Source organism: Saccostrea echinata, unplaced genomic scaffold, assembly GCF_033153115.1.
Source record: "Saccostrea echinata isolate AGI-Se365-2 ecotype Australia unplaced genomic scaffold, CSIRO_AGI_Sech_v1 ptg000059l, whole genome shotgun sequence".
In the NCBI taxonomy this organism is placed as follows: Eukaryota; Metazoa; Mollusca; class Bivalvia; order Ostreida; family Ostreidae; genus Saccostrea; species Saccostrea echinata.
This window is the reverse complement of record NW_026889808.1, coordinates 700,722-844,900: the sequence shown is the minus strand read 5'-3', so window position 1 is coordinate 844,900 and position 144,179 is coordinate 700,722. Positions and strand designations below refer to the sequence as shown.

The window sequence follows — 144,179 nt, the reverse complement described above, 5'->3', positions numbered from 1 at the left end:
ATGTCTCCAAGAGTCTTGTTTTGGTCTATTGACAATTTGTATCATTTACAGAATTTATCAGATTCATCAGTGTTTGTTATGTTCAGCTTTTACATTGATTTAATTATCAACATTAAGACAAATTAATTCCTTCTGTGTGTGAAGTGGGTGATTTGACTACGTGCTGCATTAATTCTCTGATGATTGTGTTTTTTGTTATGGTGGGGGGGGGGGGTGTTATGTGTGTGTGTAGGAATACTTTGTTTTTCTTGATGTAGTTCATCGAATTATTTTAAAAATATATATTAAAATATGAAGTTTTCATCACCCTTGTTTTAGACTGCATTGCAGAAAAATTGGACATTTTCAACTGAATAATCATTAGAGGAATATTTAGTTTGGTTTAAAAAAAACAAGTTGGTTGTAAATCTTTTTTACTACAAAATAAGAATGTTTTTAAGAAAGATTTTTGTCTGTAGGTTGATAGTTCATACTACTATCCCTTCAACGGACCCATGATTTTTGCTCATATTCTCTAATTGCCATGTGCATTTCGTAATCAACACTAAATTATTTGTATTTTTTTTTCTAAGGTTTAGTTCAGTTTATGTGTCTCCAGTAGATTTGTCATGGTCTAATTAAAGTAAGATATGATGATGGGATTTCTAGACAGGCGTAGTATCGTAGAATTACGAGCGAGATCTTGCGTGGCATTTATTTTTATTTGGTAACATATCAACAGACATATGTGGGTTTGAAAAAGGAACGTACTACAAATTCCTGATGAGTCGGGTGTGAATAGATGAAGGTAACATTGCAAGAGGTACATTCCTCCAATGTGGTGTTTGTTATTCTGTTTTTAAAAAAGCATTCAATCAATAGGAAGGATCTCTTACAGTTTCTACTTTGAGTACGTCATAAAATGGACTTAAAATGTGAAGATTGATAATGTTTTATTTTGACATTGTTTATACGTTCTTACCTTTTCATGCTTTGCACTCTTGCACGGGGTAAGTATAACACCTTCTCAACATTTATTTAGTGATGTCATTAATTAATAATTAGAAGAATATACCTAAAAATTGTAAACCTTTTTAAGTGATCTGTTATCATATTTAACTATTTAATATCACACTTACTGAATTCATCTACTTAATGTATATCATTCCTGACATAAGTTATATCAAGGATTTTCTGAGAAGTATATTTTAAATAACTAATCTACTTATAGAATGACTCAAAAGCGCGAAGAAAACTGGGGGTCAGTGTGCGTCTTACGGAGCAATGATACAATTAACTTGACCTTTTTGCACTAAAATTGTAACATTAAGGTTAATCACTTTAACCTTTATCATATTTCATTAGACGTACTCATTGCATTATATATAATCTTATTTTATGTAAAATCCTTTGAATAATATTTATCATTGAAAAAAAATCCTTCAAATTAATGCGCGTAAATTATTGTGTGACCTTTTTGCACTAAAAATCAGATATTTGCTGTGTTAAAAATCTAAGTAGACAATAAAATACTTTCTTGTATCAAGCCAAGCTTTTTATGACTCAGGTTAAAATAAAATGTAATTTTATCTTGACTCTTTCATTTCTTGGCAGAGTCTATTGAGTAAATGTGACTGTAAACTTTGTTCTAAAAATATTAATTGAAACCTATATCTGTTTAATATTCTTGGCATATAATATCGAAAATAATTCTCTGAGTAAAAAGGTTTAGGGCTAAAGCTCAAAGACATTTAATTTAACCTGTATGTAGATTTGAATATTTTTTTTTTCTAAATATTCTCCCACCACAAGAAATAGCCCCCCCCCCCAAATAAATCTTGTTTCCTCAAGATTTTTTGAGCAGTTTTATGCCCTGTTCACACGGAGAGTTTAATTCGAATTAAACGTAAGTTACTGCGAATTAAATTTGAACCGCGTTCATACGAAGAATTTAATGCGAATTAGTTTAATTCGAATTAATTTACTGCGCATTAAATTACTTTGCATTAGCTCCGTGTGAACGCTAAGCGAAGCTAATTCGAATTAAATTTTGATGCATGCGTAAGGACAGCATTAAGTCACAGGCCACATGTCGATGGTCAGATATAGGTACTTTTGCTAGTTTTGAGTGGAAAACAAAGGAAAACTATGATGATCGCTAAAATGTGTACAGTCACTATGACATTATGTCAAATCAGTGGTCAAATGTATCTGCTCGACACAATGTGACGTGATTCGCAAAAATGACGTTATAATAGCCTTACTGAATAGCCTTATTGTAGAAATAAAAATTTAATTCGCATTAGTTTACTTCGCATTAGCTGTCGTGTGAACGCAATTTAATTCGCATTAGTTTACTTCACATTAATTTACTGCGAATTAAACTCTCCGTGTGAACAGGGTATTAAATTGAATAATGTATGATTTACATTGTGTAATTCAATTATGTTATAAAAAATAATTGAATAAATAGATTTGAAGCGTGAGGTTCTGCTCAAACATTTCGCAGAAGCTGACACGTGAAATGCCTTAAACAGAAACTATGGTGAGCTAATATTTGTTCTATTTTACAATCTAGAATTCAAGAAGGACTTGTCTCCTGCGATGTATGAAAATGTACTCAAAAATAGACCATGAACATTTCTAGATTGTCCAAGCATGACAAGACAATCAAAGACAGATAAGAATCAAACGAACATTAGAATACAGTATCATGGGAGCATGCCTCACAAAACCACGGTGTTCTCAATGTTTGGAAGACTCGGATTTCTATTGCCACACCTGTGATAAAAATTTCTGTGTCTCGTGTAAGGAGAAACATGTGATAGACATAGACACTAAACACCACGATGTAGCGATTGGCTGTTTAAAGTATGGCGATCGTATGATACCAGAGTCATGTGAGAGGCACCCAGATAGGATATATAAATACTGGTGCCTGTCTTGTCAGTGTCCAATCTGTGTCATATGTAATGGTCACCGGAGTCATGAAAAAATTGATTTGGTAAAAACCTTCAAGACTTGCATACAACAACAAAGAGACAGAATTATTCGCATTAGAAGAGAGATTCTACCATACAATCGTGCTCTCCTGGCACAAATTAAATCTGATTTTAAAAGTTGTATTACAAAAATATGCAACCTCCAGTTGGATATGAATTCCAGGGTCCAGAACCTGAAAGATCAAATAGAAACATATACAGTTCTTAAGAATATAAGTAGCTCAAATCCCTATTTTGTCTTGAAGTTACAGCAAAGAAGAAATGTGACATACATACATAAATATATACAAAGATATGAAGAGTCAGAAAACAGACCAGTACAATTCCTCTTTTTCTTAAAACTAGTCCCCGTCCCCAAGATAAAGGACATTCCCGCTACTTTAGCGATATCTCTTACTGCGGAAACGAACATGGAGGATATTGCAGTGCTGTTTGGAAAAATTAAGATCAAAGAAACAGGGAAAAGAAAGGTAGGAAATGAAGATCTGTTTAAAGCGATGTCTGCTGCCGTGTTACAGAAATCGATTAACGTGACCGATGTGAGAGGTGGTATTAGTCATATTTCCTGTGTCATGCCAGACCGAGCCTGGGTCAATGATAATAACAATCTTATCTTGACCAATAGAACAGGCGAAGCTCTTTCTCTACTGACAGATATATCAAGTCCGTATGGCATACACACAGTGACAAGACACGGTGATTTAATGTATATAGATAGAAATTCTAACCTTATCCAACTGTCTACAAAGAACAAAGCAATGACTTCATTGATAGAAAAAAAAGAGCCATGGACTCCACGTTGTGTTTTCTGCTCCCCTTCAAATGGAGATTTTCTTGTAGGAGCGATTTGGTACGACAAAAGCGAACAGAGATATACAGAGGCTAATATAACCCGATACAACAGCAAAGGACAACAACTCCAAATCATCCAGCACAACAACAAGGGTGAGAACCTGTATAGCGATCCTATATACATCACGGAAAACAGGAATGGAGATGTTATTGTATCTGACATGTTCCGTCGTACAGTAGTTGTGACAGACTGTGAAGGAGGATATCGCTTCTCCTACAGAGGGTCACCATCAAATTCAGGATTCTTTGTACCGAATGGAATCTGTACAGATGCGCTGTCAAACATTCTAGTGTGTGATGGATACTCGAAAACCGTACAAATGATTGACAAAGATGGTTGCTTTCTGTCACTGCTACTGACAGAACAAAATGGGATAAACAGACCCGGAGGGCTATGCTATGATGATAAAACTCACCTTCTTTGGGTCGGGTCGTGGTGGGACAACACAGTGTGTGTATATAGATACATACAGTCAAAGGATTTCCTAATTAGCAGTTTTGATTAATCAATTAAATACTTTCTATATAAATAACTACTAGTATTCACAAAAGTAACTGTTAATGAAGATTATTAATAATATATAGTTTTTTTTTTTTTTACATTTGTCACTCCTTTACACCTCATATGATATCGTTTCCATATCCACGGTTTCGACGTTACAATGGTTTTTGCGTGAATTTGATCAAGTCAAATATTGTGGATTTACATTTATAAGTGTAAAACATGAAATAGCTATGTGTAAACATGAGATAAAAAAAGCTGTCCCATAGTTTTTAGTTAGACACGATTTTACGATTTTATCCAACTCATGTGTGTTTTAATCCCCTCACCAAGGCTGAAAGATAAAAAAAACACAACTCGTTGGATAAAAAAATCATGTCCAACCGCAAACCAATGAAGATAATATATAGATCACCTGCATATCGTGTTTACGTCTCCCAATTAAAAACGTTTTGATGTTATTGATTTTGGTAAAATTTTGTAATTTCATTTTATTTTTGACCCCAAAACCCACTCGACCGTCATGGTAGCTTAGTCGTGATCGGAAGGTGTTGGATAAAGCCCCGGTCGCGACAGACTTTACACAGGGAAAAGTGGCTCGCATGAACTTCATATAAAATTCGCAAGAATATCATGCAAATTCTTCGGATGAGAAGGAGATGAAAAGGACCACGTATGATATTCGCACGAAAATATCATGCAATTTTCACATGAAATTCACATGAATATCATGCGAAAAGAAAATCGCACGAAATCCATGTGAAAAAAAGAACCCAGGTTTCATATGAATATCATGCGAAGACAAGCATATTTTTTGTACCCCAGATATTAATATCAAGCTATTATCTATGAGTGCACCAAACCTAATCCATTAATTCTATCCTTCTTCCTTGGAAACAGAATTTTTTCTTCTTGCAAATGAAGTTTTCTTGAAAAATTCTCTTTTTCTTACTTAGTCAGTTAATCCAGACACAAGTAATGCACAATTACACAAAAAGTAACTTTGAATTTGAAAGAATCAAAACTTGTTTTCTGGACTCCTTCACTAAATAAAGACATCTGTGACATCAATTTCTACATTGAAAACTAATACAATTGATCTTTTTCTATCTTCTTTATTGAGGTTCTTATCACATAAGATTTCTTTATCTTGAGGATTCTGTTGAGATGGTGTTGCCGTTATAGCTGGAAATACAAAAGTAAACAATCTCAGGTTATTGAAATTCATAATGGACAATATTTTTTTTTAATTAACTATAACTACCTAGGCCCTTAAGTAGGATTGATACCTCTTGGTCATAATCACCTGTATGCCAAGTATGTTCTCCAGATACTACTCCAATAAAAAGTTGCATTTTCTGAGATACTTCTATCAACTCTATGACCTTGACCTTGTCTTATGACCTCTGTTCTGGAAATGGCATATCTTATGATCATTATCAACCATTAGGGCAGTATGATCTTTGGGAGTTACTTTTTTCAATATACAATTATATTATGGCCAATAATTTAAACTTCAATTCCTGTTACCTCTACATTGCTTAAATGACCAACAGGCAGGGTTGTTTCACTGCCTCTAGTCATAATTAAGCAACCTTAAAAACATATCTAGTTCAAATTACCTTATGTTAGTCTTGGGATATACCTTTGAGTCACAGGCGAGTTTTGTCTCAGGTATGTCTACTGTGTTTCCATTATAGAGTTGTGAATGAAAATAATTTAATACATTTGTACCCTTTTGACCTTGAACATATCTAAAATGCCCTTGGTACTGGGTCAAGACTCATCTCTGGACACAAGCTACCTTTCTATCAGTTATGAGCCTAAGATTGTTTTCTTGGTTACAAAGTCATGTTCAAATAAGAATTTAATTCTCTTATTCCTCTTTTTAAAAGTTTGACAAATCAGTCTGTAAATTCCTGTTACCAGTTAGTTCATATATAATTACAAAGTGTAGGGAAAAAACAAGATGTGTTTGTGAAACACTGATGCCCCCGTATGGCAGCTTATGGCGAAGGTTAAACTTTATCATATGCAAGTCAAACTGCAAAGTCGAGAGATCAAAAATGCCCAAGCACCAACCATTCAAAAGTTATGGTCAAGGTTAATGTTTTCTAAAAGTGGGCCAAACTCCAAAGTCAAGGTCGAAGGGTCAAAATTAATGGTATTCAGGGGGAAAACCTTGTCATAAGAAATATACATGCAGAATATAAAAGCCCTAGCACCAACAGTTCAGAAGTTATGGTCAAGGTTAAAGTTTTTCAAAAGTAGGTCAAACTCAAAGGGCAAGGTCAAAATTGTTGATATCCAAAGGAAGGTCTTGTCACAAGGAATACACCTGTGAAATTTGAAAGCCCTAGTACTAACTATTCAAAAGTTATGGCCAAGGTTAAAGTTTTTTAAAAGTGGGTCAAAAGTTATGGCCAAGGTTAAAGTTTTTTAAAAGTGGGTCAAACTCTAAGGTCAAGGTCAAAAAGTCAAAAATATTTACACCCAAGGAAAGGTCTTGTCAGGATAAATACACATGTGAAATCTGAAAGTCCTAGCACCAACTGTTCAAAAGTTATGGCCAAGGTTAAAGTTGGGTAATTTTTTACAAAAATGGGTCAAACTCCAAGGTCAAGGTCAAATATGTTGGTACCAAAAGGAAGGTCTAGTCAATTAATACACATGTGAAATATGGAGGGACGGGGCAAAAACTTATATACCCACGACTCTTCGATTACCAGGGCATTATTATAAAGTGGTTTAAAAGATAATTTCCAGACAAAACATGTCTACAGACAGACAAACAGACATGGTGATTCCAGGACACCCTTACAACTTCTTTGTAGGAGCTAGTATATAACTTCATTGTAGGGGCAAAAAAGTTTTAGCTTTTACCAATAATATATGGCCCAGTGATCTTGACTTTTGAGATAATTCAATGTTTTACTACTCCCACATCACTGTTTTCATTATCCCTAAATGCTCTCCCATTGGAAAATGGTTAGTCTGTACATTTCTGTTAAAACTTGAATTTCCTTAATCAGAGACTTAAACAAAACATGAGTTGTGCTAACTGGCCAAGTTTGCAACAGTTAAAATTGGCATTTAGGTGTGATTCTAGAGAATGTAATACGTACGTCTGGAAAGTGCAAAAGTTTACAACAACAGACAGACAAGTTTTGACAGTAAAAAGCTTACTAAAGCTTCTGGCTTAAATGGAATAATTAAATTAAATATGTTCAGTTAATGTCAAATTTAAATTGTCGAGAAAAAAAAAATCATACATGTATTTACTTACATGTACATATATGTACCATTGACAAATCTGTTTGTATGTATCTTCTGAGGATATAGGTACTCTGGTATTTGAAGCTGTTATGACATGCTAACTGCATGTGCCTACAGTGAAAATTTAAAAAAATGTCAGATACTGTCAATTCAATAGCATTTGGTTAATTATCTCCTTAGTACTACTGCATTTTTATGCATTTATTCTATAAATTAGCAGAATATATTTAAGAATTAGATAAGCAGAAATAACCTGAATGCTTATGGTTCTGCTAGTCCGATTCAAATAATTGACAGGAAAAAAAATCCTGCTTTTCTGCAGCCTTATCCTGCTTTTCTGCAATTATATTTTTGCTTTTCTATGTTGATCTTCTATTATGGCCCCACCCTACCCCAAAGGGGACATGGTTAGAACAAATTTGAATATACCTAACCTTACCTGAGGATGCTTCTGAATTTATATGGCTAATCATGGATTTGCAATTCTTTGGAAGAAGATTTTTAATGATTTCTCCTATGTATTCTCATTTTAAACTTTGATCACCAATTATGGCCCCTCTCTACCCCTAAGGGGACATGATTTGAACAACCTTGAATGTAAACTATCAAGGATGCTTCCATATAAATATGTCTAATCACTGCTTAACTGTTCTTGAGAAGAAGATTTTTCACATGTATGCCTAACATAAAAATTTGATCACCCATTTAGGCCCTCCCAACCCCCAGGGGTAATGAATTGAACAAACTTTAATCTATACTACCTGACAATGCTTTCATATAAGTATGACCAATCATGGCTTTGCTGTTCTTGAGAAGGAGATTTTTAAAGATTTTTTCTATATATATATATATTTCTATGTAAAAATTTGTTCACTCATTGTGATCCCACCCTAGCCCCGGGGGTCATGGTTTGAACAAACTTGAATCTACACTACTTAAGGATGCTTCTTCATAAAAATCACCAATCATGGCTTAACTGTTCCTGAAAAAAAGAAATTTTAAAGATTTTTTTTGTTTTCCTATGTAAATCTTTGATCACCCACTGTGGCCCCACCCTATCCCAAGGGGTCATGATTTGAACAAACTTAAATCTACATTATGTAAGAAAGCTTTCACATAAGTTTCATCTTTCTGACCCAGTGGTTCTTGAGAAGAAGATTTTTAAATATCCACACCCAATTTTTACTATTTACTATATCTTACTTATCTCCCCTTGGAAAGAGGGTATGGTCCTTCATTTGAACAAATTTGAAACCCCTTTACCATAAAGAATACTCTGTATTAAGTTTGGTTGAAATTGGCACAGTGGTGGAGAAGAAGATGAAAATGTGAAATGTTTATGACAACAATGACAGATGACGGACAAATTTTGATCAGAGAAGCTCCCTTGAGCCTTTGGCTCAGGTGAGCTTAAAACCAATCATGGAAAAGCAGCATGGAGTAGTCGCAGAAAAGCAGACAGGTTGCAAAAATAAGATGGGGGGAAAAGTATGTCAGCCACTTGATCACAAATAACAACATTATTTATATATATTGATGTATACCTTTGCAATAAATATTTTATTCTAGATTTTTTTTTACCTGTTTGCATGTAACATATATGTATAATCTTTGAGAAGCTATCAGTGTGGTATAGTGGGGGACCATCTGCTCATTTTCTAGCAAATACCTGCAAGTTAAGAATACAACATTTTAGTAAATATTTCTCAAACATGTCATTAGTAAACACAAAATAGAATATACAGTACAACTCATTTATAGGGAAGTTACTAGGACTTGCTTTCTTATAACTAAGCTTCTTTATATATCTGCATGTATTTTGGAATGCATAAAAGTTTAATTCCTAAAACAACTGAGATAAATTTACCTCTTTTTATGAGAACTGAGTTCTGTTGTATTTTCAATTAAAAATGCATAGATATGTTTACAGTGGCATTAGTGCTCCTAAATAAATACTTTTTATCTCTAGCTCAATCAAAAACCAATTGATTTATTAGCTTTATTACATTACTGCTTTTATTAATATTGCAAACAGAGCGTCAAACTTCAAACTCGATGAATTATAAACATTTTTTTATATCTATCCCCATTTATAATTAACCTCCTATAGTGTTTTTAAAACACTGAATGTATCACAGCACACCCCAATGCCTGCCCTGGTGGCAAAAAGATCAAAGAAAACATTATTCTTTTCACTCTTTAAGTCTTGACCTTTTGGTTAAGTGATTATAGTGGATTGTACAACATAGGAAGAAAAAAAAAGACCCCACAAAGGGACACAACTCATTTACTATTTGCAAACTAGTGAACATGAACTACAATGTATCTAAACAGATGTGCCCCCACTGTGCATGTCATTAGTACATTGTAGTAATTATATAAATATCATGGTTCTATACAGAGAGAGCGAGTAACTTCTTTGTGATTATACATGTACATTTACAAATAAATGTTTTGACTGGTGGTGATGGGTGAATGTGAGGTGTAAAGGAGAGTTTGGAGAGGAAGAAATAGGGAAGGTCGGAGTCAGACAGAGGAAGATAAATGAAGTTCAAAATAGTAGAGTTGAAGGGATGGGAGCTACGAGAAGGATAAATTAAAGACCCATCCCACTTTTTTCCAGGCTTATGTATCTATTTTTAGAACAAAATGATTGACTTACAGTCTGATTAAAAAAAAATTAGGTATATCCTAATATACATGTATAACTTTACAGTGCTGTAGATGTCTATATAATTGCTTGGTGAGGTTTACACCAGACCCAGGTGCAACAGGCAAAGAGTGCCTGTGCCAGGTCCATCTTATTTCAACATATCTATTTATTAAGGTCAAGATCTAGTAAATGAATGATGCCTTCAGATTTCTCACATTTGAGAAACAAGTTCTTTCAATGATCCTTTACAAATATAGCTTGGCAAAATAAGGTGTATCGGGGCATAATTTTTATGTAAACTCAACGAAAAAAGATACTTTAAACTGTTATTTTCAATGAAAAATGAAAGAAGTCAGGCATAAATAAGGGAGTTTTTTCCTTCTCAGAAAAAGAAAATGTATCAATATTGCCTACAGTCTCTCAGAAAACAGTTTTTCATATCTTCCTGACCTCTTCTTTAAAATGATCTTAATTTGAATATAGGTATCGGGGTTAATTTTGACATGATTTCAAATTGAAATCCATGAAAATGTTTCATTTTCTACATAATTCTATAATAGCCGTAAAGTACGGGAAAAATTAAGTTTAAATCAATTATGACGTCATAATGGATATAGCACCAAAAAGACAGTCTAAACTCATTTACTAGATCTTGACCTTAAGCTGTCAGCATACATGTATATTGCCAATAAATTATATTACATTCATCTGGTGATAAAGGAGATGATAAAAATATGACAAACTTACAGAAAATATGCATGTGAATTTACTCTGCTCTTTCTTGTCTGCTTTCTCAGCCGCATCATGACGTAATATGTGACGTACGGCATTCCATAAAAAAAAAACTACTTTTGGTTTCGTAAAATAAGTGTATACCCCGTAGTCATCAGAGTTCCGACTTCGACGCGGAAATAGATTTTCAAAATAAAGATTTAAAGAACAAAAATTATAGTTATTTAGATACTGACTGGCCGAATTAGCCAGATTCTACTTGCACTTCCTGTTACAGAAAAAAAACAGAGTGTACCCTCCTGTGGCTTGTTCCAGAGTTTTCTTTGGGATTTATGTGCTCTAATCCCTTGAAACGAAGGTAAATATGTATGTACTGTTAATTGTTTGTCATATTTTGTGTTTAAAATGTAGATTCTTATTGTTATTCATTTTGCAACGAAAATTTTCAGAGTAAATTCGGATCTGTTTTCATTTCAGGTTCAACAGTTCAACGTAACAAGGCCAGGTGAATCGAATGGTTCCGTTTCATCGAAGTCATAATGAAGTTATGCATTTTTTATGCTAAGCGACATTTATTTCAAGGCTTTACTAAGTTTTGAGTAAGTAATTAACATTAAAAGTGATTTTTAATTGTGTATATTGTTCTGACATGTGCAGAGACTTGTAAACTCGACTTTTACAGTGTATCACACAAAATATTTTAGGACGCAGGTCCCACAAAAGATCCAATTTTCTTGTGGATTAATCTCACAAATGTGAGGGTTATGAATGAAGAAAATTCCTTGTAATAATTAAACTGTTGCATTTGATATATTCTAATTATTTTATGCAGATTAAAAATATCCATCTTTTCAGCATTATAATGTCTGTAAAACTCATAAATCCAATTGGAATATCATAACTAAAATGGACTATTATATCTAATTTGGACAATAGGTTCCAACAACCTTATACAGTAATTTCCCTTTATTTCAAAGTAAAGTATTAGAGATCAATTGTATCTGGCTTTGGGTTGATGTTTATGACAAATCTCTGTGGACCTAACAATTAAATTTTATTTTATTTTTTTTTATTTCAAAGCGGCATTTTTATCAATTGAAGCGATTAATTTGGCCGGTAGCTGGTTCTTAGGGAAATCACTACTTATATAGAGAGTTGCATGGTCAATAACATGTTCTGATGTCTGACATATGCCTCTATTGTGCAGTTATTAATGTACAAAACACAGGGTCTTCTGTTTTGCTGAAAACATGAAATACCAGTGCAGTTTAACATAAACAAGTTGACAAAACATGGACCTTTCAGGTGATAACATGGAATTTATCGTATGTAATGACAGATCCTATTCAGTAATTATAGGAGTTAGCCCCTTTGACTGAAACAATTGGAATATCAGTATGGGTAGTAATATAATAAAAAATTTTATGATTTAATTTCTTTGTAGGAAATGCTTGTCAGGACAAAAGACTGAAAAAGACTGAAAAACTGCCTTTAAACACAGCCATCATTAATGTAAATGGATTCATAAGGAGCATCCAAACAATATGATATTAGGATCATCAGAGACTGGCAATTTTTTACCACTCACTGTGATAGATGCATCTAAATAAACATTGAAATGTTAAATTTTTTTGTTCATTGCTTTTCCTCATATGGTATTAATATTGCATAATATTCTTGTGAATATTGCACGATTTTCACACGAAAAACGGACAAAGTGGAATTCGCATGAATATCATGTGAAATTTTAGTCGCATGAAAATCGCATGAAATTCGCATGTGGGACTTTTCGCATTATTTTTGTATGATTTTCGCATTAATTTCATGCGAAATGGCAAACGCATGAAAATCATGCGAGCCACTTTTCCCTGTGTAGTCGATACAATATAGGTAGCAATTGCTTCTTCGCCGAGCTCTCAACACTTTGAAATGAAAGTTGCGATCTTTCGGACGAGACCTTAAAAATCGAGGTCACGTGTCAAGGTAGGCGTTGGCACGATAAAGATTTTTCAATGCTTAATGTACCTAAATTCCGGGTAAAGGCCTAAAATTGAAGCCCTTCAGCAGTATATACTGACGTCTTTATATGAGGGAAAAATTCTCGAATGGGACGTAAAACAACAACAATCAATCAATAAATTGATGAGACACACTCTGATTCTGTTTTCCTTTCACAATGACACATGCATTACAACACTGGTAAAGGCATTCTATAAATATATTTATGTGTCCACTACATGTAAAGAAGAATATATATATATATATATATATATATATATATATATATATATATATATATATATATATATATATATATATATATATATATATATATATATATATATATATATATATGCATTGTTATGCATTTCTGATTTATGATCAGCTTAGCCCAACCACACAACCTTAATCCCAATACAGAAATCTTAGATTTTAAAATGTATGGAGAAGCGGCTCATTGCTTAGAATAATTATGCGAACATTGTTTCTGCTAAATATTATGGAGAATAATTCTCCAAGCACAACTCATGTTCAATTTGCGATCTATTTAGCCCTTATAATTATATATATACATTGTTTCCATGACGTATTTGATTGAAGAGGGTTGTTAAACTCTCACATCTAGATTCCAGTTCAGAACCTCCCCTGTATCAGAGCTTCAGATAACTTTTAAGGTAAAAATTTTCTCGCATCGAATTTGTTCATATATACTTTCATTAAGTTTTTCTTTTATTTTGAAATATTTATTTTTATGAATGTAATACATTGATTCCTCTATGCAATTAAAGTTTGTGGATCAAAAGGCTTGTTCAACTTAAAAAGTTTCTTATCATAAAATCGAAAATTAGCTGTTTTGAAGCTCTGCTCTTACGATCCTTATTTGAACCACTGCTGGATTCAATTCCATCCCATTCTGAGACAATCAGAACAATCATTTCATTTTGTTGAACTGCATGTGATAAAGCTTTTATTTTCCGGTTTGACCATTAAATATTAACAGGGAAACTATAAACTAAAAAGATTTATAAAATTTCTAATGAGTTCAATAGGTCCTAATTCAATTGAAGTTGCCTTTAAATTTAAGAGTCTCAAACCGGAGTATTTTATTCCCTACAATACGTTAATGTCACCATTTTGATTCGAAGATGAGCCATTGTGTTTAGACCACTGATTGGGTAATGTATCCATATTTTTAAATAAAAAATAGTCAAACTTTCTATGAAAATTATTTAAGATTCTAAAGAAAAAAAGCTGATTTTCTTATTTTGATACGTGCTTACAGAAAGGGAGATAAGTATATCTATATGATGATTTCCATGTGTATGTATTATTCTTAAATACAAAAATATCAGAATTTTCTTGAACTTGTGGAAATTAAGGAATCTAATAAGATATTTGGAATGTTCCACAAGTACCTAAAGAGTAACTGTTTTTATTTTGTTTTCAGACAGATAAATGAAAGATTGAGAAATTTCCTTTGTATTCGTTTTTTGAATGGCAGTATTATACATTATTGTCTAGGTTCGAGGGCCAGAAACCATTTTGTCAAACCGAAGAACCAAACGGTTTGTCTAAGGCCGTTAGGCAATAGTTTGGACCGGGGTTCGGAGAAATCCTTTTCCATTCGGGGGAGGGAGGGTGGCTATATGCGGACTCCGGACAGTGGCTTGGGACGATGGGAAAATGTTTATTATACCTATAACAATCAGTTTAATACACATCTTTGGATGACTTTGGTTTAGTATTTGCTTTGTTCCTGTTTAAGTAAAAATTTAATGCGGTGTAAATTTTATATACCTGCAATGCGGTATAAACTCAGCCACTGTCGGACACCAATGAATGGAAATTAGACACAACCTGTTGACTCGTATCTTAGCTTTAATGCAAAATTAAAAATGTCATAAGATTTCAGCATCTCACCAGCTACTTCAACAAAATAGATTTTGGACTGCTCAACAAAAAAAGGAAACTTATTTAAGGACTGGTTTATATAGGACTTAATTTTTAATAATTTCTTTATTAAAAATACAGTTTAAATTCCGTACAAAAACATTTAGTTAGGAAAATAGAAACATTTTTGTGTCAGAAGGTTTTCTAAAACAAAGTTTTCAATTTCCTTTTTCAAAGAATATACAATGCAATCAAGTTGTAAATTTTGAATTTACCAGGTAAATGCATAATATCATGTTGTAAATTTTGCATTTACCTCTCTCTGGTAAATGAAAAAATTACAAAGTGATAGTACTGAAAAATATGGAACCAAAGATTTCGATACAGTGTAAACGTACAGTTATTTTGTACGTCGAGATAATTTTGGTTGATCCTGAATTACTTTTTAGATTAAAAAATTTTGGAGTCTATTGTGAAAAACGGAGAAATGTATTGTAAAAATCGAAAGAAAAATAGCCCAAATTTAACTTATATTTAACAAAATTCTTGAAATAGCATTAAAGTTACATCATAGACCCCCCTTTTAAGTAAGCATTGAGATATATCGAGCAAAAATATAAATGATAGTAACTATTGTAAATTGATAAAACGTCGTCAATATATCTAGATGTTGAGTTGAAACAGATTTTTCTTCTTCTAATGGAGAGGGAGAGGTTTTTTTCTTAAATAAATTCTGAATCTAAGAATATATATATATGAAAAAAAAACAACAAAAAACAGGTCGGTCAATGAATGTGCACAATCACAGTCAAGCGATTTTTTTTGTTTATTGTTTGTTGAAAGTCATGGTCTCTTAAGAATACACAGCGATTGTCAACGAGTAACTCAGCATCTTTTTAGTATCAATTTCAGAGTAAAGTCAGAACTGTTTAAGAGACCACCTGAAATCAACGAACACTCTCGACCACAGGCAAGTTTTAATTCCTCTGTATTTATCCTTTATACATGTATTTGAACTGGAATAAACGGCAAATCGTGGAAGCGGCGCGTGGCTACTCAAATCTTTACACAAAATTATTAACACTGTTAAATGCAGCTCTTTCGTCCAATACCGGCGGCTGTTCTATCACTTGAAATTGTTTAATCAACTGTGATGATTATTAACTTTTTGTTATTGGCTTGGATAATTAAAAACTTCGATCCTACGGTCTACCCTAATCATATAAAACAGAATTAAACAAATAAGATACAATTAGATTTGTTTTCAAAACAAAGTGTCTTACAGTAGAATTACAATGTCAATTTAAGAAAGGAAATTAGTCAGACACACATATAAGTAATGTTTACTTTGTATCTTGCCAATTACAAGAGTTTGTTAAGCTCCAAGTTCTCTCTGATGATTGTATGTGATTTTTAAACTGACATCTGTCCACGGAAACAAGCGCAAAACCGTAATGGAATAATTTGAGAAAGATTAAAATTGTTGCTTCTATGTAGTAATAATTTAATTTTGTTTGTATTCTAGCCTCTGATTGGTAAATATCCAAAAAGGAACACAAATTATTTCTGTATAACCTGGTTTGGTATTGGGGCACACCCCCCTGACAACCAGCTGAATCGTCTGTATCCATGCAATCCTCTCATTCCCAGTCCTCGGGATTCATGGAAAATTCCAGATTTAATAAATGTACCTTTAGCTTCAAACAGTACCTCGGATCTTACCACATGTAAACAAAAAACATGGCTGCTAGGACTACGTATCAGTTTTTACCTCCCCTTGCTTCCCATCACTTCCGTTACTAGGGGTTGTATTATTGAGCGGCAAATTTGAACTAATAAAAAGCAACGAAATTTTACACCCACAGTTGTTTAATGATTTTAGAATTAAATTATAAGGAATGACTCTAATTCTTGGCCAAATTATTCGAGTATAACCTGGTTTGGGTCAGTTTACGCTGTTTTATAATCCGCTTCGCGGATTATAAAGCGTAAACTGACCCAAACCAGGTTATACTCGAATAATTTGGCCAAGAATTAGAGTCATTCCTAAAATAAACGTGATAAATGCATATGATTTAATATGCTTTCACATGATAAGCTGTTAGTAAGACTTGTCTTATTTTATTCTGTGATTTTTGTTAAATTTAACTTCAATGATATTTGGTTAGTATATTGATAGGATTGATTGACTTTTTCAAGGGACAAAGGGAAGTTAGAGGCCATCTGACTTAATTGACCACTTTTAAACTTCCCTAAGACGGCCCTTTAAAACATGTCGACTATACTTGTATGTAATTTTGTAGAGGAAAAAAAAACACAAGATTGGAAAATTTACATTTTTAGTGAGGAAGTAGTTGTCTATGATGCTAAAAATCCTGCACTTTAATCTAATATGACGAATGGTTATATAAAGCGTTTTTGATGCTATTGATGTTTGAACATTTTAGCAGTTTGGTTAGGATTAAGGATATGGACTTGGTTGAACATTTATCGGACCCTGCAACATATCTCTGAATGTAAGATTTTTTAGAATCCAGTACTGATGAAATAGGTGATCGATCTAAAAAAAAAACTTCAAACAATATAAATCTGTAAACAGGTCAAAGAACACGGACACCTGAAAATCTCTAGATATGGGATCAGGTGTCTAGGGGGAAGTAAGGTTGCCCTGACAATCGGTCACACCCGCCTGTGAGCCCTTTGTATTGATAAGGTAGACGGACTCAGTTTAGTATTAAAACAAGGTCCTAACCTACAAGCCACGTGACAGAATTTAGTATTCACAAGGTTACCTGAGGTAAGAAATTAAATGCTAAATTATAATATTCAAATGTAAGAAAAAGCAGTGTTTTCGTTTTTTTTTTTAACAATGAGTCCATGTTTGTTCACTAATCTCCTTTTAACTCAACTTTATTAATGCAAATATACAACTATTGTTAAACGGAGAACAATGGACAAACATGCGCTGACTATCATAAAATTTGAGGGCGTCTTCATTATTGTACGGAGATACAGGAAATCGTGATGACCCCGTCTATGAAAACACATTCGAACTTCATCAATGCATACTTTTATTTTATGTTCTTTCGTAAATTACAGATCTACAAAGTTGAAGATAGGATGTTGACCATTCCTTCAATTGAAAGAAAAATGCTCGTTTTGAAAGTTTATTTTTTCGCAAATGTGGCATATCATCCTTAACTCCTGATGTATTTTCATTCAAGTGAACACGTAGCAAAATTTACACACGTATAGTAATAATGAAATTGTCTATCTATACATATAGCATTATCGATTTCAATAAAAGTGAAAAATTTTTTTATATTAAAAAGAATATTTATTTTCTGTTGTTAATTAAGTCAATTGTTCAGTGGCATTAAAACACGTAACTACAATGTTCTTAGTGCATGAAAATAACATAAAGTTAAAGAGCATATAGTAAGCCTATACAAGTATCTGCTAAAACTTTGGAATTGCTAGCTTTATTCTGATTTGCATACATTTTGAGAGTGCATGTGAACGCATCTAAAATATTACCTTTGCAAACCAAGAGTAAACTTTACATACATGTAAAATTTACAACTGTTATTAAAAAAGCGTGTGTGATCTAGACATAAATTGCAGGAGCGGAGAAGATTTTCAAAACATTATTGCATTTTCAATATATATGACCAAAACATCCCCTCCTTAACACCAGAATTCCTAACCCAAGGGCCAGGAATTTCACACTTTTTGATAGAAGCACTCTTGCTGATCATATCAATGCGCTTACTTTTAGTAGTTTATCGGCTAAATATAAAGGGAAGAGAAGAACTGATGTAATTTCATTATGTAATTATTAGAGCCCCGCCTTAATCCCTCATCAAGGAGTATTGAATTTAATAATTTTGGTAGAGCGTTCAGTGCCTACATAATAGGATATAAGGAACAGACGTTCACGTATTGCATGACTCCTTCCTCACAGTGCAAGTGTGAAGCATTAGTACAGGCTTCGCGGGGGATCAGGGGATTCAGGTGTCAAACGAAATTCTGTAGAGAGACATATCTTTGCACTTGCTGATCGAATTCGTGCTCCCAGGTACTAAATACGGAGTACCCAGTTTCCTCTAAGACCGAACTCCTTCTTAAGGTTTCCTCATTTAATTTCTTATAAGTGAAGTTAGTACAGTGAGTTTCTGTCTTCAGATTGGAATAGGAAGTAGGGCTTCGATGGCAATAGCACCCGTAAAATTTGTACAAAGTGTGGGTGGCCTTCTGTTATCTATCTACATTGCATGTATAAGTTCCGATCTATGGCAAAAATAATACTCCATAATTTCTTTTACAGCACCACCTTCGTGATGTGACAAATATACCGAGAATGGACCCTCAGAACAGTGGCCAAGGCATCCTCCTCTGTGAACTGTGTCAAACAGCTGCATTACAGAGTCATTGTGAACTTTGTCAGATTAGCCTGTGTAAGGCTTGTGTAGGGAATCATCTCTCAGACTCATCCCAAAGACACAAGGTTATACCATATAAACATCAAACTTCTTATCCTTCCTACCCAAAATGTCTAAACCACACACAGAAACATTGTGACCTTCACTGTGAGGAGTGTGACATTCCTGTCTGTTCAACATGCATCTTCTCTAGTGTACACAAAGGACATAATATAACTGACGCTCAGAAAAAGCTAAGGTTGAAAACAAAAGATTTAGAAAAAGATCTCAGAGAACTAGAGAAAGAAATTTATCCTGCATATGAAGAAATTGTATCAGATATAAAGTCTGAAAAAGAAACCTTGGAAGAACACTACGAGAAACTGACATCAGCTGTCACCAAACAAGGAGAAGACTGGCATGGAGAAATAAACATCATTGTCAACAAACAAAAATCTGAAATTGATGCTATGAAAACTAAACATCTGGCTGCTATTAATAAACAGGAAACTGAAATCAAGGAGAAACTTTCTGAACTAAGACAGAGTATTCTTGAACTGAAGAAAATACTGGACTCCAATGATGTCTCTTTAACCTGTTCATACAAATCTAGGACTTCTGAGTTCAAAATTACACCTCCTAAAGTCAATGTCCCGTTACTTACTTTCTCTCCTCGTCCGATAAACATAGAAAGGTTGAATCAAATGTTTGGTTCTCTGTCAGCATTATCCACTACATCAGATGAAGATGGTTACACATTGGATACATCAGAAGATATATTATATCCTCCCTCCGGTAAACCACTTCTTGATAGACCAGAACTCCTCACTACCATAGAGACGAGGCTTAGAAACATGCTATACAGTGTTACCTGCCTCAATGATGAAGAAATTTGGATATGTGGAGATGAAAATATCATTAATCTCTACAACCTCCAGAGTAAACTATTGAAGTCAATCCAAACCAAATCAGGGAAAAGACCAAATGACATAGCAGTGACAAGAAGTGGACATCTTGTTTACACTGATTCTGGTACAAGAACTGTAAATATAGTGGAGAATGATCAGATACAAGACGTAATCAGACTACAGGAGTGGATACCTTACAATCTCTGTTCTACCTCATCTGGTGATCTCTTGGTTTCCATGAACAATGATGGTTATACACAATCAAAAATTGTCCGTTACTCTGGCTCCACGGAGAAACAAACTATTCAGTTTGACAATAAAGGTCATCCTCTGTATTCATTCAGTGAATGTAAATACATCAGTGAGAATAGGAATCTAGATATTTGCACGGCTGACTATGGACTATGCGCTGTAGTCGTAGTTAATCTGGATGGACAACTCCGGTTTAGATACATTGGTCATGCCTCTTTATTCACGGGACCATTTGATCTAGTTGGCATTGCAACAGACAGCCAGAGTCAGATCCTGATATCAGACGGTAACAACAAATGTATCCACATCCTAGATGAGGACGGAAAATTCCTCTGTTACATTGATAACATTTACTTAGCTTATCCGTGTGGTTTATGTGTAGACGCTGGAGACAACCTCTTTGTTGTCGAATTAGCCACTAGCAAAGTGAAAAAAATCAAATACATGTAGGAGATCCTTTAACCATATAGTAAATTTCTGTAACCATGTTTATACAAGTATAACACAACAGCCAGGATTTATGTTATACCTGGTAATTTATATTTTGTACTTCAGGACTATTCCATCAAAAAATCTACCCGAAACCCTTATGGCAAAATCTCTTTCTATCCATGGCGGTTTCTATGAATAAATCGATTCTATGGTGGATTAATTCAATGAATAATTAGTCTATCCATGGCACTACTTTAGAAATATCTTCTAACTCCCTTTTAAATTGAAATATCAGTAAGTTTTCTGTTATTAAAACATAAACATGTATCATCAAAACATTGTTAGTAGTCACAAAAATCGAAAATCGGACCAGTAATAAAAAGATCAGGGGGTTTAGAGTCCGACTCACTTTTATCCTGTCTTTGAAATAAAAAAAAAAAAAACACTATTTATTTTTGTTTTTTATTGAATAGTAGATAAAAGAAGGGCACCGCAAAACCGAGCATCCCTTGTTTGTTTTGAACATATTTTATTGAATGAATCGAACCCGTTCACGGTAGCTCTGTCGGTAGAGCGCTCGCTCCGTGAACGGGAGGTCGTGAGTTCGAATCTCGGCCGCGACTGACCTAAGTCGATAAAAAAGGGTAGCAACTGTTCCTTCGCCATGCGCTCGGCACTTTGAAGTGAAAGTTGCGGGTCCTTCGGATGAGACCTTAAAAACCGAGGCCTCGTGTCAGGAAAGGCTTTGGCACGATAAAGAGCCCTCACTGCTTAACGGCCCTGAGTGCCGAGTAAAGGTCAAAATTTGAAGCCCTTCACCGGTATATGGTGACGTCTCTATATGAGTGAGGAATTATCGAATGGGACGTAAAACAACATACAATCAATCAATCAAATGTTATGAATCAAAAGGATTGGAAAAACAACTTACTGGTTCCTATCCTTGTATATAACAGTGTGTCATGCAAAATAAGGCATAAAATATAAATTTTACAAGTGATATAAGCGAAAATTCTGTTCAATAATATAGCAATTTAAAATCTACAAATTTCATCAATGAATTTGTGAACAACATCCCTTCGCATATCAATAAATTAAGGCAGCATTCGACATCGGTCTCGATGCAAATTATGTCACTTTCGTTAAGCACACAAGGAAAAACTTCCGTTACACACACAAGGACAATCTTACCCACAAACTTACCCACCCACACATACATGCGCTTTTCTATATCCCCTCAAACTGCTAATTATAAAATTAGTGAGAAAAAATCAATAATACATTGTTCTATCCCAGGTCCCTGTATAAACTCTGCATAATTGCTTTTTCAAGGAGGAAAAAACTTATATTTGGTATCCCGTGGAGTAGGGTAGATGTTCTACTGAAATTATCCTTAAACTTAATTTTCAAACATTTTCAATTGAAATAAATGGTTTAAAGGAATCAGTTTCCTACAAAAAAAGTTTATATCATATACACTATTTTTACCTTTATCAGTCATGGAATTTATTAAAAAAATTATTTTGAAAACAACACACTCCAAAAATGTTGAGATCACCTTTACGATGTCGATTAAGGACATTTGTCAAATTTAAAGCATGCTATGAGATACGAGGCGAAAAGTTTCTTACCTTAATAAATTACCTGTGATGTCTTCAGCCCAAAGACAAAAACACCAGATTTTTTGCCCTGGGGGAATTTCATTTGCAACTCAGAGGGAGAATATGTAACATAGGAGATCAGAATAAAAATCTGGGCCCCCTGAACTTTAGCTACGAGTCCTGCCTACCGAACTATTATTCTGCTGGACTTTTACATTTTAAACAGTTCCCAGAAAACTGCTCATCTTTGTTATGGAGAAGAAAGCTGCAAAAATAGGAATTTGTTAATTTTCAGTTATTATGTCTATATTTTACCAAAAATAATCAATGTGAAAATTTGTAGCTTGCAATTATACCAATGGTCAAAGTTAAAATATCTTCTTCATTTAAATTAAATGTGACGAATTGTGATGTAAAAAAAAATCACTCATAATATATTTGTAGCATTATAGTATTATAGTTGTTTACTACTGGACATTTTTGATTGGGTGAACTACCACAGTTATAAGCGACTATGGATAAAAAGTGCGGAAACCATGTTGTGCAAAAGAGAAAAAACAACGAAAAAATAAAACTGACATAATCTAATCAACCGAATTAGATACTTCAGATACCGCATTTCAATTTTTTAATGGTTCAAAATAAAAAGCATTTCATAAAAGTATCATGTTAAAAGATTTTCATCACTTTTGGCTTGCTGTAGGTTGTTTATTGTAAAAACCGGGTTAAAATAATTTGAAATATAAATTCCAACCTATCTCTGTTGTTGATATCTGGAAACAATAAAAGAAATCTTTATGAATTTACAATCATCTCTCCTCGCATTTTTCACTGTTTGTCTCCGTGCTGTACTTTTGCATCTAAATCTTGTGTCTTTCTGGCCGCTCTGTTGAAAAAACAAATTGTTAAAATCAAAATAATGTCAATGTTTTTACTATTTCTGCTAGATATAAAGGAAAATAATTTCCTAGGAATAATTATTTTTTTAATTTGTGATCTGTTTAGCTCTTATGATAATTATATAGATTGTTTCCTCGGAATAAAAGTTTGAAGAGGATTGTTAAAATCTCTCATTGAGATTCCAATTCAGATCCTTCCCTGTATGAAAGCCTGAAATAACTTTAAGGTAAAGTTTCCTCCAATCGAATGTGTTCATTAATAATTTCATTATTTGTATCTTTAATTCGAAATATGTTTTTGTGATTGTAACATATTGATTCCTCTGCGCAATTGAAAATATCAAAAATTAATTTTTATACATTATTAATCAGAGACCGTAAAAATCATCCATATTTAAGCTTTGCTCTTACGATTCTAATCTTGACCACTGCTGATTTAATTTTATCCCAATTTGAGACATGGACTTTAACTTCATAATCTTCTTGGACATCTACCTCACACCAATCTATTAACAACTGGCAGTCAAAACCATTAATAATCATTTTATTTTGTTTAATTGTGCTAAGAGTTTATTTTCCGCACGATCAGTAAACGTTAACTTTAAAAAAAAACTACTTATTTTTTATGAGTTTAATAAATCCTCACTGAGTTAACGTTGGTCTTAGATTAAAGAGTCTCAAACCGGAACATTTCGTTTTCAATACAAAACGTTTATGTCACAAAACTTTGATTGAAAGATAAACCTTTATATTGAGAGCTTCGTGATCGGGAGGCTCGGGTTCGATTCTCGTTCGCCGCGCCGAGTCAAACCTAAGACTTAAACATAGGTATTGACTGTTCCTTCGCCATGCGCCCTGTACTAGAAGTGAAAGTCACGGGTCTTTGGATGAGACCTCAAAAACCGAGGTTCCTTGTCACGGTAGGCGTTGGTATGATAAAGAACCCTCACTGCTCAATGGCCCTGAGTGCCGTGTAGAGGTCTAAATTTGAAGCCCTTCACCGGTATATGGTGACGTCTCTATATGAGTGAAAAATTCTCGAATGGGATGCAAAACAACATGGAATCAATCAGTCAATAAATCGATTCATTTAAAAAAAAAATATTTAAGAAATGAAGTTTTCATCGCACATGTCATTGCAGAAATACTGGACATTTTCAACTGAATAATTATAAGAAGATTATTTAGTTGGATTAATAAAATAAAAATTTGGTTGCAAATCTTTTTGCTTCAAAAAATTAACTTTTTTTAAGGAAAGGGTTTTGTTTTAGGTTCATAGTTTTTACTACTATTTCTTAAACAGACCCTTGTTATTTGCTCAGATTCTCTAATTGCTATGTATACTTCGTAATCAACTCTCGACTATTTGTACATAATATTTTCTTAAGGTTTGGTTTAATTAATGTGTCTTCAGTAAATTTATAATGGCCTAATTAAAGTAAAGTATGATGATGGGTTTTCTAGACAGGCGTAGTATCGTAGTATTGCGTGCACTTGCATTACTTTTATTTTGATTCGTTAACATACCAACAGATATATGTCTGTTTGAGAAAGGAACGTACTACAAATGCCTAAAGAGTCAGGTGTGAATAGATGAAGGTAACATTACAAGAGGAACATTCCTCCGATGTGGTGTTTGTTAATCTGTTTCAAAAATGCATTCAATGAATGGGAAGTACCTCTCACAGTTTCTACTTTAAGTTCGTCATAAAATGAACTCAAAATTGACAGTTCATACTGTTTTGGGGGACATTATTAAAACTTCCTTATCTTTTCATGCGTTTCACGATTATATTGAGTAAGTACAACACCTTTTCAGCTTTCAGCGATTATTAAGTGAAGTAAATTAATTAATTAATATATATATATATATATATATATATATATATATATATATATATATATATATATATATATATATATATATATATATATATATATATATATATATATATATATATATATATATATATATATATCCACCTAGGCTATGTTTAGGGTTATATTAAATCATTGACATCACCGAATAAAGAAAGGTATTATTTCGGTTGCTAATTAAGATATAAAAGAGAAACAATGAAGCACTTGATTAATATACACTTATAAAATGATTAATTGATTGATTTCCATATGTTTTAGCATTTACTGTGTATGAGTGCTATTGTGTTTGAAAATATATTGTGTAAATATCTATCGTTACACATTTAATTATTCTGTGAAATATGGAGTTAACGAACAGTATTTAAGCTCATAGTCAATTTAAACGATACAAATGGGGAGCAGAGCAAACACAGACCTCCAAAAATCATCTGGGGTGGGATCAGGTGCCATGGAGTAGTGAGCATTCTCTGTCGACCGGTCACACCCGACGTGTGCACCTTGTCATGATCGGGAAAAAACGGTTAAATCCGTAGAGACAGTTCAGTGTGTAAATAATGGCCTAAGAATTAGTATGAAAAACGTCAGTCAGCATTTGACTGAATGATTGGTTGTATTTGCTGACAAGGTCATTGTATCGACCATAAAACTTGCAAAATGATGACTTCAAACGAGACTTTTGATATCCTTGTTTCATCAACTTCTTTGTCAAAAGCTTTCCTCGTTTTAGAAATTGTTCATACGTAGAGCATGCTCTTGCTTATCGAATCAACTGGGAGACAAAAACCCTATATGCAGGTGATAAGGGTATATTGCTATATAAGTAAGGGAAGTTGACGATTGAAAAATTGAAGTCATCACGTTTATAATAAAGCTTTGTTGTTATATTACCATTACAGTCTTTTTCTAGTAAAACATCCAAATATGAAACAGATGTGTCAGACTCCGTGGTATCTTTTATTTCAAGCTCACTGAGATATATCGAGTTGATATATGAATGAAAGTAACTATTGTTAATTGATAATACGTCGTCGATATATCTGAATGTCGAGTTGAAGGCCACAGCAAGTGTTTTCATTATCAGGTAGAAGTTTTTGAATAAATTCTGCTTCATATGAATACAAAAATAGGTCTACTAATAAGGAGGCGCAATATGTATCCATGTAAGTATCATATTAACTGAATACATCTACTTCAACAGAAACTTTGGTGAGCTAAAATTTGTTCTATTTTCAATTCTACAATTCAAAAAGGTTCTGTCTCCTGAGATGCATGAAAATGTGCCCAGAAATAGAGCTTGAACATTTTTATTTCTAGATTTACCACAGATGACAAGACAATCAAAGAGGGTAATTTAGAAGGAAGAGAATAAGACGCTCATTAGAATATAGCATCATGGGAGCATGCCTCACAACACAACGGTGTTCTCAATGTTTGGAAGACTCGGAATTCTATTGCCACACCTGTGATAAAAACTTCTGTATTCCTTGTAAGGAGGGACATGTGATAAACCTAGACACCAAACACCACGATGTTGCAATTGGCTGTTTAAGGTATGGCGACCGTATGATACCAGAGTCATGTGAGGAGAATCCAGGCAGGAAATATAAATATTGGTGCCAGACATGTCGGCGCCCGGTCTGTGTCAAGTGTAAAAATCACCGGAATCATGAAAAAAGGGATTTGGTGAATACCTTCAAGACATTTATACAACAGAACAGAGAAAGAATTATTCTCATTAGAAGTGAGATTCTTTCTTACAATCGTGCTATCCTGGCACAGATCAAATCTGACTTTAAAAGTTGTAATACAAAAATATACAGACTCCAATTGGAGATGAATTCCAAAGTAAAGAACCTGAAAAGTCAAATAGAAACGTGTACAGTTCTTAAGGATATAAGTGGCTCAAATCTCTATTTTGACTCGCAGTTACAGCAAAGAAGAAATGTCACATACATACATAAATATATACAAAGATATGAAAAGTCAGAAAACAGACCAGTTCAATTCCTCTTTTTCCTAAAGAAAGTCCCTGTTCCCAAGATAAAGAGTATTCCCGGTACTTTAAAACTCTCTCTTACTGAGGAAATAATCATGGAGGACCTTTCAGAGTTGCTTGGAAAAATTCACATCAAAGAGACAGGAGAAAGAAAAGTAGGAAATGAGGAGCTGTTGAGAGTGATGTCTACCGCCGTATTACAGAAATTATTTACCGTGACTGATTTGAGAGGTGCTGCAAGTCACATTTCCTGTGTCATGCCAGACCGGGCCTGGGTCAATGATAATAAAAATCTTATCTTGACCAATAGAACAGGCGGAGCCCTTTCTCGTCTGACAGACATATCCAGTCCGTATGGCATACACACAGTGACAAGAAACGGTGATTTAATTTATATAGATAAAAATTCTGATCTAGTTGTACTGTCTGCAAAGAACAAAACAAAATCTCCATTAATAAAGATTAAAGACCCATGGACGCCGCGCTGTGTCTTCTCTTCCTCATCTAATGGAGATCTACTTGTTGCTACAATTTGTTATCATAAAAGAAAACGTAGGTATACAGAGGCCAACATAACCCGATACAACAGTGATGGACAACAGCTCCACGTCATTCAGCGTAACAACACGGGCGAGAATCTGTATACCGATCCCATATACATCACTGAAAACCGGAATGGAGATGTTATTGTATCTGATATGTTCCGCCGTATGGTAGTCGTAACAGACTGTGGAGGAAGATATCGCTTCTCCTACAGAGGGTCCCCATCAATTCAAGGATTCTTAGTACCATTTGGAATCTGTGCAGATGCGCTATCAAACATCCTAGTGTGTGATGGATACTCGAAAACCGTACAAATGATTGACAAAGACGGTTACTTTCTGTCACTGCTACTGACACAACAAAATGAGATAAACAGACCAGGAGGGTTATGCTATGATGATAAAACTCACCTTCTCTGGGTCGGGTCGTGGTGGGACAACACAGTCTCTGTATACAGATACATACAGTCGAAAGATTTTCTCATAGGTGGTTCTGATTAATCAATTAAATACTTTTTATCTAACTTTTGTGTGTTTTAATCCCCTTCCCAAAGTGAAATATACGGGGATAACGAACAGTATTCAAGCTCAAAAGTCCATTCGAACAATACAGATCAGGAGCAGAGCAAACATAGGCCTCTAAAACATCAGAGGTGGGATCAGGTGCCAATGAGGAGTGAGCATCCCCTGCTGGACACACCCGCCGTGTGCTCCTTTTCATGATCGGGAAATAACGGAAAAATCCGTCGACAATTCAGTGTGTAAATAATGATCTAAAAACTAGTATGAAAAAGTCAGTCAGCATTTGACTTAATGAAAAATTGTTTTTGCTGACAAGGTCATTGTATCGACCATTATAGAACTTACGAAATGATGACTTTAAACGAGACTGTTGATATTCATGTTTAATCAACTTATTCCTCATTAGCTTGCCACGTTTAAGAATTGTAATACAAGCGTATGCTGTATATCTTACTAAGCGTCTTCCATATTAATTCTTGCACCAACTCAGAGACTCTTGAATTGTCATCTCAAATAATATAGGATATAATGTATAAGAACATGTCTGTGACGTTATCTTTATTATAGTTAAAAGGAAAAAGATTAAAATGGGATGAAAATATTTCTGTGTTCATTATCTTCCCTTTTACTTTTGAATTCTTTTGAAGAGGACTGCTGGTTCTTCGCTCTGATTCGTATGAGGTTGTCTACCAGTTGTAATCACACTACAACAGGATCTTCATCACCTCCGATTTTTTGCATGTATTTCTTGTAAAACCCGTGGGTTACACACACTGCAAATATAAATTCCTACTCATCTCCCTTGGTGATATTCGAATAGCAATTAAGAAAACTCTATAAATTTACAATCATCTCTCCAAGCAGTCATCTCTCTTTTGCATATGAATCCTTTGTCTTTCGAGTCGCTCTGTGTCTTTTAAAAAACTGTAAAACTTAAAAAGCATGTCAGTGTAGTTAAAAGCAGATTATTTTCATTTTCATTTACTTTACCTTTTAGTAACAAATGAAGAAGGGAATCAATGCTCATAAATGTAAACATAATAACTTGAAGAAAGCCATGGTTTGTGTTTTTCTCATTAGATACCTAATAAGTATAATAATTTCTGAATCCTCGTGATAACCCTGCTGGAAACTTTCCGGTTGGAGATGTCCTGTTTTGTGAAAACGCATTTTCTGCAGTACTGAACGTGAATATCTCATACAGCACGAGTGATGTTTTCTCAGTGTTTTTTAAATTTCAGGTATTTTTTGCGAAAGAGAATATGCAGTTCTCGATCTGTGGAATTTGGTGTCCAATTATTTTCCCCCTAGATGCAAAATATTTGCTCTGAGTCCTAGGTACATGTAGGATTCTTAAAATCTAATATCTCTAATATTCTCTAATATATCAGAAAACAATACTATCTTTGGTGGCGTGCTCAATCTAGCTCAGATCCATTAGTTTTATCCCTAGCAATGACTGTAAACCTTTTATATTTCGGTGTTCAACAAATAATTATACCCGAAAAGTTCGAATTAGCCTGGTGAGATCCAGGAGACAACATTGATGAATCAGGTATATTATTAACGGAAGCATTGCGAACAAAAAAGTTACGCTATGTTTAAGATTTCATTACATTAAAAAATCCATGGAAATGTATCTTGCCTTGTCATCGCTAGAACGCCTTCAGAGATCTTAAATCAGTAATTCGCTATGACATATATTTTGCAGCTATGTAATCAACTTTTTTTCTGGACAAACATGCTTGTATGGGAAAATATATTTTCTGGTGTCATACTAAATTCACATGTTCAATGACATAGATGTACCAGCATGACTTATAAACCGACAAATCAGTCAAGCGAGTTGAATTCCATTTTGCTTACTATGAATACTATAGGTAGTTTACTTATAATATACTTATAATAAATATGATCTACCATATCTTGGAAAAATCAATGATACCTTATATACATAAAAAACAGTATGTCCTTTTTCATCTACTATAGTTTCATTTTCACATTTACAAACAATTGTTTAATAATTCAGAATTCTAGTTTCTTGAATTTAAATCTCAATAGCATGTGCTAGAGGACACGGTGGATATGTACAACAAAATTAATCTACAAAACTGAATTTACAATGAAGTATAAACTTGAGGATCGTATAAATAAATACATCTACTTAAGCTTCTAAATAAGAAGTGATTCATCCAAAATGCCTAATATAAGTATATAAATACAGTTTCCCATTTAAGGAAAAAAGGGACTGGCTTTCTTACACCCTTCCATTTTACAAATGTATCCGTTGAAAACTAGATAAAATATCTCAAAAAGAGTCGAAAAGGTTATAATGTTGGTAACATGTAATGTTTAATAGCATACATAAATAGAAAAAATCTTTGTCGATCACAATAAATTTGGAAAGGAGGGATGACCACAATGCCTGGGACTTTGTCAAGAATATCGATACCCGAGATAACTCTTACAGGGTATTTCATTCACATGATCTCAAAAACTCTCGAGTCAAGCCCAGGAAGTAGATTGTCGGTATCCATGTATTCTAGTTTGGGAGGTCATCTTAGATTTACAGGTGAGACCCTATAACAACTTAAGGTATGGCACTCGTGAAAATAGTTATATCAAGGATTTTTTGAGAAGTATATTTTACATAAGTACTCATATAGAATGATTCAAAATCGCAAAGAAAATTAGGGGGTCAGTGTGCATCTTACTGAGCAAAGGTACAATTATAATTTAATTTGACCTTTTTGCACTTTAATTGTAACACTTATGTTAATCACTTTAATCTTAATCATATTTTACCAGATGTAATAATGGCAATAGATGTAATCTAAACATATATTATCTAAATATTTTCTTGTATCAAACTTTTTATGACTTTTGTGCTGATTGGTTTGAGATACCGTGTAGTTTAAAATAATGAAAGAAAAAAAATTGGGTCAGTGATGTGAATTTTGAGATATTGGTCAAAACATGCGAGTTTCGGATAAAAATAATATGAATTTTATCTTGACTTCTTTAATATATTTTCATTTCTTGGCAAAGTCTGTTGAGTGAATGTGTAAATTTGTTCTAAAAATATACATTGAAAGCTATATTTAATATTCCTAGCATATAATAACGGAAAGTATTCTCTGAATAAAAATATGTGGGGCGAAAGTTCTAAGATATTTATTGTAACAAATGTGTAAATTTGAAGAATTTTCTAATTATCTTTCCACCATAAAAAAAATAGTATCCCATAAATCTTGTTTCTTTATGACGTTGTGAGCAGTTTTTAAATCAAATATTGTATAATTTGCTTTGTTTAATTCAAATATGTTATAAAAATTGAATTTTAATGAATAAATTCCAAGTTAGAGATTTTGACCAAACTTTTCTTAAAAGCTGACGAGTGACATACCTTAAAGTTTTATCTATATTGCTGTGGACGTACCTGAAGTTCCTGGTGTATAATTTCAATAATTCGCGACATGCCTATAATTTGCCTTGAAAAGCCGTGGGTCAGAAAGAAGTCTCAAGAACTTAGCTCTATTCTTAATATTCACTAAAATTTTAAGTTTAATTGAGGATAATTTGGGGTTTTAAGGACATATATCTTTAAGTTTTTAAAATAAGCTAGTTCATGTGGATGTTACCTTTCTTCCTCAATGACTTTAACACAATTAGACATAAGGGATAGTCTGTCTGCATGAAATAATTAATCCCAAAAACTTCAAAAAGTTGTCCTTTTTGCAAAACAAAATTACAAACATATCTATGAATCAACATAGATCAGTACAGAGTGTTCTATAACATATGATACCAGTCGAATTGACCAAAAAGAAGGGTATATTGTCCACACATCTTTAACAGAGTCAGTGGTTATTTACCATGTGTAATGTAACAATTAATGCAACCAATAAAAAATGAATTTTATTCTAGTTTGTATAAAAATTTAAATGTTTTTTTTTTCCCATTTTTGATGAAATATAAACCACTTTAATCTAAAAATTGATTTTGAAAAATTCCACTTTCAATTTTGAACTTACTTGTGCTTGCAGTACATGTATTTTACGTTACAAATCACTGGAATAAAATCTTTCTTAAGATATAATAATAGTGCGCCATAAAATCTTTTACAGCATCACCTTTATCATGTGACAGAGAAACCTGTCATGGAACCCCTGGACAGAGCTCAGACACTCCTCATCTGTGACCTGTGTCAAAGAGTTATTGTGAACTTTGTAAGATTAACCTATGTAGGGTCTGTGTAGGAGAGCATCTCTCAGATTCATCCCAAAGACACAATATTGTACCATACAAACACAGAACAACTTCTGTTCCTAACTACCCAAAATGTCCAAACCACAGTCGAATATATTGTGAACTTTACTGTGAGAAATGTGACATTCCTGTCTGTTCTACTTGCATCTCCTCTGGTAAACGCAAAGGACATGATTTATTAGAAGTTCTGCAAAAACTTAGTTTGAAAAGAAAAGATTTAGAAAAAGACCTGAAAAAATTTGTGAATGGTATTTATCCTGCATATGAAGAAATTGCATCAGATATAAAGTCTGAAAAACATAACTTGGAAATACACTACAAGAAACTGAGAACAGCTGTCACCAAACAAGGTGAAGACTGGCACAGAGAAATTAAAATCATTGTCCACAAACAAAAACCTGAAATCGATGAGATGAAAGCTAAACATCTGGCAGTCATAAATAAACAGGAAAATGAAATCAAGCGGAAAATTTCAGAACTAAGACGGAGTATTCTTAATATGATAAAAATACTGCATTCAAATGATGTCTCCCTAACTTCTACAAACAAATCCAAGAATGCTGAATTCAGAAGTTTATCTCCTAAACTCAATTTTTTCATTACCAAGTTTCTCTCCTCATAAGACCACTCAAAAACAGCTCCATCAAATGTTTGGTTCTCTGTCAGATTTATCCTTTACAATAGAGGAACATGATTATACAATGGAAACACCAGAAATTGTATCCTGTTCTCCCTCAGTCATAGAACTGCGTGATGAACCAGAGATCATTATTACCAAAGACACTGGGTATAATCTATACAATGTTACCTGTGTCAGTGATAAAGAAATATGGACATGCGGAGTTACCAAAATCATCAAACTCTACAACCTCCAAGGCAAACTGCTGAAGTCAATACAAACCAAATCAGGGAACTTTCCAAAGGACATAGCTGCGACAAGGAGTGAAGATCTAGTTTATACTGACTCTGATACAAGAACTGTAAACAAAGTGAAGGATGAACAGATACAGGAAGTGATAACACTACGAGGGTGGAAACCTCTCTATGTCTGTAGTACCTCCTCTGGTGACTTCCTGGTTACCATGAACAGTGATGATAGAGAACAATCAAAAGTCCGTTGCTCTGGATCCACAGAGACACAAACCATTCAATTTGATAGTAAAGGTAAACCTCTTATTCTTCTGGTGAAGATAAACACATAAGTGAGAAAAGGAACCTGGATATCTGTGTGGCTGATTTTGGAGCCAATGCAGTAGTGGTTGTTAATCAGGTACTAAAACTGCGATTTAGATACGGTGGTCATCCGTCTAATACCAATCGATCATTCTATCCAGTCGGCATTACAACAGACAGCCAGAGTCAGATCCTATCAGCTGACTGCAACAACTACTGTATCCACATCCTAGATCAGGACGAACAGCTCCTCAGTTACATTGATAACTGTGATTTTAACCATCCAGTGGGTTTATGTGTGGACACCAGAGACAACCTCTATGTGGCTGAGTTTTTAAGTCGTAAATTGAAGAAAATCAGATACATGAAGGAAATCCATGCAGTCAATTAGTATTACCATATTTGAAACAACTACAATATAATAGGCAGAATTTATATTATACCAGTAATTCTCTTTGTAAAATGATATAAACAATTCATGTATAAATTAACTTGAATTTTTCATGTGAAACAAATTGTAAAAAACAATTAACTCTGTAGATACCAAGGGACGAGGGACTCAAGAGTGGTTAACAACACTAGATGTAACAGGAAGGGAGAGTATGTGACGAAGCAGACCGGAATTCAAACCTGGGCCTTCTGAACGTAGGTCATGTCTCTTCCAACTGAGCTAACTTTCCTCCAGCGATCTACCCTGCCTGACTGCCACATATGCTATAGTTTTCTCATGAAACTGTTCAAAGCTTAGTTGTTTTTGAAGAAGAAAGTTTCAAATGAAAGTAATTTTTTTTTTTACTTTTTTTCACTGTGTCCATATTTTATTGGAAATAATCAAATTTCAAAATAGGTTGTTTGCAATTATACCGACTTGAACATATCTGTATTTTAATCTAAATGTGACACATTGTGATGTACAAAAACAACTCATTGATTATATCATTATAGTATTACTTTTATCTACTATTTTACAATACGACTTTTTTTTTAAATTATGTAGTCTTTATACTTGGAACCAATATGGAAATTAAGGGAGCCGAAGGGGGTTTTATTGTGTGAAAACTAATAAAGAAAACTCTTTAATTTTATACCATGTGTACCTTACATTGACTTCAGTATACATGCCAAGTTTAGTGAAAATATACCGTCTGGTTATTTTTCGGGGACCATCTCAAAACACAGGTACATTTACTACAGGATTATGTTGGAAAATACTATTTTTTCGCACTTCGGAGCAAATTATACAAATGCTACGATAGAACTTTTGCTCAAATTATATCATTTGATTAGCAATACTATATTGTACATTTTATGCAAAAAACACAAAATTCTACCGTCTGGTTTCCAGAGGGGGGATCTCTAAATGTCAAAATTCATGATATTTTCCTGTTTTTATGGAGTACAGCAAAACATGATAGATACCACAGATTTATATTAAAAAAATTATAAAAATGATTGCCAGATTCTCAATTTCCTATGTGTAAAATTTCAAAAGCATCTATTTTTTTACTTTTTATTTTATGACATAATTAATGATTCCCCCTTAAAGAACTTCGGTTATTCAAAATGTAAAAAACACACTATTACGACGTCTATCTATCCATCATTTAAAAAATCGTTTTAAAAAAAATCACTTATTTAAAAACGTAATTAGATTTTTTAACCTGAGATTTCCTAATTTTGTTAATTTTAATAAATTATGTAAAAATAGTTGCTTTAAAATAGTAAGTACACTTTATTTTACTAAGCTGCGCGAAGTATTGCGCAATGAAAACCCCAGTCGGCCCCCTTAAATGCAACATATGTGATACTAAATAAACCTTTAAGCTATACATGTACATGCTATTACAGTTATATAGGTTTATCAATGGAATATCAATAACAATAGAATTATGTTTGATCAAAGTATAGTTTTACAAAATGAATTCATCAATAGACTTGCATGTTAAAAAAATGAAAACGGACTATACAGTATAAATTTAACCTGTATTAATATCTACGATTTTGTTTAAAAATTACACTTTCTAAAAGCATACTCTCTTCAAAAGGTTGTCATTCATTGTTTAAAATTAAGGTTGAAATATCATTACCTACCAAATGTGCCCTCTTGATAAATTGATGATACATGTAAGAAATAAATCATTTTCAGCCGAAAATCACCTTTTACACTATGGTAAAATGTGAAGATAACTAACAGTCGATCTCTAAAAAAACTAAAAACAAAAGCAAATCTGTGAAAAGGGCAGAAGAGGGCATAAAACACGGACTCCTGGAAATTCCATAGGTGGGATCAGATGCCTAGGATCTAGTAAGCATCCCCCGTTGACCGCCCTCCGTGAGCCCTATCAATTGATCAAGGATACATTGCATAGTCAAAACTAGTATAAAAACAAGGCCTTACATTTAGTACGAAACAAGTCAGCCAAAATACGACATAATGATATGTTTTATTTGCTAACAAGGTCATTATAGCGACCATAGAATTTGTGAAATGCTGATTTTAAAGGAGGTTGTTAAAATTTCTGTAACATCAGGTTATCTGTCCATAGCTTGCCTCAGTTTTAAAAATTAATTGTACTCAGAGCAAGCTCTAGAGTAGCAAATAAGTTGGGAGACATAAACACCAAAAGCAGTGATAGTGGAATATTACTATATAAATAAGGAAAGTTGACGATGGAAAAGCTGAAATCATCTCGTTTGTAATACAATTTGGTTGTTAGTTGGCCCTCATCGTCTATAGTAAGGAAAACATCCAAATATAAAGGAAATGTTGAAGACTCTGTGGTGTCTTTTATTTCAAGTTCACTGGGATATATCGAGTCGACATATGAATGAAAATAACCATTGTTAATTCATAAAACATCGTCGATACCAGTATATCTGAATGTCGAACTGAAGGTCACATCAAGTGATTTCCTCTTCTCATATAGAAGGTTTTAAATAAATTCTGCTTTATAAGAATATAAAAAACAGGACAGCTAATAAAGGAGCATAATTATTACCAATAGAAATTTCAACAGCTTGTTGGAAGACCTAGTCTCCGAAGACTGCATATACGTTGTCAATGAGGAACTCCTGCATCCTTTTAATATCAACTTCATAGTACTTGTGTGTACAATCAGAGTGGTTTTTAACGAAGTAATTTTGCTGTTGACCAATCACAAGATGTGCAAGTTTCTGAGTTCCGTTTTTATTGAAGAAGCAGATGTCTATGATACCAAAAAGTCTAGATTTTAATTTATCTTGAGGCATTGTTGTATAAAGTGCAGAAAGTCGTAAGTTTTGATGTTATAGACTTTTGAAAAATATGATGGTTTTAAATTTTCTTAAAGTTCTTTAGAGTTTTTGAGGATCAACATCTGATTTTCAAGAATATGCTGTAGCACAGTACGTCTGAAGTTTCCCCTTTGCAGCAGTTAATAATTTTGTAAGGAGTCTGTTTGACGATCAGAACTTCTCAAAAAATATTGCGGATAGAAATGCTAGTTTTCTTAATGTCATATCTGTTACGTGTAACCTTCTAACCCTAACCCTAACCCTGACGTCTAACCCTAACCCGGTTACGTGTAACCTTCGATAAGTTTATTCCTGAAATCAAACAAAACATTTTCTAAATAATATGTATTTAGAACAGTTTTTACAATAACCCTGCTTTTGTCTTGTTGACATGCATTAAACTTTAAACTTTAAAACTTTAAAAGTATCAAGAATATCAATACCCTAAATAAATCACATGATCTGAAAGTAAGGATTTTCAAAATCCCTGAACACTTACTTGAGAAGGCCATCTTGAATTTACAGGTAAGTCTTCTAACAATTGGAACTCAATAGTGCCTAGCTATCGACCACCTGGGACAAAATAGGTCCAAGATAGTTCAGACAATTATGGGAAAGAACTCATCATGGGTATCCAGGCACTTGGAAACATGAATGAGAATAGAGAGCTGTTCACAGATTTTTGAGCATTCAATGACCTTGTGATAGGAGGAAGTGTCTACCAGCACAAAAACATCCACAAAGAGACTTGGATCTCCCCTGATGGAAAAACCAAGAACCAGATAGACTTCATTACTATCTCAAGGAAGTGGAGACGCAGCCTCCTTGATACAAGATCAAGAAGAGGGGCTGATGTAGCTTCAGACCACCACCTAGTACAAGACACTATTAAAGTCAAGTTGAAAGCCTTCAAGGACAACTGTGACCACACATCAAGTTTAACACCCAGAGACTTCAGGAAAAAAGGCACAAGAGACACCTTTAGCATCACACTGAAAAACAGATTTGAGGTCCTTAACAACGTCTGTCAAGTAACACCACTAGAAGAACACTGGAACTCCATCAAAGACAACTGGAAAGACACATGCGAAGAGATCCTAGGGAAAAGAGAAAAGCAAGACAAGGAATGGCTTTCAGGAGACACATGGAAACTGGTTGAAGAAAGAAAACTTCTCAAACAGCAGATTATGAGCTGTGAGGAGGAACAAAAGAAACAAGAATTAAAAGACAGACACACTATCCTAAACAATGAAGTAAAGAAAAGTGCAAGGAGAGATTAAAGACACTTCTATAATAAGCTAGCTACAGAAGCTGAGGAAGCGGAAGAGAAAAGAGACTTCAGTACCATGTACAAAATCACAAGAACCCTGGCTGGGAAGAGACCACCACAGACCAAGCCAGTAAAAGACAAGGAAGGCAACGCTATAACAAAGGATGAAGACCAGAGAAAACGCTGGGAAGAACACTTCAGAGAACTCCTAAATCGCCCAACACCAGAAACAACACCAAACATACCACCAGCAGACTCTGAACTAGCAGTGATCACCGCCCCTCCCACAAGGGCTGAGACCATCAAGGCTCTGAAGAAACTAAAGAGTGGGAAAGCAGCTGGGCCTGATGGAATTCCTCCAGAAGCCCTTAAGGCAGACATAAAGACTTCAGCAGATATGTTACTACCTCTCCTGCAGAAGATCTGGTCAGAGGGGAAGGTACCAGCTGATTGGAAAAAAGGACATTTAGTGAAGCTACCCAAGAAAGGAGACCTGGGACAATGCAAGAACTGGCGTGGCATCATGCTCCTCTCTCTCCCAAGCAAGATCCTGACAAGAATAATACTGGAAAGACTCAAAGATACTATAGCAGAACGACTTCGTCCAGAACAGGCAGGCTTTAGAAAGGACAAGTCCTGTACAGACCAGATCGCCACTCTAAGTATAATAATCGAACAGTCACTAGAGTGGCAGTCAACACTGTATCTGAACTTCATCGACTTTGAAAAGGCCTTAGATAGTGTTGATAGAAAAGTCATCTGGAAACTACTCCAGCATTATGGAACGCCTCCTACCTTTATCAACCTCATACAACAATTGTATGACGAGGCTACATGCCAAGTCATCCACAATGGAAAGCTCACAGAAGCGTTTGAGGTACAGACAGGGGTTAGACAAGGCTGTCTACTGTCACCAATGATTTTTCTAGTGGTAGTGGACTGGATCATGCGGGAAACAACTAGAGATAGCAAGACAGGAGTCCAGTGGACTTTAACTCAGTGTTTGGAAGACCTCGACTTTGCAGACGATCTATGCCTTATGTCCCAGAAATATGAGCATATGCAACTCAAGACAAATAGGCTTGCAAAGGAAGCAGCAAAGACAGGTCTACAGGTGAACATCGACAAGAAAGAGGCAATGCGGCTCCACAACAAACAGCAAACACCAATTACGCTTGGAGAGCACAACCTGAAAGATGTAGTTTTCTTTACATACTTAGGCAGCATTGTCACAATCACTGGTGGAACAGATGAAGACATAAAAGCAAGAATTAATCAAGCGAGACACGTCTTCAGCACCCTCAAGCCTGTGTGGAAATCAACAGCACTGTCCACACCCATAAAACTTCGCATCTATAACACCAATGTCAAGTCTGTGCTCCTCTACGGGTCTGAAACATGGAGAGTCACCAACACCACCTCCAACAAACTACAAACCTTCGCAAACAGATGTCTGCGCCACACACTAAACATCAGATGGCCAGAAAATATAAACAACAAGAACCTGTGGGAAACAACAAACCAAGACCCAATCACTAAACAAATAGCCCGTAGAAAGTGGCGGTGGATTGGACATACCCTCCGAAAACCATCGGGAGACATTACGCGCCACTCACTCATGTGGACCCCCCGAGGCAAACGGTGAGTTGGGCGTCCCAGGACAACTTGGCGAAGGTCATGTGAAGAGGAAATCAGACAGTGTGGACATAGCTGGAAACAATTGAAAAAGGCTGCTCAAAACAGAGTGCGATGGAGGACTGTTGCCGAAGCCCTATGTTCCACCAGGAATCAAAAGGAACCATGATGATGATTGCCCCACCCTTCAGGGACCATGAAATGCACAAATTTTGTCCCCCTTCACCAATAGATGCTATGTGCCAAAATTGGTTGAAATTGATTGAGCTGTTTCAGAGAAGAAGCTGAAAATGTTCACGTTAACGCACGACGCACGCCGACGGACGAAAACGGAAAGCAATAGGTCAAAAATAAATGAGGTCAGCACTATAAATCAGGGTCAGTCGGGAAAGCGAAAACAAACATTTTTTCTAAACATATATGATCAAACAATTTCAGTTGAAGTAATATTTTAAAGAAATTAAGTCTGTAGTTTCCTAAAAAGTTTATACCACAACAATATATACTAGACTAAGTACACTGTATGTCTTTTTCAGTCAGAGAATTAATTAAAACAAATTATTTTGAAAAATTACACACATTACGATGAAAAACAGTGTGGGGATGACTCTTGCAATGTCAGAATTGAGACATTTAACATGAAGTTAAGATTAATGCATGAGATACGACGGAAAAACGTTTATCTTAAAAACAACTTGTTTAAGTTCAAAAATTTAAAAATGTCTTCAAACCAATGCCAATCCAGATTCTTTAGCCCCTAACAGGACTTTTATTTGCAAGTCAGAGTGTGGTCAACATCACCAAAGTAAGGGATATTACAAGATGGAGCAGACCTGGATTTAAATCTGGGCGCAATGAACTTAAAGTACCTGCTCTACCGAGGTATTTCACCACTGGCAATCAACCCTGCCTGCTTGTTACATTTGGTACAGTTCTCACAAGAAACTGTTTTCAGTTGTTAGAAGAAAGCTGCAGATGACAGCAATTTATTGTTTTTCTGTCATAGTGTCCATATTTTACATGTAGCCAAATGTCAAAATTATACCCATCATTAATGGTGAAACTTAAAAATTTCTCTCTCTCTTTTTAATTTATATGTGTCATATTGTGGTGTACAAAAACTCTCAATGATATTGTATCAGAATTTGTAATGTTATATTTGTCTACTACATTACTATACAATTGTTTTCAACAATTCAGTATTTACCATACATGGAATCAACATGAATCTTGTTCAAGAAATTGCATATAGATATCAAATAAATCATTTGTAACATGTGTGATACAAGAATAAACCTTTGAGCTATAAAAGTTTTACAGTCTATTTACAGATTATCATCAACAACAGAACATTGTCTGGTTTAAGCAAGGTTTTAAAACATCAATTATGATTTACATTTTTTTTGACATGCCACAGTTATCTGACTGTGATGAAACATATGAATTTTAAAATAAAATCTAAAAACAAAATTTACTTTCTAAAAAAACACAGAATGGACCCACTAACTCAAAAACTAAACAAAATAGTTCTCCTGTGAAAATTCCCTGGACTAATTTTCTTTCATATGGCTTTATTTTACAAATGGAATGATTTGTATTTTAGTCCTTCTTAGGTTTGGCATTCCAGTAATATAAAATCTGAGCAAATATAAGGCCATTGAAGACTGTTGATACAATAAAGGTGACGATAATGAGCGTGTCCCCAGTCTCCTGGATGGACGTAAAGACTCGGGCCAGCGACCCCGCAAACAACAGGAAGACCGTCACCACAGACAGCTGACCCGTCCCGCCATTCCGGAAATTAGTCACAGCCTGCAGCATCTGTAAGGAGAATGTCATTAAATCAATACATAACACAACTGTTTGACTTAAGGATCACTGACCTGTTGATAAGGGAGATAACTCTATCTGGGATAAATGATTATTATTCCTTAAATGAAATTGTCCAGTTAAAATATCATATCTGTCAACATATTTGCAAAATACTTTTGTCAAAATTTCTTAATTACCAATTAGATTTCTTTTGAAATACCATAAGTATTGAAGGAAAATTATTTATGAGTGAACGGAGGGACAATTAATCCTAAACAAAGGTAATAAGAGATTACAGAGCTCACCTCAACGAATGTTGTCTTTAAGTAAGGCAAAGTCCCACACTAAACTAATAACCTTGGAGTGTGCATCCCTAGATGCAACACTTATGCAATTTTGGTCTGATAGGGCTTGCAGTTACTTGGGAATAGACTTATCTGAAAACTGAAAACTTAGAACTAGTCACTCATCCAGAAAATGTAAGTCAAATCCAGCATCCAAAGCAAGTTTGAGATTGTTCATCCCTTGATGCAAAATCCTAGCAAGTCTGGTTCAGATAGGGCTTATAGTTACTTGGAAATGAGATCTGCTCCAAAAACTTTAACCTGGTTACTCATCCAGAAAATGTAGGTCAGATCATCCAAAGCAAGTCCAGTAGTGTAAATCCTTAGATGTATCATCCATGCAAGTTTGGTCAATATAGGGTTTATACATACTTGGAAATGACATCTGCTCCAAAAACTTTAACCTGGTCACTCATCCGGAAAATGTAGGTCAGATCCAGGATCTGAAGCAAGTCCAGTAGTGTGCATCCCTAGATGTATCATCCATGCAAGTTTAGTCAATATAGGGCTTATAGTTACTTGGAAATGAGATCTGCTCCAAAAACTTTAACCTGGTCACTCATCCTGAAAATGTAGGTCAGATCCAGCATCCAAAGCAAGTCCAGTAGTGTGCATCCTTAGATGTATCATCCATGCAAGTTTGGTCAATATAGGGCTTATAGTTACTTGGAAATGAGATCTGCTCCAAAAACTTTAACCAGGTCACTCATCCGGAAAATTTAGGTCAGATCCAGGATCCGAAGCAAGTCCAATAGTGTGCATCCTTAGATGTACATGTATCATCCATGCAAGTTTGGTCAATATAGGGCTTATAGTTACTTGGAAATGAGATCTACTCCAAAAACTTTAACCTAGTCACTCATCCAGAAAATGTAGGTCATATCCAGCATCTGAAGCAAGTCCAGTAGTGTGAAACCTTAGATGTATCATCCATGCAAGTTTGTTCAATATAGGGTTTATACATACTTGGAAATGACATCTGCTCCAAAAACTTTAACCTGGTCACTCATCCAGAAAATAAAGGTCAGATTCAGCATCCAAAGCAAGTTCAGTAGTGTGCATCCTTAGATGTATCATCCATGCAAGTTTGGTCAATATAGGGCTTATAGTTACTTGGAAATGAGACCTGCTCCAAAAACTTTAACCTGCTCCAAAAACATTAACCTGGTCATTCTTTAGCTGAAATTGCAGCATCTGAAACCTTGACTGGTACAATGAAGCACACTAGAAGCATCCTCCATGCATCTCTGACTAATATAGGCCATAGAAGTACTTGAAAAGAAAACTGCTCCAAAAACCTTAACCTGGGATGCCTAAGCTGACACCGACGCCAAGGGTATTACATAAGCTACCCCAACTTCGTTGAGGTGAGCTAAAAATGAAGATGTACCTCAGAAATCACTCTGTTACAAAAAAAGAAATGGTCAAATTACCAAAAAAAAAATGAAAAAAAAAAAAATTGATTTTATCTTTTTAGAGTCATTATAAAGCTAAAAGAAAGGGACTCTATTTTAATGTACTTACAAACTTTAAATGTACTTACAAACTTACCTTGCTTAGTATAACTATTGGTATATTTATACTCTGTAAAGCCCCTAATATTGGCAGTGGACACAGCCCTGACAGCAGATAAGCCATGATTCCTATATAGGAGGCTCCAAACAGGAAAGCCCCCGCAGCATTACTACCCAGGAAGAGGATCAGAAAGGCAATAGTACTGGTCTGTATTGTCAGGAACAGACCCTCACCATAAGCACTGAAAAATTGAGATAGAGACATTAACAAGCAAAGGCTTTCTCCATGCATAGGCCACGAAGCTAACCTCAGCTTTTTAACACAAATACAAAATTTTATATCAACAGCAGGCAGAGACAAAAAGAAGTTTCTTATTAATGTTACTTTAGATTTCTTATTTTATGCAAACACTTAATTTCTGGAATGGAACTTGTCAAATGGTGAGAACATTTTAATATGTGTTTATAAGTTATCTAAAAATAAAAGCCAATACTTTTCACAAAATGATGCAATAATAAATCATCCTGATAATTAGGAACTTACAGTAATGATTTTATGACATACGCACAGCCTATATTTCTCACCTAAACAAATGCTAAATTGAAAGCTCTTAAATAAATAATAATTGTTGAGCTTGAGACAGGCTCGTAATTCATTCACACATTAGCTTATATCAAATGTCTGGAGAGTTTGAGACAGACTCACAGTCTATTCACACTTAAATGAGAATCTTAAATAGCTAGAGTTTGAGACAGACTCAAAGTCTTTTCAAACTTGAATGGGAAGCTTAAATGGAATAGCTAGCGAGTTTGAGACAGACTCACAGTCTTTTCACACCTGAATGGGAAGCTTAAATGGCTGGTGAGTTTAAGACAGACTCACAGTCTATTCACACCTAAATGAGAATCTTAAATGGCTAGTGAGTTTGAGAAGACTCACAGTCTATTCACACTTAAATAAGAATCTTTAATGGCTGGTTAGTTTGAGACAGACTCACAGTCTATTCACACCTGAATGGGAAGCTCATGGCAAATGCATATGTTGTTGTGGCTGATATGGCAAAGAGTTCACACAGGACTGCGGCCAGACTGATTCCCTCCCCGCTCCCCGCCTTCAGAATCTTCACAATCTGGGGAAGTTTCACTGAAAGTAATTAAGAAATATATTTAAAAACACTGCATACCAAGGACAAATTTTCAAAAACTTTGTAGACATAAAAATTTACGTATACCATTTTTTGTTTTTTTTTTAATTATAAAAAAAAATAATTTTGTTTATTATAATCATGCAGGTATGTTGAATACAAAAACAATTTAATACATTTGTAGATGTTCCCTGATATTCATGATAATTGCCCATTAACTGTTATAATAGCAAGGTGCAACATCCGGCCTATTGCTGGTAGGTAGACTAGCCTTAAACAATTTTTACAAAATGGTTCATGCATATCGCTCAGCATGTGGATATGATGCAATCAACTGTTTGGAGCTAAAAACAATACATACACCTCCTGAATTTTGCTGCGTCCATTGGGATGCACATTGATTGAAATTATGTGTCCCTAGACAAATTAGTATGTGATTTCCAAGGACACATAAAATTTATCTCTGGACTGGATGGTTATATACATACCCATAACAGCTCCTAAGATAATACTGTATCCCAAGGCTTATACATACCCATAACAGCTCCTAAGATAATACTGTATCCCAAGGCTTTGCTAAGTACTATGTTGAAACACTGAGCTGAAAAAAGAAAGAAAACTATTATTACATATTAAAATGCACTCTTATGCATAAACATGTGCTTTAAATATTGACAAGATATTCTTTTACATCATCCAATATTAGGAAAAAGTACATGTATCCTAAGTCCCATCTTTGAGATTCGATACCTTTGACCTAATTTTTGAAGCCTTTGACAGGTCCAGCACAATCTCTTGATTTAGCTATATAGCTTGAAAAAGCTTTGTAACTTTATTAAGCTATTCAAAATAGCTTGATAAAGCTATTTATGAGCAGTTTTTCAGAAAAATGTTTTTAAGAAATAGACAAAAAGTCACAAGTATTTGACTATTCATATACAGGAAACTCTCGATACCTCAAAGTCTGCGGGACCGAGGAAAAACTTCGAGAGATCAAGAGTTTGAGTTTTCAAGAGTACGGAATTTTCCGGGTTTGTTGACAGGTTTTAAAATTAGTCTTACCAGATGTAATGATTTTCATGCAGTGCTAACCTTTTACATGTGGTTTTTATAAAACAATGATATTTTTTCGTAATTTAGATGAATATTTCATTAAACTGAGTAAAGCAACAATGTATATTGTCATTTCATGTATATTTATTTAATCTTTATAATACGGACATCATACTACGCATTCATTACATGAAAATGATATTTTACAGCATTGTACATAGCATTGACTATTCCAAACATGACCATTGAATGCAGTTCTGCAAGTATTTGTCCAATAGCAGTCGTCATATTGACATTAAGGCTGTTTCTGCTTTTTTCATATTTTGTTTAACTTTGGTACCGACTCGAAATTAAAATTAAATTAGTGTTTCGTCTTTTAATCAATTACTACTTTTCACTGACACTGCGTCTCTAAATTATCGCAAGACAGTCGATGATAATTATTTTAATAGCATATAGGCAAAATATGATTAATTATAAATCAGTTATCACCTTGCAGCATGTGTCACCTGAATAAACATCCCGTTCCTCGACCTGCGTCTTCTGCCTGGGGCCATTTAAATGTCCTGGTAAAGGTGCTAATTATATAACCCTGTGTACAGTCACATAGCCGCTTCGAGGTATCGAGAGTAAATTCTAATAGAATATGCATAGCGGGACTGCATTTTGACTTCGAGGGATCAAGGGTTTCGAGAGATCAAGAGTTTGAGAAATCAAGAGTAAATTCGCTTAGTTATATAGGGGGAAAATTCGGGACTGGAGACTCACTTCAAGCGATCAAGAACTTCGAGAGATCGAAGTTCGAGCCATCAAGAGTTACCAGTATATACTATGGGCTATCAAAACAACAACCGAAATCAAAGATAGTTCTAACATTGCAGCATTTGAATACTTTTAAGCAAAAGATGAATTTCCATTGTTTGAGTGACTGTACACCACCTTGTGTGCGTTGAGGCGTGGATAAGTATGATTGCTTCTCATTGTACTGAATTATTATCAATCAATTATCTTGTTGACCATAATTGGCCTCTTTTATAATTTCAATGAAGAAGTAACTGTATCAATTGCTTTATATAGCCCCAAAAATTTTAGAACTATGAGTGCAAAGTCTCTTATTAATAAGGAGATGCAATTTATTAAGTAATTTTTACATGCAATATTTTCAGAAGAGTTCAAGGTTGAATATCATCACTGCACCAAGTTGCGACTTTTTGTGCATGCTGAGAAAATAACACATTTACGAGAAACGTGTGATAAAATAGCTAAATCAAGCTATTCTGAATAGCTTAATAAAGCTATATAGCAAAATCAAGCTACATAGCTAAATCAAGCTATATAGCTAAATCAAGAGATTGTGCCGGACCTGTTTGATCTCATTAACTGTTTGATCATGTACTAAAGGAAAGAGTACTTTTAAGAAACAAGTTAAGAGTTTTATCTTACAAAACGGCATTTTAGAACATGAAAGTGATATGTTTCAGCATTAACTTATAAAACATATTGTATTATTTTATTGATCCTATATGTTGTCATACTTAAATTAAATTTAACGTTTAAGCAATGCAGTGCTAAAATTATAGTGCCAAAAATTGTTATAGTGCTTTAATGATGAAACATTGTATTTTTATCTTATTTAGGGTAGGACCCCATTGGAAATAAGCTCTCCAGCTTTAATGGGTTATCCTGGTATCAACTAGTCACTATCTAAAATATGGTTTCCTGAATATCTTTTTATAAATCTATTTAAAATTTATGGATTCTCAAATATTGTCTTTCAAATGATTATGTATATTTATGTGTATTTGTTTTATGTATGATGACATATGATAACAAATAAATGATGATGATGATTAAGATCAGTTTAAAAAATCTATGCAATATATCTGGACTGAGGGATCTTTATTTAATATCACACAATTTTGAACTCTGACAGTGTTAATGTCCATCAGTCGATTGTTTGTATACTCATAAGAAATGGCTCGAGGAAATTCGAGTAAAGAGGACTTTGATCACAGTTGTTTTTTTTTTCTTTTGTGACTAAACCAAGAATAATTTCGTTTAAATCTGTTTAGAATAAAATAAAAGTCGTACCGTGAAAGAAATTAAATTTCACAAAATACTCATCATAGCATGGTTGTGGGAAAATGATGTGCAAATAGTTTTCCAAACCGGTGGTGGTGTTGTCACCCGCCATGTTTATTTCTGTGAACTGGTACTCAATGTTGACAAAAGGCCACCAGTTTAATGCGTTTGCTAATCCTTTCAGATTTGTTTCGTGATGTTGGATTTTCTTCTTTATAAAGGTGTTTACAGAGTGTTTCTTTTTTTTCTGGGAAAGAAAAGACAAATTCCAAGTAGATTTAACTCCTTTTGTTTCATTCAAAATCATAGCGTGTGCATCTAGCAGAATATGAATATAGAGGATATTCAATGTTTTGTAGTTGGATATGGAATTTATTTCACGAGTGGAGTGGAACAGGATTTTTTTTTTATATATGAAAACTGTTGAGTTAAATTTTTCTTGTTTTTATTGGAATATTCTTTAAAAAGCTGTTGTCCATGACGTCAGTAAGTATCTTTGAGAAATGGTTTTATCAGGGACCTATATACTAATAGTATATAGGTCTCTGATGGTTTTATAAAGTGTAGAAAATTCTCATGTTTACTTAATTTCGATAAATAAGGACCAAAATCTATAAGTATTTTATTTAATATTCAACAAGTTCGGTAAAACAGGCCTAGGGATGAGGGAAAAAACTTTAAACAAGAATAGCTAGTATAATGTACAATACATCTTTTCAACTTTCATACGTTTTGATGTTGGTAACATTTTATAATTTCAATTTCCTGAATGTTATTTTGAGTTCACTTCTTGAATTATAACTCGTTGCCGCGAGGATCGAGTTCAGATAGAGGCTTAATTTGTAGTTCTACATTAATTGGAGTCTGCAGTGTATCTTTGTGGGGATTTCTTTGAAGTTTTTTTTTTTTTTTTAATTTAGTATATATAGATTAGGATATACCGTAAATCAAATTCACTTCCATTGACTGGAATGTTAAAAGTATATAACTAAAAACTGATTTAAAAAAAATCATCATTAAAACACACCAATCAGAGGTGTCCCTTCCGTGCTTTCATCACAAAACAAACTCACAAAAGACTATACCAAATGTTTTTATATATTTATACGTTTTTCATACACAAGCAATACAAATAAAATGTATTTAAGTAATACATAACTGACAAGGGAGGTATTAATATTTGAGTGATTTTACTAAAGAGCAAAATGATTTTTCATCGGTGAACCCTAAGTACCATTCACTCTAGAATTACGGATACGCAGTCAGTATATTTTCATTTAATATCATAATATACACGGTCGTGTTTACTTAATATATCATTATCATGTTCAGATAATTTTGATTTAGAGCAGAATAAAAATTCTGTCACAATTTCCCCCAAAATTTTAATAAATATTGCCCTTTAAAGAACCTCTTGATTCCCTAGAGGGGACTTAATCAATCAGTTTTTAGTGCAAAAGTTTCATTAAGTCCCAGAATGCCCTCCATAAACCCAAATCCCACACAGAATCAATAACGTTCTTCCGATATTACAGTATCTTCTCTCTCCTTGTAAGTTGGCGGGGGAGACATCGGGGGGACGGTCTCGTCGTATCCAGGTGGGGGGCATCCGTGCTGTTTGGGAAATGTTTCTGTGTCAATGTCACCATGACGAAAGTCTCCATGAAGGTGACTGGGAGAGACAGGAGAGTTGAACGGTTCACTTCCGGTTTGATATGGATGCATATCACCCATAACCTCTAATTCGTATCCAAACTCGTCTGTAAGAAAAAAAAAGATTTCCATCGTCAACTTTGTTTCCCTTATGTATGCAGTAGTGTACTAGCTATTGCCTGCAAAGGGTGCTTATGTCTCTTAACTAATTCGATAAAGAGCAATTTCTGAGTACAATCAATTTTCAAATCAATGAAGGATTGTGACCAAACAAGTTAATATTACAAAGATTTCAACAAAATCGTTTTAAAAAGCATATCACAATTTATGTGGTCTTTAAAATGACCTTGTTTGAAAATACAAACGTACAACACATCGATGGGTCGTATTTTAACAAATATTTTCCCATGGCACCAATTTTTTTTTACACTAATTTGGCAACAGATTGCGAGTTGCAATCCCAAAGAGGGACACGGAAACTGGTCCTTCGAATGAGAGTGTTAAAAAAAAACTCATTGCTCACTGACCATAATTGCCATGCAAGTACGGAAGTTGATGACGTCCCAACAAGAAAATATTTCATATAAAAGATATATAAAATAATGTAAAGTTTAGCTCAAGTTTTACTCAAAATCAAGCATTCCATTCAGTTAAGTTAAAAAAAGACTAAAAATTAACTGAAAGTTGACTGAATTGCAGAGCTCTACCATTCAGTCAACTTTCCAAACCTTTCATTAAATATACATTGGACTGGATGGCGTGGTTTAGTTTCATCCTATGTTAGGATATGCATGCACTGACATGTGTCAAGTTCAGTTCATGTATTTATTACAGCTTAGTATATATAGACTCGCGTCTTAGCTTTCGCGCATATTTGATAATGTACCGTAAATCACTTTTTATTCGCGAGAACTTTATTTTCGCGTAATTACGCGAGACAGTGTGCTCGCGAAAATATCGCGTATATTAGTATTCCTTAAGATTATATACAGTAGTAACCACAATTCGTGAAAATTTTGTCTCGCCAATAAAAAGTACATGTCTACCTCGCGAAAAAAAGGTGTTGCAAAAATTTAGTGATCTACAGTGAATTAACATCTCTTCTATGTACATGTACTTATATTTCAGTTCCGGAGATACAGTTTCAAAAGCACAATAGATGTATATTTACACTTATGTCAGATTTTAGAAGCAATACAAATATTTTTTCAGTTTTCCTGCAAGCATCTTCATTATTTCAAGGCTTTGTCGGATAATCCTTGGCATTCTGGAGCTAGTTTCCAAACACAATAGTACAATTTCGCCACATAATCACGAGCATATATCTTTTTCTTCCCTCTTCGGCATAAAACGCACATTAAATATATTTCTGCAAACATATACCTATTTCGGGTTCTACATCGACAAGCTGTTTTGATTTCTTGTTGCTTTGCCAACATATGAACATCATCACGGATACAATGAGAAAGAAGACCAGAGCCCCCACCACACCGCCTACGATGGCGCCCGTGCTGTCAAAGAGAAGCAATACAAGGTCATACACAAGTCTGTACTTTTTACTTTGAGATATAAATCAAGTTTATATTGTAAAACACAGAGTAAAACAGAAAAGCTTAAGGGCGTTAAAACCAGATTGATTTCAATCATTACACAGACTTACTTATCCGCGGAGCAGCACTTCCGACTTCGTTCAGATCCACAACAACCGACAGAGCAATACTCGTAGTAAAACAGAGAGCTGTTGGAGGAATAGAACGTCTTACAAGTGATTGTCAGGGCCCCTGTAATAGGAGAAAATAAAAAGAATTATAAGAAAAGGAACAGTGATAATGCCAAAAAGATATTCCGATATATATATATATATATATATATATATATATATATATATATATATATATATATATATATATATATATATATATATATATATATATATATATACCTCGCTCCAGGGAAAGCACTGCATGAGCGCAGAGGCCTATTCCTAACTCTTAAAGATCACACATAACACAAACAAAATTTTGATGCACGAATTGATAAATATTTTTTGACTGATTTTGAATAGAAATGACATAAATAACAAATCCCTAAAATACAACATGTATAAAGAAATCGGAAGTTTTCTTTGGTGCTTAGATATATGCTACTTTGTGTTGTTTTCTGTGTAATTCTATATATACTAAATTTTGCACATAATTGATTTAAACATTATAACAAAATCTCAGACTTTACCCGGCAATTATTATTCAGGTAACCTATTTCAATATAAATCTATGAGCAATATCACTGATTTCTGAAACAAAAGTTTGTGTTATTTATCCTTAAGAACAAATATCAGAGATTATTCAGAGAATGTCAATGATCATGGCACTTTGAGTTACATGTACATTTAATGGTGGATCGATCCTGGGACAATCAGAGTTTTGTCCCCTTCGCTAGTACATGTATAATAGAAGAGTATTACGACTTTAGTGAATGTGGGAATTAACAGATTTTATCAATGTTTATTCAACGTACACTGAATACATATATATCTGTCGGAGGAGACTTTTCTTATTTTCCAAACTTTTTTATTCCGTCACATTGTGATGTCATAGGTACAAATATAGTTGGGATAAAACTATATTTAAGTTTTTAAAAAAAAATGTGATAAAAAGAATTTCCTAAGTTTGTAATTGTATCCTAAAAGACTTGGGGAGAGAAAACACACAACTAGTTGTATACATGTGTATGAAATGTTAAAATAACGGAGAGTAATCATGCACAAAGTCCACTGGTACAATACATACTAGGCGCAGAGCAAACATGGACCTCTAAAATATAAAATTCATTTGATGATTCTCTACATATTGAATCACTGAAGATTTAAAATCAGTTAGTGGATTTATTCAAAATGATATAAAATGTTAATCCTAAATGTAAAGGAGTATATAGTGAATTATGAAACCATATGAAGAGAATTATAAAGCAGAAATACCTCTGGGCTTTTGATGTTGTTCTAAAAAGGCATATACATGTACCGCAACTTTAGACAGACATATATGTGTGCAAAGTGCTTACCTTCAAAGTAAGCCAGTAGAAAAATCAGTTGTACCAGACAGAATCTACATGGCCACAGCCCCATTATCGGTGTATAAGCCTTGCGTCCCTATAAATTAGTGTTCCTACTTGTAATATGCTTTAGAAGGGTAAAAATATTCGGCTGGCAATTTTATTATTTTCATTTAAGTTACAAATTTTCTGTTTTCTTTTTGGATTTATTTAAATGTCAGAGTTTTCGTGTGTTCAACTTTTTAAGTCTCTGGTCACACTGGATCGTCGGTACATTTAACAACAAACTGTGGGATAAGAACACCCTTCTTATTAATATAAAGAGAAAAACGACTGTAATATATCAGTAGCATCAAGCTCCAACAAGAAACGACTGCATTATGTCCAAGGGCTCCTAAAGAGTAGGCAATTTTGCTTAAAAGGACTGAGTATCATATTTTGGTGAATTACTTGAAAAGTCGAATTTCTCTTTTTAACAATGATGTATCGCATTGTGTTTAGGACCGGTGATTATTAAAAAAAAATCCTGATAAAGTTAAATAACTTTTTAGTTTTAGTTTAATTCTGTATGTGCTGGTTTCAATCCAAGGCCTAATATCCTACATCTACATCTCTTGATCTTTAGAAATCCTGGCTAGCAGTTGGTCTTTGTTGCCGATGATGATTAATTCGGACCAATTTTAGCTGTAATTATATTTTAGCGCCATTCGTGCTGCTTCTTGCTCACTAATTTATGTGATTTATAACCAACACAACTCGTTATTTAAAAGACTATAATGCCCTAATTTATGATTGCGCTGCTCAGTGGAAGATGACGATTGTGCTAAAAGTTGAGTGCACGTGCACTAGTTAATTAGTTGTTTAATTTATCATTTGCTACAACTTTTTTGTCTTTCAAATAGATTTTTTTTACATTCTTGAATCCGCCGGTCCTTTTTATCCCAAATCAATTTCTGAGTTTTCTTTTCCCTTATTTTCTTTTGATAAGAATGTTATACAGTTGAAAATAATAATAAATACAAAGACGTGTCATTACTTATAACTTTATTATATTATAAAGGGCACTAAAATAAATGATACGTGTACGAAGGACATGTGGGCGGAGCTCGGTACATGTATGGGTACTGTATGGGCATATAATATATACATATGCATGTATTCGTGATTAAAACATAGTCTAAATAAATTCATTTTATTAGTTTTTAAATTTCTTCTGTTAAGAAGAATTCAGGAAAACATATAACAAGCAATAAGAAAGGTTAAAAAGATTTTTAAAATATGTACGTATGCTATCTAATTTGTCGGATTACAAAGGTGTTTTCTGTCGGGTTGCCGTGTATCAGAGATTTCGTGGACTTTGGTGCCAGAGTCACGCCGATTCTCTCCCCTTTCTCTAACCACCTGGAGAGCACTAAGATTTCGCTATGTCCTGCCCATCCCTTCTTCTGCCTCATTCGGTTACAGCCTAAGGTAATTCCTGATGACGTCACAATGCAGCTGTAAATCATGACATCGCCCATGCCTGCCTTAAGATGCGTCTCAATGCTCAGTGTCGAGTGAAGGTCGTAAAAACCACTTTTGGGGATTATAAAAAATCCACTGGAGTACGTTAGTCCTCCCTTGGTGTATGTCTGGTTTTTGTAATTTTTCCATCTTAGAAACTCGTGTCCATCTACGGTGATATGAAAAGTATATGTCCGTTGATTTAATTGTTTCCAATAAAAAAAAAATACCCAATGCTTTTAAATACCTAATTTAATAAAAATTTAATAGCTATAATAAAACTCTTCGAAGTGAAGTACAAATGAATTGCCATTTAAATCATAAACCGATTAATTCAAATACCCCATAAAGATTTTAAAAAAAATTAATATCAGTGTCTTTTAATATCTAAGCTGTTTAAAAACGTATCGAGGAAATCCCCCGCTAACACCCAAATATCGCTACGTGTATATTTTTAGAAACTTCTTATACAACTAAGATATACCAAGTAAGTATTACACAGGTTAACTATTGTAACATATAAAACTCATACATGCATCTCAGAAAAATCATCAACAAATACGTAACTCACTTATCTCAGAAAAAAATAGCTAACTTCAGCCGTGCGTAACTCATATATCTCAGAAAAAATGCTAACAAGTAGAGGCCTACGTGACTTACAATGAAACTGTGTTCTTCGCATGACTGCATGGCATGCATTTTTTACTCTTTTACGGGATAGGGTCACATTTTTTTTTTAAAGGTCTACTACATTGTACGAATAATCTATTTTTCAAACCGCAAAATCAATCGATGTATGCATATATATTTAATTAATAGATAAAATAATTTATTTTTTAATCATAATAAGAAAGATTGATCTTAATTCCTATAGCCTACTGACCTGATAACGAAGTCGTGTCTAGAACCATGTACGCCACAGGAAAATTCCCGTGAAACGATTCGTTCCGAGAATATGCTGGAGTGTTGTGTGGCTATGAAAAGATATAAACATGATAAATATAGTTACAATATCACGTTTATAAACTATCCCTTTCCGTAATCTGTATAAACAATGAATTCTTAATCTGCAAAAACTTCAATTCTCAGTTCTTAGATTAGGAGAAAATTGCGGAAGGGTCTCCATCTATAACGAAATGGAAGATATTTATGGAATTGAACTAGTGTTTAAAAATTGATAACTTTAATTAAGTCATTATTTTTTCCATTCAAATTAATATATACATTATTTATAGAAAACTCACCAATTTCCAGTGATCTTCCAGAGATGTCTTAAAAACATTTCGGACATAGACGAGAACTCCCACAAAAGCAAGAAACGTCACCATGGATACTGCTGCTGACATAATAGACACAATGATGGACTTTCGGCATCTTCTTCGTTTTGTTTTTAATTGTTCTGGAACTGTTTCCTTTGATATTTCGTCTGTTGATAATGCTAATTCCTCGTCAACTAAGAGGGTCATGTTTGGTTGTACTGTAGAGTCTCAGCACAATTGTTTACAACATGCAGTAGTTATAACCAAATATTGTTCTATTTTTAAATTTAAAAAAAAATTCAGTAGCGGTAAGAGCCAATCATTTTCAAAACTTATTTTTGGTTTGCTGAAATTCCCAAACAATTCCATATCTATAAATAAGCACACATACTTGGGGTCTCTCAAAGTTTCGTGTATATATGAATTCGCATCAATTGTTGTCTTTTCAACGAATTTTATTTAAAAGTTTGTTTTGTTGCAAAGGTTATCAATGACAACAAAATTTATTTTTGAATAAAATTTGTGGAAAGAAATTTTTTTTCTGCGAAAGTTTTTCTTAATTCCAAACATCTTAAATTGTAATATTTGCCATATTGAAAAAGACAAAGGATCAAACAGTTTGCATTTTGCGCATGCATTGTAGTCGCGCTCAGCATGTTGGTAATTCAGTTTTAAAAATGTTACGAATTAGTTGATATTCATTATCATTAGACTTCAAAACATAATTATATATAACAATTGTTGCTTTATTTCCGTTTTTCTGGTGAGATTTAATGTACTAAATTTAGCACTGAATTTTCAGATCTAGAATTACTTTTTGCTTTGGTTTCACTGAGAGTATTATCATGCCAAATTTCAAGTATTTTCTCTTTCGAAATGTTCGGAAATTTACAGAGCGAAAACTTTAATGAATATTGTTTATGAACCTCCACATATTTATAAGCACTTTTTTCTTACTAAGAAATTATCCTGTGGGGTATATTTTTTATTACAGAGACATGCAGGGAGGTAATATATAGGGAGTCGGGGGGGGGGGGGGAGGCTGCCACTCCACTTTTTCTCGATATAGTCTTTTACTGCGTATTTAATCTGAAAATGTACATTGAAAGGCCGGTTGCCTTCACCCCCACCCACCCAACCCCATCCCCGTTTTTTTTTTTTTTTTTTTTGCCGTAAAGCAAAAATCTCTCAAATTGTTTTTGTCGGAAAAGTTGTAGCCTAGCGGCCCCCACGCCATCTCCACCCTACCCCACCCCCTCGGATTTTTCTAGTTTGGATTTTTATTTTTTTTTTAAATATACTTTTAGCATTACTTTTATTTTTGCTTGGAAAGGGTTTTTCATAAAAGTACCCGCCTCCCTCCCCCCCCCCCCCCCCCCCCGCCCTCCCTTTCAAAAACTATGCAACCCCTTGCCTGGTCAACATATAGATTAAAAATTATATTCTACTGAACTATAGATGTCTACATACATAAATTCTGTAATTGAAATACTTTGACGTCTAAGCAGTTTAATTTCTGGCTTTTTTCGGTCGTGTTTCTCTCTCTCTCTTCTTTAAAAGAGAAACAAGAAACGTACGAGTTATCATAAATTAATGACATTTGGTCACATGACACATGTTCTCAGTCAAAATGGCGGACAGGGAAAAAGGACTATTAGTGTTCCAATTTTACATATTGATTTTTATAGGTAAAATTTCGTGTTTTACGATAATTATTTAATGATGCTGTTAAGAACTATTCTTGGTATGTTTTGAAGAAAAATTTTGTCGATAGAATACTTTCTCGGACAAAAATTTTGAGATGAAGATCGCATTCTTTGGTTGTCACGATCGCATCACCTGACCCGGTCCTTATTAAGTATATCAGCATTGCTAGGTTGTAAAGACCTATGATTATGGTTAAGTTTAAAATAAATTCCTGATATTGTATTGCTGTTTTCCTGAATGTTGCGCTGTGCGAATAATGTGTAGATTTAGATTTGTTTTACCATGTGTACATGTACTTGTTTACAATAACAGATTATTTTTTTTTTCCTGGTTTATTTTAGGAGTGTGCTGTGGACAGGAGTTAGTGGTCACACATGCCCCGAGTTATGTTACATTCCAGGAACAGAAGGAACCGCTATCAACCAGCAATGTTCCTAATGTCATCACACATACGCTTGGTGTTCAAACAGATGGGGTATTGAAGAAAATGTCACATAATTAATGCCATCAGTGCTTTTCACCCTTATTTCAAAAGCAATCTTTTTCATCCACTGCGGGAAGAATTTTACATGATATTTCAAAATCAGTTTGAAAAATATGTTTTCTGGGTAAATTAAGAACACATTTCTCAGGGGAAACTGCTTCTACTTGGCTGTAAATATGGGTCATAAAAAGCTTGAATATAGTCAATTCAAACAGATATGGGATATATACAAGAACGAAATATGAAAATTCCTCAAGTGCAAGATACATATGAAAAATTATGAAAAATTACATTATTCATATCTTTTGATTTTTTAGGTCACCTGAGTCACTCAGGTGACCTATTGCTATCCGTTCTCGTCCGTCGGCGTATGTCATGCGTTAACATTTGAACATTTTTAGCTTCTTCTCTGAAACCGCTGAACCAATTTCAACCAAATTTGGAATATAGCATCTATGGGTGAAGGAGAACAAAAATTGTGAATTTCATGGTCCCTGCCCCCCTGGGGCCTGAGGGGTGGGGCTAAAACCACCAAAAATAATGCAATCTTTAAAAATCTTCTTCTTTACTCCTGGACATCAAGCAGTCAAACTGTTGGCATCATTGTAATAAGCATTGAGCCCTCTACCAAAATTGTGAAATTCATGGCCCCAGGGTCAGGGGTTCTGGCCCCAGGGTGGGGCTATATAGATCATATAGTGAAAGTGCATTATTTCTTTGAAAATCTTCTTCTCTGCTCCTGGGTATTAAATAAGGTAATTAAGTACATAGTTATGAAGAGCAAGAGTGCCTCTTCCAAAATTGTGAAATTCATGGCCCCAAGGTCAGGGGTTCTGGTGTAAGGGCGGGGCTCTATAGATTATATAGTGAAAATGCATTTCTTCTTTGAAAATCTTCTTCTCTGCTCCTGGGTATTAAATAAAGTAACTAAGTACATAGTTATGATGAGCAAGAGTGCCTCTTCCAAAATTGTGAAATTCATGGCCCCAGGGTCAGGGGTTCTGGCCCCAGGGTGGGGCTATATAGATCATATAGTGAAAGTGCATTATTTCTTTGAAAATCTTCTTCTCTGCTCCTGGGTATTAAATAAAGTAACTAAGTACATAGTTATGATGAGCAAGAGTGCCTCTTCCTGAATTGTGAAATTCATGGCCCCAGGGTCAGGGGTTCTGGTGTTAGGGCGGGGCTCTATTGATTATATAGTGAAAATGCATTTCTTCTTTGAAAATCTTCTTCTCTGCTCCTGGGTATCAAATAAAGTAACTAAGTACATAGTTATGATGAGCAAGAGTGCCTCTTCCAAAATTGTGAAATTCATGGCCCCAGGGTCAGGGGTTCTGGCCCCAGGGTGGGGCTATATAGATCATATAGTGAAAGTGCATTATTTCTTTGAAAATCTTCTTCTCTGCTCCTGGGTATTAAATAAGGTAACTAAGTACATAGTTATGATGAGCAAGAGTGCCTCTTCCTGAATTGTGAAATTCATGGCCCCAGGGTCAGGGGTTCTGGTGTTAGGGCGGGGCTCTATTGATTATATAGTGAAAATGCATTAATTCTTTGAAAATCTTCTTCTCTGCTCCTGGGTATTAAATAAAGTAACTAAGTACATAGTTATAATGAGCAAGAGTGCCTCTTTCAAAATTGTGAAATTCATGGCCCCAGGGCCAGGGGTTCTGGTGTTAGGGCAGGGCTCTATAGATTATATAGTGAAAAAGCATTAATTCTTTGAAAATCTTCTTCTCTGCCCCTGGGTATTTAGTAAAGTAACTAAGTACATAGTTATGATGAGCAAGAGTGCCTCTTCCAAAATTGTGAATGTCATGGCCCCAGGGTCAGGGGTTCTGGTGTTAGGGCGGGGCTCTATCAACTATCTAGTGAAAATGCATTAATTCTTTGAAAATCTTCTCTGCTCCTGGGTATTAAATTAAGTAACTAAGTACATAGTTATGATGAGCAAGAGAGCCTCTTCCCACATTGTGAATTTCATGGCCCCAGGGTCAGGGGTTCTGGTGTTAGGGCGGGGCTCTATCGACTATATAGTGAAAATGCATTAATTCTTTGAAAATCTTCTCCTCTGCTCCTGGGCATTAAGGTGATAAACTAAGTAATAGTTATGATGAGGAGGTGGGCCCCTTCCAGAATTGTGAAAGCCATGGCCCCTGGGTCACGGGTTCTGGTGTTAGGGCAGGGCTCTATTGATTATATAGTGAAAATGCATTTCTTCTTTGAAAATCTTCTTCTCTGCTCCTGGGTATTATTTAAACAAATTAAGTGCATGGTTATGATGCATAAGGATGCCTTTTCAAAAATTGTGAATTTCATGGCCCCAGGGTCAGGGGTTCTGGTGTTAGGGTGGGGCTCTATTGATTATATAGTGAAAATGCATTGATTCTTTGAAAATCTTCTTCTCTGCTACTGGAGATTTTTTAAACAAACTAAGTGCATGGTTATGATGCATAAGGATGCCTTTTTAAAAATTGTGAATTTCATGGCCCCAGGGTCAGGGGTTCCGGTGTTAGGGCGAGGCTCTATTGATTATATAGTGAAAATGCATTGATTCTATGAAAATCTTCTTCTTTGTTACTGGAGATTATTTAAACAAACTAAGTGCATGATTATGATAGGCAAGGATGCCTCTTCCAAAATTTTTAAATACATGGCCTCAGTTTTTGGGGTTCTTGAGGAGGGGGTAGGGGGGCTCTATTGATTATATAGTGAAAATGCATATTCTATTAATTAATCATTAACTAATCCTGTATGCTCCTTAGTGTTGAGCTGATAAATAAATTGCTTAGCTATAATGAAGATGGGAGCTTCGAACAGAATTTTTAAATCTTGTGGTCCTAGGGTCAGGGGTTCTGGCATAACGAGGAAGGGGGGGGGGCTTTTGATAATATAGTGGAAAAGTGTTAATTCTTTGAAGTCCATAGTTATGATGATGAGGGTAACTCTTCCAAATTTGTAAATTTCTTGACCTTTGGTCTTGGGTTCTGGTGATAGGGTAAGGCTTTGTTGAATCTGTAGTGAAAATGCATTGTACCTGTGAAATTCTTCTCTGCTTCTAGGTATATCGAAAGCAAACTGAGTAAAAGTTTAAATGATATAAGTAAGCGTATTTCTACCAGATTTTTGAACATCTGGACCATTTGTCTAAGCATTCTGGTCCTGGACAGGGCTCTATTAATTTGTATTCTACTGAGAGAAGTTATTCCCCTTTTCCATTCACCTTTGATAATTAATCACTGTAAATAATGTATTTGAAAGATTAATAGAATAAGATAATTATGCAAGAATGTTTATCGTATAATTCAAAAAGTACTTTCTTAGTTTTAATAATCAGGCAGACCTGTAAGTAATAGATAAATAAAAATGAGACAAAAATAACTTATCTAATTAAAAGTTCTTCAAAGACCATAAGAGAGGTCAATGCTAGAGGTCTTAATATGGGTTTAAAAATAGTACAGAAGCACTAATAGTTTGTTAATAGTCTGCATGGTGATAATATTAAGTGGGGGACAGATTAGAACTTAAGTTATGAGTTGATACTGAATACTAGACTAATTATTTTGTTGATCCTGATCTTCCTACTTCTCTTGCTTTTGGGCAACAAAGCTTCATCTGTCAGTGTATTTAACTTCTAAATTGTTGTATTATACTCAGGTGACCGTTAAGGACCTTGGGCCTCTTGTTTATTTTTATTTTAATTCAGCACAATCCATGCCTTCTAATTAGTGAAGTTAAAATGCTATTTTCTGACAGCCTGCAGATGGCTTGTGTACACTTTATCATTCTTGACTATTTATATTCTTTAAATTAGGATGTCAACTGGAATGGGCTTGCACAGAATTCCTTCTTCAAAAGACCTAAGGCTAATGTACTAGTTTCAATTCTTGGACACAATGACTTAAAGAATAAGCCACTAACTGTCAAAAACATGGCCCGCTTTCCTGTAAAAACAGTAAGTATTTGGTGAAAAATGAAGTTAACTTACACAGTCATCTGATGTTAATTCTTATGTAATGCTTTGGTTGTACCTTGCTACATGAAAGCCTTTCCTTTACTAAGATATACGATACAATGATGTCTTGACCGTCACCAATAAAAGTTCTTCCTTTAATTGTAGGATATTCCTATGGTGGACATTGCCTCTCTGATGAACACACTTCAGGGTGTTTTCTTTGATCAGAGCCCATTGTTACTTGATGCAGGCATGGATAACAATGTAAATATTTAAAGCTGTTTACTCTGCGTTTATGATAATGTGGTAATTTTGAGTATGGTCTATCATTCAAGTACATACTCCTAGAAGAGCATACAGTCTTAATGAATTTAGATTCCATTGAAATATGGTAATTTTATTTATTATAATTTGTAGCTGTATTCAAATACATACCTCTAGAATACAATAGTACATAGACATAACAGATTTCAGAATCCATTAAAATGACGTGGACATTTTACAGTGGATTCATATATTTATTGAATATAAATTAAATATAATTCATCCGCAGTTTCACCTTTCATTGTCTATTATAAAACATACATATGCATGCAAACTTCAAGAATTTTCTGTACATATTTCTTTTGAAGTTTATGGTTCAATAATTGATTCAGAAGTACATTTTTCTTTTAGTTTTTTGATGTCCACTCTGACTTTGATGTTTTCCATAAACTTCCTGATACATTGAGGAAGATGTCTGACCGGCTGTTGGACTCGGACTCCGTGCTACAGAGACATTCCGTGGGGTCCCTGAACTCCAGTAAACCTAGTGACCTCAAACTGATGGGGGAATTACAGCTGATACAGGATGTAATTAACACGGTAAAGGAATAAATGTATTATAATAAAACTTATTTAATCAATTTAATTAATGCAGAAATAAAAATAAAAATTACATCCCATATACTGTAGACTGGCAAATAATCACAATGGTTTTAATTTCACTATGTTCGCGATTCATCATTTTTCCACGAAATTAAAGCCATCGTGAATGCTATCATTAGTTTTTTTAAAACATTTAAATGCCTATACAAAATTTAAATTTAAATTAATTTCTTGCAGCGTGAAATTAAAACCATCGCGGCTGGTACTCTTTGAGAAATTGTGAAATTTTAACACCGTGGAATTAAAACGACTTACAGTACTTGACAGTTGACTAGCCTTTACTAGGCTAAATTCTGTTTGATAAGTAATTTGTAACATAAATTTATGCTAGATTTTTTTTCATCTTTTTAAGGAATTGGAGAAATGCTTTAGTTGTATAGTTCAAGTAACAATTTTTGTTAAATTTGTGGGTTTTTCCCACAGTAATGTTAAATATGAAAGGCAAATAAATAAGATGGCTAACAATTAGAATAAATGTTAGTATTTATTGTTAAAGGTGCTTGGACACAGATTTGAAGTTAATGTTTTCTCAAATTTTCTGTATGATTTTATGACTTATATGTTGATATAGCATTTCATACTAAAATATAATAAAAATCTTATTTCATCTACAAGTTATTAAAACTTCGAATTTCTGGACGCGTTGGATTGACACATCCTTGCTCTTTCACATATTTTAATTTTATTCTTAATACTTAAGAAAAGTGGCAATTTTGTTGTGTATTAATGATAAATATTAAAACTATAACCCAGAAAATTCAGAGTAGAAATGTTCGAAAGCAAAACCCACCCGCAGTATTGTAAGTCCGTGCTCAGTGGTGTGTGCAGAGTTTAACAATTGAACACACCCGATGAATCGTAAACATTAACAACAACAGAGCTCATGCCCTGTTTACAAAAACAGTTTACATTTCACGGGTGTATTCAATTTGTTAAACTCTACACACATCACTGAGCACGGACTGACAATATCTGGTGAGTTGGTTTTGCTTTCGAACATTTCTACTCTTAATTTTCTGGATTATAAATGTAATATTTTCATTAATACATAACAAAATCGCTTCTTTTCTTAAATATTAAGGATAAAGTTAAAATTTGTGTATTAAGTGCAAAGATGTGTTAATCAAATGCATCCCGGGATTCGTAGTTTCAATAATTTCCAGATAAAATAAGGTTTTAATTATGTTTTCGTGTGAAATGCTATTGCAATATATAAGTCGTGTTTTCATGCAGAAAATTTGAGAAAATATTAAGTGCAAATCTGTGTCTAAGCACCTTTAAGGCATTGTAAGCACACAGTTCAGATGCATGTACATCTGTAGATGAATTAAATTTAAATCTTTCATTTGTAGGTGAGTGATCATCCAGAGATGCTAAAGAGTAAAACCCCAGATCTCTTCTCGTTCACCATCACTGGTCTACATGATATCGTTACCAAACACGGAAGGAAGTCCCCGCAGACAGAGGACGCTCACAGATTGATATCAGACTTTATTACAAAGGTAAGACAAACAACACACAGACTTCAACAGGCTTTTATGATGTGTACAAGTATGATAATCATACAGGGTGAACGTACTTAAGTATTAACTGGAGTTAACCAAATAACAGATGTATAGTTAATCAATAACAGAAGTTTAGTTGAACGTTTACGGGATTATTTTCACCCCTTGTCAGACCATTCAGATTTGCAAACATTTTGCCCCATTTTAAAATTTGCCCAAAGTTGTGTTTAGGGATGTGCGATTTTATCGGTATACCGGTTTATCACAATTTTTTATTGTGTGATACGTATCGTGACACGGAGACTAAAATACTGGTATTTGGTACATAACTATAAATTCCGGAAATTATTCATTTAATTTGTTCAAACTATTGAATGACAATTACAGGAAGTGTAAAAAATTTTGAAAACAGTTAAACAACAGCATCAAAACATGCTTTATATTAAATAAATGAAAATTTAAAAAGTAAAATTATGTTTTTATAGCATATTTTTAAGAAATATTACGGGAATTCATTTGAAATTGTAGCAAAAATTGTGTGTAAAAATATCATGATTTATCGTGATATTTTTTGGAAAAAAAATCGTGATATATCAAGATACGAAATTTTTGCCGATATCCATCCCTAGTTGTGAAAGGGAGATAAATCTGTCTTTGTTGAATTTGCCTTACTTTGAATTCACCTACTGACAACGGTGGTAGGTGTAATAATAGATTGTGACAAAAATCTCCCTGTATAAGGCTCTCTTCAGACTGTCTGAATCAAAGAAAGTAAAAAAAAAAATACCCCTGCAAATATGTAAATGGAATAGGTATAATTTCAGATGAAAAAACACCTGTAGATATCTAAATGGAATATATATGATTTTAGATGACGGAGGATTTCAAGAAGTTGTACAAAGATAATGTGGTGGTGGAGGTGCTGGCCATTAATCCTGAGAAAAAATATGTCAGAAAAACGAGAAGTCTGATGGCCGTGGATGTAAGTAACAGAGGGGAAAGGAGACCTCACAGAGGGTGAAGGTCATACTGCTGCATTGCTCTGATCATTTACTGATGGCAATAAATGGTAGGAACAGGGCATGATGGAGGGGAAGGGGGGCATATTGAGGGATGGAGGTCATACTACTGCATGATTATTCACTGATGGCATTTGATGTAAGGAACAGTAGAGGGGTAATACATAAGCCACAGTGCTGATAATATTGATTGAAGTTTGTGATGTACAAGGGAAGTAACTTAAGAGTAACTTAAGTTGTTTTATTAAAGTCACACAAGAGGATGGCTGGAGTTTTAATCAGTAAACAATTTACATGGGATGGTACTTTTAATTTATTTTCATGGGTGGGGAGGAAGGAAAAAAAAATAATTTTATGAGTGGTTGTCCTCTAAAGAAAGTTTTATTCCCCCCTACATTTTTTGTTGTAATAGTCCTAATCTGTCTTAAGTGAAATCTCAGACAATGCTTCAATGGACGAATTTCACATTCTTAAGAGTTATCTCCCGTTGTTGGCATAACTCTCATTTTTCTCACTTTGTCCTTTGTAAGTTACCTGTAAATATTTTCAACCTTGGTAATGTTATAGATGGAAAACAGTGCCTTACGCCAGATGACCCCAAATTGACCCCGCAAAGGGAAATAACTTTTATAATTGTGAAAGTCATCTATTTCTCTACAGTTCAATATTTAAAGTTTTACAATGTATTCAAAAACAATGTACTGGTATTTAGAGGTCTTGAGCAAAATAAATCTGTAGTAGTCAATTGTCTATCAGGTCAACTATTTTGGCCTTGGTAATTGTTATTGATATTGAGTTAAAGAATGTCTATAAAAATCTTGCTCCGATTTCAGGACTCTGAAGTGAATATCAATCTCTCCAAAGATTACGACGAGAACTACCCTGCCATATTTAACATTATTCTGTGGATGATGATCGCCATGTTTGTCGTCATCTTCGCAGTATCTTACGGAATGTGGAACATTGACCCTGGCCGGGATAGTATTATCTACAGAATGACCACAACCCGCCTAAAGAAGGACTAGTCACTTCCTGTCTCTAGCTATTTCCTGTGATTTACCATCGAATGTTTCTTTCAATATACTGTTCTAATAACAGGGAAATTATGAAAGTTAAAATTAAAATATTTATAAGGTGAATCAATGTACTGAGCCTACATCCCTTCTCTCTTGCAACAGTGGAGAGGATATCTGTCATTTTTAATATTTAATTTACAGGGTACAGCAGTGAAATTTTAGATGGAAAAAGTACATTTTAAAGATAAGGCTATAAAGTACTCCTGTGTATTGAAGTCCAGTGTGTAAATGCTATGAACAAATCTAAACTTGTTTTTATTCAGGGAGGGTGCTCAAGAATGGGGCCATTTTCTCTAGGTCTCTTTATACGATATTGAACCAAGAATTCCAGCATGTTAGTATGTTACGAAATTTACAATATTGTTTGTAGAATGTGTGTGTATAAACACTTTTTGCAAAGTTCTAGTCTAGTTACTAGTGAGGGTATTACATGTTCTGTATGTTCTTGTAGTTAGTCAATGTGGATTCTTTTATAAAAAAGGGTTGATTACAAAAAAAATTGTACTTTCTCTGTATCAAATATAACAGCACAATATTTACATGTATTATTATGGGTTGGAATTGAAGATTGTGATAAATCACTGAGGATTGTATTGTAGGTATCTTACATAGTATACAGGGACATTTTTTTTCAAATTTTGTCTTATATTTTGATTCAAACACTGGAAAAAAATGATATAAAGTTTTATCTTCAGTATAACATATCCAAAGCTTTTATGCTACTTGTAAAATACTAGAAGCAGATTAGTAGAAATGAAACTTGAGCTAAACATTTAATTCGTAGGATTCAGTAACAGAGGATTCCAATGTGACCTTGTTCCTTATACATGTATGTTAAATTGAGAATGTATATGGCATCTCATGACACTGTCTAATTATGTATTGACTGCTGTGATGTATGTGTGTACATTAGAAAGGGGAATTTATTGAAATGTTAATTCAGCATGATCATGAATTACCTGTACTGTCCCCCCCAAAATGCTAACTTTTGCAGTTGGAAATCAGTTTTGTGTGAGTACGAGTGTAATTTTTGATAGAGAGTATTTGCGTTTATTAGGTTTGTAAGTGTGACACGTGTGGGTGTTTGACTGTTGTGGTAATTTAATTATCTGTTGATGTAGATATCTCCTAAATATGTAATAAACAAGAGTATAAACAGAATGAATAAACACTTATGTAAACTTAAGCTTGGCTTATAATTATTTATCATTTAGGCCAACTTTAAAATAATGTTTGTTTGCTCTCTCCCAACTCAAGTTGAAAAAAATTGGGTTGGTAGGTGGGAATTTTTTTCCTGGAAAATTTCAACATCAATGCTGAATTTTCCAAATTTATTTTCTGAAATGCATAAAAAATTGTTTCCTGGAGGTTAAAAAAAGTTTTGAGTTGGGCCCTTTTTAGCCAGTTGGTTGGGAGAGGGCAACCAACAATTTTTTAAAGATAGCCTTATATGTAAATGTGATAACTCACACCATTCTCTTATTTTGACAAATTTGTCTAGAGATCAAAACAAATTATTGGATATACAGCAGAATATGTACTAGGAATTTACACCTAACCAAATGAACTGATTCAACTGAAACACTGATCCAGTCTGTTTCAATAAACAAGGCGTGAAACAAGGAGATATTTTTAATTCTTTTATTGCTAATTAAGCTAGGTGATGTGTATACATATATATAAAGGTATTGCACTGACATAAACAATCATCTTAAACAAAAAAAAACTGTCTTAAAAATAAATACTGAAATGATAAGTTTTGCGTCTGGCATTAAGTAAATAATTGTGTATATATATCTGAATTATTAATTATTTTATGATTGGTCCCCATTTCTGATATGGCACAAAAAAATCTGGATATGCTAAATAAAGATGACAATTTCTTATGGAAAAAATTGAAATACTACTGTTGCATCATAAATAAACTTCCTTTGAAACAACTTTCATGATTTTTGCAGTCACATGGAAAAAAATTAGTAATTTTTCTGTCTGAATTTGTATATTTTTTTCTTTCAAGACAAACATTCTTTTTTATGTAGACCAATATAACTCCTTTTGAGAAATTTCTCAAAGTGCATGTAGGTTGCAAGTTTAAAAGGAAAGCATGAACAGGTGTAGAGCTCTATTAATTATTAATTCAGCTGACAGCATTGGCTTACTGTAGACATTTACATTCAGTCATTTTTGATAGGGCTGCTGAGATCACTGAAAGTCTTCAAACTGATCTAGTAAATCCAAAATAAGTGAACCATGGCAATATGAATCTCGATTAAACTGAACCTTAACACTCCCCCCCCCCCCCCCCCCCCCCCTTTAAAAAAAAGAAAAAAAGAGGTAAATGGACCATAATGCTCACTTGAATCACTTACAAGTTAGAACAATTGCTATTTGGTGTCTTGAACATGGATATATCCAATGCAATGGATATGTAGACGAGCTGGAAGACCCAACCACTTTTTCTTTAAGTATTTCAACTTCAACATCTTAACTGCTTGGATATATCTAAGTTTTTTGTTGGTCCAATTGAGTTTTAGATGACAAGGTTTGACTGTTTGTGTGTTTCAAATGGATATTTTTTGTTCATAATGAGATGACAATCAATTTTGAAGTATGTGGTAATTATCCCTCTTCTAAATACATATAAATCCATCTCAAAAATATGCCTTGCCATATCCATGATGATAAGTGATGACCAAATAAGGATATAAAGGAATAGACAGAGGTTCCAGGAGAGGAGGTGTGGTTATAAAGGTGTAACCCCCTGAATTTATGCATTATAATTAGGGATGGCAACGAATATTCAAACATTCGAATATTCATTCGATGAGTTGATATTCGAATATGAATTTAAGATTCAAATATTCGGTGTTTTTTCAGATTTCATAAAAAGAAGTACTGTGATTAATAAATTTTGATTAGAACAGTGCTGGAATTATCCCTGTTTAATTTACTAGCGATCAATTTCTTTCACTACTTTCTTATCTTATAAATCTACTAAATTACATGTATTTTGTTTTGAGTAAGGTGTTAAAGAATTGTACAAAAATGCTTTATGTATAATACAAAACGTACTTTCATAGTTTTTATTAGTTAGATACGATCGGATCTAGAATTGAGGACAAAAATGAAATCTAAGAATGTCTAAAAGGCGTGAAGAGTATACTTACCAAAATAAGATTAATTGATCATTGAATGAATGTTCGATAGAATTAATCTGTAATTAATATTGTAAAGGGCTTAATTTCAGAATAAATGTGTAAATTACTTGATTATTTCGGGTTGTACATAATCCCGAATTTTATATTCATTATCGGGAAATTAGTTAATTACCTAGGAAAATTGTCTATGGAAATATTTGTTTACATTGTATCAAAGATTATAATCATATCTCTTATCAGGTAGATAATTGTAATTCATTACACGTACATGTATTGGGGAGGTCAACATTACCGCTATATTGCGAAAATTTTCAACTCATTACCGCTACATTTTCTAAAATTTTCGGGCGATCATTACCGCTACATTTTATCAAAGGAGCTAATGCCGACAACAACTCATTACCGCTTCATACCAAATCGGCCAGCAATGGCACGGTAATTGAGTTCCATTCAATATAATTCACTCACCATGTAGTGAAGTACAATTTGGATCTGAATTCTAATCAAAATTAGTATAGGCCTATATGAGTCTGTAGTAGATTTAGCGTCACATGAATGTCATTGCTACTGTTGAGATGTTTGTAACAAATCGCGATAATATTAATGCAGGATTAGTTTTCAATGGATATAAATTTCGTATAAATAAGACATTTAAACACTCCAAAGTGTGGAGATGTAGGGAAATAGGTCTTATGCATGTATATATATGTTGTACTGTACACGCATAAGACGCTGGCTAACGAAAGAGGCAATGTACAATGTAGCGGTAATGTATACTTTTAAATGTAGCGGTAATGTATCCTTAAATTTTTTGTAGAGGTAATGTGCATGTAGCGGTAATGAAAATTTTGAAAATGTAGCGGTAATGATACGCACCCACGTATTGAAATCTGAACAGTATACCGTTACGACTATCTTGCCTTTTGAAAGACGAATGGTTCCTCAGTTAGAGCTACAATAAATACACGTTTCATTTGTTAGAATTATACTTTTCTACATTTAAATCAATTATTTATTTCAAACATTGACAAATATCAAATGGAATTTCTTATTGTACACCTACAATTTTACTTCCAATATAAGTATACCTACGCTAAACCTTTTATGAGAGTAGGATGATGCATATTTAAAATAAAACAGATTTATTTATTTTATCGAATATTCGAATATATTCGAATACTTTCATTGAATATTCGAATATGAATTATTGATAAAATTGACATCCCTAATTATAATAGTTCAGAGGTTAAAATGTACCACTTCTACTTTCCTTCCTAATCATTAGTAAATTCTGATAACCTAAAAAAGAAAGAGTGAATCCAAATTAGAATGATTAACAATAAATAACGGAATGCATCGGATTGGACAAAACAGGAGTATTAATATCATCAAAAACATGACTTAATTAATCTAGCATGATAATAAATACAAACTAATTTTATACAAAAACAAACAGCACATGGATTTCAAAATTGAAAAATTTGCAAAAAAGATTTGCTACTGATATAGTTAACTGATTAATAATTGGAATAAAAAAACCAAATTTATCAATAAAAAAAAAACTTTCCAACATTTTGCAAAAAAAATGTTTGCAGAATAAATTAAATTGTTTGATATCAGACAATAAGATAACAATTTCTTTCCAGAAAAAAGAGTATTTTGTGTGACTATTTATTGTCTGGGAATAAAGTGTTCTAAAACGTATACTCATATCCATTCTTTAGAAGATATTTTTTTTTAGCTTTGTGTTTTTTAAAGTTCTATAAAAAAATTTTATAGGACAGACAACAATTACAAAGTTTAACAGTTGATAAAATACTGATTTCACAATAGAAGAGATGGTCTGTTAGCTTTATAGAACAACTGTATTAGTAATCTATATGAATATCCAGCAAAATGGATCAATTCCCAGCAGGAGAATTTGAGCTAAAATTTGTGTCCAAAATTTATGTGATTCACTGCAACCTATGAATAAATTCTTTTTATCTATTCAAAGTGCTGATCGAGTCAAAGGCATTTTTAAATGAAACATCTAAGGGTACTACTTTGCTGTATCTGTACTTGCTATGCTATACTGTGCTATAAATACATCCCTGCTTCTTTTGTATGTTAGCTAAATGCAGACAAAATTTCCAGGTAGATAAGTTGTGTATATTTAAGATATGGCCATTTATGGACTGGAATTTGCATTAGAAGATACACTAATCAACATGTTTTGCTAGACTTATAAAAGATATGTAAAATATTTCTTAAATTACACAAAAAGAACAAATACATGGCCCTTAATTCAACTGAACTGAAAACAAAGAAAACATGTTCATCTACTGATAATAAATAATGAGATCAGAAAAAAACCTTAAAATTGTAAATATATACCAACATTTCAACAAAATCTATATGAACATAATGCTAAAATGGCAGGAAAATCATACACTGATTTTTATGATATTTAGTTCCAATAGAAATGATAAATGTACCTCCTACGACACCAAGACCTTTCAGAAATCTTCAATTAACAACAAGCAGTATATGAAACTCCTGAAAAATGTACTTGTTAGGCAGATTTTTCCGAATTAACTAGCAAAAGGCCCATGGGCCATGACAGTCACCTGAGTATTGAGCAACTTTCATGAGTTTCTCAGGCTTTAAAAAAAAAACATATCTGGTGACTCTGGTGACATAAAAATACTGAATTAAAAAAATTATCATCCCTGATGAAGAGTAGGTAGTATAGAGAATGTAGGCTAACAGGAGTTTCATACACTGAAATCAGGTCCTCACTAAAATTTACAAAGTAACAGGTACATCAAGAGCTTATAATCATAACCTTTTTGAAATCTTCAAGATATTATCATGGGATCAGCATTCATTTTTCAGTTTACAACAAGGCCATTTTAAAATTTCAAGATGACATCATAACTACTCAGTAATCTTCAAAATAATTTCACTGCCCTTTTAGATTATTCCAGATGACATCCAAGCTTGAGGCATGTTTGAAGTCTCTTTACTTTTGTAGATGTCAGTCCCCCACTCTAGCCAGACACTCACGCCTCATTTTCTCAATCCGGGAATGGGGGAATGAACCCAGTCTCTTAAAACAGTGCTGCAAAAGAAGTTATTCAGTAAATGAAAAAGAATCTGTGAATTTCAATTTGGATTGGGAAAATGAAAAAAAAAATTGAAATGCAATGCAATTACAGTAATAATTTCTACTGCATATCTATGCAGCTGAACTTCAGTATCTCAAACTTCCATATCCAAAACCACCTTTTAATTCTGTAAGTATCACAGATCTTTTGGATATTTCAATTTTTTTTTCTTAGTCCAATGGAGTTTAAGATAACAAGGTTTGACTGTATAGAATTAAGATATAAATTTATTCACATAATATATATGTAAAGTACCAATTAACTGAAACATCAGTGAAATGAAATGAATCATCCATGACGATTTCTATCCCACCAGTTGGACTACTGATTACTCTGTTTACTTAATCAACACAGAGAGCTCATGGTGGTTGTGACCACTCAACAGGGGATGCTTACTCCTCCAGGCACCCGATCCCAACTCGGGTGTTCCAGGGATTTGTGTTTTTAGCCCTGTTCATGATTTTGTATTCATTTTTTAACTGGATTGATGAAACTGATCACTGTTTGTTATCTTCACATGTTGAAGAAGCAGCCATAAGAACCTACACTTTTCCATACCCTCTCTCACCTTCATTAACTTGTGACAGTTCAGACTCTGTGGATTTTTGATGATGGACTGAAGCTCATTCACCATCGACGTGAAGTTACTGCAGGCCATTAGTCGGTCTCTGTTCTGTAGGATCAACATTGTTGATACTCGAAGTAGAACTTTACTGCCCTCATAAAACATGCAGTCCCAAATACGTAGAACAGTCTACAAAGACAATTATTCAGATACAGTGGTGATGGGGAGATTATAAATGAAGTTTGAGAATTACTCACAGATACAGCTGGTGAAGGGGGGAGATTATAAACAATTTATTTATTTTACGTTTGACCAAATTTTATTATTGGCTTCTTCATTTTCTAGTCTCATTATATGATTTCTGGTCACCCTTTATTTATAATGATAAACATAAAATGGACCAATTTTCATAAATACTGAAATTTATAACAACTAAATCTCAACTGTCCCAGAACACCTTTTGCAAAGATAGAGGGGCAGCTTTCTACATGCCTGTGTTTGGTAAATCAAAATTATAAAATTGTTACAGAAGCTACAATAACTACATGTACCTCTGTTGGCAGTACATCAGCAAATAAACACATGAACCACTTTGTCCCTACAAGGCACCAGTGGACCCCCACTGTATCCATGTGCTGATAAAGAACAGGGTCCTTCCATCTTAAAAAAAATACAAACTACACTTAAGGAACCAAACATATACATGTAACATGTAACTATGTAAATATTAGTACAATTTTCTCTTAATTTTCTGAGTACCCTCTTCTCTATTTCTTCTATATATGCAGTACAGACTTACAGAGGTTTACCACACATATACATGTTTTATTCAAAGCAGTACAGACTACATGATGATTTCTCCTATATATGAATCATATGCATCACTATAAAATGTTTCAAAATCGAAATACACATTAACATACTTTCAAATGATTTTTGATGTTTTGAGCACATAACTCACTACAAACTTTTTAAATCAAAGTACAGACTTACTTAATGATTTCTCCTAACAACTCTTGTTCTGCCTTGACGGCTTCCATACCAGGGGAATAAAAATCTGAAAAAACATCATAAATATGTAAAAGTAGTTTTCTGAAACAGATATATACTTAACATATATAGGTAAATCTCAAATTGAGATGCAATGGCTAACTGGAAATCTGATATCTACTGGTTACATGTAGAAGAAGGGTTTGTTCATATATCAAGGGGATAGGTTAACCAATATGATCTTAAAAGTTATCCCGTTAAAACTGTGTCAATGTATATGACAAGAGGAAAAACTGCATGAACCCTTGACCTGTATATATTATACTGACCTGGTAATATTTCATTCATCAGACAATCCATAAGCCAGAACACACTCTCTTCATCCTTAACAATAAGGAGCAACAATCCAGCTATAAAATTTAGTCCCTGTAAAAAATAACAATCCAGCTATAAAATTCAGTCCCTGTAAAAAACAGCAATTTGGCTATAAAATTCAGTCCAAGACAATGATTTGTTCAGTCATTGGTCAGTTTGAACCAGACAGTGACTCGATTGGTCAGTAAACCAGACATTGACTTGACTGGTCAATTTGAACCAGACAGTGACTAGATTGGTCCATTTGAATTAGACAATGACTTGATTGGTCAGTTTGAGCCAGACAGTGACTTGATTGGTCAGTCTGAATCAGACAGTGACTTGAGTGGTCAGTGTGAATCTGACAGTGACTTGATTGGTCAGTTTAAATCAGACAGAGACTTAATTGGTCAGTTTGAATCAGAGAGTGACTTGATTGGTCAGTTTGAACCTGACAGTGACTTGATTGGTCAGTTTAAATCAGACAGACACTTGATTGGTCAGTTTGACAGTGACTCACCTGACAATAACCTTTGTCTGGGTTATGATGTGAGATGGCTATCAGGACGTTACTGAGCGAGCTACGTAGACCATCCTTGGTAGAGAAGTATATATTCTCAGGAAATGTCCTGTGTAAATCTAAACAACATAGACAGTAATTCATCCATTGCATTAAAAATAAACGTACAGGACTATAAACTTAGCTAGAAAATATTTCCTTCAATAAATCTAGTGTGTTTGTATAGTTTGTAAGACACCCTTAGATCACTATGTACAATAAAAAAAATTGCAGATGCCAATAAACTATAACTTAATATAATGGATGGCTTTATGTTCTACAGTTCATAACTTCCTCTTCTCTTTCTCTTTTTTATGATAGAAAGGCATACAATAATAAAGTGTATACACTTGGTGGACATAACTTTTGAGAGTAAATTTTTTTTTTTTTTTTTTTTAAATATTTGGATCAAAGATTCCATTTGCTTGATATTTTTTCACTCTCATTTTAGACAACTTTTGCAAATGTATGAATTTCATCCTCCTTTCTTGTATTTCCAAATCAAAAACTCTGTTTCAAATCATCACTTCTTCTGTTATTGTGATTTAACATGTTTAATAAAAGTAACGAGTAAAAAACCCAGGTAATTAAGATAACGTGGGTAAAATGACAAACCTAGAGCTATAGTTTCTACAACAGTTGAGTCCTTTTCACCCAGTAGGAGTAATTTATATGTTTTAGGGTTCATTTTCTTTTTTTCTTCTGCTCCACTCAGCAACATCCAAACCTTTAATAAAATTTAAATGCAAATTCAGAACAATTTTGGCAGAACAGTATAATATGACATTGTCCAAATATTGAACAAACATTACAAAGTAATGGATTTCTACCCAATTCAATAAAACTATCTAATTCTACAGTGATCTATGAATTTAAATCTTTGGAAGAAAGATTACATTTTTTAATAATAATTATCAAACTTTGAAAATGATTCACAAAGATAAATGACTTACATATTTTCTATGTTCATTTGGAATTCCCTTTCTACAAAATCTTTTAACTGAAATGAAAAAGTACATCAATTAATCTACATTATTTTTTTAAAAATTAGATTTGTTATGTTTTTGCTAAATTTAAGAACATAAAATCAAGGCTTTAATTTGCCTTTCAAATATTTTTATTCTGTGACCCCCCCCCCCCCCCCCACCCCCTCTTAAAAAACAAAGAGAGTACAAATTTATGCCATATACATGAAGCTGCAACATGTACACCTGCATATATACATGTTGCATGTAGTGCATATATGCATACATATGCATATATAGGGAAAATAGGGAAAAACTTTATTTTTTTTTTCAATTCTTTCATCAGGTTTACGAATAACTAAACGAAATTACATATATGTAATATGATAAAAAGAATAGCACCCATGCAAATACAGAAAAAATTTTAATGATCTACTCTTATATTGACAGAGAATAACCTGAAAATATTATAAAATGTTGAGATTGCAAAATTACCAGATCTTTTTTTTCAAATGGAGAAATCTATCAATAAAACTCCCACATGCTACTACTGCTGTATATAGATAAACCTAGCTTTATTCTGCTTCATGCTGTATTGTTGCATGTGGATCACATAGATGCTTAACAATATGGGGATACTGATCTATTTATTTTGATCAATTCTGAAAAGTCTGTTTTCAAGCTGTTGTCTCAATAGAAATGATAAATTTATAGCGGATACAAAATATATACATTAATTTTACATGATGAGATTTTAGCATTTATATGACACTATGTCAAGATTTTAAGCCCTAAAATTTGTTTTCAATTCTAAACAGTTCCATAAAAGGAAGTAATTTTAAAATTTGGCTTATAACACAGATTTCCTCTCCAATTCACACATATGTCAAATCCTATACACTTCCTAGTTCTAATGAAAACATAAGGAAGCAGTATACCTTTTAATAACATTTCTAATAGCTTCCATACAATGGTACATTTAATATTAGAATTAACAAATCTAATAAAAGTTGCCTTCAAATTGCTCTTGACTTTGGGTAGTTAGAATAATCTGTGTTTTGGGACAGGCCCCCACAAAAGGGCTCTGTAGGATATATTATCATTTCATAAAGATAGAACATTCTATCTAGCCTGGGGGGTTACCTATTGGAGAGGTGAGTTAATGCAAGACCAAGATATGACCTTATTACATGTATGGCATTTTTAAAATATGCAAGCATATTTTAACAAATAAATCCTACATGTTATATAATGTCATACATTTACATTAACATGATTATTAGAAATTGGTCTTGACCAATGTTGTTTCACTTGGAAACTGAAAAATGACACCGAAAACCAAATCAAAATTGTACATGTGCACAAGATCAAAAGAAAAGCAATTCATTATTTTTTGATTAATCAACATGACAACCTTACAATCATCACTTTATCTACTTTATTATTTCACATTAACTTTTAATTGATTTTTTTCCCATGTGTTTCACTGGGTTTGGAGTCTACTTGCAGAAAATGTTAATTAATGTCTATCTCAATCTGGACCATGTAATAAGAAATTAGAATCATTATGTTCATGCAAACTAATTTAACACAAAAGCTTTGTTTTTGACTTTTGCAATGGTATATTTATTATGTTTCCACTGGCTTTGGAGTTTGGAGTCTACTTCCAGAAAAGAGTTTTGAAATATCTCTAGATCTCTGTCCATCTCTGGCCTGACTTGGGGTTTGTATAAATTATAACAAGTTTACATTTTCATCATATTCCATGGTACTTCGAGTACTTTCACTGTGGTACGTCTAAATACATCTAAACATGCTAAAAGAAGGGACAAAATGCAATCTCGGTTCCCTACTGATTCTGAGTTATGAGCCATATGGCAAAGGAAGCTGACTGACCACTTTCATTTACTGTATAACAGCTTTTACAAACCAATTCATAAGCTCACCCTTCCTATTTTTAGCAATATCCCCTCCCTTGGACACTAATGACTTCCAGCGAGATTCTCTTCGAGCCAAGACAGGGAGGTAACCAGCCATGAATTCATCGTAAGCGTCTGAGTTTGGGTCCTGGCTCCTGTCAAAACCATACCCGTCCACCTGGCTGTTAAACGAAATGATAAGGGGAGAATTAAGGTCTTATCCAAACTTCCAGATTATTACTGTAATCAGGTAATAGCATAGGCCTGTGTAATACGTAAACTTGCATCAAGTTCAAATACAGCGGTAACATATAGTTATAAAGTTACAAGATTAAATGCTCTGGTTTTAGAACTGCTCTGAAAATTTTATCTGTTGTTAACTTGCGATGTTATAGATCTAGTAATAAATTATTAAAACCCTCCACCCCCTTATCAAAAACACGTCCCTGCATTTTCTAAACTACAGACATCAAAAAGTAAAACGTCGCTAAAGCACGAACCTTCTGAGGGTATTGTCAGCGTTTTTTCTCTCCCCCATGTCATCTCAGACCCGATGTTAAGTCTCCTATCGATTTTATCATCTTCTTTACCTACTCTATCAACGATCTTCGAACCATCATCTGCTAGAAAGTGAACAGGAAATAAGCTGGCGACATCTACCAAGGACGAGAACTCCGAGTGTTGTATATCTTTTCAGCGGATCAACGACGATGTCTGATTAATTAATGATTAAGATTAATTATCATTTAATTTAGCGAAAACCAAAGGCTAAAATGACAAACAATTCAAACATATAAAAGGAACAAAAATGAAAATAAACGAATAGAAATAAATAAATAGATAAATAATGAATTAATAGATAAATAAATAAATAAATAAATAAAAGACGAAAGAATATTTTCGTTCGATTTAAATTTGCTTCCGAGGTCAAAAATATCTTCAGGTACGCGTTTCCGATCGACCTGAAACAATTAAGATCAATTAATAGTTCCTTAATTTTTCATGACATCTATATATATATATATATATATATATATATATATATATATATATATATATATATATATATATATATATATATATATATATATATATATATATATATATATATATACAATGAAAAAGCATCTTAACTGCTTAAGGGGCTCTGTATTTTACAGATTTGATTTCAAAATCATATAACATAAAAGAAAAGTGCTGGCTTACTCGTTAATTTGTTTTTATTTCTTTTCATTCACTCCATATCACAAACAAAGAAAAGTTTATTTTTTGTAAATTTCGGGCATGATTTTGAACTGCATGAAGTAATTTAAACAACAAGGTTTGTACTCTCTCATTCTCTCTCTCTCTTTCTCATTCTCTCTCTCTCTCTTGATCAGACCAGTAGGAAGCAATTTCTACGTTTCTACGTTCAATTTCTAAGTTTGGGGGGTGGAGGTGGGTTGGCGGGGCGCACACACACCATACATTTTTAGTTTTCAGTTGAGTGGGCACTACGTACCATCTACCAAAAATTCCTTGATGAGCAAAAATAAATAAATAAATAAATTAATTAATTAATTAAAAAAAATGAAATGAAAAACAAAGATTATTGAGGGGCCACAGCTACATGTATGTTTTCTATAGTATTCTTTTTATCGACAAAATTATTTATTGGAGAGGACACGCCCCCACCCCATCCCCCAGCCCAGTTCCTACGGCCATGGTGATATAGACGTGATCATCAGAAATAATTTTTTAAAACTTATTTGATCCAATTTTAAGTTGTTAAAAGTGTAGCGCTTCGACCACAATTTCTCCATTTCAACTGTATGCAGTAGAAATATACTAATACAATATAGAGACTGTAACTCTGATCCATTGTACACTAGAATCGCTAGAATCTGATCTTTTCTCTTGAGTACACACGGTATAAACGGACGAAAAGGAATTTAATGCCTTAGAAACAACAAGCATTATCTTTACAATAAAGGCATTGGTTCGGATGATCAGGCAGGTGCGCGCTTTTAATTTTTCCAATAAACACTTTCCATTAGAATGTTCATTACTGATTATTGGGCGATTGTTTCTGAGCTCTCGTATCTATCAACAAACAAAGAGGCACAGAGTGGACGCCATTCCGATCTCTTCAAATTGTCGGCCAAAATTTTGGGACAGGAGAGAATATTTTTAAAATGCAGGTACGTTGTTAAATGTACCAGGTACTTACGTATATCTCAAAGATATTTCATCATTATTCCGTCATATGAAAACCTCGAAGTACTCTCTGTATAAATGATTTTTTTTACTTACTGATCGAGGTATGTCATAAGTTGCAATTCAAATCATACAAATGTACAAAATTTTTGTTTTTTTTTTTGATGTATGTAAATAAGATGCACAATGTGCTCTCTGCTAACATGTAGAGTACATGTATATATAAACAATTTTGTTGGATTAAATAGTACAGTATATATTTATACACTCTGCTTTTTGTTGGATTAAACAGTACAATAAATATGTACTCTCTGCTTTTTGTTGGATTAAATAGTACAACATATATGTACACCCTGCTTTTTGTTGGATTAAATAGTACAATATAAATGTACACACTTGTAATGACTATTCATGTATACATTGCACTGAACATTTCGAGATAGCCCGGGATTTTTATGACGACATGAGCATTCTTATTTTATTTCACGAGTGGCCATAAATCAGTGGTCAAGATTATATTCAGAAACAATTAACCTGTATGCATATTTAGCTTATTGACCTCTCAAATGAACCGAGCAATGGGTTCTTTTACAATTGTAACCCCCTTCTTTCCGGGTTGATTGTTCACTAGTATGCCCTAGGGTGTGAGTAAAAGATACTAGTAACCTGGATCCGTTTCTAATCTCTACAACAATCGATTGATGAGTCCTGCATAAACTTCCATTGCTTGCTCAGTCGTGTCCTGATGTCTTCTCTTTTTATCTCACTATTTGCAACACAATTTCTTACGACATCTCCATACATAGTGAATACATAGTGTAGTTGTAATGCCACATAACAAACTCCCAACACTTTTTTTATGTACAGCAATGTAGGTCAGCTACTAATATCGTTAAACTTTTACTCTCTTTGATAATATAAAAACAGGAGCATTTTCAATATTTAATTCCCATTAGCAAGCAAGCTTAGCTATTTCAATACATTAAATATATTGCTTTCAGTCAGGGTATTTATTTGGTCCAATAGGAAAGAATATTGATAATGGTGTGTAAATCCTTCAATTTTTAGGCGTATTTCTGAGTTATTTCTGTAACTATATATATCTATATTTTAGTGTAAATATACAGTTGCTGTTCAATAAGTTATTATTTTTAGGCTGGATACTTGGTCCAGCAGAGGACGGACACCCGGGATTTAACCGGACTTCCGGGGTATGCCAGGGTTATGCAGGCTACTGGACTAGAGAAGGTAAGAACAGTTCAAAGTGTGTATCACAGAAAAGGTTTTCTGGCTGGCAAATGTGAACCGTTCAACACGAAAAGCAGAATATACACCCAGCAGAAACGAGAAAATAATTTATTTAGAAAGACAAAATATAGCAATAAAAATACAACATTTGTTGAAAACAAGCTATTTATTAAAAGATTTGTGAAAATTTAACAAAGAATAAGACAACATATAATTTATTTACTAGTATATTTTTATGAAGATTGCATAATTAGCTTTCCTTTAAAGAAAGAAATCTCCCAGCACCAAATGTCATGGTCTGAATTGGAGAATTTTAAATCTAAACAATGTAGAATAATAAAGTTTATTGCTTATTATACTTTGAAAATAGCCTTTCATGACTAGTTTTGAAAAAGAGTAAAAAGTAAGATAAAAATATAATACTACTCGGCGCATCCTTTCTGCAAAACTTCAGATTGTAAGGCAAAATAATTAGACACACTCTAAAAGATGTCCATAGCTCTCCTAAGCATTGGCCTTAGGGGAAAAAAAAATCAGTTACCTTGGGAAATTTACGTCGGATTAGAAACATTTAAAGTACCCCTAAATCTCTAGTCAATTTCTGATTGATTGATTTATTGTATGTTGTTTTACGTCCCATTCGAGAATATTTCACTCATATAGAGACTTCCCCATATACCGGCGAAGGGCTTCAAATCTAGACCTTTACTCGGCACTCAAGGTCATTTGAGCAGTGGGGGTTCTTTATCGTGCCAATCTACCGTGACATATGGCCTCGGTTTTTAAGGTCTCATCCAAAAGACCCGTGACTTTCACTTCTAATGCCGAGCGCTTGGCGAAGGAACGGCTACTACCTATGGTTACGTCTTAGATTTCACTTTGACGCGGCTTGCGAACGAGAAACGATCGAAACCGGGCCTCACGATCACGAAGCGAACGCCCTACCACTAGGCTACAGTGACAGGTTTTCAATTTCTAAAAATAAAGACTTTAAATCTCAAACAGAACCAGAAAGCAGAAATAGAATCTTTAATTTCAAGAAATATCAACATATAGAAACCCGAAAAATGCTAAAGGAAAACTCTATATAAAACAAATATTACAAGCATTAAAATATAAATGGAAAATGGGGATATCGAGCAGTATTCAAGCTCAAAAGTCCATTCAAACAATACAAATCAGGAGCAGAGCAAACACACTTAAAAATATATTATACACCGTTTTGTTACTAGAATTATTTTTTTTAACGGATTTCAACATATTAATGACGTTTATTCTATTTTTTTTTTAAATAAAGACCCAAATTATTCACACAAGAAAATCCCGAGACGAAGGCTATCACTGCAGTGAACGACCCAAAACGTACACCAAGGACGGAGAACCAAGGACATTCCGAGAACCAATCAGTTACAGAATTCCGGAACCAAGATCCCGAGTTATAATGACAAACAAAGGGCGGAAAGCACTTACAAACGGTCTGATTCCGCTACAGGAAACAGACCGATCAGTTGAGGGACCCACAGATGTCGAAAAAGTAGGCTTCAGAGCAAAGGAACCCAAGGAAAAGAAAGAAAGAGAACCAATCAGTTTCAGGGAACCAATCAAAAAGAAGGCAGCAGAGAAGCCCAATCAAATGGAAGGAAAAACACCACGTGACGCACCTCCAGCAGCAGAAGTAGTGAAGGCAAGTACATGTACATAAGTAACATAACAAATGTAGATTGTTTATTATAAAGACGTTTTTGATCACCGAAAATTTCAATCCTTTCCACAAGATTTTTTTATATAAAATAATTCCAACACGGTGACGATAAATTGAAGACAATAGAATTAAAACGTTTTCATTGTTTAAAGTGTTAGGGAAAAGTAGCAGTCAAAGGTAAACGCTGTATGGTGAAAAAAACCCGTCTTGTTACATTATAGGACATTCCGGATATGCCAATTCTTCCCAGAGCTTCTCTTCGGATTGACGACCTTAAAGATGATTTCTTAACTTGTGAAGTGTGCAAGTCCGAGTACGACGAAAAAGAACACACACCACGAGTGTTACCATGTCTACACACGTTCTGTAACCGTTGTCTCGAAAAGCACGTCAGGGACTGGTTTATTTATTGTCCAAGCTGCAAATCACAACACACCTTACCAAATGACAGCGTTAAAAACTTCCCTAAAGAAAATACACGCCGAACACTACGAGACTTTGTTCAACTGAAGAAGAAAACGAAAATTCCTTGTAGAGATTGTCCCGATGGCGGAATTGCTGGATTCTTTTGCAAAGATTGTTATTCATTTATGTGTTTTGAATGTCGAAAAGCTCACTTAAGGAATTTTATGTCCCGCGGCCATACCATTACTTCAGTCGATCAATTGACCAATTCAGGCATCGAACCTTTCCTTCGACAACAGACGTGCGATATGCCTGGACACGAGGGACAGCAGCTTGTGTATTATTGCACAAGAAAGGGATGCGACAAGCCTGTCTGCAAGATGTGCACCGTCCTAGACCACGATGAAACAAGTGGTCATAACACTCGACGTCTGGCTGATGTTTATGAAGACCACAAGGCAATCATTAGCAATCTGACGAAAGATATGGAAGATCGAATCACCTTCACGAAGAACGTGATGTTTGACACAGAGGAAGAAATGAAGAATCTAGACAAGAAGTACCTGGATATAACGAAAGACATCGACAAAGAAATTGACGAGAGTATACAGATGCTGGAAGTCAGACGACGAGAACTCAAAGACACTTTGAAAGGAAAATGCAAAGATAAACGTGCGATATTACAGAAACAACGAGAGGGGTTGAAGTACACCTTAGTGTTGATGAATGCTGGGAAAGAATTTTCCTCCCATATTATGGCTCATGCGATGCCTGCTGAATTCGTCATCTTGACGGATACAATTTCAGCAAGACTTTCCATGTTAAAAGATAAGCAAATTGAATCCTGTCCTTTAGAAAACTCATTCTTAGCTTTTGATAAGAATCATATGGGATCTGAATTCAAAGTTTTTGCAGTAGGAATGGGGAAAATCAGATCCACCGCCATTTATCCTCCCAAAACGATGGCGGAGGCATTCGATGTTCCTGTCGACAACGAGGCAGAGGTTATGAAGCTCTTCTTGTATGACAGTAAGGGTATCCCCCAGAAGGACTCCTTTGACTGTGTCCAAGTTGAAATCAGAGATCCAAAGGGCCGGATGAACTCAGCTTCAGTTGAAGACGCCAGGACAGTGGATGGATGCTATAGGGTTTACTACACAGCTAATCAGCTGGGACAACATCGGGCATTAGTCAGAGTGCTAGATCGCTTGGTCAAGGAGGATGGATATCTGTTCACTGCTAGATCTCCAGGTACAATCAAAAGGCCAATCCCTCTACAGATTGCAGTGTTGAATGTCGCTTACAAAACACTTTCGTAGTAAATCAATCTGAATTTGTAACTAGTTGATGCTTCAATTGTTTTCTGAATTTTAACGATTCTGAAACAAAGATGTTTTCAAAAATATCTCTGTCTTCATTTTAGGTGAAATTGACAAAAGATATGGGGACATAACTTGTAAGTATTAAACTCTTATCAGAACGGAACTCATCATTTTTTGACATTCAATTAATATATGATAAATGTTTTATCCGGAACCTGTGGACAAAAAAAAAATGATTTTTTTTTTATTTGATAGGTCCCGGCTTTACCTTTGACATTGAGACTGCTCATGCAGAACGCGAAGTAGCACCTGATGGAAGAATTCTTCGCTCAGACGTGACGACACTTAAACGGAAAACCATACGCGGGCTAAAGAAGCCCAGAGGTATATAAGAAGAAATTTCTTTCAAATAATTTATCTCAATTAAGAATTTTTGCAAGCAATTTTGGAAAGATTATCGACGAAATCCAATTTTATTTTTAGTTCGATCTTTCCCTTGGGATGATAACGGACACATCAAACAGGACACAGCAAAAGCACAAGGTAGACCGGAAGCTCTGTCACTAGACGCCCATTTAGACATCGTTACTAACGACAAGACATTTGAAGGGAAGAGACTGAAGAAATACTGTGGCGTGGTGGGCACCAAACCATTCCGAACTCCGGGACGTTATTATTATGAGGTTAATGTCTCCTATCGAATCCACGTAAATCTCGTTCGTAACGCCCTGATATTTGAGATTGGGATAGGGCGATGGGAAAGCATACATAACAGTTTCTATGTAGGTGCGCAAATGTACGCTTGGTCTTTTTCTGCTGAAAGGTGTAATGAACACAAGCAACTTTGTCACAAGTTTCGCCACAAGAGGACGCTCTTGTTGCACAGTCCGATTTCTGCCGATATTGCTGGAACTAACATGTCGATGTCTTACGGGTTTCTGCTAGATACAGACAATCGCCAGTGGACGGTTATTGATTGCTCTAGTCAAAAAGTCCTCTATACGTTCCGGAACTTGGACTTTACGGAACCTCTCTGGCCAGTGTTCGGAACATACAATCCATACTCTGCGCACGTGGAAATGCATCTGAAATCCGGAAGTTCGATCGCAAAAGTCCCTGCTATTGCAACTCTAGTGTAATGGATGCTCTTGATGGATAACATTAATGATTTTGAACATGAAAATTTCATACTAAGCGGTCTCCCTGTTAAGTCACAATCTGTAACCGAATGCTAAAAAAAAAAACAACAACAGATGATGGTAATTTGTATTGTAAAAACATGATGAAGTCCTAATCATTTACACGCATTTTGCTTGGATCGAGTGTTTAATACTTAATCCGCATATATTTTCCCTTTATTGTGTAGCCAGGTAGACAAAAAAGTATTGTGTTTGGAACATAAAGCTCTCCTCAATACATGTAGTTACATAATAAGAACTTCAAAAATGTGTGTGTTTAATTTAGACCTTTATGACGATTTCATATGCCTATATTATCATAAATTAATATTATCATACTGAAAAACTATAGTTGGTATATGTCACCATTTGTCACTAGTATTTGTAAAAATAGTATAATGGTCTTCCAGTGAAGTCACCATTTGCAACTTACCAAAGACCTTTGGAAGTATATTGATTTTGACAATCTTTGTGGAAATAATTTCTAAATGACACGTGGAGTGAAGTGGTGAAGGTGCATGCTCTTAATAAAATGTTGAAAAAAATTCTTATGAACTATTTTTGTTTAAAGATTGCCCTATTATAACTAAATGTTTTTATAATACCCAATATTGCTCTTTGAAGAAGGGATCCGACAAGGGGCAGTTAAACTTCAAATGCATTATAATATATCTTGACAAATAATAACCTGCTGTTCTTGAGATTTTTAAAAAGTTTTCCCTGTTCTGATGTTAAACTTTGTATCTCCTATTGTGGCCCCATCCTCCTTTTAGGAACCATGATTTGAACAAATTTGAGACTGCAATACTTGTATATTCGAACGACAAATCTTGGCTCTGCTGTTCTTGAGATGGGTTTCGATTTATTACATTTTCAACATAAATGTATTGAAATTAATTAACAGAATCAAAGTGGCATTTTTCACACTATGAAAAAAAAAACTCGAAATTTTCTTTCCCTTCACAAAGAATGTTATAACAAGAGCCCCACTGGCTCACTTGAGCACATTGGCTAGGAAGAAGCAGAATTCAGTTCAGTATTGAACGGGGGGGGGGGGGGGGACTTTAATTTACACTACTTCAGGATGCTTCCATATCAATATTACTAATCATGGCTTTGCAGTCCTTGAACAGAAGAATTTAAAAAAAAATTTTCCTATGTTTTTGCTTAGTAAAACTCTGATCTCTCATTATGAACCCACCCCACCCACCCTAAATGTGAACAAATTTGAATCTACACTACCTGAGGATGTTTCTATAATGATATGACTAATCATGGTTTGCTGTTCTTGAGCGGTAGATTTTTTCTAGATGATTCCTATATATTTCTATATGTAAAATTTGACTCTCTGTTGTGCCCCAAATCCCTGGGGGTCATAATTTGAACAAACTTGAATCTACAATACCTAAGATTGCTTCTGTGTAAATATGACTAATAATAGTTATGTTGTTCTTGAGAAGAAGATTTTAAAGATATTTCCTATGTAACGTGTATGATCAGGTTCTTACAAGGGATATATAAGTTTTCCTTTTACTCTGAGTTAATGATTGGAATGATTATTAAGACAGCTTTATCTGAGGGTATATCACACAGTACTTCAATTTTCTCTTATCTAGAGACGAGAACTGGGTGAGGTACTACTTGCACCGTGTTTCTCCCCTAGGTTCCCATCATAGATAAGAACCTGGTGTCCCAATTTTCTTCAGAGTTACTACACCCAAAACTTAACATCAATTCCTTAGGACAATTGCCACTGGTGCTTATAACTTCTATACTTTTATTTTACCCTTACCCTTGACTTCTTTACAGCTGATTCAACATCCAACTACTTCAGCTAGCTTCTGAACATTTCCCAAAGGCTTTGCCTCATATACCCTTTGGTTTGGCTATAGCCTATTCCAAGACTTATCAGGTTATTCCACTATTTGAAGTCTTCAATGCGTTTAACTCAAATGCCCCTTAACCATACACCTATAAATTCCTATGTAAAACTTTGACCCATGTTTTGGCCCCTCCCTACCCCCGGGGGTCATGATTTGAACAAACTTGAATCTACACTACCTGAGGATATTTCTTTATTAATATGACTGATAATGGCTTAGCTGTTCTTGAGAAAAAGATTTTTAAAGATATTTCCTATATATTCCTATTGAAAAATTTGATCCCCTGTTGTGGTTCTGTCCACCCCCAGGGTTCATGACTGGAACAGACTTGAATCTACATTACCTGAGAATACTTGTATTATAATATGACTATTCATGACTTTGCTGTTCTCGAGGAGAAGATTTTTAAAGACATTTCCTAAATAAGTACATGTAATACTTCGACCCCCTCTTGTGGCTCCGTCCTACCCCCGGGGTTGATATAAACGAATTTGAATCTAGAGTATGTAATGAAGCTTTCACTTAAGTTTCATCTTTTCTTACCCAGTGGTTCTCGTTAAGAAGATTTTAAAAAGATGCCACCAAATTCTAAATTATCTCCCCTTTGGAGAGGGCGTGGCACTTCCCGTGAAGAAACTCTAATCCCCAACACCTAAGGATGCTTTGTGGCAAGTCTGGTTGAAATTGGTCCAGTGGTTCTTGAGAAAAAATCGAAAATATGAAAAGTTTACAGACGACATACAGAAGCCGGACACTCTTTGATCAGAAAAGTTCACTTTAGCCTTCGGCTCAGGTGAGGCTAAAAACTACCCCCAATATATAGCCTGTTGTAAGATAGCAGAGTAAATAAATCAACAATGTTTTGTAACTGAAGAGGTAAAATGTGAGATAAAAAACACATCATCATTAATGCCTCAAAAAAATATATTTGAGTTTATTAGTCGAAGTAAAATTTTTGGAACATTTTAGGTAACAAAAACCTTTATGCTACATGTACCAAATATCTCACCTTTTCACTGTGAATTACTTGAAAAAAAATTGTTACGTGAAATTATTACATGTCAACCCCCCAAAAAATGTAAATGATGCAATAAATTAACCCTCCTCCTTAGGGAAATATAGTAATATATATACATGTTATACATTTGGACTTGATTTGAATTGATGTACGAGGGTTGATCCAACAGTAATGTCACAACTGCTATGAAATCTTTAATAATCAAATGTTTTCAACAAAATTTGACATTCTAATATCCCAATACATGTATATATTGATTTTTGCCTTAAGATTTCACTGATTTGATTGCATAAATTACTTTTTAAAATATGAAGATAAACACAACGTTAGGCCTTGTCTATCGCCGCAACGGCAAGATGTTACCGAAGTCGTTATGATGTTATTTTTTTAGCACTCATTTTCAGTTCATCTGCACATCTTTTTTAACCTCTCACGTGCTTTTTAAGTAATCTTTCCTGCCATTTTGCTGTAGACCGTCTTGTTTTAAGTTGTAATATTAAATAATTTGAACTTTGTCCTAATTTTTTTTTCTAAAATCCTTCCTTTTTTTTGTAAATCTTAAGTATCATCAGTCAAAATTAGTGTCCCAGAGAAACGCCTGATGACGTGGGTCATTCTTGTAGTGCGGTGCTAGACGAAACCTAAGGTTGTGTTTATTTTAATATTTTATAAAGTATTGCATATATCTAATTAAAATATTCGGACAAAAGTCGAAACAGATATAGATGTATCAGTATAATATATTGACGGTCCGGCCATTGGGGTGAGCGCAGTTGTTCATTTAATTTTAAGATCCGCCTCTTCAAACCGTACGAGACACTTGGAAGGTCTAGGGTATGTTAGCTGCAGTTCCATAATCGACGTTTGAAAAGTTCAAAATTTTAACAAAAAAGGTTAATCTACTACCTGTATGCAGTAACTATTAAATCAAGTGTGAGCTAGTTTATTTTTTTTTGTGTGTGAATTTTTTAGTTGTTGTTACCGCGAGAACGAATTTAGCAGCGAAACACATTAGCGTTGCATTGTGGGTCCAAAGGTTACTGCGGAAAAAAATCATTTGGATGAATGTTCAACAGGTTGGAGAGAATACTCGAAATCGAATATTATCCGTGAAATCGCGTATAGTCCCCGAAATCGGGGTATCGTTGTATCCGCGAAATCGGGTATAGGCGGTGTAATCACCCTATAAAACTTAAACAATGGGATGGCGCATTTTGCCGAGTCAACTTTCACCTAGAGACAAATGTTATCTAAAGGTATCACTAGCCAAATAACAATTTGGAAGTCCGAATTAATGCGCATTGGACAACGAATACCCGTGGAGCTTAGTGCTTTCATGATCTTCACCCAAACAAACGTTCGTTCTGCTTTTATATTTTCTATAATGTTAAATGTATTTGCATCTTCTTCATGTTCATACCCAACACAACAGAACTATTAAATATCAGAAGTCTGGAATTTATAATATTTCCACATCAATACGACAAACATGAACATTTTGTAAATAATTCAATTTATACGGAAACACATTTCACACACAAAATAATCTGACATTTGAACAGGGGGTTTTCTATCGTATTTAATTATGCGTCATTAATTGCTTTAACATTCATCTTGTGCATAAAAATAATTCATTACAAAATGTATAAACTATTCAATGGTTAAAATGTTTCAAATTACGGCAAAAACTAATATAACGCGTATTTTTTCGGAGGGGGGGGGGTGTGTGAGGGTGTGTGTGTGTGTGTGTTATGAATCTATTTTCATCAGTTGATTTTTTTGTCGTTGAATAGCATTCCTTACATATATCTTGTACCAATACATATGTTTAATAAACAGAGAATGACAATTAAAGCTAATTATAAAAGGCGACATATTCTTTCTTATTTTTTTTTTAAATTATTAAAATTTCCTTTGAATTCAACATGCCTCCAACGTTTTAGCAAAGACAATGATGTTCTCAGCAACATAGCTTGTGAGAGAAAATAACTGTTGATCATTTAATTTCGGGGACGAAAGTGAATAGCTGCTTACATTAATTATTCCTTGTCCGGACTATCTCGGTCAAGCGAAAATTAACCTCGAATGTGTTATGCATGTGTCCAAGAGAAACATCCCTCCCCTTAAATTTCAAAATAATCAAATTAAATGTAAAATGTTATTGTAGAGTTTTGTGCTAAACGTCATTGAATGGTATATATTCATTGCATGATAAAGAGAGAAGATCTATTCATCTAATAAAAATCATATTGATTCCCTATTTTGCCCTCTTGAGTGAATAGAATTCTTCATATCTCCAAAACATTCATGCAATAATTGTTTATATACCGAAACAATATGAGGTTAAAATAGAAACCTGTTACTTTTTACCACATTCGACAAGTTTTAAAAATAACTAAACTTCATGTTTATTTTTTAACACATTTTTCACCATAGATGAAAAATAACAAAAAGTGATAACCATGAGTAATAAGTATCACAGATTACAGAAAAGACAGGGAATTATGAAGTTTTAGTTCCCTGTCAAGTGACGTACTGTCTAGAATCAATCAGATAACGTATTTTAGCATATATTATAATGAGGTTTAAAGCGATATAACCTAAAATAAACTACAGACTCTGAAGGGAAAATCTACCCTGTCTATCCAATACTATAATAATAATAAAAGAAAGTGTCTCCAATCTGTATGGATGATTAATTAAAAACAATGCAGCTCAAGACTTAAGCTAAGACGCGATTGAACACTCCACTTCAGTTTGTTCATATGTATAAAAAGTAAAAACAGTATATGTGAAAACTTTAAAATATAATTCATATTTGAATATTAGCTCTATATTGAGAATGTATATTAAGCACATGGGAAGATGTGCGAATTGGATTTTTTAAATTTATTTATATGAACCAAAGCCCCCCCCCCCCCCCCCCCCCCCCCCACGAGCTAAACGAAAATCCTTTTAACAAGACATCTCGTTTTCAATTTCCACACAAACATACACAGGTAAAATAACCTCGCTTGCATCAATCAAAATGCAACCAAAACATTGGCGGGTTCTTTGAATGAAAATTTTCATGGTAAACTGACATTTAAATATTTTCTTTAAAAAATACGCACCTCCCCCTTTCCCCACGGGAATTGCAGGACTGTATACATACACCATAGGAGGAACTGTTGATTTTACTAAAGATTCTTTACCTTTATCAATATACACTGTATTAATTATGTCCCCGGATCGAAAGATCCCGGGGGCATATTGTTTTTGTCCTGTCTGTTTGTCTGTTTGTCTATCTGTCTGTTGTCAACTTTAACCTTGCCCATAACTTTTGATTGGTTGGAGCTATGACTTTCATATTTCACATGTGTATTCCTTGTGACAAGACCTTTCTTTGGGTACCATCATATTTGACCTTTTGACCTTGACCTTGGAGTTTGACCCACTTTTGCAAAATTTTATGAGACTTTAACCTTGGCCATAACTTCTGAACAGTTGGAGCTTGGGGTTTCAAACTTCACATGTGTATTCTTTGTGACAAGGCCTTCTTTTGGATACCAACCACTATGACCTTTTGACCTTGACCTTGGACTTTGACTTACTTTTGAAAAACTTTAACCTTGGCCATAACTTTTGAACAGTTGGTGCTTAGGGTTTCAAACTTCACATGTGTATTCCTTGTGACAAGACCTTCCTCTAGAAATCAACCACTTTGACCCTTTTGACCTTGACCTAGGAGTTTGACCTACTTTTGAAAAACTTTAACCTTGGCCATAACTTTTGAATGGTTGGTGCTAGGGCTTTCATACTTCACATATGTAATCCTTGTGACAAGACCTTCCTTTGGATACCAACCACTTTGACCCTTTGACCTTGAACTAGGAGTTTGACCTACTTTTGAAAAACTTTAACCTTGGCCATAACTTTTGAATGGTTGGTGCTAGGGCTTTCATACTTCACATATGTAATCCTTGTGACAAGATCTTCCTTTGGATACCAACCACTTTGACCTTTTGACCTTGACGTTTGACTTTTATTTAAAAAAACTTTAACCTTCACCATAACTTTTGAACAGTTGTATCTAGGACTTTCAAATTCCACAGGTGTTTTCCTCGAGACAAGATCTTTCTTTGGGTATCAACATTTTTTATCTTTTGGCCTGGATTTTGACTTGCATTTGAGAAACTTTAACCTTCGACATAAGCTGCCATACGGGGGCATAGTGTTTCACAAACACATCTTGTTTTTAAAAATGTATTTAAGTTTACATGCATGTACACATGTAGATATTAAATTTATTTCATTTTATATCATTTTTATGCCCCCGGATCGAAAGATCCCGGGGGTATATTGTTTTTGTCCTGTCTGTCTGTTTGTCTGTTTGTCTGTTTATCTGTTTGTCTGTTTGTCTGTTTGTCTGTCTGTCTGTTGTCAACTTTAACCTTGCCCATAACTTTTGATTGGTTGGAGCTATGACTTTCATATTTCACATTTGTATTCCTTGTGACAAGACCTTTCTTTGGGTACCATCATATTTGACCTTTTGACCTTGACCTTGGAGTTTGACCCACTTTTGCAAAATTTTATGAGAATTTAACCTTGGCCATAACTTCTGAAAAGTTGGTGCTTGGGATTTCAAACTTCACACATGTATTTTTTTTGTGACAAGGCCTTCCTTTGGATACCAACAACTTTGACCTTTTGACCTTGACCTTGGAGTTTGACCTACTTTTGAAAAACTTTAACCTTGGCCATAACTTTTGAATGGTTGGAGCTAGGGCTTTCATACTTCACATATGTAATCCTTGCGACAAGACCTTCCTTTGGATACCAACCACCACTTTGACCTTTTGACCTTGACCTAGAAGTTTGACCTACTTTTGAAAAACTTTAACCTTGGCCATAACTTTTGAATGTTTGATGCTAGGGCTTTCATACTTCACATATGTAATCCTAGTGACAAGACCTTCCTTTGGATACCAACCACTTTGACCCTTTGACTTTGACCTAGGAGTTTGACCTACTTTTGAAAAACTTTAACCTTGGCCATAACTTTTGAATGGTTGGTGCTAGGGCTTTCATACTTCACATATGTAATCCTTGTGACAAGATCTTCCTTTGGATACCAGCCACTTTGACCTTGACCTTGACGTTTGACTTTTATTTAAAAAACTTTAACCTTCGCCATAACTTTTGAACAGTTGTATCTAGGTCTTTCAAATTTCACAGGTGTATTCCTCGAGACAAGACTTTTCTTTGGGTATCAACATTTTTTATCTTTTGGCCTGGATTTTGACTTGCATTTGAAAAAACTTTCACCTTCGCCATAAGCTGCCATACGGGGGCATCAGTGTTTCACAAACACATCTTGTTCAACCTGCTTTCCATTTGTTGTTTTTTTATGTTTGTTTGTTTGTTTTTATTTTATTTTTTTTCCCTTACGAAAACGTCAGTATTCTATATCGATGAGAAATACATGTACTTACGAACTGAGGAATAATTTAAATTTAAATATTTTGAAGTAAAAAATACATAACACAGCGTTAGTCGTTAAATTTCTTCAAAGTTTTACATTTTGTGAATAATGCACAGGTTAAGAAATTAAGCTTGGGGAATAATTTATAGGGAAATAAACACAGACGACATGTAGTTATTTGTTTTTAGAACTTGTACTGAAAAATAATGACGCCACCGTGCCTTCTTTGCTACCCCAGCAGTGTTTGTCGTGTGATTTTAAACTTGTCAGACAACCATTTAAATTGAGTTCAATAAAAATAAACTCCCAAGATACTGATGTACAAGTAACACTAACTGACACAATGCGCCGTTGCCTTATTTTTCTGTTTTTACAGAAAGTTGCACGGTATACCCGATTTCGCGGATTCAACGATACCCTGATATCAAGGACTATACGCGATTTCACGGATAATACCCGATTTCGAGTATTCTCTCCAACCTGTTCAAGTCAAAATTTTCTCATCGCCCAGGCGTTGTCGTTAGAGCTCGCAGTTCGCGCCACTCGCTGTGCTCGATTTAAATTTGAAAGCTTTTGATTATTAAAAATTTTATCGCAGTTGAGGCATTAATTTGAATCAACGCTTGTAAAATTTTTTTAATATAAATATTCATACAGAAATATTTTGTAAACTGAGAAAAAAATTGTCAAATATTGAATTGATTCAGCTTTATCCAAGGTTACCGATTTGCAGCCACACAACATTAAAGCTAAACATCTACGCCTATCCCTTCCGACAACTAAACGATTTAAAGTCTGTCAAATAATTTTTTACCAAGATTTAAATGACCTTATTATCTTGAAATACTAACCTAAAAATATAAAAGACGTCCATGAATGCACATGACTAATGTACGTAATAACCTGAAAATCAAGCTTTAAAGATGCGTATTTATTTCAGATGTTTGATTGTCCAATTTGTCGGTATGGATATTTCTGCAGGATACGGTTTGTATGACTCATTCTCATCTCAAATAGAATATCTTTAGTTTTGCTCCTTTCGTTTCACTTAATTTCAAACATCAATGAACAGTCATGTGCACGAAGACCAGGAAGTTTATTTCATGGCGACAGGGTTAAAAGGGGGTGGGAAAAATAGAACTACAACGGTAACAATTTACAACTGCACATTTTCAGAAATTTTATTTTAAATTCAGATAGAATTTTATTTTTTAATGAATTACTTTTGACAATCATCAATATTCATTAAGTATTATTGGAAAGAATATCACATCTGAAAAGCTATTGTGAAAGCTTTTTGATTGTTGGGAAAAGTACCAGGAATATGTACCAGATTTATTAATCAAATTAAAACTGATTATTTAATCGGAGAGGTTCTTGAATGTGCAGAATATAACACAAAGCACCAAATTATAACTTTACTTACTAGCTGATGGATGAAATATACGTAAATTGCAGGAAACACTACAGAAGCTTAGTTATATTTAGAGTACTTTCTTTCGTTTGTAAGGGATTTATTGTACAGAGAGGCGTGGCAGTCGAGTCGCGCAGCGACGAGAATGTCACGCCTCTCTGTACAATAAATTCCTTACAAACGAAAGAAAGTACTGTAAATGTCTTGTGTCATGGTCATTTGCATAGTCACTCCTTCAGCACCAAACTGCACGCGACATTACGTCATAGGCCTAGGTCCATCGTAAGTGTACAGGGTGTTCAAACAAAGCAAAAGTACGTAAGAGATGGTTGCATTGAAAAATCAAGCAATGCTAAACGAGTGTGCAATTGTATTTGATGGATTAATTTAAGCAGTATGAGTATTTCAAAAACCATAACAAATACAGGCACAATACTGGAAACTTGGATCCACCCGCACTATGACCCGCTACATTACTGTTACTATGGATACGCTTGCATGTCCTGAGGAAATCCGAGTCAAGTACTCTAGCCACAGGTATCAAAATTATGGAATGTAGTGTGAAATAGTCCAAATACATGTATATACGAACATGTATCAGTTTGCATGTAACTCAAAGAACTCAGAAAACAGTTCCTATTAAGGGAATCAAACTGTGCGTTTTCAATATTGTTAGATTTCAATTATCTGTTTTAATTTGAATACAGGTATTTCATGAAATTCTGTGTATTTTTTAAATTTTTGTTTAAATTAGTTAACTAATGAGTTTACATGTATTAATCCTCTTGAAAATGGTTTTCACGTACAAGCATTTTCAGATTGAAGGGGGGGGGGGTTGAATTTTGTGAGGTTTCTCATTTTTCCTCTGGATAGGTTGTATATGCTTACAGAAATTGAAGAAAAAATATTCAAAAAGTATTGAATTCTTTTGGAAGTTATTGTACAGTATATTGGAAGTTATTGTACGGCTAAGCTCCGCCCCCTAGAAGTTATAGTACGCTGGAATTCAGCCAAAGGTTTTCTATCTGATTTAAAGTATGGCTAACATCAAAAGAAAAAGTACCGCACCATGACACAAGATAGAATTATGGAGTTGAAAGGAAGGCATTTCTGTCAATATATATATATATATATATATATATATATATATATATATATATATATATATATATATATATATATATATATATATATATATATATATATCTGTGTGTGTGTGTATGTATTTAGCTATGTGCTTGATGAATAAGCAAAAGAGAAGCACCTGAATAGAATATAAATTCCAAATATAATACATTTAAAGTATTGTAACGACACCGGATAAGCGCACTGGTGTATAATTATAAAATAAAAACCAATTTCTTTCTCTCTACTTCCAAATTAAAGGTGAAAGTGAAATAAAGACAAGTCTTGTAAATTTAACAAATAAATGGTTTATTCTGAACACATATTTTATTTCTATGAAACAATAATTCCAAAAATATCCTTAAAACCTAAGTATTCTGTACTTGTTATTGTATTGAGACTGGTAGATTTAACCAGTAATTGAAATAACAACGGATAAAATATCCGTAAAATAATTCTAATAATTGCAGACCGATATATCACGGTAAACAGCTCAGCTGTAAATAAACTTACTTATTTATAACAAACCATGACCAACTCCATCCCAAATATTCTAAAGTCTTTCTCCCAAAGTAAATGTAATAAAATTAACAAACTAAAGTAACGCACCTTTCTACAACCCAAAAGCAGTCAAAATCACTGCTGTGTGCTACAACTCGTGTTTATATACGTAAAATGACATCATGAAACGCGACCAATCAGTAACGTTGCGTAAATTACAACAACCAATGAAAAACATGAAGGGATGCTCTAGTTCCCTCAACAAATTCTCACGCTTACGAGAAAGTAATAAAAATAAAAGAAACATTTATTTTCTAGCCTAACTATTTCTTGTATCATTAAATATCTATACAAGCATTAACAATAAATTATAGTCGCCCGCGTGGCGCAGTGGTTAGAGCGTCTACTCTAGAGTCGCGGAGTAAGGAGTTGATCCTTACGTCGCGGGTTCGAATCCCACTGTGGGACGTGGAGACCGGTCCATCGAATGAGACCGTATAAACCGAGGTCCCGTGTCGCAGTAGGTGCTGGCACGAAAAAGATCCCTCACTGCTCAATGGCCTTAGAGTATAGGACAAAATTGCAGCTCTCCACCGGCAAGTGGTGGCGTCTCCATATGAGTGAAAAATTCTCGAGAGGGACTTTAAACAACATACAAACAAAAAATAAATTATAATTGAAATATAGCGCTCGTTAAACTTCGTAAACACATGGCGCATGGCATTATGGGAGTCGGCCATAACTAAAACAATAGGTACCACGAGTTCCTAACAATAAAGTAAAACAAGTATAAACAGTGGAATTCAGGTAATTATGCATGTATAAAACTAGTCTTTACTTAGTGGACAAATTATTTCACACACCATTTATACTTTAATGACAAAACGATCAAAATACGCATCATAAAACCAACAGCGCAAATCAAACTTTAGGGGGCGATGTCAAAAGCATAAATTATGTACAAGTACATGAGAGTATGAGTATCAACAATAAATACACACGTAGCTATATTCTTACAGTGTTTTTCACTCTTATTTTTTTTCTACTTTGCAAATTGCTGTTTTTTTTTTTTATCTATTAAATTGATTTGAATGCCATTTTTGTGTTTACTCAGTGGTAGAAATATACGCAGAAAAAGTGTTAATATTTGTTTTGTAAAGATGTTTTTTATTAAGCGCGCTTTATGAAATATGCTACATGATAAGTCTGTGTGATTTGCAAACCAATAATACACAAAACTCAGGCCCGTAGCAACGGTTTCAAAAGTAGGGGGAGGGAGGACAACTTCCGAAAAAAATCTGACAAGGAAAAAAATAATAATACTGATCAAAATTATCTGACGAACGCAAAAAAAAGAAACCTCATTAACGTTCCAAATATTTGAATTTGCCTTACAGCAATAAACAAGAGGCCCATGGGCCTCATCGCTCATCTGAGCACATTGGCTAGGAAGAAGCAGAAATCAATTCAGTATTGAACAGTGGGAGGGTGGACTTTAATTTACACTACCTTTCATCTCAATATTACTAATCATAGCTTTGTTGTTGATTCTAAACAGAAGAATTGTAAAGACTTTTTCCTGTTTTCCTATATAAAACTCTGATCGCTTATTGTGGCCCCACCCTATCCACCTAAATTTGAACAAATATGAATCTACACTATCGGAGAATGCTTCTATAATAATATGACTAATCATGGCTTTGCGGTTCTTGAGCAGAATATTTTTTCTTGATGATTCCTATATATTCTTATGCAAACCTTTGACCCTCTGTTGTGTCATAATTTGAACAAACTTGATTCTACAATACCTAAGGTTGCTTCTGTATAAGTATGACTAATAATGGCTTTAGCTGTTCTTGAGAGGAAGATTTTAAAGATATTTCCTAGGTAACGTGAATGATCAGGTTCTGTAAGGGATATATAACTTTTCTTTTTACTCTATCTGAGTTAATGATTGGAATGATTATTAAGACAGCTCTTTCTTAGGGTAAATCACACAGAACTTAAATTTTCTCTTATCTAGAGAATGGGACAAGGCAAAGTATTACATGCACCGTGTTTCTCCCCTTTGTTCCCATTGATATAAGAACTGGATCTCTCAATCTTCTTCAGAGTTACTACGCACAGAACTTAACATCAATTACCTAGGATACTTCTCATTGCTGTTTATAACTTTTATACTTTGATTTTGCTCTAACCCGTAACTTTTTTTTATTGCTGATGCAACGTCCAAATTCTTTAGCTAGCTTCTGAAAGCCTGACTTTCCCAAAGTTCTGCCTTATAAACCCTTTGGTTTGGCTAGTCCATTCCAAGTTTTGTCATGTCATTCCACTATTTGAAGTATTCAATGCGTTTAACTGAAATGCCGCTTAACCATTAAACCTTTATATTCTGTTGTAAAACTCTAACCCACAGTTTTGACCCCCGCCCGGGGGGCATTATTTGAACAAACTTGAATCTACACTACCTGAGGATATTTCTTTATAAATATGACTAATAATGGCTAAGCTTTTCTTGAGAAGAAGATTTTTGAAGATATTTCCTATATATTCCTATGGTGAAATTTGACCCCCTGTTGTAGCCCTGTCCCAGGGTTCATGATTGAAACAAACTTGAATCTACACTACCTGAAGATACTTCTATTATAATATGACTAATAATGGCTTTAGCTGTTTTTGAGAAGAAGATTTTTAAAGACATGTCCCATATATTCCTATGTAAAACTTCGACCCCCTATTGTGGCCCCGTCCTACCCCGGGGTTATAATATAAACAAACTTGAATCTAGAGTATATAATGAAGCGTTCACATAAATTTCATCTTTTCATGCCCAATGGTCCTTGAGAAGAAGATTTTTAAAAGATGCCACCAAATTTTGACGAATTCTTTATCACCCCTTGAAAGAAGGCGTGGTATTTCCTGTGAACAAACTTAAACCCACTTCACCCAAGAATGCTTTTTGTCAAGTTTGGTTGAAATTGGCCCAAGTTTTCTTGTGAAGTCAAAAATGCGAAAAGTTTTACTGTTTACAGACAACAGACGACAAAGTGGGAGGCCATCCAGCACCTACAGGGAAATTTACTACAGCAAAATATTATACTCAGAAAAAGTCCCCCCCCCCCTCCCCCGCGTTCTACCGGCCTGAAACTTAAAAAACAATCCTTAGCTAGAGAACAAATACATTCATTATATTATGCACACAATTCGTCATAATTATCCTATACATTAAATAATTATTAACTAATTTATAATTAAACAGGTAAAAAAATTAACACCAATGACAGCCTTAGATGTTGCGTAGAAATATTCATTATATATTCATAATGCGCTGCAGGAGAGACTTGATTTTGATTAAAAGCTCAGTAAAGCTTGGATTTTATTTCTAATATCAGATCTTCCTTGTACATTATTTTCAGACGATATATCGGCACATAAACCAACAAAACAAGGCCTCGATGATCAAATATTAGATGTGGCCCAAAATGTTGTAGACAGATCTCTATCCACATGTACTACTACTGCTTACTCTAATCCAGCATGGTGGTATGTGGATCTCGAAAAGGTCAAAAGTATTTATGACGTAGAAATTTATTTCAGGCTTTATGATACCAGACTTGGTAAGTAATTAAAATAATTCACTCATATTATCAATAAAATGAAACAAAAATCAAAACTTTCGAACCATTCTGTACTTTGAGAAAATGCGAAAAGAATCTCTCCTAAATCATCATATTAAATAGGAAACAGATTTTTGCTGCTCAGAGCAAAGGCTTATTTTGGAGAAAAATAGCTTGCATCTTGGCGTTCTTGAAGCAGCTGTATTTTTTAGTCAGGGGTATTGTAGGAGTTATTATTCTATGCAACACATTGTAAAAGGTGAAAATAACGAACAGTGATTAATCTCCTAAATCCAGTTATCAAAACGAATCGTTAACAGAGCAAACACACGGACCCATATGGAAACGCCAGCGGGAGAATTAGGTGCCTACGAGGAGTAAGCATCCCCTGTCGTTAGCCCCATGCATTCATCAGGAAGACGGAGCAACTCGAATTTACTCAAATTTAATGTACAAGCAATAACCTTAAAAAAAGTATCAATGACAAATGTCAGAAAAATACGACACAACGATAGGTTGTATTTCTAAAAGGTCATTATAACCACTGTAAAATTGCAAAAAGCATGTTGTTGAAATCATTGATTCACTAATTTATTTGTGAGTAACTTGCATCGGTTTTAAAATTGTTCGTATTCGGAACATCCTCGTGCATACGGTATGGAATCAGTTGGGAGACTTAAACACGGTTATGTATGTGATGTTAGAATATTGCCACATATATTAGGGAAGTTGACGTTGGAAAAGATGAAGTCATCTCGTTTGTCCTGCGGTTTAGTTGTTAGTTGGTCATTATCGTTTACTTAGTAAAACATCTAAATATGAAACAAATGGTGCAGACGCAGTAGTGTCTTTTATATCTGGTATATATAGAGTCAATATATAATGAAAATAATTATTGTTAATTGATAAAACGTTGTCAATATATCTAAATGTTAGTTAAAGCCAAATGTACAAATGTTGTTCCTTCTCATAAAGAAGTTTTTGAAGAAATATTACTTCATATAGATAAATAAAAAAAATGCCGGCAAATATAGGAGCACAATTACTGCCCATTAGAAATTCATTAAATGTAAGATATATTGCATGTGTGAAACCCTTTTATTTTTTTTAATTATAATATAGAACAACGACAGAGAGAGCGTATGTATGGATACAAACTCTACATTTCTAACAGTACAGACTTCAGTCTCCTACAAGAGGCTTACTTGTGTTACAATCATACAGGACCAGATTTACCCGATCTTAACGTTACACATGTATGTGTTTCGTTTGGACGATATGTAATTTTCTACAACGAAAGAGTTCCTGGTGTGACGTATCCAGGCAATCAGCAATATACATACTCACAACTGTGTGAAGTTATAGTACAAGGTATTTTTTTTCTTTTACAGATCACCTTAATATATTGCACTTGAAATAGACACATACCGGCTAATAAATTAAAAGGTGTTTTAAAGGTTGTCACAAAGATGATGTTTATGGGAATCTCTGTAATAAGAACTGTCCTTCAAACTGCCAAGAGAAAAGATGTTACATAACTAACGGAACTTGTGCTGGATGTACAGACGGTTGGATTGGTAAAAAGTGCCGTAATGGTGAGATTAAGAAAGTCATTTTCATTTTAGGAATTTCATTATTGTTTATGTTCATCATTCTGTTATGCATATGTTCGCCTTTAACTATGATGCCTTTAAAACTCATTTAAAATATCAATCCCCTTTACTACACCATATGAAGTTTATAAAATTTGGAAAGGATCGCATGTAAGAGAGCAAAAGGGAGAAGGTAAAGCACAAATGGTGAAAGCTGGACTGACGATACTGAGAATAATATCTACTCCTTGTATCAATGCAAATTACAAAAAATATTTTTTATTCAAATGTTAACAATGAATTTAATTTTAGCAAGAAAAATAATTGTGTTTTACGTAAAATCAATGGTGAAAGTGGAACATCTTCACAATAAATTTCCTATCCTAATTTTATAAACAAGTTGTAAATTCTAGGGGTTGTCGTGATGGATTTCGAGGAAATCGCTGCAGTGAACAAATTGTTGTTGGTATGGATGAAATAGTAATTTATCGTTAATATTTACATGTAATTTACACAAAGATACATTATAAGCCGATTATCTACGTACGAAAAGGTAATTGTTCCACATCAGGAACGTCTTTATAAATATGTATGTCAAACAACATTTTTGATATTTTAACTATGCTGAAGATAGAGGTTTCATGAATAAATAGTCGCATAATACCAGTGTGACTGACATTCTTATTTACAAAGTTTTTAATTTCTTAAAATTACTTATTTACTTAACAATAGATTTTACAAGCCAATGCACTGATCAACGAGACAATGTTGCTGGGTTGACAGCTGGTTTAGTTATTTCTTTCCTGATCAATATGGGATTTTTCTTTATAGTGCTTTACTTCATCAGGTATGTTTATTTTTTCCAGTGGAATCTCCAGGAGCTTATAAGTCAGTAATAGCTTATACATGTAGGGACATGTACACTTGCATTGTTGGTTTGATTAAAATTAAAAGTTTAATTTTTATTTCAAGATAGCTTCAATTTGATGATTTGAACTTAAAAAATCTTAATACTCAATGACTATGGCATTCTTCATAACGCTACAAAAGCTGTGTTTGGTTTCGGGAAGTATACTAGTTTCCCACAAAATTGATCAACGATCAACGAATTTGCAATTAAAAAAAGAAAGCTTTTACCTTACTAGTAGAACTTTTTTTACTATAGCAAATAAATTAATTTCAGGTCTATTATACTTTTATTCCATTTCTCAAATGCGATTTTTTAAATATCAAATAGAAGTATTACATGTTTACTCAAATAATCTTTCCAAAGTTATCATTATTAATGAGGACTTCGAGATAGATTGCTCTTAATTTTTAAATTATTTAGAGTGAAATTTTAATGTTAATGTATCTCCTAATGTAATCTATAGTTATCCGTAGTAAATGTGTTTTAAAAGATCCATCCAGAAAGATAGACTATTCATATTTATCAGAAATTATCAGACTCAACAACAAAGACGGCAGTAATCATCAGTATTTATCAGAAACAGCTAAAATTATCAGCAACAACAGTAATAATAACAGTAAATATCGGTATTTATCAGCAAGTGAAGATATGAGTAGTTTTTCTTTTCCTTTTTTGTTTCTTATATAATTAAAGTTTAAAATAAAATATTATATGAAAGTAAAACGAAGACATTTTTCATTGTAGGAAGAAAGAGAATAAGAAAGGAAATGACCAGCCTTCCTACGAGGTCAGTGATAGAGAGCCTTCCCAAGAAAGATCTGACGGCCACATTGAAAATCATACATACGAGGATCTGAATGCCACACGAACCACAGAAGCTCTTCAAGTTTATCGGAATCTCTCGCTCAATGACACCAGAACAAACTCTATATAAAACTTTTAATAAAAAAAACAACAACTGATACACCTTATTACTTTAAAAAAAAGAAATATTCTATAAGTTTGTGACTCTGACCTATTACTTCCATTTCTAGTGCCGGGGGTTTGGCGAAGGAACAATCCCTGTCAATTTTAACCCCTTAGGTTTGACTTTGACTTGAACGAGAATCGAACCAATTTCCAGAAATACCGTAAGTGCACAAAGACAAAACGTGTTACAGTGTATACTTTCCATTTGCAACGAAAAGTAGTAGTATTTTCTGATTTTATCATCAATCAATAACTACGATGAAGAAAAGGTATTTATAACTATTCAATATGTGTACGATTCAATCATTCTTCGTATGTCACTATAGCACCGCTTTTCTCCTCAAATAATAATTAACAGTACTAGTATTCATATACTCCGATTAACAAGCTGGGATGTAGCATTCAAATCGTTTTGTGGGGAATATTAACAAGCACCCATAGTACGTATATCCACCACAGTCTTCTGAATAGCACAAGAGGGTTTCTCAAACGCAATGCAGTTTTTATATTTACCCGGAGGCGAAAGAATCCCGATTGAAACTTAGTCTAAAGAAATTTAGGAGAATTTAAGAATGGAATACGAGGAATTTGATAAAATCGTGCTAACTGCTGAAAAAACACATGGAAGATACTTCACCAATAGTGGTACTCAATTAAAAAAAAAAAGATCCGTGAAAACAATAGTTCATAAATGTCTATGCATTTAGGCTGTTACGTGTGCAAAAGGGGAGCAAATATGTACAAGAAAGTAAATTATCAATCATGAATATCAAAACGGTAATAAAATTACAACATTTATCACGCCTTTCCTTGGTAGTAATGTTTTGCTTAGTAGCAATGTAAATCAAAGTACTGAAAGTACTGGGAAGCGCTAAGCAATGTTTACAATTTGACATTCATCAGAATTATTTTGAATTTAAATTGTGTATTGTATTGGAATAAGTAATATGTTGACAATGCAAACGCTAGGGGCGAGCACAGTTGTTTGATACACAATTATTTAAACCGCACGAGGATATATTTGAAGATTCGAGACTGTGACATCCCATGACGTCGTATATACGTTGCTATTTAAGGTATGTCACTCGTTAGCTTTTAAGAAAAGTTCAGTAATAACCTCGATCTCACTTCAAAACTATTTATTACAATTTCATTTTCTATAACATATTTGAATTATACAAATTATAAAACATTCAATTTAAAAACTGGCCATAAAATCATAAAGAACAAGATATGTGGGGGACTGTTTCTTGTGGTGGAAAGATATTTAATAGAAAGTTCTACAAATCTACAAAATCTAATATCTTGGAATGTTAGCCCTACATATTTTTACTCGGAGCATTTTCCCCGTTATCATACGCTAGGACTTTGAAATGCAGGTGTCAATTAATATTTTTGGAACAAATTTTACATGTTCACTCAACAGAATTTACCAAAAAATGAATATATATTTAAAAAGTCAAGATAAAATTCACACAGTTTTTTGCCTGAGCGTCAAATTTACTATCTCTCAGCAAATTCGATTAATGCAACTCAGTTACTTTTTTTTGTTTTTGAAGTTTAATTTATTTATGGCAAGAAAGAGCAATACCACAGTTATGGAAAAACTGTCTATTTGTGTTAAATTGCAATTCCGGAATTATTATAGAAAAAAGTTCATTTTGGAGCAATGTGCACAGTCCGAATTTTACTCTTCGTCTCGGCGTTCCTTTAAGAGCTAGTTTGCCGTTATGAGCAGCACTCGCTTCTAGTTTTCTTTTTCTTTAACATCATTAAATCTATGCAGATAGAACAAATCTGACCTCTCTAGGCTTTTCGTGTAATTCCGAGGCGCCTCTACATTTTGCGTTATTAGATATCGTCACATCCGTTGCTTTCAGTTTCAGTTTATTAGACTGAAACACTACAGCACTGTGATAATTTTAAATAATAAATTCATTTCGTGTTCATGAGTGTTTCAAAATGAAGATTTGCTGTTGGTGACATAGGCGCTTGGTTTCAGATGCATGGATGGTGTATTTTGTTTATTATGTGTTTTTCTAGGTGTGTCTGAATACACTCATTAAAATAAAAATCGAAGATCGCTGAAATTAGCACGTTTTAAAAATATCATATAACTGTATATAAAAAAGAACCAAGGTACAACAGTTGCCACCTTAGATTTCAGGGGGTGTCTCGGTTCACACTTGATTTTAATCAATATCTACACTTTTCATACCGTTGTCGGATGAGATCTAGCTTCAAAAATGATTGAATAACGCCCTTCAATCGTGTGCCGATTTGAACTGAAACCAAGCGCCTATGGTTAGCGACTGTCATTTTATTTGTTAGAAAATGTAAATGTTATTTCTTATTGCATACAATACTGCATATCGATAAAAAATCCTTATTGATAACATTTATTAAAGTTATGAATCAAAGATCTTTAAAATAACGAAAATAATATTCAGTCTGAATTGGTTTTTTTTTTTATCATATCTCAATTTATTCTCATATTCATAAGCGATTTATAAATTTACGATTTCATAGAAAGGATTTTACAAGAAGTACATTGAATGGAGTGTGTAAGTTATTTACACAATCGCCGGTATTAATTAATGATAAATAAGACTTAGACTATTACATTTTGTTTTGAATATGCTACAGCTGTGCCTTACACATTTTTAACACTTCACATTCATCGCGCTGTGCAACATATCGACATCAACATGTGACAAAATCTAGGAAATTAGCACCTGAAGAGTTTTCGTAGTTTTGTCAAAGATAATAGGTATATATACAATTTGAGTATAAGTATATTATATTTGTCTTCTTCGTTTGATGAAAAAACATTCAGTGCTATTCTTTAATCTTTGACTTTCATATACATGATTAATAATGTATTTGCGTCGAAAATTAGTCTTTTCTGTTGATCTCACAATATGTGTAGCTGATTTGTAAATATCACTTTTTTAAATAAAAAAATTATACTTTTTTCTTCGGAATAAAAAAATGTCATTAAAAACTCGAGTATTTTTTTTTAACTCTTTCTTGTTAAAATACTTCAAAATGAATCGGTATTTTTTTTTTAACGGACATTTGATGCTTTAGCTTAATCTTAACTTGTTTAGGTATGATATCAACTACCACTCAACACAAAACATGCTGATAGGAATAAAATAAAATATCCACAGCACTGGTGTGTTCCTTGAAAAGAAATCCTGAAAATAATTGACCAGTAATTTTTGTGCTAGTTCCATGGTAAATAATTCAACAACCCAAAAAAGAAAAGATAGTATATTGATCTCAAGTATGAACAAATATGAAACCCTATTTTCTGATTTTCATGAAGATATACAACATTGTTTCATTCTGTTTTTATTTAGTGCTCATAAAGTTGCTAAGCAGACAAATCGGCAACTCAAACATACCTGTCCCGTTACTGAGAACGTTTAAGTAAGGTTTTACATTTTCGACATATCTTGCGCACAGCACACACAAAGCGCCATATTTGTCATCAATATTTCCGAGAAATTAGTTTTCGTCTCGAAGTGGATTCAGCCACTACGCGTCCTACATGTACGTACAGTCGTAAACTGCCTTTCCTTGCGAAACAAGGCTATATTACACGAATATAGACAGTTCATGAATGCGTTTACGTCTGTTAATAATTGATACTGAGATGCGAAAATCAACATCATTGATAGCTCTCTGCTTGGTACAAGGGTGATAATAGAAAGACTTGTTTTTAGTTACATTGTCTGAAATAAGGGTCTAGAAGAAAAAAAAAAGTTAGTTAATATGGATATAAATTATATAGATCATAAGAACATTGTATATCAATTTTATGCGAAATTTTCTATTAAATAACTTATTTCCAGTTTGAGTTTTAAATACTTATTAAAATCCCATATGAGTTTTAAACAATCACTATATACATGACATATAATAAACCGTTTTTAAAGTATTTGCACCATTTAATACTTCTTCGATACATGTAATATTACTGCAGCAATTGTTAGCTACATGTTACACAGTGCCGACATAATTTTTTAATGAACTACAGTGTATAGAGAGAAGATTAGAACCGCCTTTATCCACTAACAGCAGATTTTCGTACAATGTATACTATCTACCTCACTTATTGACACCTATTATTAGACATGTGCGTAACACAGTATTACTCTAAAATAGCCGAAAGCGAGTTGGGGATTTCCAGTTGCATATTTTTAGAAGACTCGGTGGAGTTATCTTACTTGCTAAGTGGCGCTGGATCGCGAACGGAAGTAGTATTAAGATGACAGTAAGCGCTTTGCACTGCGCTTAGCGCTTAAAAATGTTCCATTTTCCATGTTCCATCTCAAGGTCATCTCTCCACAATTTCAAAGCGGTTTTTTGTGCATTTTAAATCAACACATCGTCGCAAAGCACACCACATCCAGAAAGTACTAGCCTGTCCCATTTTGGAGAGAGAGAGAGAGAGAGAGAGAGAGATGTAGACTCCAGTCAGTGGCTTGAGACAATGAACTTAACAAAACGAGCTAATATTTGTAAAAAATGAAGTGAAGACCTACTAAATTAACTACTTGTGTTTATAATAATATTTAAGTTTGTTTAAATTAAAAGAAGAACAGTACCGAAAAAAGACATTTTTCATCAGCACAACAATTCGGAAACTAATTTGAAGTGAGACGCCTATGAAGGGGGAAATCCATATAGTGAGACTTCTCCCAGGAAAACTAGCTTCATAACTAAACGTCCCCTGGGGGATGTATCACTATATAGCTAGTATTCCGTGGGGAAAGGGGAAGTTTCACTATATAGCCAGTAATCAGTATCACAGGGGGTGTGCGTCTTTCTATATAGCCAGTATTCCGGTGGAAATCTCATTACGGGAGAAGACACAGGTATTCGATGGAGGAAAAGTCACAAGAAACACGTCCGATGTTGGATAATAGAAACTTGGAAGATTTACAGTCGGAAAAGGTCACTAAATGTCATATTTAACATTGGAAATCAAACATACTTTTATAAAGTTTAACTGAAAGTATTATATCTATGAATTCAATAAGGCATATTTATCACGATGATGACACTGGCGACTGTTTTCCTTGTCAAGACAATGCTCTCATCGATGGACTAGGTCATGTGTTTACTGAAATGTTTGTGGCATATATGCATTGATGTTGTCCGGCAGTCTTGCAAATTTAATGTGAATAAAGATAGATGAAAAATAACCCACTGAATACCAATCATAGTTCAGGACGAATATTAAAGGCCTACAAGAAAAATAAGGAAAACATTAAAACTACTCTTTCGGTATCAATTTGTCTAATCCTATTTCTGGGCCAACCTCTTATTATTGAACCCAGATTCATAAAAACCCCAGCAAGACAACACACGTTTTAGATTTTGGAATTAGCATGGAATACGAGTATACTTTTACATGAGTTTAGATTTATCAGCACTGAAGGTCTGAGTCCAACTGATTATGATTTTCAACAAAAAATCTACATTATGAACAAAGAGAGAACGAAACAAAAGGATTAACTATGTAACGTTTCGGGTTTAAAAGTATATATATGAATTCGCTGCCACCAGTTGTAACGTATATGTTTTGTGCATGCATATTTGACTAGTAGGTACCCATAATACTGGGTTCGAAGGTACCTGTACACCTAAGTTTTGAATAAAACAAGTGCAATCAGTTAAAATACAACATTTGTTAATTCAATGAGTAGATATCTATACAATATATGGATTTTTTATATAACGCCCCAATCCACAGTGTTATGTACAATATTAATAATATAACATTCAAATGTCACAGTTGCGCGTTATACTCGGTGAAAGGTGCTACCGTCTTAAGGTGCTAGGTGCTACCGATGGTATTGGAGCAAACTGGTTCTAGGTGTCCGGTGCATGTTCAGGTGCTAAGTGTTACTGATATAAGCTAATTGGTTCTAAGTTCCATCATTACTGGTGCTAACCTTACTCGGTGTTAGGTGCTAGGTTTCTGCTAAAATATACTTGGTCTAATCTCCGAACATAAATTCTCAAAGTGACTCGGTATAAAGTACAAGCGCACCTACTATCTAAACATAATTCCGTGCATGCTCAAACTAATTAAGTCCACCACCCTGAATCTACAACTTCTTGTCATAGAATAAAGTAATGTATGTCATAAAAATGAAAAGTATGCCATGCAGATTTTACCATCACCTCATATTCATACAAAAGACACAATTAATTCAAGTACGGTGCACTGTCGTAGCCATTCAGTCAAACAGTGCAACTTTGCTCAGAACTATAGAATTGACTAAGTTTTACTTGCCAATTAAAATGGAATAAATTAAGTACAAACTGATTAAAATCAGGTCTGTGTTACACTCCGAAATTGTGATGGTGGCAGTACAAAGTATAGCGACCATTAGAATTTCGTAGTGTAACAAAGATCTGATTTTAATGAGATTGGAATAAAATACGAATTCAAACTATTTACAAATTACAAACGTTAAATAAAAACTATAAATCTACGGGGAGAGACAATTTTCTGTGTCTCCCAGGGTCAGGACCCCGAGTACACCGACTATATTAATAATAAAATACCGCTGACTTTAAATATTAAATAAATCCAAGTTTCTAAATATTCAATATTACTTTAAACTTGATAAATGTTCTTTACTGCGATAACGGAATAACTTATAATTAAGAACTATTTGAAAATATATTTACTTAAAAATGCTCACTTATACATGTATGCAGGCACAACGACTATAAAGTTTAAAGAAATCAAAAAGAAATTAAAACCCTTTAAATTATTTAAGACCAGTAACAATGAAGTCCTGAGGCAGATGCATCATAATTAGAAGTGAGTTGAACTCTTATTGAAATAAACACAGGATAAAACAACTGAATGGTCACTGAAATGTCTGGAAAGATCTAGAAAGTGACTAAATGGCAGAGCTTTGTCATTCAGTCACCTATCAGCAATCTTTCAGTCACCTTTCAGTTCATTGAATGGCAGAGTTTAATCCTTTGAAAAGATCTTTTAAAAGAGAAAAATAACACTATTACTTTAAAAAAAAAAAAGTACTTGGTATTATTGCCTGCTGATCCGAACAATATACAAGTTGATAACAAACCTTTTTCTTTAATTCAGAAATGAGTTGGCATATATTTTTGATACATTATGGTTTCATAATTGCCATTTGGATATTTGAAATCTACATAATATGTGGTGCTGTAATGAAATTTGAAATAAATTGGGGGTGTAATGAGCCTCCATAAGGGCTCTGAAAATAAGTGTGTCAGTTGTATTACGAACTGGTCTGCATGTCTGCAACAAAAAGGTTAATCATAAAAAGTGCTTGGAAATGTCAAGCTAAACATGTTTTTGGTATTCTGCATTGGTTGATTTTATGTACTGTATTTGGATGAAGTACTACATGAAATTCGGCTATGGCAACTTCTTTTTACATATGCAAGACTTTTTAATCATAAAAATAAGATATAATTTCTAAACTTTGTTTCTTTCATTGCTCGATTTAATTTCCTCGTACATGATATCGGCTAATTCTTTTTTCTAGTTTACGCTTTATATTAATATTAAATTGTTACACTTACTATTAGACTTGATAAAGTTGAACAAGACTGGTAATAGACATACGCCATATTAGTTTTTCTGTCTATAAGGGAGTATATATACCCTTCGCATTCGTTACACTTGATTGCTTTTGCCTGGTCATTGTTGCGTGTGGAACATGTTTATATTACAATGTCGTTTTTGTTTGCGTTTAATTTCATTGAACATGCATTTGTGTTCATTTTACTTTGTTATGCATTGACCTGTGCAATAAATATCGAATATCTTTAGTAACTTTTTTCCTGACGTGGCGGCCGGAGGCATGCATTTTGTCGCGCCCAACTAATATATCACAATGACAATGAAGGAGACATTCGTTCAGGTGATGTTCGTTTAAGCAAAATACACTGAGCAGTGAACAAAGCTGTAGCTTATATAGGGGCTGGAGGACGACAATCCTGAGAAGACAAATATGGCGAACAAAGGTAACACTCTTCCTTTTACGAATCGTGATCAGCTTTAAACAGTATAAGCTGATACTCTATTTCTCTCTCTCTCTCTCTCATCGATTTTTTTTGTAGTTAAATGAGGTCAAACACAATATCAGACATCTCCTTTTGTACTTTCCATTGTTTACACGGTTTATCTCCACATGTTTATGTGATCCGTTGCTAAACAGAGAAATAGAGAGACAAAGTATTTACTATTGACTACAAAGGGCGTATATTTGTGATCCTTCAGTCAATTAATTGAAAGATGTTGCCTGTTTTCCACACTTGTTCTTTGTAATTATGCAATACCTTCATGTATACCTATGCACGGGAACATTAAATTTCATCATTCTTATCTTTCTGTCTAGATATCTGTCACAAGAACTTTTACCTTTGTCATTACTTTTGGATGAGAGAAGATTTTCTGTGTTTTCTTTTTTAAATGTAATCAGGTTTTCCCGATTGTTTTATGTTTTTGACATCATATGCACTTGACCTGTTAAAAAAAAAAAAACAAAAAACAAAAAAACCAAAAAAAAAAAAAACAAAAACAAAAACAAAACAAACAAACAAACAAACAAACAAAAACTTGAGGGAAGCTTTGCACCTGAAGAGATAGGGATTTCATATTTTACATAATTATGCATTACCTTTCCGAATGTTCTATGATTTTTTTTCTACTTCATGACCTTGACATTTAGGTTTTACCTACTTTAAAGAAAATAACTTTAGCCGTAATTAATGCACTGAAGAAAATGAGGCTTTCATATAATTTTTCATAGATACTTTCCCTGGGACAAGACGTTTCCAATGCATAATGATTTTTGACCTAATTGTCTAGACCTCGAGCTTTGACTTTCAGAAGATTTAATTTTGGCCGTACCATATTACTCCAAGAAGATATTTATTTTTTAGTGTGATAGACAGACAAGACATAGAGTTACAAAACGTCATGATAGATTATTGCATCTCTACAAGTAAGACACCAAAAGTGGGGAACCACAATATCCGAATTTGCTTGTTGTTGTACATGTGCATGTATTACATGCATGCGCTCTTATGCTCTCTTATTTCTCCAATCTTGCTGTCAGTGATTTTAAAATGCGGTGTCAATGTTTTGCATCGTGCTGTATACATGTATAATCATATTTTGTTATTTTTTTTCTGCTTTACTTTCAGAATCATTAATAAAGGATCAATTTCCAGGGTTAAAGATGTATTCATTTAGTTCAAACTTTTTAAAACTAATAATATTAAAATTATAACATAATACATACAAAATTATTTAAAACGCTTAATCGAGATAAAATAGTCAGTTATTATACACGAACGCCCTTGACTTGGTTTGCAGGTACAGGATATTGAGCTAAACTGAACGAAAACCTTTGCTCCCACACTGATTTAAATGTTTTTCAAATATTTGTTTTTTATTCATTTTAAATGATAATTTTTTTTAGCATGTTATCTTGACTGGGTGATTTAAAAATAAACCATTTATTGTCCTACACTGCACACCGTAAGCCATAATGAAACCTGAAAGCAAGTTAAAAATATGCGTCTTATTTTCATGTGTTTATTGTTCAAGTTTTCCATCGTGAATATTTCGTCTGGATATGGTTTGTATTGAGTGATCCTTCATTATTTCTATTATGTGCAATAGAATTCCGCTAGATTTGCTCCTATCGTTTTATTTGATGGTGTATATCAGAACCAGGAAGTAAAGCAGTTATCGGTGATTATCAAAATTATATACCTCCGTATATAGTACAAGTTCATTTCATATCTTCACTAACCTAGAACAAAAACTGAGAAATTCCTAATCTCAGATTTTAATCTCTCGGAATTGATCCATTAACCATGTATCTAAAACAAGTAATAACCTTTCAAAATGCTTGGCTGACTAAAGCAGTTAATATCTATAGACCATATAAACATGATAATTAAAACATTTCCGTCCTTTTTTTTTGGGGGGGGGGGGTTTCGAAATATTTCATTACCTTACATTTTGAAGACTTTGTATAAAACATCCTACTTCTTTAAAAAATTTCTTTGCGACCCATCAGAAGAAATAATTTAACGAAATGAATATCTTTATTGATTCTCAACTGTAGCATGTACTTTTATGCTTAGTTATGTATGTTCCCCAAACGGAATTTTGCAACATATAGTTTTTACTCTATTTCGTATTCTTATCATTATTCAGGTTTTTCTTCTGTTTTCTATTATTATTATTCCACTTTTCATAGTACAGACTATATCTCAGCTATGACTGGTTCAATTTAAAAGATTTTTTCAGGGAAGATGCATCAACAATTATATGCTTACCTTTTAGCATACAAAGTGCTAAATCTTACATCCCCTAGAAAAACCTGCAGTATAGTATGTTAACAAGACAAAACACCTTGGTATCTAAAACGTCCTATAAACTATGTATTGTAAGTCATGCCTATAATTTAATTTGTCATCAGTTACTACATGTAACACTAGGGTGTTTTTTTGTTCTTCATACATCTTCAACAAATTTTAGTTTTTAAAAAGTGAATATTAATAGAAGCTATAATGTTAACATTGGTGATTTTTCTACGGAATTTGATGTCCATCTTCCGTTCTGTCTACAACATATTTTCACATTTAATTTTTATATTAGGATAGATACAGACAGGAATTTTTTTTCAATATTCTGCAGTGAATTCAGTACTGACTTCATACTCTGTTCCATGGGTAAATTGAGATGAAGACCATGCAAGGTCCCTGAAGTATGAACATTGCATCTTGTATTAAAATTAATAATAAAATTAGTTTGAGACCCCATTGACTGTACCAAATAATTAAAGTTTGAAAATTTGAAGCTTTTATTTTCTATGAAACTTAGGTATCACTTAAAAACCATTTCTTCAGACCCGTAGAAGGCGGGGTGGGGGGGGGGGTGGGGGCAGGGGGCGCCCCTACTTTTTCTGAATATTGTATTTTGCTATAGTAAATTTTCCTAAGATGCTGGTTGACCCCCCCCCCCCCCCCCCACACACACACACACACACAGTCACACTTTTTGTTGCTCTCCGGTCGAGCACTAGCAAATTCCAGGATTTGGACTGTTATCATTATTTTACTTGTCAGATTTTTGTAAATTTTAAGTTTCTTCAAAGTTCTGTATTTTAAATGTATTAACGGAAAACCCCTAAAGGTTTACATACAGTGTAGCCTAATGATAACATCTATTTGCTTTCAGTCATGACTAGCTGAGAAACTTAGATGAGGATTATGTTTGGATTTTAAGATTACTGTACATATATACAGTGCAAAGTTGATATATATAATTACATAATTTTAAAAGCATATAAATAGCAATAAGCAGAAGTTTCAAGATATCAACTGAGACTGTATAGATAAGGTTAACATCAGAGCAGATGCATTAATTAAAGTAGGATGTCAACAATTCATATTTCAACTGATATTTTACAATATTATTTGAATAGCAGCTTCAAGTATTAGAAAAAGGTTTACTAGTATTTTTTTCTCTCCATATTGGGTTTGGAGCACGAATGCTTTTTAAACTGCATTCATTACATTATGCAGATATATATACACGTGTATTGTTCATTTTCATTATCATGCGCAGTGTGCACAAAAATTACGCTTTTGTCAGTCCTAGTAGGTAAAGAATATTTACAATGCGTTGATAAATGGATTTGTTTTTAATTTCATTCAAAGCTCTGTAAAGTTTGAATTTTTATTCTAATATCAGATCTTTTTGGTGTATTTTCAGACGATATATCGTCATATAAACCAACAAAACAAGAAGGTGATCACTTTGCAGATGGGCCCCAGAATGCTGTAGACAGATCTATATCTACATGTTCTACTACTGATTTATCTAATCCAGCATGGTGGTATGTGGATCTCCAAAAAGTCAAAAGTATTTATGACGTAGAGATTTACTTCAGGCGTTATAGTAACAGTAACGGTAAGTAGCAAACATAAATGACACAGAAAAATACTTTTCTTTTCCTTTCTTAAAAGAATTTGCAAAAAGAATTTATTTTAAATCATCATAAATAGTGAACAGATTTTTGCTCAAACAAAATCTATATTTTGGAGAAAGATAGATAGAATCTTGGGAGTTCTCTTGCTGGCAGAAGCCATAACCATGTGTGGTTTTTATTCTGGAGTTGTGGGAGTGTTTGTATGCACCACGTTTTAATTGGTGAAAATAACAAACAATGATTAATCTCATAAATCCAGTTAACAAAAGGAATCGTGTACAGGGCAAACAAACGGACCAGTGAAACACCAGAGGTAGAATCAGGTGCCTAAGAGGATTAAGTATCCCTGTCTCCCGGTCTCATTCACCTTTTGCCCTGTGTATTGATCAGGTAGACGGAGTATTTCATTAGTAAAAATAAGTAATAAAACAGTGCCCTACCAAATTGGATGAAACATGTCAGGAAAAATACGACATCCCGATAGATTGTATTTACGAACAAGGTCTTTATAACGACCTTAGCATTTGCGAAAAGTTTACATTAAACGGTGTTATAATCCATGTAACATGATCTTATTTTTCAGTAGCTTCCATCGGTTTAAAACCTGATCAAATTCAGAGCATTCTCTCATGTGTGGCGGTCAGACGGGTTCGATCGCCGGTGGCCAGATAGCTTAGTTGATAGAGCACCTGACTGGAGATTCAGGGGGCCCGGGTTCGAATCCCGGTCTGGTCCGCTGCATTTTTCTCCTCTCCCGTTACACATATATGGAATCAGTTGGGAGACATTCAGACTATACATAAGTGATGTTGGAATATCGCTACATATATAAGGGAAGATGACGATGGAAAAGCTGAAATCAGCCCTTTTGCCATACAGTTTAGTTGGCTATAATCGTCTATAGTCAGTTAAAAATCTAAATATGAATCAGATGTGGAAGACTTAGTAATGTCTTTTATTTCGAGTTCACTGGGATATATCGAGTCGACATATGAATGAAAATAATTATTGTTAATTGAAAAAAAAATGTTGATATATCTAAATGTTGAGTTGAAGCTACAACGAAAGTTGTCTCTTTTCATTTGCAAAATAATCATGTTAAAACATTCTGATTGTACACACAAGTACTCTGAGGTTGAATTAAAAAGATGCTTGAGTTTCTGATTGGCAATATCTATGTAGTCTTTGGAGATCAGTTCTTCCAAAAATCTGTTGGAATTGCAATGGGTACCAATTGCGCCCGTTATTAGCAGACATATTTTTGCATTAATATGAAGCAGATTTTATGTAGAAAAATTATACATGAGAACAAAAAAACATTTCCTGTGGCCTTCAACTAGACATTTAGATAAATCGACGACGTCGCAGCTAGTTTAAGGACGTCTATGAAGAATATGACTTAATATAATCAGAGAAAATGAATAAAATTTTAATATTTTTTAAACATCATTAGTTTTGATGAATGTGCATGGATTGTGGTGTTTGCACTTGTACATATCGGATCTCTGCTGAGTTCTACCAAAGCTTACATCAGCTGTTGGTCACGTGACATGTTTAAAATTAGAACATATATGTACTACTACAAAGATCGTAAAAGTTCAACGATATACGGGTATCTTTCTGCTATAAAATTTATTCTGTTTTGTTTGAGACACATTTCTTAACATGAAAAGTGCTGGTAGCAACTTTCTCATGCTCGGAAATTGTGTAGTACAATTCGTTATATGTATCCTGTGCTGAGCCCGTGTATGTATTCCCGTGTTGAACCTCTTATGTGTATGTGTGCGTATGACGTCACGCTTTTTTGTGTAGTATTAGAAGAAGACGCCATTCTGTGTAAGAACCTACGGGTAACCACTGTGAACTATTTCGACCTGCTGTGTGCGGTCTGGGGCTGCTGTGTGCGCCTCACATACATAATAACTTGCTGCTGTGTGCGCTCGTTATCTGTGTATATTTGTGTATTTGTTAACTGTCTTGTTTTGTGTAATAAATATCATTACAACATTGGCGACGAGGATAAACGGCGCGAAACATCCGGCCATGTGCTTTTAAAAAAAATCAAACTCAGTAATACTTTAGATAACGATTCAGAACCCATATATTTTAGCCTAAAAAAAGGTATAAAAAAAATAAAAAGTTGAGTACCCCCCCCGCCCCCCCCCCCCCCCGAACATCTATAGGGTGGGCGCACGCTGCACTTTGCTAATTTTTTTAGGAAGGAGTGAAATAAAGATTTATTCATATTTCCATGTGCAAAACTAACACCTGTGTTAATTTCTGATTTTATCAAACAGCAAAAACTGTCGAACTTTGTCAAATTACCAATTTTGCTCTAGCAGTTTGTGTATGGTTATTGGCCATAATTAAATTGCTAAATCTTTCTACTTTCTTTCTTTCTATCTTTGATCAAATATTCAAATGCAATTTTGTACTGGGATAACTGCTGTTTTTCAATAAATAACACAAACATTTAACATGCATGTAAATATTCAGACTGCTACTGAGGAGGAGCTCCAGAGTTTAGAGAATATTGGCGAAAAGAGAGCTCAAGCTATCATTGAATTGCGAGATATGCTGAATTTCCCTATTTCCGTTCAACTGCTGGCTTACGCCTCAAGAATCAAGGAAGAAGTATGGCAGCAGTGGATAAATGAAGGTCTCATTGAATTAGATGATGATAACGGACGACCAAGTAAGGCTGTGGGTAATGAAGATCTTAGTCGCGAACTTAGAACAACTAACCAGAAATTAGAAGCCTGCTATTATGAAAAGGACGATCTGCACCACAGATTGAATTTGCAGCAAGGCAGAATGCAAATGCAAGCAGAGGAACTTCATAGTAAAGACTTGGCCCTAAAGGAAAAAGAAACTCGAATTTCTGAACTTCAAAAAGAGCTAGACAGACGAACACCTGTACATATGCCGAGCTTACCACTGAGTAATTTTCAGACACCTTTGGACAGGGCAGGAATTAAGCAAGAACCCATTACACCGCATCTTACCTCTTTGTGGGTAGAATCTGGTCAATGCACCATGGAAGGAGGCCACATGATGACTGGTAGTAGGTCTTATTCACCTTTTGAGTTAGGACCAATGCAGTCATTCACTGCATTTCCTTCTTCAGGAGTACCATCATTTCACTCTTCTACCCCCTGTAGTGTGGGTGGTGCAAACATGCAACTGGATCTTGACCGTCAGAGTTCTATTCATGGAGATAGGTTTTCCAGCGCCGACCTGAGACAACCAAAACAGAGACGTACACAGGCTACTAGATATAGAGGAGAAAGTAGCTCTGGCTCCTCAGACTCAGAAGATTCCAGTGAGTCCGATGACTCTCATAACTCTACCAGAAGGAAAACTCGTCATGGTAAATCCCGAAGGAGCCCGTCAAGACCTAAGATGCCTACCTTCCGTGGCGACAAAAACTGGGACTCATTTATCTCCCAGTTCCAAAGACAAGTGAAACAATATAACTGGAGTGAGCGAAAAGCAAAGGGAAGGCTACTTGACTGTCTGCAGGACAAGGCATTAGATTTCGCACGTGAACTAACACATTGTAGCTATCGAGATCTCTTGAAGAAGATGTCAAGGCGATTCAGTACAAAAGAGGCACCCATATCTGCAAGGCGTCAATTACAATTTGTACGACAGAAGGAGGATGAAACTTTTGAGGAATTCTCTCAAAGAGTCCATTTTCTAACCATGGATGGACTTCCAGAAGCTAATGACAGCACTGTTGATCAAATGGCAGTAGAAGCTTTCCTTAGGGGATGCAAGGACAAGGAAGCTGCTTACCTTGCAATGGAAAAGAATCCAAAGAGCATTTACAAAGCCTTGAAGTATGTCAAAGCACCTATGAACAATCGCAGGGCACTGTTTGGTTCAAGAACTAATTACAATACCCGCCGTGTCAGTTTCCAAGATGACTGTGTTGAGCCAGCTAAAGATGTAGCATGCATTCGAACCCTTCATGACTCGAAATGAGACTCCTCAGAGGAACTTGAAGGCCTGATTGCTAAACTCATAGGACTAATGGAACGAAAGGACCAGCCAAGGTCAAGGTCTCCGACACCCCCATCAAGCCCACAACGACGTCGTTGTTACCTCTGTAAGGGATCCGGATATGGCCACTTGCAAAGGGATTGCCCCCAGTCTAGAGACAAGGGAAGGAGCCCTAGCCCCGATAAGAAAGATTTAAACTTCAGAGGACTGGGCGGATTGGCCAACACTCAGTCCAGTCAGTAAATTTTGGCCAGCCACCACTGGTGAATGAAAGTCAAGATGAAAATTATGAAACGTGTCATGAAGAGCTGGAGGAAACACCAGATGAATCGCTCTTGTCAGTGGATGAGCTCGGTCATGAACTGAATTCATCTATTGACAGGGATGTCAAGGAAATATTAGTAAAACAAGTAAATGTAGCTAGCCTGGTGATCCCTATCCATATACAATCAAAGGAAGTTTCTGCTGTAGAAGATATGCTGCCCAAGTATCTGTGATGAATCTTCAACTCGCTAGAGAACTGGGACTTGATATTGACGACAGGCAGTTCATATACCTGAGGGGTGTGGTACCCAATGAAAAAATACCTGGGTATACCATAAAAAATGTCCCAGTTTGCATAGGTAAAACCTACCTTGCAGACTTATATGCAGCAGATATAACCGATAGTATTTTACTTGGTTTGGATTTCTTATTAAAATACAAATGCATTGTAGACCTGAAGGATAACATATTGCAAGTTGGCAGCAGTACCATAACAGGGATAGTAAAAAGAACTGAAAATGGCACAGATGTTGACATAAGGAAAGTTTTCATACAGAGAAGGACAGTTATCCCTCCAAATACAGTTTCCTGTGCAAATGTTGTTCTGGATGGACTCAACATTGATGATGGCAGACATTTAGTTCTCGAACCTTTGAAGACCAATAAAAAGTTTGTCATGGCAGCAACCATAGTTGATTCGGGAAAATCAGCTAAAGTCAATATTATGAACCCTACAAATGGTACGATTGTTCTAAAGGCCGGAAAGCACATAGGCAATGCAGTAGACCTCAGCGAGGAATTAGGAGACGTAGAACTATATTACTTAAGAGGTGCTCAAGCATTTAGCCAACCAGCCCCAGCAAAGGAGCTGGATCTGCCTGATCACTTATGTGACTTGTTTGTTAGAACTTGCAAGGATTTGAATGCTGAAGAGTCTACGAAAGTCAAGACACTGTTTAATAAGTACAGTGATGTCTTTGCAAAACATGACTTAGATTTGGGGTGCTTTTCTGAGATTAGACATCAGATTAATACTTCCTCCCCAGTGCGACAAAAAATGCGTAGAACTCCCTTTGGATTTGAAGGAGAAGAGACACACTTACAAAAGATGTTGGATGCCAAGATTATACAGCCTTCAACTTCTGAATGGTCATGTGCTCCTGTGTTAGTTCGGAAGAAGGACGGGTCGGTCAGATGGTGCATTGATTATCGCCAGTTAAACCAAAAGACCGTCAAGGACTTTTACCCCCTTCCTAACATAGAAGATTGTCTCTCAACACTATCCGGCTCAATCTACTTCAGCAGATGATATGGAGTCAGGGTACTATCAAGTAGAAATTGACCCAGCAGACCGGAAAAAGACTGCATTTATCACTAGATTTGGGTTGTTTGAGCATGTCCGCATGGGGTTCGGACTGTGTAATGCCCCCGCCACATTCCAAAGAGTTATACAGTTAGTGTTGCGTGGCCTTACATGGAAAGATGTCATTGCTTACCTAGACGATGTTAATGTTCTTGGCAAGTCCTTTGAAGAGCATTTGAACAACCTTGATGTAGTTCTGGAGAGATTTAGTAGATATAACTTGAAGCTCAAGCCAAGAAAGTGCTTCTTATTCCAGACAGAATGCGAGTTCTTGGGGAAGCGAAATACTCGAGAGGGTCTAAGCAGCGCTCCAGCCAAATTCGATGCTGTTCAGTCTTGGCCTGTTCCTATAGATAAGAAGGAGGTTGAATTCTTCCTCGGCTATGCTAATTATCATCGAGAACATGTACAAACTCCGATACGGACTGACCATAACAGTTTAGTGTGGTTGTTTAGATTTCGACACATTGAGGGACAGTTATCTCGCTGGATAGAGGATCTTTCCCAGTTTGATATGCAAATTGTCCATCGTAATGGTAACAAGCATTCTAATGCAGATGGCTTGTCACGTATTCCAGATAGATTGGAGGCTTGTGATTGTTATAATGCAGGCGCCAACTTGGAATCTCTTCCTTGTGGAGGTTGCAGTTACTGCTCAAGAGCCTGTCAACAGGCCTGTCAACAGTGGGAGAGATTTTCAGATGTAGACAATGTAGTTCCACTAGCTCTCAAAGTCATTAACCCTGAGCCAGGACAAACTGCAGAAGTGTTAACAGTAGAGTACACTATTGATATGCAGACAGATGACCTTGGTGGTGAGGTAAATTGGGCAGAAACAAGAACAAAAGAAGAAGTATCAAAACTACAACATGAAGATGCAGACTTGTAAGTGTTGTTCCAGTGGATAGAGCAACCTCCTACACCACATGACCTACTCCTGAGTAGCCCAGCCTCGAGGTCATATTGGATGTGCAAGAGTCAGTTGTTAGTAAAAGACGGGATACTCTTCTATGCCTGGCGGGATGATTCCAACCGAAGACTTTGCTTACTGGTACCAAGGACCATGCAAGATGAAGTCCTCTACTGTTGTCATGATATGAAGTCAGCAGCGCATTTAGGGCAAGATAAAACATTGCTGCGCGTCAAGCAACAATACATGTGGTATGGAATGTCCCAAGACTGCCGAGAATATGTCCAGTCATGTTCTATATGCAACAAAAATAAGAAGTCATCAGTCAAGCCAAAAGCTCCTCTTCAGCGCCACCATGCTGGGTACCCAATGGAGCGCGTACATTTAGATATTCTAGGCCCATTTACACCTAGTGAACGAGGAAATGTGTATGTCCTTGTTATGATAGACCAGTTTACGAAGTGGATTGAGTGTGTAGCACTTCCAAATCAAACTGCTCAGCTAATAGCCAAAGAATTCCTTCTCCACTTCATTGTGACATCTGGGTGTCCACTCTCCGTCCACACAGATCAAGGCCGTAATTTTGACGGGGACCTGTTCAAGGCTATGTGTAATGCCTTACAGATATCTAAGACAAGGACGACACCTTATCACCCATCTTCGAATGGACAGGTTGAGCGATATAATAGGGTCCTCCTTCAGATGATTCGTTGTTACATAGAGAGCAAAGTAAGAACTTGGGATGTCGACTTACCTCTACTAGTAATGGCCCTTCATTCAACAGAGAACCGTTCCACAGGATATACGCCTAACAGACTCATGCTTGGACGTGAAGTTATTTTGCCACCTGATATTGTGACTGGAATGGCAAGTCTTACGTTGACTGAATATGAGCCAGATGAATGAGTGAGGCATCTGGACAAGATTATGATGGAAGCCCACTCGTTTGCGATGAAGCAACTTGATAGCGTACAGAGAAGGCAGAAACGCCTGAACGACTTGAAGCTAAATGAAAGGACATATACGGAAGGAGATATCGTCTATAGGCTAAATGAGGCAACAACAGTCGGACAGAGTCGCAAGTTACAGTCACCCTGGAGGGGTCCCTACCTTGTCATTTCAGCAGATCCACCATTATACACTGTTGTAGATCAGAAAGAGAGACGATTTACTTTACATCATGACAAATTAAAGAGATGCAATGACAGGGAATTGCCATTGTGGATACGGCGACTAAGGAACAAATATTTTGAAGGGGATGAGAGCTCACCTGGTGTCAATAGTGAGGAGAACACTTTCATTAATACAGATGACAGCCTGGAGGATTCAAGTGAAACAGAAGATACAGTTATAGAGACAAACGAGCAGGACATTGTTGTTGACCTGGAGATAATTCAAGAATCCACTGGTACAACTAGGGCAGGAAGGAAGATCAAGAAACCTGCTCGTCTGGAAGATTATGTATAATTAGAAGTTGTGCTCTTTTTATTTGGTTTTATGGTGCCAGGCAGGCATGAAGTCGAATTTTATTGAGGTTATTTATCTTAATAAGGTACTAATAATAGTTTTTTTGTTATTTGATGATATAATATTTAGCAGTGTCTATTTTTGTATAGGAAGATGTCCGATTATATGGAAGAAGCGTTTTTTGTGCCAGACTATGAAGAAGATATGGAGGATAGTGCAGTAACAACATCACAGAAGTCGAAGAAACTGTCTGGACGGAAGTGTCCATTGTGCACTGCCAGGACACCAGCTATAAAGCCCCATCTTTTACGCACCCACCTTCCTTGGTACTTTGGGGCCTTGACAGCATGCTGGAAATGTGGGGTCCAGGAAGGGAAGCAGTGTTTTCTTAGAGCTAAGCATACCAATGCTGAGGGCCATCCCGAGGGTGTTTTGTTTAATGAGGCCAATAGAGCAGCATCTTTATGTGGAGGTTACGAATCCTGCAGCGTCAGAACTCACTGGTGGTGAGATTGAGTTACTGAACCTGTTTGAGGATGCTAATGGTCTTGCGAGGTCCCAATGTTTTTCCATCCATACGCCGACATCTGTGGCTTCACTCGTCCATTGGAGGGTCATCTGGAATATTTTAAAACTCCTGTTACCTGCTAAGCAGCGAGATGTGCTTTCAACCATACAAGAGACAACTTTTTCTGGAGACTTAGTAGTACCAGCTGTTTCTCTTAGTTAGCCAGATCCACTCAAACAACATTTTGGGGATTCGCATTTCCATCTGGACATCCTACTTTCGCGAACGGGACTCAGGGAATTTGCTGCATTAGAGGATAAATATGGTGACTCTGACTTTCAACTTGATGTGGCAATTGCTAACTATGTATTTCAAGATCACTGGGAGCGATTCCGTCAGCAGGTTAAGGATCCAAGGATCTACCTTACCTTTGGTCTCCATCCCCACATTGTAAAGAGTGATTTCTCCATAGTGCAGCTGCGGGAACTTCTGAGTGAGCCTGGTTGTGTTGGTTTAGGAGAGGTTGGCCTTGACTTTACAACATCCTGTCGCTGTAGTCCCAGATGCCGTAGCCTACAGCAATGCAAGAGGGATTCGCTTGCGTGCCAACGATCCTTCCTGAGAGAAATTCTTCCTGTAGCTAAAGACAGGGACCTCACACTAGTGGTGCACTGCCGAGACCTACACTCCGGGTATGCAGCTAAAGAATTTCTCTCTATTTTAGAGGAGTTGGGCCTGACAGACTTGCGAAACCACAGGCACTGTTTCATCGGGAGCACGGAAGAAGCCGTTGAATGGATGGACCGATTGCCAGATGCAAAATTCGGCTTTACTTCTAGCCTCCTTGGGTTGTTTGAAACAGCAGATGCTCTTTGTGCCATGCCAATGAGTAGGATTTTACTTGAGTCAGATGCCCCATACTTGCCACCAACTTCCCGTATGAATATCAATACTCCATGGGCCCTTTTGCCAGTTGCGGAGAGAATTGCAGAGCTAAAGAAGACAACAGTGTTTGTCGTTCTGGGAAAAACCCTCCATAACCTGAAGTCCCTTTATCGTATTTAATTCATATTGCTTCATGTTTATTGTATATCACATATTTCTTGCAATGTGGTGACTTGCCGCATTATTTGTTTTTATTTCAGGTCCCGGATAGGATCAATTCTTTGGAACAGGGGGGAATGTAGTACAATTCGTTATATGTATCCTGTGTTGAGCCCGTGTATGTATTCCCGTGTTGAACCTCTTATGTGTATGTGTGCGTATGACGTCACGCTTTTTTGTGTAGTATTAGAAGAAGACGCCATTCTGTGTAAGAACCTACGGGTAACCACTGTGAACTATTTCGACCTGCTGTGTGCGGTCTGGGGCTGCTGTGTGCGCCTCACATACATAATAACTTGCTGCTGTGTGCGCTCGTTATCTGTGTATATTTGTGTATTTGTTAACTGTCTTGTTTTGTGTAATAAATATCATTACAACAATTGTGTAAGATTAAGCTGTCTTTCTATAAACTCCAGCCATAGATGTAATACGCACTGGAATAATGTTACATTACGGAATAGATAAACAATGCACAACCAGCTACCAGCATTTTTCAGAATAGTACGAATAATTGCTACACGTGTTTAAAAATTCAGAATCTATAGTGAAGCGGATATCGTTGAACTTGATATTTTCGAGGGACTGAACCCCTCATTCTAGCACGTTTGTGTTGAAATGTGCCCTGTACGGCTATAGATAAAGTCTACACATTATCAATTTAGCTTGACAATAAAACGTGGATTGATATATTTTACAATATGTCTTTATTTTGGTCCAGTTTAGCTTGTGTCGTATTTATTTTTATTTTTAAAAACTACGACAATAGCTTGATCCACGCCTCAAGTACAGAGAAACTGCGTGTCAAACTAAGAAATGACGTCATCTCAGTAAGTACAGCGAGATCAAGCTGGCTTTCATTCTACATACTATAAGAGCTATTTTTGGAAAGATAGATTTTGCAAATCCATTTTCTTTATAATATTTATGAGAAACTAAAGTATTTGAGTGTGTGTTTTAAAAGGAACATATAGTATTTATTCATCGAGATTCATTTGTATAGTTTAAACGTGACGTCATAATAGCTTTCCCAAACCTCTGCATAGGTTGATGTAAATATGGGAGTCCTTAACCTAGCTGCGGTATTTTCAATTTAAAATGGGTACTTCCATTGATGTTTCAATTCGATATATACCAGGGAACTTGAAATGAAAGATTCCACAGAGTCTGAAACATCTGTTTAATATTTGGATATTTTACTAAAAGAGACATTAATAGTAACCTAAGAAGAAAACTTTATGATAAATGTAATGACTTTTAATTTTCTATCGTCAACTTCTTTTACTTCACTTATGTAGCATTATACAGGTACCCATATCACCTGCAAATGAGGTTTATGTCTCCCAGTTGATTCAATACGCTAGAGTGATGTTCTACGTACGAACAACTTCTAAAACTAAGCAAGCTTTTGACAAACAAATTGATGAAACGAGAATTCAACACTTTCATTTAAAGTCATCATTTCGCGAGTTCTATGGTCGATACAATGACCTTGTCAGCAAATTCAATCTCTCATTAAGTCGAATGCTGACTGACGTTTTTCATACTAATTGTTAGACCATTATTTACACACTGAATTGTTTACAGATTTTCCCATTTTCCCAATCATGACAAGGAGTACATGGCGGGTGTGACTGGTCGACAGGGGATGCTTACTCCTCCATGGCACCTGATCCCACATCTGTTGTTATAAAGGTCCATGTTTGCTCTGTTCCAGATTTGAATTGTTTCAATAAACTTTTGAACTTTATTACTGTTCGTTATCTCCATATTTCATGAAGATGATTTTTGAATAAATTCTGCTTCATATAAATATAAAAACAGGTCTGCAAATAAAGGAACACCATTAGTGTCCAGCGTAATTCCAAAAACATGTAAGATATGTTGCATGTGTAAAGTCTCCTTAATCTTTTTTCTTTTGATATAATATAGAACAACGACAGAGAGAGCGTATGTATGGATATAAACTCTACATCTCTAACAGTACAGATTTCAGTCTGTTACAAGAGGCTTACTTGTGTTACAATCATACAGGACCAGATTTACCCGATCTTAACGTTACTCATATATGTGTATCGTTTGGTCGATATGTAATTTTCTACAACGAAAGAGTTCCTGGTGTGACGTATCCGAGCAATCAGCAATATACTTACACACAGCTCTGCGAAGTTATTGTACAAGGTAGGAAGTTTTTTTTCTTTTACAGATCACTTTAATTGATTGCACTGGAAATAAACACATACCATTTATCTTATTCATTAATAATTAATATTAAATATATAGCTAAGAGACGAGATATTTTGAAAGAGACTAATACATATGTTTCAAAGGTTGTGAAAGGGACGATGCTTATGGAAATCTCTGTAATGAAACCTGTCCTACAAATTGCCAAGAGAGAAGGTGTTACATAACTAATGGTACTTGTTCTGGATGTATTGACGGCTGGACTGGGGAAAAGTGTCTTGATGGTAACATATTACTTACACCTCTGATGTTTTTCTGCCAACCAGAATTCCCTCCGTTTTCCGCCGTTGCCATCTTGTCTGTCTTACTGAACAAACTCTAGAGATAATTGTACATAGTGACGTCACCAAAAATTTGGGGTGTTCATTTTGGCCGAATTTCCGAAAAGCGATTTGTTGTCTATAGATAGCACGATCTAAAGTAGCATTTACAACGTTTACGACCAATTGTGTATTTTGACGTCAGTATCGAATACTTATGTGCAATGACTGTAAATCTATCACTGGCAAAAATATAACAGGTCACTTTTAGATTCCATGCACACTGAAATTTTTGTATATTGATTCATGTGATGTACTTGAATTCCTTATAAAGCCATTGAAGATAAATAATTTGTACTACTCCAAAGATTTTTTTGTGTGTTTTGATAACTAATTCATTCATTTCTGCAGGAATTTTACAAATTTAATTCCAGTCTACTTTTAAAAACGAATGATTTAGAATATGAACAATTATTGGTTTATTTTTAATCAGTCCAGCAAATTAAAATGTATTAGGATTGGGTATTGGCTAAAGACTGCGATATACTGCGATTTCTAACTGTATTGCGATATGTATTGCATTATCAAAATTCCCTTTACATGCAGAATGTACATAGCTACGATAAATGACCAAGAAAAAAATCTTGTTGATTAATTCCAGTTATGCATCAAAATGCACCAATGAAACAGTTTTTGCCTAACTGTTGACACAAAACAAACGTTTCTGACAACTTATATACAAGTATATTTTATATTTTATTACTGAAATCCGAGTCCAAGTATTTTGCCGGTATATCGGTACTACAAAAACGTAATGTAATACTATATTTTTGTCATCGTACCTAAATATACTGGAATATCGGTATTATTGCCTAGCCCTATGATGTATAGTAACTTTAGGTACGGGACTTTTTCTTATATTTCCCATTCTATAAGACATTCAAGGATCAATACCGGTTATTTTAATAAGGAAAGTGTCGGAAATTTAACATAAGTCTTAGATTGGACGTTGAACGTCCCAATTGAGAATTTTTACTCATGAAGAAACTCACCATCCTTAAGGAGGAGCAGGACCAATATTTTGTATATTACTAATTTAGAATGTCCTACATATCTTAAAGCAGTTTTTTCATAAGACTTCTCGACTTATTTAAGAGATATTGCCTTCACAAATATTGCTCCGTACCGTGTTGTATGAAGTTTAGTTTCTTCATGTTTAAGTACAAATAAAGGATATGTATATGAGAACAAGTATTACTTTAAATATTTTACAATATGAATTGAGTTTAACATTCTTTAGGCAAGATTTTTATTCCACACTGTATATGGATTGGATAATTTACGCACTTTTCGAGACAACTTGAACGACAAAAAAACTCATTTGTAATCGTGATGAAAACGCTGTATATTTTCCGAGTACGGGAAAAACAACTATGACGTCAGACGAAAGCCTTAAAGCCTTTATATAAGATATAAATATACAAAAAAAATCTGCTAACATCCAAACAAAATTATGACTGTGTTTCTTTCATTAAATACCTCAAAATAGGCTGGCAATAATCTGTTTCATATAATAAAGTTGACCGTGTAATCATGTGTACTTGATCTTGCTGCACTATCAGATTATATTCGTCGTCACTGACTTGTTCGACGCACAGTATAGGGGGAAACAGAGGAATTGATCAATCTTCACAATTTGTAAATATTGATATGAATTTTAAAACTTTGAAATATTTTCATATAAGGTGATAAAATGCAACAATTTGCAAAAGAAAAAAAAAGGACCACTACTGGCAATTTTAATAACGTTTTAGCATCTTTATTAATAGGCATTATTACGTGGTCAATTGTGTCATGTGACATGTGTCCTGCATCCCCTTAAATTAAGTGCAACACATTTCGACCTGTGTATGGTGCTTAAAGCTGAACACGACTCGTAAATTGCTATACACCATGTTAGTTCTCCTATCTCATAAGACAGCACTACGGTATAGATAGCCTTCTCATTCGTTATACCTGATTGCACAGCTGGATCTCATGGTCTGCTTTTATAGTATATCTTGTCTAAATTTTTACACTTTATTCCGTTAACGTGTATAAATTGCTTATTTTTAATGAATTGCCCTGTGCAACTGATGTTACTGTTTCTCTTGATGTGGTATAGAACTATAGTTACATACATTTGAAATAGTATCACAGCCGAGTTACAATGGCTATGTAAGACAAATCCACACATGTGAGATCTTTACAGTGAAATACTTCCATCGTGAAGAATTCAGGGGCTTATATAGGGGCTCAAGGATAAGAGGCTTTCGGAGAAAAATATAACGGACAAGGATAAATCTTTTCCTTTTACAAGTCGTGTTAAGCTTTAATCGCGGCCAAAGTAGTTAGGGTACTATATTGTACCAGTACCTTTTGGAACACGGCACTTAACGAGGCGCGTGATTTTGCGCAACTTTTTAATTTCATGCAGTCATATTTGCAACATTACACCTTTCCCAAATATTGTGATTTTAATATAGAATTAACATTATCTGTAACACCTATAGGTCTGAAATTGTGCTTTTAGGACAATATTTAGGAAAAAAACGCTGAAATGGCTCTAAAGACGTCAGTGTTTTCCGATGCATGACACTGAGGAATGACACATGACTCGCTTGTATATTCAAGACATCCATGGATAAAAACTTTTGACAGAACATCAAAAGAAACATACTAGCAATCTAAACATTGCTAATTTTTTTTACCAAAATAATTCATCTGCGCCGATAATTCATCTGCTCCGATATATACATATACCGCAATATGGCAATTTGAGAGGTAATGGGCATTGAAAAAATAACGTTGTAATAATTCCTACACCAACCTAGATGGTCAACATTTTTGAAATTCACAATTTGATGACTTTTTACAAGAACTTTCATGTACTTGGCTGAAAATGAAATCTCTATTGCAGAAATACCAAAAATATGGGGAAAAATGTGATAATTTGGCGCTTTTCCAACAAATTCCCATTGGGTCAACTGTTTAAATTTGACAACTTTTGAGATGGTCCCCTAAGAAATCGGGACAGTTAACATTCGATTTTTTTTTATCTTTAAGCAATAAATGAAAAATTGAGGCAAATTAAAAGTAGACAATAAATAAAATGTATAGACTGTTTTTTTTATATGAAAAACAAAATCTAGACCCTCTTTATTGTGAAACATTTAAACATGTGAAATTCCAATTATAAATTTGCAGAGAGTTGTTTGAATATTTTCTGATAAAATGTTTAAAAGTAAATTTGTAAAATGAATGTCTCTTTAAGCTTGTCCATCTGGATACTATGGAGCTGAATGCAAGGGAACATGTTCAGACCGATGCAGAAATAATTCTTGTAATCACATGAGTGGTCATTGTGATGGATGCCGTTCAGGATGGACGGGATATGACTGTAATGAAAGTAAGATATACATGACAATGTAATACAAACAATGATGACGGCTAGCATTTTGAATTTTGAGCGGATATCAATATTGATTCTCTATGCATTATTGGAAATTCTCTGTTACTGAGGTATACAATTTTTAATATAAGTAAATATAAATAATATAAATAATATAATATAAATAAATATAAATAAGTAAATTTTTAATATCTACTTTAAAGGTAGGGGGTACATGTAAGTTCAATGTTATTTATTTACTTCAATTGACAATATCAATTTGACATCATATCCTTTTTACATAAATAACCAAATCAGTAAAAGTTTGTTGTTTTGAGTAAAAATACTTTTTCTTGATAAACTCATACTCTTCAACTAATTAACTGAAAAAGTTCAATTTCAAAAGCAGATTAAATATCACATATATTTCATGTACCTGATTTATGTTTTGGTTTTTGTTTTTAAATTTGTGCATTAATGTTGGAGAATATTTGGGAAAATATGAGAGAAATATTTTGTTTTACAGCATGTATTTATGGAACATACGGAGAAAATTGTCGAAATAACTGTAGTGGAAACTGTGCAAAGCAGGAGTATTGCAACAAAGAAAGCGGGGACTGCGAGGACGGATGTGCACCGGGTTATAAAGGCACTAAATGTGAAAAAGGTGATAAACACATTTTGTTGATACACATCATTTCATAACCGAGGTGATTTTTTTCTAATGTTTTAAGGTATTATTGGAAAGTAAGATATAAAATTAATTCGTCGCTAAAAATTTGCATTCTGTGGTTTTTGGAAACAAGGTCACTGTATCGACTATAATTTTGCGAAATGTTGACTCATAACGAAATTATTGTATCATCAACTTATTGTCAGTAGCTTGTCCCATTTTAGAATTTGTTCGCAAGTAGAAAATGTTCTTGTGTATCGAATCAACTGGGAGACATAAACCTCATAAGAAGCAGATATTTGTACATTTCAACATAAATAAAGTGAGTTGACGATATGAAAGTGGAAGTCATCAGTTTATCGTAAAGTTTTAGTAGTTCTTATAAGCAATAACAGTATCACATAATTATGTAAGGTAAGAAGTGATTAAAACGAAAGCTTCCCTGAAACTAAGATGTTTTTGATTTTCTTTATCTTTTAGAAATCATACCTTTTAGCTTCTACAGTATCTCTTATAAAGCATTTCTTCAAATAAAAGCTCTGATGTATTTTTTGATATATTATGTGTTTATAATTCAAAACAGTGTCACTTCAATTTTATTGAAAAACATAACCCTGGAATTTTTCTAGAATTTTTTTTCCACCCATTTCACGCTCCTAAGATATTTCTCATTTTAGATATCCATATAGTATACCGAAGGTATACTGGGTAAAATGTTACAAGAACAAAAAATTCTTGTAATGATAACTTTGTTTTTTTTTTGTCATTTTACTTTATCAAAACAGTTCTGTCAACCAAGATGTTATAGCAGATTTGTTATGACAACTTTGTCATTTTACTATAAAATAATTGCATTAAAAAGATATCTTTGTGTTATGTTGTACTTTGAGACTGGCAGATCACTACGATTACAAAAATTAAATTTACATAAGAAGAGTTTATATAGAATAGTTATTTAAAGCTGTATAATTTTCGCAATTATACTATTTTTTCAAAAAATCCTCAGATTGAACGATTTATTAACTTTTCTTCAAATAAAGAGGGAGGGAGAAAAAATACAAATGGCAGATAAACAGTTTTCTGTTATATACATGGGTTAACCGTATCTATTTTTAAAACATAATTTTTCATATATGTATACATTTTTATTTTACAGAATGTGATTTTGGTATATATGGCGCAAATTGTGTAAAACTGTGCAGTGGAAATTGCCTTGAAAATAAAACCTGTAATAAGGTTAATGGAGAATGTATAGATGGATGTAGAGTGGGTTATAAGGGATCTTTGTGTTATGAAAGTAAGCACAGAAAGTAAAATTCTATCATGTTGTAAACATTGCATTGTTCTCAAAGACAGATAAATAATTGCTTAACTTTCTCCATTATTAAAAGCATATATGTAACAGTCTACGAACTAGTCATAAATTGATATTAAGAATGGATTTTGCTTTTAGTGTCAGAATAGAGATAAACATTGATATCAGGGTTTTTCACAGTTTGTGATAGAAGCATGTTTATTTCATTTATACCACGGTTCTTTCCTTCCATGTAAAAGGGCTTTATTTCGAACACATAACATATTTGTCTAACATATTAAATAACAGTGTTTCATATATTAGAGAGAGAGAGAAAAAACATCTTAGATCTTTAGTGTTAAATTTCATACAATGTACATTTTATCCTTTCTTTTATTTTTTATGAAGCTTGCGAACTTGGTACATTTGGACAAAACTGTTCAGATGAATGCAGCAAACACTGCATGAACAAATCTTGTAATTATGTAACTGGCGCCTGCGATAATGGTTGCATGCCTGGATGGAGGAATGATAAATGCAACAAAAGTAATTATTACATAAAATTTACAGATTATACAAGAACACATTTACATGTATTTTACATAAATATATTTCCCCCATTCCTTTGTGTTATCTAATAAGATTTTGTCAATATTTGAGTGTTGTTATATAACTTATAATTGAAAAATCATCAACATATACTCAACTTTTACTAAAACATTTTATTCGGGTATTTCATTTTTAGAAAGAGCAGCGTTAATAGAATTTATGCTTTCTACACAGACTATTTTCATTTTATGAAGAATGTAGTGATGGTACGTTTGGTATTATGTGTGAAGAGGAATGCAGTGGATATTGTTGGAACAATGAAACTTGTTACTATGTCGACGGTCATTGTATGATGGGATGTCAACCGGGATTTCAAGGCGAGAAATGTGACGCCCGTTAGTCTTCACTCCTTTTTCAGCACCTTTTAAACATGACGCATTTATTCATTCATTCATTCATTCTTTCATTCATTCATTCTCTCTCTCTCTCTCTCTCTCTCTCTCTCTCTCTCTCTCTCTCTCTATATATATATATATATATATATATATTCAATAAAATATTTTTCCTCGGTATAGGGATAAAATAAAATCCAAATTTAAATGAAAAACTCAAACTTTAATCTATAGCGCTTTCGCCCCATGCGGGCTTATCAGTAGATTTGAAATTATAAACAATGTAAATAATGTAACTTGTTTATTGTTTCAAATCTACTGATGAGCCCGCATGGGGCGAAAGCGCTATAGATTAAAGTTTGAGTTTTTCATTTAAATTTGGATTATGTATATATATATATATATATATATATATATATATATATATATATATATATATATATATATATATATATATATATATAATATTTTATTTCATGATATATTCTAATTAATGCTTCTACTTTGATTTATTTTTGTTGGAATTTCTAGCTTGTGACTCAGGATACTTTGGTGAAAATTGTTTGCAACTGTGTTCCTTAAATTGCTATAATATATGCGATAATGTAAATGGACTCTGCAAATGCAAAGAAGGATGGATGGGAATTCATTGTTCCGAAGGTATATTACGATTATTATGGCAGACTTGATTAAATACGACATAAGTACCTGTCATGAGGCATTTTATTTATTGATAGAATTATTTTCTTTTTTTTATTTGGGGTAAGGGTAACTTGTAAATATTCTGGCACAGAAAGAAGAAGAAAAAATTATAACCTCATATTATTTTAGATATAAACTCAAAAGAATTTGACCTTATCAAAACTAGAGTTAAAAAAACCTTCCCTTTAGAATCTCGGGTCACTTTCTCGGTCGATTTCTTCAAAGTTATAAACTGTTTTATTTCATTATATAGACATTCCTTTTTAAATCGTTTTGCACATTCATTTTTAAGTATGAGAGAGAGAGAGAGAGAGAGAGAGAGCTTTTACGACTATTCCTCTCAAGTGGAGACATAATCTATCGGTATTGTTTCTCTCTATCTTTACATAAAATATGTTAATACCCGTATTAATATCAAATTATAGGGTTATTAATATATGCATCGACGAAGTATTTAAGTATACAATTCAAATAGACTCTCTAAAATGCTGATTAACTTTTCCCCATTGCTATTTTTTCATTATTTGTTCACACAACAGAAATGTATTTGTTCTGACAACTCATACTGGTAGAAACCCCGGGGAGAGGAGGGGGACAAGGGCACAAATAATTTTCCGATGTTTATAGTATACTATAGAAAAACTATTATAGAAAACATACTTACTTTATTCTTGTGCCAATCAATAATAACGTTTATATAATTGTTTTTTTCTCTGGAAAATTGCTACTTTTACTGGAGATTGCTACTTTTATTCTATTGTAACCTCAGTGTGTCCACCTGGCACATATGGAAAAAACTGTGAAGGGAAGTGTAGTGGAAACTGTATCAACAACGATACCTGCTACAACATTAATGGACATTGTCTCTGGGGTTGCCATGATGAATTTCGTGGGAAACGCTGTGATGAAAGAAACGACATTGGTACGAGAAGTACAGCAAAACAGTAAATACTTCCTTTCGATGTTAATAACGATGAAGGAGAAAATAACGAACAGTGATAGATCTCAAAAATTCTACAAACAATATAAATCTTTGAAAAGGGCATAAAACAAGGACCCCAGGAAACTCCAGAGGTGGGATCAGGTGCATAGGGGGAGTAAGCATAAGCAAGATATGCATATCATTAACAAGCAGATTATATATAAAGTCATATACTAGTACTTTGTTTTGTTTTTGCGGTCCAAATGTCATTATCCTGTTGTTCAACACGTTGCAGTATCAATACTGCATGCAAATTTGTATGTGGCCCGTATGTCAGTATGTGGGTGTGTGGAGTGTCTTTGTAGAAAATCTGTGAATAATTCAGGTCATCCAAATATTGTAATATATATCTTTATTTTATACCTAATATTACGCGGTCGTCTAGTTTTCATACTTGTAAAATCTATGTTCATCATGCCTGCCAGAAAAATTGTTCGTTTACGATTTTATTGAAAATAATATGTCAGCTTATTTTGATACGATTGTAGTAATAGTTCTTATCATCATATTTACCTGTTGTTGCTTCATGCTAGATCGTAAGAATTATTATAATATTACGGATAAGACGGTGGATTTAACATTTTATGTGTTTGGTAGCCATCATACTTTACTCGGATCGTCACTTCCGGTTTAGTGTCATATTTACTATGGCATTCTATGGTTCAAGATTACAATATTGGATCATATTCAACATTTTAGTGTGAGTTGTCGTGTATTTTGAGGCTATAAGTAGTTCTTTATTGTTAGCATTATCTTTATAATCAGTCAGCTTAATCAGGACCACATTTGTTAACGCTATCGTTGGTAGTTACGATATTTATACTCTGCATTGTTTAGTACATACATGTATTGTACAGGCTAGGGATGTTTTGTAAACATTGAAGGTGTTAATTGATTCATCTAGTCAAATTCATTTTATGTATTCTATTTCCAGTTGTTCATTTTACATTGTAATATTACGATATTGCACGGTAGTTTCTGTGGAAAAAGTTATTCTGTGTGGGAACTTGTGTGGGAACTCAGCTTCCCGTACCAAGCTGTTGGTTGGTTGATGGTTCGTACGGCATATTTTGATTGGATTGTTTGAGTCATGTGACAGGGGATGGGAGGTTAAACAGGCAAGCGCGTACTACGCTACGACATATTTCAGCGTTGTACGGCGGCAACATTTAAAAGAAAAAAAAGGCGGTGAGATACTTATAATGTAAAAAACATGTAATTAGCCTAGTTAGAAATCTCCTACCACATTGGACGACCTAAACTTGTGTTTCTGAAGAATTAGCCATGTTTTCTTATGTTGTTATATACAGAAACCTTATCATTTCTGTACTGCCTATATCATTATGCTAATGAGATGCTATACGTACAATAAATGATCATTCATCTTGAGTACTATTCAACCAAGTATCTATAGAGAAAGGAGACTGGTCTATTTTACATGAGAGCAAATTAAATTGGTGCATCCTGGTAAATATATGATTTATTTAGATGATGAAGCAATGACCTGTATGCATGCAGAGGATTCAGAAATACTAGCCATTCCTTGAGTAGCTTACAGTATGTTTACCAACCCACCTTCCTATCAAGCTACAAGTCAGTCTATGAACCCACTCTGATTTCTTAGAACCAACCAAATCTCCCAATCAAGCCCCAGAAGTGTGTTTTTGGTTTAATCTTCGTATTTCCATTCCATATCTTAGGAATAGTAGTGGTCACATTAAAGTGTCATATATCAATAAAATGTTAAAATGCACACTACTGCCAAAATAAATCATTATGGCAATTAAAATACCTGAAATGTTGTACTTACTTTCTGTATGCTTACTGTCGTATTATTTAGCATAAGCGTATATAAAACTTCAGACACTAATGTGAAAGTATTGCAGGTTTCACGCGTTAGGATGCTTTTAGTAATGTTTGAATGTTTTGAAATTGCAGAAAAAGAGATGCGTAATTCATATACATGTACCTTTGTATGCTGATGCGAGTAAATGTTGAATTATTTCTATATATTCTTAAATGTTTGCGTTACAATAGGTTTTACAGGATCAAGCAAGGAAGAAAGAGGCAACATTAACGGTCTTACGACAGGATTGGTTATTTCCTTACTGTTGAATGTTGGATTCTTTTTTATAGTCCTTTATCTCATCAGGTATGTTTAACTCCAACCGTGAAGGTTTTCCATAACTTCATCTGTCAATTGTCTAATGTATTATTTTGATTCAGGGTTGTATGAAATTCTAAACAATAGTATGGAATACTTAATTATCACTTTTGTTCATATCCTAGGAAATTTGAAAACACATTATGCAGTGTTATGGTTTATAACTAAAATCATAGCATTATTCAATTCAGAAATAAGAGAAATGAAAAGGGAAATGGCGAGCCGTCATACGAGATCAGTGACAGAGAGGGTTTCCAACAAAGATCAATACCTGACGGCCATGTTGAGAATCATGCATACGAGGAGCTGAATACTACACAAACCGTCCACATTTATCGGAATCTCTCGCTTAATAACAACAGAACAAACGCTATTCAACTACCTCAGTAAATATTAGATTTATATTATGTGACTAATAATATGCAAAGAATAAAATATATATATAAAGCAATCTTTCTCTTAATATTTAAAACAACCACCTACCAACGTTGATTTAACATCATTCTGGATTTTATACATTTCGTGCAATTCTCAGGTTTTGTCATAACAGACTAAGACATATTGTATGCGAACGAAATTTCTCTTACTGCAAATCTGGTGTTGCAACGTTTCGCCACTCTCTTGAAATCAATTAACAAAGCTAAAGAACAAGCATTCTGAGAATATGGCATAAACAATACCAGTCCCCTACCAGCAGGCATAGTGTTGCCTCCCATTAAAATTAATACTGTAAGTTCAAAGACCATAATACGTAGTTTTCTTGAATTTGAACAAAATGCAAAATTGATCTTTATCTCATCGTGATAGAGTGATCAACTCTATCTGCAAGCGAGTAGAAAATATATCCCGAAAACCAAGAAGGTCAGACTTGTTGGCATATAGAGAAACGGGGGTTGATCTATATATCTATGGGGAACTTCTAATTCAATAAAATCTCCTGTTCATAGGGAGTCCCCAACGTGCCTAGGGTGTCCCCAGCTACCTAGGGTGGCATGTGTGTAATACCATTTGTGGTTATTCTTCAGTTCTCTCAAATTTGCATAAGCAAAGTGAAATAGAATATTGTGACCAGCAGTATTCGCACTGGAGAAATTTTTACCAATGATAGGTCCAACCGATAAACTTGAACAGTAGGTGAATAGCCACTAACCATATTCCTAAGATTTTTTTGTCGGGCTTTTTGTATGACATAGAAGTAGATGAAGGTTTGAGAAATTTAAAAAAATTCTATTTACAACATAAATTTTGATTAATACTTGATTGCATTTTTTAAAAGTACGATCAATTCATAAACTGAGACAGGCTACTGTCAAATAAATTGATGTTACAAGGATTTCAACAACCTCGTTTAACGAGGTTGGATCCTGATATTTAAAGTCTTAAACTTTTTTTGTCAAGTATATATTTAGTTTCTACACACATAGCTTGAATGTGATTTTTCTGGCATTAAAAATTTAACAAGCAAAAAAATTATTTTAAAGTCTTAAACTTTTGCTGAATTTAAGCAGATTGATCAAAGTTATCTTATATATTCAGAAAAGAAAAACAAAAGTGGGGGTCTATGATGTAAATTTTTAGATATTACTAAAAAAGTGTTAATTTTGTGTTAAAATTGGCTCAATTTTTTCCTGGACTTTCAGAATATATTTACTATATTTGTCACAATATAATGAAAGAATTCATGAGAAATAACTTAATAGATATTTCAGAACCAGAATAAAACATTTCTTTGCAAAAAACAGCTCTGTGTGCAACCGGCATGGAAAAATAGGAATTTAAACTTAACAGTACTGTATATACTTCAAAAGGGAAAAATTGATCATTTTCTTCTAAAAAACCTTCCGCCACAAAATATAGTTCCTAGCTTAATCCTATTTAAATGGAATTTAATCGCGATTTTTTCATTGGATATAGTTTAATTTACATTGTAGAATCCAGATTTAATGTGAGAACTTAGAAATGATGCAGAATTTTAGAAATAAAGGTCTAGACCAAAATCTGCTCAAAGGCTCAGGATCGAACCTCCTTAAAGTGAGCATTTCGAAAATTCTATGGTCATTTTAATGACCATGTTTGCAAACAGAGCCTACATTTGGGTCGTTTTTGGATGGAAGCGCTTCATTACAATTGATTTTATAACATTTTGATTTTACGTGTACCTGATCAATACTAGGGATCACAGCGGACGTGACTAAAATAATTCTTAGTATTACACTATGCATTACTCAGGAAATATGAGTAAAGTGGAAATTATAGGTTTTTGTTTGTTTGTTGTTTAACGTCCCTCTGGAGAATTTTTTACTCATAGGGAGACGCCACCACTTGCCGGTGAAGAGCTGCAAATTTTGACCTAGGTATGCTCGGCACTAAGGATCATTGAGCAGTGAGGGATCTTTTTCGTGCTAGCACCTACTGCGACAGGGGACCTCGGTTTATATGGTCTCATCCGAAGGACCGGTCTCCACGTCCCAAAGTGGGATTTGAACCCGCGACGTAAGGATCAACTCCTTACTCCGTGACTCTAAAGCAGATACTCTACCACTGCGCCACGCGAGCGACGGAAATAAAGGAGAACGGCTTAAGGAGATAGATATAATTCCAGAGGAGAAACTGTGGAGTTGGTAAGATTTACTTTTATTGTATGACAGTGTTTGAGCTGAAATTTATCATGATGAAAAAATCACCGATTGCGTGAACAAAGAGTGAAAAAAATTTGAAGCTAAAGTATATGGATTATTTTTTACTTTTAAGAAGAAACCAAGAACATCTGATTTAGTGATGTACAGTAGAGACGTTACCATTGAAACACTGATCCCAGTGAAACCATAAAATAAATGTAGTGCATAGAGAAGTTGAAATTGTTTATGCCAATAATAATCAGCCATTTTAATTTCAAGTTATGTTGGGTATTACGAGAAAATGACATTGATAGCAATCAAACAACTAAAATTTACAATAACATGATGACCCAACAGTGGCTGTCAGCTATCATCCGCAACCGTACTCGGCAGTGCTGGTACCGGACATCCATGACTGTACCTGCTCACTAATATCAAAAACGGAATGTCAGAGCAAGATTTTCCGGATTGTTCAACGTATTAAACTGTATGTTGTTAATTAAGTATGGATTGTTTTTTTTAATGAAACATACGAAATGTGTTAATAATTAATCTACTTTATGGAAGGCTGTAATCGCCAAAACGGTAACGATAACTAGCTTATTGAATATATCGCGGAAAATATATGTGTAAGCTTGACTATGCCTAAATCCATTGCATAGATCGCTATTATCTCTAAAAAGTAACATTTACTACAGCGTACATTTTGTATATCTACGACTGTATACCTGTGCCTGATATACAACTTCTGCGACTGTACCTGTGCCGTACATAAACACTACACTGACTCAACCCGCGCTTGATTAACTTAACCCGCGCTTGATTGATAACATCCACAACAAAAAATTCTGTGGATTTTCTCCGATTTAGATTTAGACTGAATTCAATCAAAGCGCAATTAACGCTAATCTTTATATTACCCATGACAGTGATACCGAGACAAACGATGTCAGCAGTGATTAGGGAAGGATCCAAAACTTTTACAGATTTAAATTTAAAGCTTAATTGTTTGTTTGTTTTATTTGAACCAGAGACATTACATCTCATAGGTATACAAAATATGTACATAAATATTTATACATAAGCTTTGCACAGGATAAGTGTAGTATATGCTATACAATATACATTACATGTGGCAATTACATAAACAATGGCATTTAATGTATTATCACTTCTTATTGTACACTATTTAAAACATCATTTCTTAATTAATAAGAAAAATACAGAAATTTACCTAGGTTACATAGTTCTTTAGTATTTGTGGAACTCAGTAACTGTACTAATTTAAAATTTATGTTCAGAGTACAATATGAGCCAGGTCTTTAATTTTTTTTTTTTTTTTTTGGGGGGGGGGGGCATGATTTCAATACCCTACGTGCTCAATAACAATGATGAATTTAAAATGAAACATGCTAGTATAATTATAGAAAATATACGAGTAAACAATAAACAAAGTAAAATAAAAAAGGAAATTAAAATAAATATTGGAATTAATTTGTAATCCTCAATTTTATGTTAGAAAGTATAAGTACGTCACAATATTATTAATTTCACCCATTTCATTGAACACGCAAGAGGTGTCAATGAAAAGCACAGGTTTTTTCCCATAAATATATGTCTTACGATATTTACGGGTGGAATGGGCTGATCCACCCGTTTTCAATGTGTTATATATAAACATCTCAAGTGCACCCCAGGAAGTAGCTCCTATATGCCCTGAAAAAGAATAGTTCCTGACAAAAAAAAAATATATATATATATTTATTTACAAAGTACATAAAATTTGCTAGGCACAGGTATCAAAGTTGTAAAAATAGGCTGGAAGACCCCCCCCCCCCCAAAAAAAAAAAAAATTCTCAAAAGAAATAAAAATTATTTTTATATGCATGGAACAATTAACATCTTGACTGGTCGATAACCGTGGTGTGATACCTGGAATATGTAGGGTATGGTATTAAATAATTGCTCATATTAAAGGAAATTAATGCTATAATTATCGATAACATCCGAAGAAAATATTTGTATAAGTAAATATTTTTATTAGATCCACCTCTCTAAGATTCTGCTGTACTGTCCAGACAACTCTAGAAATTTTACACCATGACTGTACCGGTGCCTGATTGACAACATCCACGACTGTACCTGTCCAGTACACACACTTTATTCTACATCCATGACTGTACCAGTGCTTATAAACAACATCCATGACTGTACCTGTGCCTTATAAACAACATGCATGACTGTACCTGTCCAGTACACACACTTTATTCTACATCCATGACTGTACCTGTGCCTTATAAACAACATCCAAGACTGTACTTGTGCAGTATACACATCTTACTCTACATCCATGACTGTACCTGTGCCTTATAAACAACATCCACGACTGTACCTGTCAAGTACACACACTTTATTCTACATCCATGACTGTACCTGTGTCTTATAAACAACATCCACGACTGTACCTGTCAAGTACACACACTTTATTCTACATCCATGACTGTACCTGTGCTAATAAACAACATCCATGACTATACCTGTCCAGTACACACACTTTATTCTACATCCATGACTGTACCTGTGCATTATAAACAACATCCATGACTGTACCTGTCCAGTACACACACTTTATTCCACATCCAAGACTGTACCTGTGCCTTATAAACAACATCCAAGACTGTACCTGCGCAGTATACACATCTTACTCTCCATCCATGACTGTACCTGTGCCTTATAAACAACATCCACGACTGTACCTGGTCAGTACACACACTTTATTCTACATCCCTGACTGTACCTGTGCCTTATAAACAACATCCACGACTGTACCTGTCCAGTACACACATTTTATTCTACATCCATGACTGTACCTGTGACTTATAAACAACATCCAGAACTGTACCTGTGCATATTTACATACTTTATTCTACATCCCTGACTGTACCTGTGCCTTAAA

General features: G+C 34.3%; 9 protein-coding genes and 1 long non-coding RNA gene across 10 annotated transcripts; 7 read left to right on the top strand and 3 right to left on the bottom strand.

Moving 5' to 3' along the window:
* Window positions 1-2,692: 2,692 nt before the first annotated feature.
* On the top strand, window positions 2,693-4,339 carry LOC133174784 (uncharacterized). The gene has a single exon (XM_061309881.1). It carries the CDS (start codon window positions 2,693-2,695, stop codon window positions 4,337-4,339), a length of 1,647 nt encoding a protein of 548 aa, XP_061165865.1.
* A 14,908-nt stretch (window positions 4,340-19,247) lies between these two features.
* LOC133174783 (uncharacterized) lies at window positions 19,248-20,918 on the top strand. Its single transcript, XM_061309880.1, has one exon. It carries the CDS (start codon window positions 19,248-19,250, stop codon window positions 20,916-20,918), a length of 1,671 nt encoding a protein of 556 aa, XP_061165864.1.
* A 5,755-nt stretch (window positions 20,919-26,673) lies between these two features.
* Window positions 26,674-28,320, top strand: LOC133174782 (uncharacterized). The gene has a single exon (XM_061309878.1). It carries the CDS (start codon window positions 26,674-26,676, stop codon window positions 28,318-28,320), a length of 1,647 nt encoding a protein of 548 aa, XP_061165862.1.
* Window positions 28,321-41,032: 12,712 nt separating this feature from the next.
* LOC133174726 (mannose-P-dolichol utilization defect 1 protein-like) lies at window positions 41,033-48,038 on the bottom strand. Its single transcript, XM_061309807.1, has 5 exons — window positions 47,921-48,038; window positions 45,312-45,377; window positions 44,643-44,775; window positions 43,669-43,873; window positions 41,033-41,782 (listed from the first exon to the last, which is right to left on the bottom strand). The coding sequence occupies exons 1-5, from the start codon at window positions 48,021-48,023 to the stop codon at window positions 41,561-41,563; spliced, it is 729 nt and encodes a 242-aa protein (XP_061165791.1). The 5' UTR covers window positions 48,024-48,038; the 3' UTR covers window positions 41,033-41,560.
* Window positions 48,039-53,904: 5,866 nt separating this feature from the next.
* Window positions 53,905-55,584, bottom strand: LOC133174781 (uncharacterized). Its single transcript, XM_061309877.1, has 3 exons — window positions 55,363-55,584; window positions 55,002-55,092; window positions 53,905-54,287 (listed from the first exon to the last, which is right to left on the bottom strand). Exons 1-3 carry the CDS (start codon window positions 55,582-55,584, stop codon window positions 53,905-53,907), a joined length of 696 nt encoding a protein of 231 aa, XP_061165861.1.
* Window positions 55,585-56,968: 1,384 nt separating this feature from the next.
* On the top strand, window positions 56,969-67,239 carry LOC133174820 (renin receptor-like). The gene is made up of 8 exons (XM_061309919.1): window positions 56,969-57,065; window positions 57,426-57,559; window positions 61,386-61,526; window positions 61,692-61,790; window positions 62,202-62,390; window positions 63,806-63,955; window positions 64,830-64,940; window positions 65,811-67,239. Exons 1-8 carry the CDS (start codon window positions 56,993-56,995, stop codon window positions 66,000-66,002), a joined length of 1,089 nt encoding a protein of 362 aa, XP_061165903.1. The 5' UTR covers window positions 56,969-56,992; the 3' UTR covers window positions 66,003-67,239.
* A 4,556-nt stretch (window positions 67,240-71,795) lies between these two features.
* Window positions 71,796-78,336, bottom strand: LOC133174729 (growth hormone-regulated TBC protein 1-A-like). The gene is made up of 10 exons (XM_061309811.1): window positions 78,213-78,336; window positions 77,740-77,894; window positions 75,782-75,828; window positions 75,444-75,555; window positions 74,790-74,908; window positions 74,245-74,341; window positions 73,919-73,982; window positions 73,477-73,585; window positions 72,929-73,114; window positions 71,796-72,314 (listed from the first exon to the last, which is right to left on the bottom strand). Exons 1-10 carry the CDS (start codon window positions 78,248-78,250, stop codon window positions 72,231-72,233), a joined length of 1,011 nt encoding a protein of 336 aa, XP_061165795.1. The 5' UTR covers window positions 78,251-78,336; the 3' UTR covers window positions 71,796-72,230.
* Window positions 78,337-79,886: 1,550 nt separating this feature from the next.
* Window positions 79,887-85,732, top strand: LOC133174780 (E3 ubiquitin-protein ligase TRIM71-like). The gene is made up of 7 exons (XM_061309876.1): window positions 79,887-79,892; window positions 81,064-81,156; window positions 82,454-82,840; window positions 83,080-84,514; window positions 84,687-84,719; window positions 84,841-84,969; window positions 85,069-85,732. The coding sequence occupies exons 1-7, from the start codon at window positions 79,887-79,889 to the stop codon at window positions 85,722-85,724; spliced, it is 2,739 nt and encodes a 912-aa protein (XP_061165860.1). The 3' UTR covers window positions 85,725-85,732.
* Window positions 85,733-95,035: 9,303 nt separating this feature from the next.
* On the top strand, window positions 95,036-128,481 carry LOC133174779 (uncharacterized). The gene is made up of 4 exons (XM_061309875.1): window positions 95,036-95,118; window positions 100,588-100,788; window positions 101,911-102,159; window positions 128,246-128,481. The coding sequence occupies exons 1-4, from the start codon at window positions 95,055-95,057 to the stop codon at window positions 128,479-128,481; spliced, it is 750 nt and encodes a 249-aa protein (XP_061165859.1). The 5' UTR covers window positions 95,036-95,054.
* Window positions 128,482-132,379: 3,898 nt separating this feature from the next.
* Window positions 132,380-134,248, top strand: LOC133174757 (uncharacterized). Its single transcript, XR_009719183.1, has 3 exons — window positions 132,380-132,516; window positions 133,679-133,819; window positions 134,225-134,248. It is a non-coding gene; the product is annotated as an uncharacterized LOC133174757 (long non-coding RNA).
* The last annotated feature ends 9,931 nt before the right edge of the window (window positions 134,249-144,179 follow it).

Coding starts and splice junctions, on each gene's coding strand:
- LOC133174783 (XM_061309880.1), top strand. CDS start 19,248: ATGGACCCTCAGAACAGTGGCCAAGGCATCCTCCTCTGTGAACTGTGT.
- LOC133174729 (XM_061309811.1), bottom strand. CDS start 78,250: ATGGGGGAGAGAAAAAACGCTGACAATACCCTCAGAAG. Junction 73,115..73,476: donor CTGATGTACTGCCAACAGAG/GTACATGTAGTT, acceptor TTGTCTTTGTAG/ACTGTTCTACGTATTTGGGA. Junction 72,315..72,928: donor ACTGTCACAAGTTAATGAAG/GTGAGAGAGGGT, acceptor CTTCTTTTGCAG/CACTGTTTTAAGAGACTGGG.
- LOC133174782 (XM_061309878.1), top strand. CDS start 26,674: ATGGGAGCATGCCTCACAACACAACGGTGTTCTCAATGTTTGGAAGAC.
- LOC133174726 (XM_061309807.1), bottom strand. CDS start 48,023: ATGGCGGGTGACAACACCACCACCGGTTTGGAAAACTATTTGCACATC. Junction 43,874..44,642: donor GCCATGAGCTTCCCATTCAG/GTGTGAATAGAC, acceptor TCAATTTTTCAG/TGCTTATGGTGAGGGTCTGT. Junction 41,783..43,668: donor CAATAGTTATACTAAGCAAG/GTAAGTTTGTAA, acceptor TTCTCCTTACAG/ATGCTGCAGGCTGTGACTAA.
- LOC133174784 (XM_061309881.1), top strand. CDS start 2,693: ATGGGAGCATGCCTCACAAAACCACGGTGTTCTCAATGTTTGGAAGAC.
- LOC133174779 (XM_061309875.1), top strand. CDS start 95,055: ATGCGTATTTATTTCAGATGTTTGATTGTCCAATTTGTCGGTATGGAT. Junction 95,119..100,587: donor GGATATTTCTGCAGGATACG/GTTTGTATGACT, acceptor CATTATTTTCAG/ACGATATATCGGCACATAAA. Junction 100,789..101,910: donor GCTTTATGATACCAGACTTG/GTAAGTAATTAA, acceptor ATTATAATATAG/AACAACGACAGAGAGAGCGT.
- LOC133174781 (XM_061309877.1), bottom strand. CDS start 55,584: ATGACCCTCTTAGTTGACGAGGAATTAGCATTATCAACAGACGAAATA. Junction 55,093..55,362: donor TGGAAGATCACTGGAAATTG/GTGAGTTTTCTA, acceptor ATCTTTTCATAG/CCACACAACACTCCAGCATA. Junction 54,288..55,001: donor AGACACGACTTCGTTATCAG/GTCAGTAGGCTA, acceptor ATATCACCGTAG/ATGGACACGAGTTTCTAAGA.
- LOC133174780 (XM_061309876.1), top strand. Junction 81,157..82,453: donor AGGCTACTGGACTAGAGAAG/GTAAGAACAGTT, acceptor TTTTAAATAAAG/ACCCAAATTATTCACACAAG. Junction 84,515..84,686: donor GTTCACTGCTAGATCTCCAG/GTACAATCAAAA, acceptor TCTTCATTTTAG/GTGAAATTGACAAAAGATAT.
- LOC133174820 (XM_061309919.1), top strand. CDS start 56,993: ATGTTCTCAGTCAAAATGGCGGACAGGGAAAAAGGACTATTAGTGTTC. Junction 61,527..61,691: donor CCCGCTTTCCTGTAAAAACA/GTAAGTATTTGG, acceptor CTTTAATTGTAG/GATATTCCTATGGTGGACAT. Junction 62,391..63,805: donor TACAGGATGTAATTAACACG/GTAAAGGAATAA, acceptor TTTCATTTGTAG/GTGAGTGATCATCCAGAGAT.